Source organism: Prionailurus viverrinus, chromosome B1 (assembly GCF_022837055.1).
Source record: "Prionailurus viverrinus isolate Anna chromosome B1, UM_Priviv_1.0, whole genome shotgun sequence".
In the NCBI taxonomy this organism is placed as follows: Eukaryota; Metazoa; Chordata; class Mammalia; order Carnivora; family Felidae; genus Prionailurus; species Prionailurus viverrinus.
The window spans coordinates 35,006,407-35,133,810 of NC_062564.1; the positions used below are offsets into that span (position 1 = coordinate 35,006,407).

The window sequence follows — 127,404 nt, forward strand, 5'->3', positions numbered from 1 at the left end:
GTTGACTCACCCACAGCTGTGAACCCAGTGCTGTGGTAGACCTTCTAGCCTGTTCCTAGCTCTGCACTCGGCCTCAAAGCCTGTGTCCCCCAGGGCCGTGGCAAACACCAGGCACATAACAGGTACAGGCCTAAAGTATGGTATAATCACACAGGCAGAGGAATCGGGCCATTAGAAGAGAACAGGCAATGGAAAATAATGGCTAACATGATGGCACAGGCCCTGAACCCAGGCCATTCAAACAATGCCTCTTCCCCAGAAGGGCATCCGTGTGAGAGCGGCCAGGCCTCCTGCCCAGCTTATGGCAGCTCGGTGCTCACACGGCAGCTACTGCACATTCTCCTGCAGCCTGAAGCGTGTGCGTCTGCTGGAAGTGGGAGCAGGGAGGCGTGACAGCACAAGAAACGTCATACGATGTAAAAAGAGACAAGGACAAGCACTCGGATTTTTTCTTTTAATTATTTACCAGATAAAAAAGAAAAAATAGTGATTGTTTCTCTTCACCCCCAACATTTCAGTTTACCAAGGTCAAGTAGGAGAGAAAATGCTGAACAGGAATTCATGCTCCTGGCCTGGAGCAAATTCCCTTGGCTCTACAGCACCTCAGGGAGGAGGGACAGGGCAAAGGGCTCCAGGCAGAAATACTTGTACTGTGGCAGCAGAGTGGCAGCGTGGCTGTCCTCCTTTCTCCTCCCCGTTGCCAGAACATTCAGACCTTCCTGTCTGCCCCCCTGCACCATCCTCCCCAATGCATCAAAGGAAGTAGGAAGACAGGACTTCAGGAGGCAGGACAGGTATAGCGCAGGACCGGGGAAGCACACAGCAGACATGGCGGAAGGCCACAATCTTCTGTTTCTATTGCACATCCTGGCTCAGATCCCCTGCCCTGAGCAGTGGGCTACAAAGTGAAATGCTTCTGAAGTTCAAACCAAGAACCCATGGTTGTGTGCCAGGCTCAAGAAGGGGAGGCGTGCGGTTGTGTGGTTTGTTCTGACACACACATGTAAGTTATGTGGAAGTTACTCCAGGATGGGGGCAAGGCAAAGATTATGCCTCATTAAAAGAACATATGGAGTTTGGACACCTGGGGCCCTACGGTCACCTAGGCTTCTCCCCCTCAAGTTCAAAAGACTAAGAATAACTCTCCAGTCAGCAGATCTTCTGCGTAAGACGGAAGAGGCAGCAGCATCCACCAACTACACAAGCCCCCTCTCCAGCTGTCACGATTCTAACACTCAGGGGTGACCTCTTTCTCTGAACACCTGGAGAATTTGGCCAGTGACCCCACAGGAGAACAACCTTTCACACTGTATGTTTCTCCACCAAGTGGCAGCTATTAGATTCTCATTCTTCTCAATACCAAGGAAACCAGAGGGAGACTGGAACACGTTGTTTACCCAACCTTACAGAGTCCTCGAGAAAACAGTGGGGCAGGGAGAAGGGACTGATTTTGATTTGGCAAGGCTGCAACTCTTTCACCTTCATTGGCTGGAACAAAGCTGGTGGGTGAAGACAAACCTAACGGAGCCAATGGCAAGAACTGCAGGCTATGAGAGACGACAGGTCAAACACAGAACTGTATAAATTGTGGCACTATAAAGATGAGAAGGCAGGTCCATGACACCAGCTGGGAGCACGCCTTGGGAGCACGCTTCCAGAAATTACATCTGTCCTGTAGTAAGCGGTAGCATCCAGATAAATCAGAGTAGTTTTCCTTCCTCCTCTTCCCAACAAATTCTGAGAGTTTCTCATTTAAATAACTATGTACACACACACAAGCCTGGTCTCTCTTTTACATGAGGGTCCTTCACTTGAGGGTCCTAGAATGGCTTTAGAGAGTCGGTTCCAATTGCCTTTTTGGAGATTTACTGCTTGGGACCAAACCTGCAAGGAGAAGAAATGACTGAATACTCTGCCAGGTGGATCTTTAAGGTGAAAGCATCCCAGTGTTTAAAGGATTGAGTCTTAATATAAATAATGAGCCCACAACTCCCTTATGGGGTTTGGCACCCTGGCAAATTGAGCAATTGGGCTGCGACTCACCAACCCCGTGCCTGGCTACCGTCAGCCAGAGGGCCCTGTGCCCACCAGCAATCCTGGGAATACAGTTCCCTACCTCCCTCTGATAAGGACAGTTTCTCAAGTTCGGCTTCAAGTTCAGCGTCCGAGATCCTAGGGTTAGGCACACTGTTGGTATAAAATGTCTCAGGGGGGTTTTCAGGCAGATCAAAATGTTCTTTGGTGGTATCCTGAAGAAGGATGTCCAATTCCTTCTCCAGTTCCTCACTGTCAAAATCTGCAAAGAAAAGATGACATGAGAACACATAAAGCCAAGGGAGGATGAGTCAAGGATTGAGTAAAGGCAAAACTAAGCTCAGCTTTGCAAAAACGTCCAGGCCTCCTTGTAGGTCAAAAAAAAGCCTGTGAGTTGAGAGGAAGAGGGTGCCTTCAAGCAAATATTCTTCCCACACACAGAGCTAAGTCACCTAGAGGGTATATTTTGCTAACACCACAGAAGTAACCCTGCTTTCCCTTGCCCTTGAAGAAGGATCTTCCATTCAGAAGTCTAATGAGTCAAGATTACTGCAGTCCAGAGGGGTCAACAGTATAGCCTACCAAGGGGGATGACAGTTCCTTCTAACTACTGCCACGAAGGAGCCCCAGAGAGAGGAGAGTGCTGCCTGCACCAGGAAAAGTGGATCTGTGATCAAAACTATCACAGCACAAACAAGTGAAGGCCTCTTAGGAAGGAAGAAAGAAAAGAACTGTCATGTCAACTCACCTAAGCCATTGGTCACCCCACCCGCCAGAGTCTGAGAAACTTCATCCTGGGTGTCACACAGCTGTAAGAGAAAAGCGTAAGGCCTTGAACACTGAGCGGCATCTCGAAGGTCTGTCTTTTGGTCTCAATGTTCAGGGTTACCAAGTAATGCTGCCCCATCTGAGAATCAAAAAATCTTCTTCAAATTCACAAGGTAAAGAGTCAAGTTTGGGAAAGGATGAAGTATAGCAAAGTCACACCTGCCCTCAGTTACTTCCTCCTGTGATTTTCCTCCCTGGCCCCTTCCTGTACCTCTTGGATCTGATCCACAAGGCTCTCTGCCTTCTCCACTGTGACATCCTTCATAGAGAGTTTTAGTGCTCCTACCCCGGCCTGATAGGCATTGAAAACCTAAACAGAAAGCAAAGTTATCAGTGCAAATGAAGAACAATGGGCAAAATACATACAATAGTGTTGCATCTCCAAAAGATAATTTGGGGGTTTGTTTGTTTTAAACATCCACACTTGATTCCTCCCATGTTCACCGAGGCCAAAACTTTCCAACAGGAGAAGCAAAATCCCAACCATATCTTGAAAAAACCCAGGCCTCCTCCAAACATCAAAGCCACAGTGGAGGGAATGAGGAACGTATCCCGGAGAGACCACCCAGGTACTGGAGCAGAGGGGCAGTGACTACCATCTGATCTGTTTGGGAGGCATAGATCCGGTCCAGGATGCCTTGAACAGTGTCTAGCTTGGCATGAAGGGCTTCAATGCGCTTCTCTGTCCGTTGCTTGGCCTTGAGAGATCTCAGTGCCTGGACGGGGGAGGTGGGAGCATGGAGACTTGGTCAGGGTCAGTTAGGTGGGCCAGAGGAAGGCTTTCCCACATGATAAGACCATCTCAGGCCTCCTCCTCTCTCACTTGTAAAACAAGCTGTGGTACCCAGACCACCTGCAGACTCTTCCCCCCGAGACCCAAGCTCCGCTCTGAACCGCTGGGACGCCACCTCCCACTGCCAGCCCAGGGCACAGGTACACAGCTGGAGGGGAAAAGAGAAAACTTACCAGTTGTTTCTTTCCTGCTCGGCATGCCCGGCGGGCTTCTTCTTTACACCTATGAAACACAGGGGACAGATCAAGAGGACCATGGCATAGGATGGGGGTGGTAGTGTCCTGAAAAGTCCCTAAGAGCCCCACTTAGGTAAGGTAGTTTCAAATCTGAAAACCAAACCCATTCCACCCAAAGGCTAGAAAAATAATGCCCAACAGCCCACTGGCACACTCCTGCAGCAAGCTGAGACATAAACTTGAACATATGCGTGCAAGAAAGGCAAACTGACTGAGGATAGGCTGTTTCAGCCCACGGGGAGAGAGAATGTGCCAACAAGACACCTTAACAACAGATTCCCATTTCGGAAGCCAGGAGATAAGGAATCAAATCCTAACACCAACAATGACCTTGGACACAGTCCCTGGTTGTCCCACAATGTTGGGTTTCTCCCGCTGTAAGAAGGAGACAGCATTTTAATTCAATGTCCATATAGCCTACTTTTTGGAGAAGTGTTCATGTGCCTTTAGCAGGGATGCCTTGTATGGCCATCCAAGGGGAAGAGCAGGAATCCCTCAGAAAGACCCTGGAAGGCAGAGACCTGTCTTGTTCACTACTGTATTTCCAAGTCCCTAAGTTAAGGCCTGGCTCGACGAACACTGGTTAAATGGATACCGGCATGGAAGTGCATAAACATAATGCTAACAGATGTAATCTCTGGGGGAAGAATAAAAATTCATTTTTTCTCTTTTATGATATTCTATTTTGCACAATTGCTGCATTGAGCAGTTAGTACTTTGTAATTAGTAAAAAAAAAAAATAAAAAAATAACCTTTCTCAAAAAAAAAAAAAAAAAAGAGCCCACAGACACCAATGCTTTGCTGGCTCTGAGGGCCAGCCAGGGGTGGGGGTCGGAGGGTGCTCAGCTCAGGGGTAGTTACCTCTCTGCTTCCTGGGATAAGGACTCCACTTTGCGTGAGAGCAGCTGTTCACTCTGCATCAGCTGGTATACCCCAACATCTACGTCGTTGACAGGAGAGACCTTGGCATGTGGCCCTCGGGCAAACTTCACAATCTGAGGGACAGGGACAAATTACTAGGGCCCCTACCACGAATGCTGAGAAGTCCCAGGCAGGAATGCTGGTGGGCATGTCAGTATACACTTAATAAGCCATTGGGGAGTCACTGGATGAACAACTGGACTTCCATACCTTTTCCCCATTCTGCTCGAGAACCGTGACTCTCTTCTCTTTCTGCAGCTGCAGCAACACCAAGTAGAAGGTCCTCTCATCCGGGCAGGAGCCTGCACACAGGGTGCTCAGCTCGGACAGGGCCACCACAGGGTGGGAGGAGAGAGGGGAGTTCTGATACAGACGATACACCTCCTCGGCCTTCTCCTGCAGGGAAGGCGAATGTGCTTATGGGCCTGGCCACTCCTCATGGAGCCCAGAGTCCTGACCCCATGTTTCCAAACCGTGATCGTGCAGGACAAGAGCAGGGAGCGCTGGTCCTGCCCTCCCTGAAGTAGCAGCTTTGGAAAAGGAAAAAGGATTTGTGTTTTTTAAACCCTGGAGGAAATTTGGTGTATATGGATGAAACGAGGTACATGATATCTCTGTCCTTGCACATCCATTTGGGACTTTATGTTTCTGTGTCTCCCGAGAGGCAAAGGAAGGAGAAGGAAGTGTGGTGTGCTGGCGCGGCCATGACCGAGACCTGAGGCTTGGTTTTAGGCCCTGCCTATCTGGCCCTGCACCAGTCAGTCTCACGGGTCCTCAGCATCCCTCTCACAAACTGAAGAAGGTGGATGAGATGGCGTCTGTATTCCCTTTCAATGCTGGTCTTTCCATTTTTATGCCAACTTCTGACACTACAAACAAGAGCATTACTGAGTCTATAATGCGTCTCAAGAGAGAAGTATGTGACAACCAGGTAGGACAGGGTTTTTGTGAACAGCCTAAGAAATAGAAGTTTCAAGAAACAATGCCACCGTGTTCCTCCTACATGGAAATTGCTCTCAGTCCTCTGCAAACAATATTTACTGAATTAGGCACAAAGTGCTATGAAATGTAGGGAAGGAATACCCAGGAGTTCAGAGATTGCTTGGGGGAGAAAATGGTTGTTGAGCAGAATTCTGAAGGGTGAGTAAGTCCCTAGGTGAGGTAGGTGGGAAGAGCATCTTAGGAAGAGGGACGGTCATGAGCAATGGCATAGAGTATGAGTCAATAAGGTGTTTATGGGAGGGGACAGGAAGGGGAGAGAGAGCAGAAGCACTTCTCTCTTACAGAAGGTGCAGCAGATTCTTTGCTGTCCTTTATCTGCAGATGGTGGGTAGTCATGGAAGGGAAATACCAAGGCTGGAGTAACAGATCTAGCTGACAAGTGGGACAGGGTGGGTTATAGGAGGTAGGCTTAGAGGCAGAGAGACCATTTATGCAAGAGACTAGGAGAGACTGAACAGGGCAATGCCAGTAGGGACAGAGAAGGGATGGGTTCAAGAAGAATTCAGAAGATAAAACAAGCAGTCCATGGTACCTGGGCATGGGGTGGAAGGAGAAAGACGAGTCTGGGATGACTCCTGGGCTCTGGCATGAGTAACAAGGTGGATGTGATGCTATTAACTAACTAATAGCAAGAACACAGAAGGAAAAGCATATTTTACAGGAAAGACAAAACATTCCATTTTGGACACGTTTTTTGGGATGCTTGAGGTACATTCAAGAAGATACATACAGCAGATAATTGGGTACAAATCTGAAGCTCAAGGGAGACACCAGAACAGAACATATATGAAAGGACTCTGAAGGTCCTCAAGCATATAGAAGGTAATTAAAATCCCAAGTGTAAATGAGTTACCCAAGGAAATTCAGAAAGCAAAGTAATAAGCTGAATGAAGACCAATGTTTAAGTGATGAAGGAACTCGTAAGAGCTACCCAGAGCACCACCAAGAACCCATAGTGTAATGAAATAAAATCAAAGAAATGGAAAATTTTAACAAGCGAGTAGTCCATAGTGTCAAAGGCAGCAGAAGAGTCTAATAAGATAGAAACTAAAGTTTTCATTTGGTTTACCTGCCCTGTCAAATAATAATGCTTACTATAAAGCTACGTAGTAAGAACAGTGTGGTATCCAACCAACAGATTAACAGTAAACAACATTAATAAAGGTTAAAACTGGCTATCCACCTGGAAGAAAATAGTTTTTCCTCACCAGATACACAAAAACAAATGCCAAATTACCGAAATTTAAATTGAGGAAGTTTAACCTTGGGGTGCCTGGGTGGCTCAGTTGGTTGACTGTCCGACTTCAGCTCAGGTCATGATCTCATGGTTTGTGAGTTCAAGTCCCGTATCAGGCTCTGTGCTGACAGCTCAGAGCCTGGAGCCTGCTTGGATTCTGTGTCTCCCTATCTCTCTACTCCTACCCTGCTCACTCTCTGTCTCTCTCCTTCAAAAATAAATAAACATTAAAAAATTTTTTTGAATCTAATTAACCTTGAAGTAGAGGATGACTTTGTAAGCAAAACCAGAAATTCAGCAGCCATAAAGGAAAATTTTAGAGATGTGATTATAGAAATATGGAAACTTCTATATGGTAAAAGACATCATAAATAAAAACGAAAAGCAAACAAGAGACTGGAAAACAATATTTACATCCTTAATGCTAACTATATTATATCTACTCCTAATACATAAAAAAACTCCTATAAATATAAAAGACAAACAATCCAATAAAAAACAGGCAAAGGATATAAATAGGCAACGCACAGAAGGAGATACATAAATGGCCAGCAGATAGGGGAAACGATGCTCAAATCCGAACTAGGAAATATCATTTTTATTTGTCGTACCAGCAAAATGTAAAAGACTCATGTTATCCAGTGCTGGCAAGGATGTGGGGACACTGAACACTTGAATGAAAGTGTGAATTAGCACAAACTTTTGAAAAGTAATTTGGCAATTTCTGTGCATAAGCATTTCTAGAAATTAATCCATAAAAATAAAAATGGAAGTACTGCACATAGATGTACACACAAGGCTGTCAAAGTATTTTTTTTTTGTAACAGAGAAATTAGAATAACTTAAATGTCCATCTGTGTGGACATAACTATTGCATAAATTGTGGCACTTCTATAGATTTTTATGCAGCCATCCAAAGGAATGAAGTACATCTATATTATATAGGGAAAGATACTTATACTAATAAGTGTAAAGAAAAAAAAAAGGCAGGCTGCAGACCAATAAATAAAGTAAGATTCTATTTCTGGAAAAAAATGGAGCGTATGTGCATACATATTTTTGTACGTATGGGCATGTTCATTTATTTATTCAACATATGTTTATTGACTCTCTACTATGTAGCAGGAACCGTTCCCAGAGTTCCAGGGCCAATGGAACATCTCCTATCTGGTAGGAGAGACAGATTATAAACAAGTAAACAACTAAATAACATTTTTAGAAAGCATTAAATGCTAACAATAAAATAAAACAGAAAGTAACGGTGTGGGGGCTCCTGGGTGGCTCCGTAGGTTAAGTGTCCGACTTTGGCTCAGGTCATGATCTCATTATTCATGGGTTCAAGCCCCACACTGGGCTCTGTACTGACAGCTCAGATCCTGGAGCCTGCTTCAGATTTTGTGTCTCCCTCTCTCTCTGCCCCTCCCCTGCTCGCACTCTGTCTCTCTCTCTATCCCTCAAAAATACATAAATGTTAAAAAAAATTTTTTAAAAAGAGAGAAAGTAACAGTGTGAGACAGGATCAGTAAGAAAATATGCGAACACACAAACACACGCATGTGTGTGCCCACATGAACAGAAAGGAATGTACCCAAAGAGACAGAAATGGGATGAACAGAAAGGAAACATTCATTTCCTTGCATAATTATTTTAAATAGCAAAACTTACGGGCAATTTTTACTTTTTGGTTATTTTTATCAAATCAAATAAAAAGTTATTGGCTTTCTGTGGCCAGACTTGGGAAAAATCAATTTACCTCAGAAGTAGACTTTGTTTTAAAAAAAATATCCAGATAAGACCCTTCAGTTTCACACATTAACACAAGATTCCACCCCAGGAAAAGACAGTGAAGTTACCATATATGTTACAGAATGAGCTTAAGTGTTGAGTGCTCTATTTAGTGATGTAAACTGGGCATAGACTTAACAGAACCAGGTCGGTGCGGAGCTAGATTTATTTTTCTACTTAAGTAAGATTAAACGGCACTGTGGTTAAAAAGTACTGTTGGTTCTTGGAAGATCTAGGTTATTTATTCCATTCCTGCCCCCTTTTCTGCCTTTGCTCTCAAAAGACTATGAATCCTAAACCACATCTGTGGGGGTAAATGGGTCTACCTCCCTTTACTCCAGTTGGAAAACACTTGAGGTAAGAGCCTGCAAAGAGGAACGGAGCTTGGCCCAGAACCACGCAAACCATCCTGTGGTTTCTGTGTGGCCTTGGCTAAGTCCTGGAGGTCAGGGCGCTGGGTGGGAGGATAACCATGTGGGTGGGAAAGGAGAAAGAGCCCTTCCTTTGAAGCATGCTGCTCGGTCCAATGGTGAGAGACAAGGAGAGGTGGCAAATTCTGGAGATCCCCACCTCAGTCTGAGGCAGAGAGGGTTGGGAGTCTGTCAAGGTGACAAGAAATCAGAGCCTCTCTTGGGGTAAGGGATGAAGATCGAGAGCTGGCTCCGGCTGTGTGGAAGCCTCCGGGACTATGCGAGGGTCCTGAGGTTGGGCTTGGTCTGTGAGTTTCAAAAGTGCGTGCTGTCGGGGCGCCTGCATGGCTCAGTTGGTTGGGCGTCCTACTTTGGCCGAGATCATGATCTCACAGTTTGTGAGTTCGTGCCCCGCGTCGGGCTCTGCGCTGACAGCTCAGGGCCTGGACCTGGCTTCGGATTCTGTGTCTCCCTCTCTCTCTGCCCCTCCCCCGCTTGCACTCTGTCTCCCCAAAATAAATAAACATTAAAGAAAAAAAAAAGTAAGTACTGTCTACAGCATACTTCTGCTACCCGGTGTTCAGTCGGCTTCGGTGGAGTGGTGTGCACTGCATTAAAGAGCGTGTGGAAGGTGAGGAAGTGGTGACAACAAAGCTTGGTCAAGAAGGAGAGAGACAGAGCATTAACTAGGCAGCGGCCGGGTCCCACACAGGAGTCATTCTGTGATCGGAAAAACCTGAGCGGGTTTCGAGGCTGAGGAAGAAGAGGGAGATAGGAGACAGAATGTACAGATCAAGAGGCTAGCTGATGGGACAAGGGGACAGCAGGGTAGGGACAGACTCAAGAGCACACGTGGAAGAGAGGATGGACACTTCATCCTCTGAGCTTAGGGAGAAAGAAAGGCTCAGAAGACCGTAAACTGGATGTAGGACAGAAAGCTGAAGGTCTGACAGGAGATCCTACCTTCTCAATGAACTGTCAGCAGAGTCGCAGAAGGGGAGAATGGAAGGCACGTGAGTGCAGGCTGGGAAAGGACTAGTAAACTGGGCTGAAGAGTGGCTGTGAGGGCCCTCCTGGAGCTGGGGACTGTGAAGGGGACCCCAGTCTTGGTGACAGCGTGATTCTGTCTGGCAGGGATGGCAGACTGTGGGGTTGGTCTAAGGCAGTACAAGTGCTGGTGTCTCTGGGGTGGACCGGGGGAGCCGCAAGAAGCTGGGTGCGTGCTGGAGGCTGGCTAGGGAAGACAGGCCAGGAGGAAGCTGACCGACCAAGAGGGCATGAAGGGACCACAGGCCTGGTGGCCTCTTCAGTGACCATCACTAAGGCCATCGGTAAGCTGGAAGGGGAAAGGGTGTAGTCACAGAAGAGGAAATCTGAACTTGGTGTGCTGATTTAAGGGAAGGCAAAGCTGAAGTCACAAGGTCCTCAGGAATCCTGAGAAACTCTTGCCAGTAAACTACAGAAGGCAAAGAATTTTCTACACTTTAGCTTATCACTAATTTCTACACATACAGAAAATAATCAACCGTATGTTATGGACAATTCCTAGACAGAGTATCACCCTTGAAATGCACAAGTCCAACTAACAACTAAATAATGCTACAAAAGGTCAGTTATCAACTCTGTCATCATGTAAAAAAAGATATGCTCTTTTTCTAAGGATAGACACAGGAACGTGGAGGATCCGGTCATCACCTCTCCCTTCTGAGCACCCACCTTCAGCAGCTCCACAGCCACGAGCACCTCTTCAGCAGGAACCTTATTGTCCCCTAGCATGTTGGAAAGAGTCCACTTGAGGGGCTTCAGCAGGAAGACTCCAACCCCCCAGGAGATCCAGCTGCTGTCTACACTGGCCATGAAGTCTGACTCCCGCTGCAGCTCCCCCCGGCTGCAGGCAAAGAAAGAAAAGGACACGTAGTAGGCTTGATGCAATGTCCCGTTCCAGTCCCCACCTACCCTCTTCCCCCGAGAGAGAAATCTGATTATCACCATCATAAATACCATTATCAGGTACCTACTCCGTGCCAGCTATTATGAGCAGCATTGTTTCTGCTCCAGCTGTCAGCACCATTGACGACTCTGTGAGATGGATGTCGTCCTTGGCATTTTAGTTCATGAGAAAATGGAGGGACCGAGGTGAGAGAGGCCAACTCTGAACTATAATTTGGCTCCAAAGGGCAAGTGCTCCACTAAGGCTGCAGAGGCACAGCAGGCTATGAGGCCTATGTTGAGACCTTCGTTTACAAATGAAGTTCAATATGATAAAATGACAGTAACAGTAATGGATTACTGTCAATGCAAGACATGAGGAAATACACAAAGATGTTCAGAGAAAAGGTTTTCTGCTATTCCTGAGCTAGGGTGGAGATACGACCTAAGCATTCTATGGTACTGGTAATAAGCAGCTACATTTACTGAGCCCTTACCATGGGCCAATCACTATGCTAACGGGCTACATAAGGAATAGGATTTCAAATCCTCATAAGAAACCTAACTACAGATATCATCACCATCTTATACTTGGTCAAACTGAAGCTTTAAATAGAGGGGTACATAATTTAGCAAGTGGTACAGCCAGGGTGTGAGCCCAGAACGCTTGGCCCTCAAGCAAAGCTGTTAATTACTATGTTATGCTGCTTCCATGGAGAGTTATCTTCCTCAAAAATTCTCTGGATGCCAGACCCCATCAAGCACCAGGAAACGTCAGCAGAGTGCCAGTAGCCGGGAGAGAAGATATCAAGGTCTTAAAGGTCTCTGGATGGCAAGAGGCAGGGACAGGTCCTACCGCAATAAAGAAGTCCAGACTGTTCTTGTCCCTCACCAACTTAAGCTATGTTCTCCTCCGTATCCTGCTTCAGGCAGGAACTCAAACTTTGCACAGTACGCTTTCTCAGAAAAAAGAAGTTTCAGAAACGGCTCGTCCCGCCAATGTCAGCCAATGGAAAGGTACCGGGGAGATAAATCAGGAAGTGCAGAAAACTCAAAGCAACATCAAAACTGACTTTCTTCTTCATTCATTGAAGGAGGTACTACGCTAGCCAGGCTGCTCTCAGTATATGCACCATGTGATGTGCAAATTATTTAGAATCAGGAGAGTAGGGGTCCAGTCCTGGCATTTCATCGAACTAGCTGTATAAACCTGAGTAAATCGCTCGACCTCAGTCTCAGTCTCCTGTTCTGTCTGCTGAGGATAATTCTATCATCTCGCCTGCAGGACTGCTGAGGAGGTCAGATGAAACGAGATGATATGCAAAGTATCTGCATACTATTAAGTGAGGTACCTTAGATATCCATGCTATCGCCTCAGGTATCTCCCAAACCCTGCACCTGTCGCACAGGTAGCACCTACAGGCCCTTCTCAGAGCACCAAGGTACTCGGTGAAGCCCTCAACCTCCTTTGTGTCCTCTGCTTCAAACAGCCCGTGCCAAGGACAAGCCAAGACAGGCCAGACACATGACCTGTGCTGGGGGCTGCTGGCAAGATCCCCCACAGACCTCTTCCCCACGACTGCCTTCTTTTTAGTCCTGCCTTCCTTAGTTCAGTAAATCCTATCTCAAAGACCTTCTGTCCAGGGTAATTCAAATTTGGAAGCCCCTACAAAATAACTACACAACGGGATTCCACTCCAGAGAAGTCATTGTCACTTCTGCCAGGTAGGTTTCTCCTCCCACCGTTTGGATCTAATCTAATCGCACTATCCTGGACCCCCAATTTGCCAGATGCCCGTCTCCCTCTCCCTCCACACCCCTAACACAGCCTCCTTCTCGTCCTCCTTCGCCCACTGAACACACACAGACCTGCTTCTGCGGGCCAGACCCCGGCATGGGCGCGGTACCCTCAGGGAGCCACCCCCGCCCCCTTGCCCGGGCCCGCCCTCACCGTAGTAGGTCCTGCAGCACGGTGGCCAGCCCCAGCGGGACACTGCCCTTGCGCTGAAAGGCCTCCTGCAAGTCCCGCAGACGCAGGCGCACCACCCCCTGGCGGCGGCTGTGGCTCAGCACCAACGGAGCCCAGAAGCCCATCTTGCTGTCCCAGTCGGTGCTGTTCACCTCGCGACTCCTTTTGAAGGCGGAGAACAGAAAGGACATGCGCTCCTCATCCTCCTCCCACTCGGGGGGCAGTAGGCCCGCCGGGTCTCCCCCGGCTGGGGCCTCGGCCTCCCGCTCCGGGGACCACATCGGAACCCCAGCCCCGCCAAGGCTCCGAACACAACCCCGGCCCTGTTCCCCTTCCGCCCTACTTCCCTCCCGGCTTCCGTTCCTTGACTACCTCCTCCTCTGTCATTACGTCATCGCCACCCCTAGCGTGAAATAAGTCCCGCGCCTTCTCAAGCGCCTGCGTCTCTCTGCCCTCCCTGCGCCAGGAGGCGTGATGATGACCCTATTTTCTGAGAGGCTCAAAGCGCTTGCGCCGACCCCTTCTCCCACAGTCTTTGTGCGGAAAGAAGGGCTTCGCGCGTGCGCGGCGGGTAGGTGCGCGTCCCGCCCCCTACTGATCATAGAGTTTGGCGAAACATTATAGAGAGGCTAATGCTTATGCGTCTAAATTGTGGTTTCAGGTAGTGGGACTGTAGAGTCCCGCTAAGGGGCGCCAGAGGCGTCAGGATCGCTGGTGAATCACAGTACGCCGCTGCTCGACCAGCTTCTACTTCAGACACTTAAACTTCCAAGACAGCTTCCTTTTACGGTAATATCAGCGGATGCACAATTGTCGGTCACTCAAGCTCTGTGACGATGTATATACTGATTTTGAAAGATATATGAGCTTCTATTACTCTTGCTTCCCACCTTCTGCCCTGGAGTGCCCTTCTTTTCTTTCTCAGGGCCAATATCCTGCTGATCCTCAAGATGGAGCTCAATTCTAATCTTCCCTGAAACCTTCCCCAACTGTCCTGACTCGTTGTTGATCTCTTTCCTGGACTGTACAGTTAGCATTTACTATTCTGTAGCCCGTTCCCTAGTTCTCTCAGGACAATGGCTTAAATATGGTGCTACGATACATAGCGGTGCTGAAGAAATACTTCATAAACTAGAAGGTGCACAGCTTGACCCTTGCCGTTTAATATCTCAGAATCTTGTTGGAATGAATGAGAGCTCACATGCATGATAAGATTCTTACAAAAAAAATCTTGTGAGCAATGAACATGTCCAGTGTGTTAAGAATATATAGATTTTCTTTTTAATTGAACGGTTTGAAAGATGTAAGGAGTTTCTTGTTTAATGGAACTGGGTAACAATCACTGGAGTTGTGTATGATTCTTGGCTCTGCCACTCATTGGCCGTGTGACCTTGGTCAAGTACCTAACTTTTCTGTTTGAAGGAAATATTATGATGTAGGTAAAGTACCTAGCACATAGTACATAGAATAGGTGTTATCACCAAATGGCAGGATGTTTAGTAGTTGGAACATAGTTGTAGGGAAGAATTTCAATAAGCATTTTGAAGGAGGGGAAGGGATAGGATTGGTTATATGAATTAAGGTGTCAACTGATATTGATGTGTTATATTTCTTCAAACATTTTCAGGGCAATATCTCATTTGATATTTATAACAACTGACAAGAAGTCTCTCCCTGACCACACTCTAGATGGGTTCTTCTGAACCCTCTTCTTGACTAGGCCTGTCACCCTTGGCCTACAAAGGCCTCAACAAACATAGTTTCTAACAGCTCAAGGCCATATCCCTAGGATAAACCTAGCCCCCTTCAAAGTGCTGCCTCAGAAAACACAAGGTTGTCAAAAATTTTGACTGTCTGACCCTGTCTCCCAGCTTCTGTGGAAAGAGGAAGGTTACTCTAATTTCTACAAGTCAGTTGGCAAACCCAGACGGGTTTCACAGGGATCACCTCCCTTTCTAGCTTTTTGTAACTTATCACTGCCCTGACTCTACTGAGACCCCCTCATTCTCTTGCCTATTCCCTTATTTTCCCTTTGAAAGGCCTAGTCACCTCTGTATAAGGAAGGTAAGTAAAATTTGCACTGGACACTTTCCCTATTGTAATAGTATTACTGGTTAAAATCTATCCTTACCTCTTTAGTGCCCAGTTGTACCCTAAGAACCACATCTCTGCTGTGCCATCATGCTCAGTAAAATGGCTGGTTGGTTTGTGTCACGAGAGAAACCAGGTTGTTTTCTCATCTAGGTCTCTGAGTCTAAGTCAAAATAGTCCTGCTCCTAAGCATTTTCAGGAGAGCAACATTACGTACCTGGGGCCACCTGTACCTGAAAGGGCCACTGGGTTCCTGACACCTATAAGCCAAGGGTTCTCTGCTTCCACCTTTTGGAGATTGGGGGGCTACTGGAAGTAATGGAGAATAGAAAGAAAAGCTCCGCCGATCCTGAGGGGGTGACTAGGTATATGGCAAGCTCTTTCTCATCTCAGGGCCTCCAGCTGCTACACTCCCATTTACTCTGCACAACTGGCTCCTTTTCATCTTTTAAGTCACAGCTTAAAAGTCACTTCCTCAGAAAGGCCTCGTCTGAACAATCTATCTAACATAGCACCTTGGAATTTTAGAATGGATGGATCAGTCTGGCAACACCTGCTGATTAATTGTAACATCACAGAAAGACAACCAGACATTAATTACATGCCTCCTGAGGTAATATGATAGCAAGTACGTAGAGCCACCTGTGAAGTATTTTTGTCAAAAAATTGAACCTGAGTGTGATCAAGCTACTAGATCTAAGTGCTAGTTTATGGAAGTTAAAAAAAAAAAAATTGGAAGGTAGAGGTACATGTTCAATGAAAACTAAGGTCACCATCAGCAAAATCTAGACTGGAGAATTCTACTAGCTAAAGACCTTATTTCCTCAACAAATAATGATAACAAAGAAACTTTTATTGTACAATGTTTTCTATCCAATTTGGATCCAATTTGCATAAATAATCATAAAAACTCATTTTGATGACTAGCACTTCCAATATTAACTGGATATTTGATGGTATTTAGCAAATTAAGGAATGATATGTAGGTTTTATTAAAAGTATTTATATTTTGAAGACATCGAAAGTATTTCTGAGTGAAACTGTATGATATTTGTGGTAGGAGGTTGGGTGGGAGAGAGTAGGGACGTATCGATGAGTATAAGTTTCTTACTCTGTACCTAGCAAATAGCCTGGGCACTTAGATTTCATTTAATTTTTTTAATGAATAAATAAATGACCTAGACCTGCATCCTGGTCTCATCTCAGTAGTAGCCTAATGACCTCAGGCATGCAGGTTTCCTTGCAGATTCCTCCTCTGTGAATTAAAGGTTCTACATGCTGATCTTGACTTTTTTTCTAGCGCCCACTTTCTGATTCTAAATGTAATATCCGCTGTAGCTATGTGAGCGATTGCAGAAGCTCTTTAGTCCTGGAAAGTCTGAAGAACAGAATGCCACCGAAACATCACCATATCATTTCATGGCAGTGGTATTTATTTACTGGTGCCCCAATATGTCTTTGATCAGACGCCTAAGCAGCCTTACTCCTGCTATAATGCACAAACGTTGCAGAGGCTTTAAACCCTGCAACACCTCTATAAAGCTACATGTTACCTCTCCTGCTTGCTTGCGGAGGCCTCATTATTTCTGTAGAAAATATGCCTGCCTTCCTACATTATCCAGTTATTTCTAGTTCTCATCTCTTGAATTCACAGCCTTTAGAACTTGGCTAAAAGAGGAATAGAAAATACATTATTCATAATCTATGAGATTTATAGGAGGAGTAGCTAGACTTGTTAATATTCTATTCAGGTACCACTGTGTTCTAGAAGCCTTTCTTGGTCTCTTTCTTTCCTCTTCCTTCCTTCCTGCTCCATACTATATTGGGTGTCTTTTCTTATCTTTCTGTACCCTGTGTACCTGTCTATCATTCCATGTCCCACATTGTTTTCCTAAGTTGCCATTTATGTGCCTGGCTCTCTAACTAGGTTAAGTGCCTTGCTGGCAGGGACTGTTCTTAATTGTGTTTGTTTCTAGCACAGTGTGTGCACATCTTAAGGACTCAGTTTGTTGAATGAATAAATGAATGAATGTAATCAAATCATGAGTTTGAAGAAATAATATCATCAGGATCTATCCTTTATATCATAACATTTATCCAAATATAATGTACTAATACAGTAGTTGAACCTTTTATTTATTTGAACGATTTACTTGTTTTTTAGCCAGTTTGAGCTGAAATGCCTCTAAATTTAATTGCCAACATGCTCAGACAGAGTGGTTAGAGCAATTATAGCTGTGGGAACTCCCCTGCTTCTCTCTTCAAAGCATGCAAATCACAGGAGACTGTTGCTATCTACCTGTTGATGACTATAATCTTCTAGAATGCCTTAGTAACCATTTGTGAAATTGTTCAATTTCGCTGCAAATAATTTATCCCTTTTTAAGCTCATTGTCTTCTCTTCCACTCTTCCATTTTATTTATTTATTTATTAAAAAAATTTTAAGTTTATTTATTTTTGAGAGAGAGAGAGACAGAGAGAAAGAGAGAGGGAGAACGAGTGGGTGAGGGGCAGAGAGAGAGAGGATCCCAAGCAGGCTGTGCACCAATAGTCACAGTGCAGGGCAACACAGGGTTCGATCCCATGAACCGAACCATGAAATTATGACATGAGCCAAAATCAAGAGTTGGATCCTTTACCAACTGAGCCACCCAGGTGCCCCAAGCTTTGCTTTTCTTTTTCAAGATTGCTTTGGCTACTCGGGGTCTTTTGTGGTTCCATACACATTTCAGGATTATTTGCTCTAGTTCGGTGAAAAATGTTGTTGGTATTTTGATAGGGATTGCATTAAATGTGTAGATTGCTTTGGGTAATATAGACATTTTAACAGCCTTCCAATCCATGAGTATGGAAAGTCTTTCCATTTCTTTGTGTCATCTTCAATTTCTTTCCTCAGTGTTTTATAGGTCTCAGAGTATAGGTCTTATACTTCTTTGATTAGGTTTATTCCTAGGTATCTTCTTTTTAGCGCAATTGTAAATTGGATCGTTTTCTTAGTTTCTCTTTCCACTGCTTCATTATTCAGTGTATAGAAATACAACAGAAGATTTCTGTACATTGATTTTTGTATCTTGTGACTACTGAATTTGTTCATCGGTTCTAGCCATTTTTTTGGTGGAGTCTTTAGGGGTTTCTATATGTAGTATCACGTCATCTGCAAGTAGTGGAAGTTTTGCTTTGTTACTGATTTGGATGCCTTTTGTTTCTTTTTGTTTTCTGATTGCTGTGGCTAGGACTTCCAGTACTCTGTTGAGTAGAAGTGGTGAGAGTGGAACCCTTATCTTGTTCCTGACCTTAGAGGAAAAGCTGTCAGTTTTTCCCCACTGAGAAAGATGTTAGCTGTGGGTTTTTCATATACAGTCTTTATTATGTTGAGGTATATTACCTCTAAACCTAGTCATTGAGGTTTTCACCACGAATGGATGTTGTACGTTGTCAAATGCTTTTTCTATGTCTGTGTAATGATCATATGGTTCTTTTCCTTTCTTTTATTGATGTGACGTATCACATTGATGATTTTTGAATATTGAACCACCTTGCAACTCAGGAATAAATTCCACTTGATTATGGTGAATGATTTTTTAAATGTATTGTTGGATTTGCTTTGCTAGTATTTTGTTGAGGATTTTTGCATCTATATGTGTCCATCAGAGATATTGACCTTTAGTTCTTTTATTTATTTATTTATTTATTTATTTATTTATTTATTTATTGTAGTGTCTTTATTTGGTTTTGGTATCAGGGTAATGCTGACCTCATAGAATGAATTTTTAAGTTTTCCTTCCTTTTTTATTTTTTGGAATAGTTTGAGAAGAATAGGTGTTAACTTTTCTTTGAATGTTTGTTAGAATTCACCTGTGAAGCAATCTGGCTCTGGACTTTTGTTAGGAGGTTTGTTTGTTTGTTTGTTTGTTTTTTAACGTTTATTTATTTACCTTTGAGAGACAGAAGGAGACAGAGCATGAGCAGAGCATGGGCAGAGAGAGAGGGAGACAGAATCTGAAGCAGCTCCCAGGAGCCTCATGCGGGCTCAAACCCATGAACCATGAGATCATCATGACCTGAGCCAAAGTTGGATGCTTAACCAACTGAGTCACCCAGGCCACCCCAGGAGCTTTTTGATTACTGATTCAATTTTTTTGCTGGTTCAAATTTTTTATTTCTTACTGTTTCAGTTTTGGTAGGTTATATGTTTCTAGAAACTTATACATTTCTTCCAGGTTGTTCAATTTGTTGGCATATAGTTTTTCTCTTATATTCTTTTATAATTATTTGTATTTCTATATTTTTGTATTTATCCTCTGTCATTAGTGACTTTATCTATTTGAGTCCTCTTTTTTCTTAACAAGTCTGGCTAGAAGTTTATCAAATTTATTGATTGTTTTTGAAGAACCACCTTCTGGTTTCATTGATCTATTCTGTTTTTGTTGTTTTGTTTTGTTTTGTTTTGTTTTGTTTTTAGTTTCTATACCATTTATTTGTGATCTAATCTTTCTGCTGTTTTAGGTTTTGTTGGTTGTTCTTTTGGTAGCTCCTTTAGGTGTAAGTTTAGTTTGTTTATTTGAGATTTTTCTTGCTTCTCGAGGTAGGCCTGTATTGCTGTAAACTTCCCTCTTAGAACCACCTTTGCTGCATTCCAAATGTTTTGGACCATTGTGTTTTCACTTTCAGTTGTTTCCATGTACTTTTTAATTTATTTTTATATTTCCCTGTTGACCCATTCATTGTTTAGCAGCATTTATTTAACTTTCATGTATTTATGGCCTTTCCATATTTTTTTTTTATGGTTGACTTCTAGTTTCATACATTGTGGTGTGACCTTTATCTTCTTGAATATGTTGAGGCTTGTTTTGTAGCCTAATATGTGATATATTCTTGAGAATGTTCCATGTGCACTTGAAAATAATGTGTATTCTGCTCTTTGGGAATGGAATGTTCTCAATATATCTGTTAAGTCCATCTAGTCCAGTGGGTCATTCAAAGGCATTGTTTCCTTGTTGATTCTCTGTTTAGATGATATGTTCATTGATGTAAGTGGAGTGTTAAAGTCCCCTAATATTGTTGTATTATTATTGATTAGTTCCTTTATGTTTGTTACTGTTTTATGTATTTGGATGCTTTTATGTTGGGTGCAAAAATATTTATGATTGTTATATTTTCCTGTTGGATTGCCCCCCCCCCTTTTTAACAACTATTTTCCTTTTAATAAAGTAAATGTAATGACACTGAAGAATAGGAAGATGACAAACACATTAGTATATATTTTTCTTTTGACCAGCCTCTTCTTTTGCTGCACCCGGGTCAACAGTTTTTGATATTGCAGAATCGATAATGCAGAAATTGCAGAATTGATAATGCAGAAACACGTTTTTCATATTCCTGTTTGTTCTCCTGGTACAGGTGAGCAGCCTAGTTGTTTGCTGGACTATTGGGATTGGGTTCATCCAATAGCGACTGTATGGATGTTAAACTAGAAGACACGTCATAGGTTGGACTCCAATGGTTCTGAAGTATGTCCAGACATACACTATCATCTGCATAGACATTTGGATAGAATATCTCAGTGGCAGGGGCGCCTGGGTGGCGCAGTCAGTTAAACGTCCGACTTCAGCCAGGTCACGATCTGGCGGTCCGTGAGTTCCAGCCCCGGGTCAGGCTCTGGGCTGATGGCTCAGAGCCTGGAGCCTGTTTCCGATTCTGTGTCTCCCTCTCTCTCTGCCCCTCCTCTGTTCATGCTCTGTCTCTCTCTGTCCCAAAAATAAATAAATGTTGAAAAAAAAATTAAAAAAAAAATATCTCAGAGGCAAATCTAACGAGTGGCTTATTTGGATATTATTATATTGTCCTTTTTGTCTCTTTGTTTTATTTATTTATTTATTTATTTAAATTTTTAATTTAATTTTTTAAAAATTTACATCCAAATTAGTTAGCATATAGTGCAACAATGATTTCAGGAGTAGATTCCTTAGTGCCCTTTACCCATTTAGCCCATACCCACTCCTATACTCCCTCCAGTAACCCTCTGTTTGGTCTCCATATTTATGAATCTCTTATGTTTTGTCCCCCTCCCTGTTTTTATATTCTTTTTGTTTCCCTTCCTTTATGCTCATCTGTTTTGTCTCTTAAAGTCCTCATATGAGTGAAGTCATATGATTTTTGTCTTTCTCTGACTGACTAATTTCACTTAGCATAATACCCTCTAGTTCCATGCACGTAGTTGCAAATGGTAAGATTTCATTCTTTTTGATTGCCGAGTAATACTCCATTGTGTGTGTGTGTGTGTGTGTGTGTGTGTGTGTGTGTGTGTGTATACACACACACACACATACATACCACATCTTCTTTATCCATTCATTCACCGATGGACGTTTGGGCTCTTTCCATACTTTGGCTATTGTTGATAGTGCTGCTATACACATTAGGGTGCATGTGTCCCTTCGAAACAGCACACCTGTATCCCTTGGATAAATACCTAGTAGTGCAATTGCTGGGTCATAGGGTAGTTCTATTTTCAGAGTTTTGAGGAACCTCCATACTGTTTTCCAGAGTGGCTGCACCAGATTGCATTCCCATTGTCTTTTTGTTTTAAGGTCTGTTTTGTCCAATATAAGTATTGTTTTTCCAGCTTTGTTTTGACATCTATTTGCATGATTGATGTTTCTCCATCCCCACACTTTGAATCTGCAGGTGTCCTTAGGTCTAAAATAAGTCTCTTGTAGGCAGCACATAGATGGATCTTTTTTGTTTGTTTGTTTTTATTCATTCTGTCACCCTATGCCTTTTGATTGGAGTGTTTAGTTCATTTATATTCAAAGTAATTATTGATAGATACCTATTTATTGCTGTTCTATTACTTGTTTTGTGATTGTGTCTGAAGATTTTCTCTGGTCCTTTCTTGTCTTTCTCTCTTTCATGGTTTGCTGGTTTTCTTTAGTGATATATTTGGGTTTCTTTCTCTTATTCTTTACACATTGATTAGTGGTTTCTGATTTGTGGTTACCATTAGGTTTGTATATAGCATCTTCTGCAAATAGCAGTCTATATTATAAGTTATAGTCATTTTAGTTTGAACTCACTCCTTACTCCTCTCCTCCCCATGTTTGAGATATATATTGTCATATTTTATATCCTTTTATTTTGTGAGTTCCTTGACTGATTTTTACAGAAATATTCATGTTTTCCAATTTTATGTTTCCTATCTTGATATTGTTACTTGGGTCTTTCCACTCAAAGCATCCCCTTTCATATTTCTTACAGGGCTGGTTTAGTGGTCATGAACTCCTTTAGTTTTTGTTCATCTAGGAAACTGTATTTTCCCTTCCATTCTGAATGGATAAACCTTGCTGGATAGAGTATTCTTGGCTGCAGATTTTTCCCATTCAGTACTTTGAATATATTATGCCACTCCCTTCTGGGTTAAAATGTTTTTGCTGAAAAACCTGCTAATAACCTTATGGGGTTTACCTTCCTGTGTTACTGTTCTCTTTTCTCTTGCTGCTTTTCAATTTTTTTCTTTATCACTATATTTTTCCAACTTAATTACAATATGTCTTGGTGAGGATCTTCTTTTGTTGATTTGGTTGGGTGTTCTCTGTGCCTCTTAAATCTGGATATCTGTTTTCTTCCCCAGATTAGGGAAGTTTTCAGCTATTATTTTTTGAAGTATATTTTCTACCCCGTTTTCTCTCTTCTTCTGGGACTCCTAAAATACCAGTGTTATTACATTTGATAGCTTCACTGAGTTCCCTATGTCTATTCTCATTGTGCATATTTTTTCTCTCCTTCGTTCAGTTTGATTACTTTCCATTACCCTGTCTTCTAGATCATTAATTCGTTCCTCTGTTTCTTCCATCCTGCTGTTCATTACATCAAGTGTTTCGAAACTTGTTTATTGTACTCTTCGTCTCTGGTTGGTTCTTTTTTATTTCTGGGTTAAGGGTCTTACTGTTGTCTTCCACTCTTTTCTCAAGTCCAGTGAGTATCCTTATGATCATTGCTTTAAGTATTCCATCAGGCATTTTACTTATATCTGTTTCACTTAGATCTCTGGCTGTGGCTTTGTCCTGTTTTTTCACTTGGGACTAATTTCTCTGTCTTCTCATTTTGTCTAAGTCTCTGTGCCTACTTTTATATGTTAGGATAATCAGCTACATCTCCTGTTCTTGAGGATAATTGTCTTATGAAGAAGAGGACCTGTAGTGCCCTGCTGTGTAGTGACCCCTGTTTCCCAGGGCTTGGTGCTTCAGGAAGTGTCTCCAATGTGTGCTGCATGTGCTGTGCTATTGTGTCTTGGCCACTTTATCCTTCAGGTCAGTCATCTGCAGAGGCTCTCTTTTTAAAAAAATTTTTTTTCTTAATGTTTATTCATTTTTGAGAGAGAGTGGTGGGGGGAAGGACAGAGAGCTAGGGAGACACAGAACTTGAAGTAGGCTCCAGGCTCTGAGCTGTCAGCACAGAGCTGGACGTGTGGCTCAAATTCATGAACCATGAGATCATGACCTGAGCCAAAGACGCTCAACTGACTGAGCCACCCAGGTGCCCCTGCAGAGGTTCTCTTTGCTCTCGTGGGCAGTGTTTGGTTCCTGGCCTGAATGTGATGGGTTTTAACTAGGTGTGCTCTAGTCTGCTTGTAAGATGAGACGTGTCACCACTGCCACCAGAACTGAGGCCCTGCAAAACTTCTGCATTAGGAAATGTGTTGTGGCGGGGATTTGGGCGGGTCTTTGGAGGAAGGAACCTGCTGCACTGGGACTCAGGCAAGCCTAACTGGGATGGGCAGTTTCACCGGAGTGTAAGGAGGTGGGGCTTGGTGTAGGCAAGGAGTCTTCTCTACACTAGTTCCTGCAAGTGGCCCTGTGCTTATGCTGAGAGGTAGGGGAGGGAAATGGTGCCTGCCAGTTCCTTTGTTCCTGGAGGGGGCCTCTCTGTAAATGCTACCTCTCTGGGACTTGCTCTGAGCTGAGCAAATAACCTACCCACTGTATGCCCCAGGTGCTCTTCAGATTGCTGTTTCCATGCTGTGTGTCCGTAGGCTCTTTGTCCTGCCTTATTCTCCAAAAGCAGTCCCAATGCGCTATGGGCTCTATCTGAGCTTTAAAGCTCCAGGCATTAAGCATTGCTGGTTGTAAGAACTCATGAAATTTGGCCCTTCTCACTTTCCAAGCCAATTGCTATGAGGATTTGTTTCCCCTGTGCACTCTTCTGTGTGCTATTCCATCTCTTGCCCTTCTCCACAACCATGTTTCCCTCCCCATTGTGGTAGCCATGATCTGTTTCTCTCCCAAACTGTATCTCTATGCTTCCTACCTTCTTTTTCCTTTCAATTTTTTGTTTTTATTTTATTTTTGAGAGAGAGACAGAGTATGAACAGGGGAGGGGCAGAGAGAGAGGGAGACACAGAATCCAAAGCAGGTTGCAGGCTCTGAGCTGTTGGCACAGAGCCTGACATGGGGCTCGAACTCACAGACCACAAAATACGACCTAAGCTGAAGTCGGATGCTCAGCCGACTGAGCCACCCAGGCATCCCCCTATGTTCTTTGATGTAGCCTCTTCTCTACTTTTAGTTGTAGAGCTTGTTCTGCCAGTCTTCAGGCCAATTTCTGGGGTATTTAAGATGATTTGATAATTATCTAGTTGCATTTGTAGAATGAGGTGAACCTAGGGTCCTCTTACTCTGCTGCCATCTTTTCCTCCCTTTTAAATAGCTCTATATTTTCAGTCAGCATGTAAGTAACTTGAAAGTCATCACTGTATCCTAACAACACGTAAAAAGCTGAACAAACTAAAACTCAACAACTCTTCTTAGATCCATCAGAGAATTGAGACCAAAGGACAAACTACTACAACAAAGTTTGGAGAAATGGACAGATAGAAAAACAGAATCACAACATAGTGGAGCAGAGACCTACAAGCAAAAATTTCCTTGGGAACCAGTACCAGAGTAGGACATTTGACTGAAGTTGTTGTTCTCTTCTGTTGTTTTCTGAAGCACTTCTTTCTCATGTTTTACCCTCTCAGCAAGCTGCTTCAAGACTTGAGCTTCATGGGACTTGCATCTTTCTTCTACACCTTCTCATTTCTTTTGAATTCCTTCCAGGGAAAGATTATTCTTCTTTGGAAGGAAAAGAGGACATTTTGAGATTATTCTTTTGATCAGTTCCTGGCCTGAGGCACACTTCTCCAATATTTAACCTGGATATCAGAAGAAGTTATGGTGAACAGAGAATAAGAGAATGGTAGTATATTCTACACAGTCCACTGACAAAGAAAATCTCTGCTTTGTCGATGTTTATCATGGTGGAAAACAAAATGGTCAAGCTAATATTCATCAATAATGCTGAACTCCTGTTGTTCCTGGGATTTAAGCTCCTGTCCAACAGTGGGCAAAATTAATTTTACAAACCTCTAGACTTTAGATTGTAATTTTTGTTGCCTTATATCATGAAAAATTATACATCCTTTTCTGAATTTTTTAGGGTCATGATTCTTGTAGACCCTGAGAACTGCTGGAAATTACACAGCTTGAAATTTTGCTGCAAAGCTTGAACTTTGTTGTAAATTCACAACAGCTGGAAATTAAAATTAGAGGTAGTGGAATGGTCTAATCCCAGCAAAGCATTAGATGCAGTACCAAGCCCAGGATAGATATGATCCTGCTCTAGGCTGGGAAAGTTGGGTAGAGTCCCTACCCCCAGTCAGAGTATGCCTTGTGTTCTGGGTCCACCCCTTCCTTCCTGATTTTACTGGATCTCCCCAAACTGTCAACACCCTAGAACCAGCCACAGTTTAGAGACAGTATTTTCCCAGAATCTATTCTATTGGGGTTTTATTAGCATTGAACTGACTTGGGGGAGGAAAATACCCAACTTGCACTTCCTCTAGCCATCCTATCCCTCTGAAGGTTGGGAAGGGGGCTACTGAGAAGCACTTGTGAAGTTTATAATCCAGAGGCACAGATTCACTATAAAACTGAGGCCTAATCATAGGTCTATGGAACAGTTTCCTCTACCCCCCACACCTTATCACCACATTACTAAGGCCTATTTACCACATGTTATTTCACCTAGTACATCATGTCTTGCTTTCAACAAAAAATTATAAGGCATGCTAAAAGGCAACCTAACAAAACCCAAAACAAAAACACAGGTTAAAGAGACAGAGCAAGTATCAGAATCAGAGTCAGATATGGCAGGGATTGGAATTATCAGACCATCAATTTAAAATAACTAAGAATTCTAGTAGAAAAAAAAAACAGACAACATGCAAAAACAGGTCAGTAATATAAGCAGAAAGATGGAGATTATAAGAAATAATAAAAAAGAAATGTTAGAGACCAAAAACACTTAACATAAATGAAGAATGGCTTTGATGAGCTCATTAGTATACTAGATATGGCTGAGGGAAGAATCCTTGAGTTTAAGGATATGTCAGCAGAAACTTCCAAACAGAAAAGTAGAGAGAAAAGAAAAACAAACAAACAGAAAGGAACAGAATATTCACATTATGGGACAACTACAAAAAGTATGGTATACATACAATGGGATATAAGAAGAGGAAGAAAGTGAGAAAGTAATAGAAGAAATATTTGGAGTAATAATGACTGAGTTTCCCAAAACCAATGTCAGATACCAAACCACAGATCCAAGACTCTCAGAGGACACTAAGGATAAATGCCAAAGTAACACTACATCTAGGCATATCATATTCAAACTGTAGAAAGACAAAGATGAAGAAAAGATCTTACCTATAGAGGAGCAAAGATAAAAATTACATCTGACTTCTTCTCAGAAAGCATTTAAGGAAAAAGAGTGGAATAAAATATTGAACATATTGAGAGGAAAAGAACTATACCAACCTAGAATTTTATGATGTTTATTTATTCTTGAGAGAGAGGGAGAGACAGAGAGTGAGTGGAGGAGGCGCAGAGAGAGGGGGAGACACAGAATCCAAAGCAGACCCCAGGCTCCGAACTGTCAGCACAGAGCCAGATGCAGGGCTCGAACCCACAAACCACAAGATCACAATGTGAACCAAAGTTGGACGCTCAACCGACTGAGCCACTCAGATGCACCCCAGCCTAGAATTTTATACCCAGAAAAATTATCCTTCAGAAGTGAAAGAGAATAAATCTTTCTCAGGCAAACAGGAACTGAGGGTATTTGTTGCCAGTAGACCTGCCTTGCAAGAAATGTTAAAAGAAGTTATTCAGAAAAGAGGAAAATGATACAGGTCAGAAACCCAGACTTACATTAAAAAAAGGAATAGTATTAGAGAAGGAAGAAGTGAAGGTAAAATTAAAAATTTCATTTTTTTTATTCATTTTAAAAATTTTTTAAAGATTTTATTTTTAAGTACATCCAACATGGGACTTGAACTTACAACCCTGAGATCAAAAGTCACATGCTCCACTGACTGAGCCAGTCAGGTGCCCCTATTTTTCTTATTCTTAACTATCTAACAGGTAACAGTTTGTTCAAAACAGTAAATTCAGTGACTGCAGCTTATGTATAAGAGAAATGAATGACAGCAATGATACAAGGGAGAGGGTTAAGAAATTAGAAATACTCTGTTATTATAAGGTACTTTCACTACCTGTGAAGTAGTATAGTGTTATTTGAAAATGGATTTGGATTAGTTGTAAATGTATCTTGCAAATTTTAGGGTGACTGTGAAAAAAGCAAAAAAGAAGTATAATTGATATACTAAGAAAAGAAAGTGGAATAATATAAAAATAATTAAAACCACAGATAGAAAAAAGTGGAAGACAAAAATAGAAACAAATAACAATGGCAATGAGTAGAATACAGTAACAAATATGGTAGGTATTAACTGTATCAATAAACATTGGTAGTCTAAATACACTAAGTAAAAGCTAGAGACTGTCACAGTGGATTCAAATACAAAACCCAACTATTTGTTGTCTACAAGAAACCAACTTTAAATATAAGGACACATATAGGCTAAAGAGAAAGGAATAAAGATATAACATGTTAATATTAATAAGAAAGTAAGAGCAGCAGTATTTCAGACAGACCAGACTTCAGAGCAAGAAAAATTATCAGGGATAAGAAGGAGCATTTCATGATGACAAAGGGATCAATTCTTGAAAATGGCATAACAATCTATAATGTGTTTGCACCTAGCAACAGTGTCAACATATGTGAGGCAAAAACCAATAGAAATGCAAGAAGAAATAGATAAATCCACTATTATAGCTGAATACTTCAATAGCCCTCTACCAGTAATGGACAGATCCATTAGGCAGAAAATCAGTAAGGGCATAGTTGAAGGCAACAACACTATCAATCAACTGGTAGCTATTATGAATAGATACTGACTATCCACCAACAGCAAAATATACATTCTTCCCAAGCTCACATGGAACATTCACCAACATAGACATGGCCTGGCCATAAAACACACCTTAACAACAACAAAAACGTTCCTTGACAAATTTAAAAGAATAGAAATAATACAGTATCTCCTCTCAGACTCGATGGAATTAAAATAGGAATCTATAATGGAAAGCTATCTGGAAAATCCCCAGATACTTTTGAGATCAACAACACACTTCTAATTAACATATGAGTCAAAGAAAGGATCTCAAGAGAAATTTTAAAATATTTTTAACTAAATGAAAATGAAAAAAACAACTTACCAAAGTTTGTGGGATGAAGCAAAAGCCATGCATGGGGAGAAATTTATAGCATGAAATGCATATATTAGAAAAGGAGAAAAATCTAAAATTAATTCTCTAGGATTTCATCTTAGGAAACTAGAAAAAGAAGAGCAAATTCAATCCAAAGTAAGCACAAGAAAAAAAATAGAGCAGAAATAGGTGAATTTGAAAACAAGATATCAACCTAGAACATCAACAAAACCTAAAGCTGGTTCTTTGAAAAGATAAATGAAGAGATTTATTTTTATTAATCTCAAACCAAACTAAGAAAAAGAGAGGACACAAATTACTAATATCAGAAATAAGGAATACCATTATAGACCCCATGGATATTAAAAAGATATGAGTGACTGCTATGAAAAACCATATGTTCATAAATTGGGTAATTTAGATAAAATGGATCAATTCCTTCAAAGAAACAATCTACCAAAACACACACAAGAAGAAATAGACAAAGTGAATAGGCCTATATCTGTTTAAAAGAATTTTTTTAAATTTATTTATTTATTTTGAGGGTAGAGGGGTAGAGAGAGAATCTCAAGCAAGCCCCCCACTGTCAGCACAAAGCCTGACACAGAGCTTGATCTCACTGTGAGAGATGAACTGAGCTGAAATCAAAACTCAGGCGCTTAACTGACTGAGCCACCCAGGCACTCCAGGCCTAGATCTGTTTTAAAAATTGAATCAAAATTAACTTTCAAAAACATAAGACATCAGATCCAGATGGTTTCACTGGTGAATTCTACCAAACATTTAAGGAAAAATTTATACCAATTCTTTGCAATCTCTTGTGGAAGATAGAAGCAGAGAGAATACTTCCTAACTCATTCTATACAGCCAACATTAATATCAAAACCAGACAAAGACATTACAAGAAAGACAACTATAGACAATTATCTCACAAAAGATGCAGAAACCCCCAAGAAAATATTAGCAAATCTAATAAAAAACACATAAAAAGAATCATACACCACAGCCAAGTAGGATTTATCCCAAATATGCAAGGCTGGTTCAATATTTGAAAATTATTAAATGTAATCCACCATATCAACATACTAACCAAAAAAAAATCATATGATTGTATCAGATGATGCAGAAAATGATTTTGTGAGATTCAGCACCTAGATAACCTTAGGGATGTGATAACTTTTTAGATATAACACCAATCCATGATAAAAAAAAATAATAAGCTGGATATCATTCAAATAAAAACTGTTGATCTGTGAAAGATAGTCAAGAAAATGAGACAATAGGCCACAGACTAGGAGAAAATATTTTTAAAGGACACCTCTGAAAAAGAACTGTTATCTATGGAAACCAATTTGACAATAAACTTCATATATTGAAAAAATTTTAAAAGAAGAAAAAAATTAAAAAAAAGAACTGTTATCAATATATACAAAGAATTCTTAAAGCTCAACTATAGGAAAACAAATAATACAGTTAAAACATGGGTAATATATCTGGACAGACACCTCATCAAAGGAGATATATAGATGATTAAATAAATATATGAAAACGTGTTCAATATCGTATGCTGTTAATGAATTTCACATTAAAGTAACAATAAGATTTCACTACACATCTGTTAGAATGGTGAACATCCAAAATACTAGTGACACAAAATGCTGGTGAGGATGTGGAGCCACAGGAACTGTTATTCATTGATGATGGGAATACAAAAATAGTACAGCCATTTTGGAAGGCGATTTGACAGTTTCACACAATACTCAACATTCTCTTACACAATCCTGCAGTTCTTGGCATTTATCCAAATGAGTTGAAAATGTATGTCCCTACAAACACCTGCACATAGTTATTTATAGCAGCTTTATTCATAATTGCCAAAGTTTAGAAGCAGCCAAAATGTCCTTCAGTAGGCGATTGGATAAATAAACTGTGATACATCCAGACAATGGAATATTGTTCAGCAGTATAAAAAATGAGCTATGAAGCCATGAAAAGACATGGAGGAAAAAAATTTTTTAAGTAAGCTCTACATGGGCAACTGGGTGCTTGGTTTGTTGAGTGTCTGACTTCGGCTCAGGACATGAACTTACCATTTGTGAGTTCAAGCCCCATATCATCTCTGCTGTCAGCGGCAGAGCCCACTTCAGATCCTCTGTCCCTCCTACCTCTCTACCCCTCCCCAACTCTCTCTCTCTCTCTCAAAAATAAAATATTATAAAATAAGTAAAAGTAAGCTCTACACCCAACATGGGTGGGGTTTGAACTCACAGGCCAAGATCAAGAGTTGCATGCTCTACTGACAGCCAGCTAGGTGCCCCAGCATGGAGGAAATTTAAATGGCATATTACTAGGTGAAAGAAGCCAATCTGGAAAGGCTACATAATGTATGAGCCCAACTATAGGACATTTTGGAAAAAGCAACACTGTGGAGATGGTAAAAAAGATCAGTGATTGCCAAGAGTTGGGAGGGTGGGAGGAATGAATAGGAGCACAGGAATTTTAGGGCAGTGAAGTTATTCTGTATGATAATATCATGGTGGATACATGTCATTATATATGTGCCAAAACCCAAAGAATGTACAACAACAAGAACAAACCTTAATGTAAACTATGGACTTTGGTTGATAATGATGTGTTGATGTAGGATCTTTGATTGCAACAAATAGTACCACTCTGGTGTGGGATGTTGATAGGTGGGGAAGCTGTGTGTGTGTAGGGGGAGGTATATGGGAACTCTGTACCTTCACTCAATGTTGTCGTGAAGCTAAAACTGCTCTGTTCTACGAGAAATCTTTTATTTCCTATAATTCAGTGCTTAGGAAAATGAACAGGGAGTTTCCTGCAATCATTTTCTAGCCTAAAAACATTCAGCATGATTCACTGCTCTGTGGAATTACAAAGAGTCAAAACCATTAAAATCACCTCTTCAAGCAAGGTACAGACTAGTAGAGTATAAACAGGAAAGGTAAATATCTCTGAAAAAGTCTTGAACCATCCTTATGCCACCTTACCAGAAACAATCACTCAACAACAGATACCCATCCAACACATGAACCCTGATGGAATTTTACACTTCAGACATGAAATTGCCAATGAGTTCTTTCCATTTGGACTACGTTCATCCTTTGAGAAGTGAGAAAATTAACCTTTAAGAAGTGAGGAATGGAATGGTGTGGGAGGAGAGAAGAGAGAAGTATTCACCAACATAAAAGCTGGTTTTGGTTATCACCACATGTTCCCTGACTGGGAATGTTTTTCCATATTTCGAAAAGGTGGATCCTTGTGTCTCGGTCTAAATCACTAACGGTTTGTACACCAGACCTCTAAGGAACAGGTCCAGGTGTGACAGCTCACAATCTTCAGCTTTTTTGCATACTTTGTTTTGGGTTTACCTTTTAGACACAGTATTTATATAAGTAGCTATATCGTTTATTTTCTTTGTAGTCTACTTTTTAGTTTTGGCAGTCTCAGAGAAAGTGTAAGCAACTGCACGTGGTGCAATGCCAGCAATCAGCTTGATTCATGATGTGGCTTTTTCTAAAGTAGACACTGTCTTAGTCTACTCTGGCTGCTATAACAAAGTATTACTGGGTGGCTGTGTGGCTAACTCTGCTGGAGGCTAGGAGTTCCAAGATCAAAGTGCTGACAGATTTGAGTCTTTGCGAGGGCCCTCTACCAGACTCATAGACAGCTGCCTTCCCATTCTGTGCTCACATGGCCTTTCCTTGATGTGCACAAATGGAGAAAGGGAGCTCTGGTGTCTCGTCCACCACTTGTAAGGACACTAATCACATTACAATGGCTCTACCCTCATGACTTTATCTAAACCTAATCACCCCAAAGGCCCCACCTCCTAATACCATCACATTGTGGTTAGGGCTTCAACATACGAATTTGGGGGAGGGACACAAACATCCAGTCCATAACTTTCTGGCAAGGTAAGAAGCTTTACATATTTATATACAGTATTTACTGACTCTCATGGAAATATGTTTTTTTTCCTTTAAGACAATAGAATTTTATTCTTTCACAGTTTGGGAGGCTAGAAGTCTGAAATTGAGGTAGTAGTAGGGCCAGGCTCCCTCTGAAGCCTCTAAGGGATCATCCATCCTTGCCTCTTCCGCTTCTGATGGCCCTAGGTGTTCCTAGGCTTACAGTAGGATAACTTTGATCTCTGCCTCCATTTTCACTTGGCATCCTCCCTATATTCTGCGTCTTCATAAGGACGGCTTCCTATAATAAGGACAGTGGTCATATTGGATTAGAAGCCCAACCTACTCCTGTATGAGCTCATCATTTTTTTAAAAAATTGTGGTAAAATGTACACAAATGAAATTTAACATTTTAACCATTTTTAAATGTATATTTCAGTGGCATTAAGTACATTTATATTGTTGCGCAACCAGAACCTTCATTTATCTTCATAACTGTTTTCATCCTCCATATTGAAGCTTTATATTCATTAAACAGTAACTACCCATTTTTTCCTCCCACATCCTTGATAACCAAAGTCCTCCTTTCTGTCTCTCTATGAATTTGGTTACTTTAGGTATCTCGTATAAGTGGAATCCGACAGTATTTGTCTTTACCAGTGGTTTATTAATTTAGCATAATGTCTCCAAGTTTCTTCCACATTGTAGCGTGTGTCAGAATTCATTCCTTTTTAAGGCTAAATAACATCCCATTGTGTGTTTTTGTTTATACATTCATTTGCTCATGGATATTTGAAACACCTTTTTGCTTATGTGAGTAATACTGCTATTAACATGGGTGTATTAATATCTGTTCAGTTCCTGCTTTTATTCTTTTGGGTGTATACCTAGAAGTGGAATTGCTGTATCATATGATAATTCTATTTTAAAATTTTTCCAGGAACTGCCACATTATTTCCTATAGTGTCTACAACCATTTTACATTCTCACCAGCAGTACAGAAGTGTTCCAGTTTCTCTACATTTGCCAACATTGTTATTTTGTTTTGTTTGTTTTAAATAATAGTAATCCTAATAGAAATGAAATGGTACATTGTTATGGTTTTGATTTGCATTTTATTAATAATTAGTGATACTGGGCTTTTTCATGTGCTCATTGGCATTTGTGTATCTCTTTTGGAGAAATGTCTGTTCAAGTTCTTTATCTATTTTGGGGGTCACCTGATTGGCTCAGTTGGTAGAGTATGTGATGCTTGATCTTGGGGTTGTGAGTTTGAACCCCATGTTGGGCATGGAACCTACTTAAAAAGAATAAATAAATTTAAAAATTGTTTTTAATATTTTTTAACCACTTTTAAAATTGGGGTTTTTTTTAATTGTTGAGATGTAAGAGTTTTTTTATTTTTAAAAACGTATTCTGGATATTAGCCCCTTATTTGATATATGATTTGCACATCTGTATTTTCCCATTCAGTGAGTTGTACTTTCATTCCGTTGATGGTGTCCTTTGCTGCAAAACTTTTTTTCAATTATGATAAAGTCAATTTATCTATTTTTTCTTATGTTATCTGTGTTTTGGGTATCATATCCAAGAAATCATTGTTAAATCCAATGTTATGAAGTTTTTCCCATTTTCTTCTAAGGTTTTAGTTTTTATGTTTAGGCCTTTGATCAATTTTCAGTTAATTTTTATATATGGTGTAAGGTAAGGGTCCAGCTTCATTCTTTTGCACATGGATATCCAGTTTGCTCAGCACCATTTATTGAAAAGCCTGTCCTTTCCCCATTGAATGATCATAGGACTTATGTTGAAATATTTTACAGTATAAATGATGGCTTATTGGGGGGGCTTGATGCACTATTCCATTGGTCTATATGTCTTTTTCTGCCAGTACCACCCTGTTCTGATTACTGTAGTTTTGTGGTAATTTTTGAAATCAGGAACTATGAATCTTCCAACTTTGTTCTTCTTTGCCAATATTATTTTGGTTATTTGGGGCCCCTTGAAATTTCATCCATTTTACGATGGGTTTTTCTATTTCTGTGAAAAACATTATTGGGATTTTGATAACAACCACATTGAATCTGTAGATTGCCTTGAGTAGTAGAATTCAGTAGTAAAACCTTGTGGTCCAGGTCCTTTCTTTGTTGGAGATTTTGGTTACTGATTCAGTCTCCTTACGAGTTCTAAGTTTATTCAATTTTTCAATTTTTTAAAATAAATTAATGTTTGCAGGTTTTGTGTTGCTAGTAATTTGTCCATTTCACCTATGTATCCAATTAGTTGGTGTACCATTTTTCATAGTACTCATAATCATTTTTATGTCTTTATAATCTAATGTCCCCACTTTCATTCTTTTTTTTTTTTAATTTTTTTTCAACGTTTATTTATTTTTGGGACAGAGAGAGACAGAGCATGAACAGAGGAGGGGCAGAGAGAGAGGGAGACACAGAATCGGAAACAGGCTCCAGGCTCTGAGCCATCAGCCCAGAGCCCGACGCGGGGCTCGAACTCACGGACCGCGAGATCGTGACCTGGCTGAAGTCGGACGCTTAACCGACTGCGCCACCCAGGCGCCCCTAAATTTTTTTTAACATTTATTTATTTTTGATTTTTTTTTTAATTTTTTAATTTTTTATTTTTTTCAACATTTATTTATTTTTGGGACAGAGAGAGACAGAGCATGAACGGGGGAGGGGCAGAGAGAGAGGGAGACACAGAATCAGAAACAGGCTCCAGGCTCTGAGCTGTCAGCACAGAGCCCGACACGGGGCTGGAACTCACGGACCGCAAGATCATGACCTGAGCTGAAGTCGGCCGCTTAACCGACTGAGCCACCCAGGCGCCCCAACCCCACTTTCATTCTAATTTTGGTAGAGTCCTCTCTCTCTCTTTTTAGTCAGTCTAGCTAAAGGTTTATCCACTTTGTTGATGTTTCCAAAGAATCAATTTCGGGTTTCATTAGGATTTGTTTTTAATGTTTCTCTATTTTCTACTCTTTTTCTATTTGGGGGGCTTAATTCTTCCTTTTATAATTTCTTAAGGTGTGAAGTTAGAAAATTGATTTTAGATCCTAATGTTTATAGTAATAGTAACTTTACTATAAATTTACTATAAAATTTTACTATATTCGTAATAAAATATAGTAAAAATATTTTACTATAAACATTTACCACTATAAATTTTCCTCTTAGCACTTTCACTGCATCCCATGAATTTTGATACATTGTGCCTTTTATTTAATTTGTCTCAAGATATTTTCTAATTTTCCTAGTGATTTCTTCTTTGACCCGTTGATTGTTTAAAATTGTGTTGTTTAACTTTCATTTATTTGTGGATTTTACAGTTTTCCTTCTGCTATTGATTTCTAGTGTCCTTTCAAGTGATCAAAAAAGATATTTTGTATGATTTCAGTCTTTAAAATTAATTAAGACTTGTTCTGTGGCCTAACATATAGTCTATCATGGAGAATGTACCTTGTGTTTTTGAGTATTCTTCTGTATGTGGTGTTTTGTGTATACTGATCTTTTTATAATTTCTGTTTATTTGTAAATATTTTTATTTTGTTCATGTATTGATTTCCTGATTTCCTTTAGATCTTTGTGTTTTCTGAATTGGAAACAACTGATATCTTGACAATATAGAGTCTACCTATCCGTGCACATAGAATATCTCTCTATTATTTGGCTTTTATATTTTTTTCATCAGAGTTTTGTAGGTTCACTTATGTAGATCATACTGGTTTTTTTTTTCAACGTTTTTTTTTTATTTATTTTTGGGACAGAGAGAGACAGAGCATGAACGGGGGAGGGGCAGAGAGAGAGGGAGACACAGCATCGGAAACAGGCTCCAGTCTCTGAGCCATCAGCCCAGAGCCCGACGCGGGGCTCGAACTCACGGACCGCGAGATCGTGACCTGGCTGAAGTCGGACGCTTAACCGACTGTGCCACCCCGGCGCCCCCATACTGTTTTTTTAAGATGTATATCTAAGTATTTTCTTTTAGGGGGAGTTGCTAGTATAAATGGTATTGTATTTTTTTTATTAAAAAATTTTTAATGTTTATTCATTGTTTTTTGAGAGAGAGAGACAGAGATAGAGTGTGAGTGGGGGAGGTGCAGAGAGAGAGGGGGACACAGAATCTGAAGCAGGATCCAGGCTCTGTGCTGTCAGCACAGAACCTGATGCAGGGCTCAAACTCACAAACCACAAGATCATGACCTGAGCTGAAGTCAGGTGCTTAACCAACTGATCCATGGAGGTGCCCCAGTGATATTGTGTTTTTAATTCACATTCCTTGTATTCATTGTTGGTATCAAAGAAGGCAATTGACTTTTAATATTAACCTTATATCCTGCAACCTTGTTATAATCACTTGTTCTTCTAGGGATTCTTTTACTGATTCTATTGATTTGTTCAGATTTTCTATGTAGGCAATCATGTCATCTGTAAACAAAGAAAATTTTATTTTTTCCTTCTCAATATGTATACCTTTCAATTCCTTTTATTGTCTTATTGCAATAGCTAGGATTTCTTGTACCATGTTGAATATAAGTGAACATTTTTGCATTGTTCCTGATTTTAGTGGGAAAATATCTAGTTGTTTGGTTGATGTTTTTTGTCAAGTTCCCCTCTCTTCCTAGTTTGCTGAGAGTTTGTGTGTGTGTGTGTGTGTGTGTGTGTGTGTGTGTGTGTGTGTGTGTTTTAATCATGAACTGGTGTTGGATTTTGTCAGATGTTTTTTTCTGAATCTGTTGATACAATCATAGGATTTTCCTTCCTTAGCCTGCTGATGTGATAGATTATAGTAATTGATTTTCAAATGCTGCTCCAGCCTTGTATACCTGGAATAAATTTCACTTTGTCATGGTGTACAATTCTTTTTATAAGTTTATGAACTCAATTTGCTAATATTTTTTTGAAAAATTTTACATCTATGTTCATGAGAGATATTGTTCTGTAGTCTTCCTTTCTAGTAACATGTTTGTTTGATTTTTATATTAGGGTAATGCTGGTCTCATAGAATGAGTTAGTAAGTATTCTCTCTGCTTCTGTCTTCTGCAAGAGATTGTAGAGAATTGGTATAAGTTGTTCCTTAAATGTTTGGTAGAATTCACCATTAAACCCATCTGAGCCTGTTGCTTTCTGTTTTTGAAGATTATTAATTATTGATCCAATTTCTTTAATAGAAATAGGCTTATTTTGACTTTCTATTTTGCCTTGTGTGAGTTTTGGTAGATTTTGTCTTTTAAGAAATTGGTCCATTTTATCTAGGTTATCAAACTTATGGGCATAGAGTTGTTCAAAACATTTTTTTATTTTGTTAATGCTTCTGGAATCAGTAGTTAGAGCCCTTCTTCCTTTTTTGATATTTGTAGTTTGTGTCTTCTTTCCCTCTTCCTCTTTTCCCACCCCCTCAACCTCCCCCTCTTTTTCATAAGTTAGTGTAGCTAGAGGTTGTCAATTTTATTGATATTTTCAAAGAACCAGCTTTGGTTTTGTTGATATTCTTTATTGACGTTATATTTTCTTTTTTAAAAAATGATTATTTATTTATTTTGAGAATGAGAGAAAGAGAGAGGAGAGAGAGGGAATCCCAAGCAGGCTCTCTGCTGTCAGCACAGAGCCTGACACAGGGCTCGATCACATGAACTGTGAGAGAGAGACAGAGAGAGAGAGGGAGACAATATCCCAAGCAGGCTCTCTGCTGTCAGCACAGAGCCTGACACAGGGCTCAATCTCATGAACTGTGAGATCATGACCTGAGCAGAAATCAAGACTTAACTGACTGGGCACCCAGGCTCCCCTATTGATGTCCTATTTTCAATTATATTGATTTTTGCTCTGATTTTTATTTTTTTCTTCTTACTTTGAATTTAATTTCCTCCTCTTTTTCTCATTTCCTAAGGTGGACTCTTATTCTATTGTTTTGGTTTTTTTCTTTTTAATATCTGCAGCCATTGCCATAAATTTCTCTCTACGCACTGCTTTTGCTGCATACCACAAATTTTAATACATTTTATTTCATTTACAACGAGTTTAAAATATTCAATTTCTCTTATTAATGTTTTTATCAACCATGTGTTATTTAGAGGTTATTGTTTAATTTCCAAGTATTTGGGGGTTTCCATCTATCATTCTGTTATACATTTCTAGTTACATTTTATCATTGTCTGAAAGCAGGTATGTATGATTTTTATTCTTTCAGATTTGCTAAAGGATGTTTTATGGCCCAGAATGTGGTCTATCATGGTGAATGTCCATGTGAGCTTGATAAAAATATATGTTCTGCTGTTGTTGGATCAAGTAGTCTATAGATATCAGTTAGATGCGGTTTATTGATATTATTGAGTTCAGCTATGTCCTTACTGATTTTTGCCTGATGGATCTATCCATTACTGTAAGAGGGCTGTTGAGAAATTCAACTGTAATAGTGGCTTCATCTATTTCTTCTTGTATTTCTATTAGTTTTTGCCTCACGTATGACATTATGCTTCACATTAAGGATTGTCATGTCTTCTTGGAGAATTGACCTTTTTTTTGTCATATATTGCCTCTTTAACTTGGAGTCTGCTTTGTTTGAATTTAATCAAGGTATTCCACCTTTCTAGTGTTAGTGCTAGCATGATGTATTTTTCTCTATGCTTTTATTTTTTCTGTGTCTAAATGGCCTTTCTCTTTCTTTCTTTTTTCTTTTTCTTTTTCTTTTTTTGTGAAGACATAATATAGTTGGGTGTTGTTTGTGTTTACCCACCCTGATAGTCTCTTTTAGCTGGTGTATTTAGACTACTGACATTTTAAATTATTGTTCATATGCTTGGATTAACATTTACCATATTTGTTACTGTTCTCTATTCATTGCCTTTGTTCTTTGTTTCTTGTTTTTGACTTCTACTCTTTTCCTGGCTTCTGTGAGTTTCACTGAGCATATTATGTGATTTCATTTTTTATCCTCTGTTAGCATATATTTTACTTACTTGTTTACTTTTTTTAGTAGTTGCACTTAAGTTTACAATATTCACTTAAAATTAGTCCAAGTTGTTTTTCAAATAACACTTTGTCACTTCACAGGTACAGCAAGTATAGCAGTGTAGTACCATTTCCTCCCTCCCATCCTTCGTAACATTGCCTTCATTTATTTCACTCATTAAAAAGTTATCATTACTGCTGAACTTCTTTTTTTTATGAAGAGATTTTTTAAAAATGTTTCTTTATTAGAGAGAGAGAAGCATGCTTAAGTGGAGGAGAGGCAGAGAGAGAGGGATACAGAAGATCCAAAGCAGGCTCTGCGCTGACAGTGGCAAGCCCAATGTGGGACTCAAACTCACAAACTGTGAGATCATGACCTGAGTCAAACACTCAACTCACTGAGCCACCCAGGCCCCCATTACTGCTGAATTTCTGACCTAAGTCATTTTTGTTCTTTCTGAAGAATTTTTTAAAGTATATCTTGCATGTCAGTGCTATTGGCAACAAGTTCTCTCAATTTTTGTTTGAGAAGGTCTTCATTTCTCATTTCTTCTTAAGGATAATTTTGCTGGATACTAAATTCTAGGTTGGTGGGTTTTTTCCTTTCACACTTTAAATATTATACTCCACGTTCTTTGCGTGGTTACTGAAGAGAAAGTCATCATAATTCTTATCCTTCCTCCTCTATAGGTTAGACAGTTTCTCCCTCAGGCTTCTTTTAATATTTTTTCTTTCATATTCTGCAGTTTGAGTATGATATGCCTATACATAGAATTTTTTTTTAATCCTGCTTGGTGTTCTCTGCGTTTCCTAGGTATGTGGTTTGCTATCTATCATTAATTTGGGAAAACTTGTTTCCCAAATTAATATTTATATTATTATTATTATTATTATTATTATTATATTGCTATTGTTATTACTGCTTCAGATATTTTTTCTGTTCCTTTTCTTTTTCTTCTACTTCTGGTATTTCCATTATGTGTATGTTACTCTGTTTTTAATTGTCCCACAGTTCTTCAGTATTCCATTCTGGCCTTTTCATTCTTTTTTTTTTTTCCTCTTGTTGCTTTGGTTTTAAAAGCTTCTATTGACATTTCTTCAACCTTACTGATTCTTTCCTTGGTCATATCCAGTCTATTCATGAGCCCATGAAAGGCATTCTTCATTTCTATAACAGTATTTCTTATTTTTAATTTTTTTCTTAGTTTCCATCTCCCTGATTACATTTCCCATCTGTTCTTGCAATTTGTCCAATTTTCTCCTAGAATCATTAGCATATTATTCATAGTTGTTTTAAATTCCTGTATGGCAATTTCAACATCTCTGCCATATTGGTCTCTCATTCTGGTGCTGGCTCTATCTCTTCAAACTCTTGCTGTTTTTTGTCTTTTAATATGCTGTCTTTGATTTTTTTTTGTTGAAAACTGAACATGATATACTGGGTAAAAGGAACTGAGCTAAATAGGCCTTTAGTGTGAGGTTTTATTTTTATCTGGCTAGGAGTTAGAATGTGTTTACTGTTTGCTATAGCTTTTGGTGTCAGAGGCTATAATTTTCTTTCTTATCCTTATCTTTATATCCTCTGTTGTTTTTGGGTTTCTCTTAAGACTTGTTTTTTTTTATAGATAGTGTGGACAGGGGTAGTGGGGGGAGAGAGAGAAAGGATGTGGGGCTCAATCCTACAATCCTGGAATTATGACCTAAGATGAAATCAAGAGTCCAATGCCCAACTGACTGAGCTACCCAGGCACCCCCCCTTTAAGACTTCTTTATAAATAAAGTGTGAGACATTCCTGTGTTCATTTTTCTTCCCTTCTCCTTTCCCACATTCTTCTTCCTGATTATCCTACTTTTTCTTCTCAAAAAAAAAAACCTCCTTTGTGATATGAGCATTTAAAAATTTTTTTTAATGTTTATTTTTATTTTTATTTTTGACACAGAGAGAGAGAGAGAGAGAGAGAGAGAGACAGAGAGAGACAGAGCATGAGCAGAGGAGGGGCAGAGAGAGAGGGAGACACACAATCCAAAGCAGGCTCCAGGCTCTCAGCTGTCAGCACAGAGCCCGACGCAGGGCTCGAACTCACACTGCGAGATCATGACCTGAGCCGAGGTCGGATGCTCAACTGACTGAGCCATCCAGGCGCCCCTGAGCATTTTTAATATGTCACGTCAATACCACATTTTATTATAGTTGTTTTACTGTCTTCCTACTAGATTGCAAGTCCCTTGGAGCAAGTACAGCATATTTTCATCTTTGTATATTATGCCTGGTATATAATCAATGCTTAATAAATATTTATAAAGTTATTATGTGCAGTGCTAATAAACATTTTAGCATTGTCTGCTATTGGTACTCCCCATTATATATCTCTTCCTTCCAGATTGAGTTTATTCCTATCCAGTGGTTCTTAACTGATTCATAATAGAATCGCTTTTAGCAGAGATTTTATTTTAGTTTGGTTTAGTTTAGCTTATTTATTTATTTTGAGAAAGAGAGCAAGAGAGAAGAGGGGAGGGGCAGAGAGAGGAAGAGACAGAATCCTAAGCAGGTTTCACGCCGTCAGCAAGGAGCCTGTCATGGGGCTTGAACTCACAAACCGTGAGATGATGACCTGAGCCAAGATAAAGAGTTGGATACTTAACGAACTGAGACACCCAGGTGCCCCTAGGAAGAGATTTTAAAATATATGTTCAGTCTATAGAAAAGATTGTCAATATGATTAGAAAATAGAATATCTCAGCACAGAAATGGCAAGTATAAAACAAGAATCAAAAGGAAGATTTAGAACTGATAATTCCATTATCTGAAATGAAAAATTTAGTTGGATGTTATTAACAGTTTGAACATTGCAGAAGAAAGAATGACTGAACTTGAAGAGAGATCAATAGGAACCATTCAATCTGAAGAACAGAGGCAAAAAAGAATTGAGAGATAATAAGGAACAGAGTCTTGGTGACCTGGTGGTGGGGGGGGGGCAATATCATGCAATATATGTGAATTTGGAGAGTTAGAAGAAATGGCTTAACAAATGAGAAAAAATTGGCTGCAATTTTATCAAATGTAGTGAAAAACATCAATTTACATATTCAAATAGCTCAGAAAACCCCAAAGAAAGATAAATATAAAGAAAATACCACCTGTGCACATCATAGTCAATGACAAAGAGAAAACTTTGTGCATGAAAAAAATTTTTTTGCATTCAGAAGAATGAAAACTGACTAAAAAAAACCCTGAAGCCCAGAATCTTCAAAAGTGGTCAAAACAAAACAAAACAATTGCCCCTATTGCCCCATTATTCATTTACGTCCAGTGAAAATATCCTTTAAGAAAAAAGCAAGGGGCACCTGGGTGGCTCAGTTGGTTAAGTGTCAGACTCTGATTTCAGCTTAGGTCATGATCTCACAGTTGTGAGATCAAGTCCCACATCAGGCTCTGCACTAGGCACGAAGCCTGCTTGATATTCTCTCTTTCCTTCTCTCTTTGCCCCTTCCCTGCTTGCACATGCACTCTCTCTCTCTCACTAAATACATACATACATACATACATACATATATACATATCTATGTGTGTGTGTGTGTGTATATATACATATATATATATGAAAAAATAAAATGAAAAATTATGGCAGATCATATTTTCCAAATATGGCCATAGCAATAAATGTAACTAGAATAAACACTAATCACATGACTGAAATTCTCTGAAAAAAAAATAGCAAGCTGAAATTATAAGCTGTCTAAAACATACACACTTTAAATACAGAGTCCCAGATAGATTGAAAGTAAAAGATGGGAAATGATATACAGTGCAACCAGTAAGCATAAGAAAGCTTGGTGTGGCTATCTTAATGCCAAATAAAGTAGATTCAATATAGGGCCTATATTAGCAAAGGTGAAGAGGGATAAATACTCATAAAAGGGTCAATTCATCAGAATGACGTAGCACTCAATATGTATGTGATTAATAACAGAGTAAAGACGTGAAGCAGAAATTGACAGAATTAGTGGCAGAAATAGACAAATCTACAGTCACAGAGATTTTTAATACCCCTTACACAACAATTCATAAAACAACTTGTCAGAAAAAAGATCAGTAAAGTCATAGATGTGAAGAATTCATCAATCACCTTGATCCCACTAGCATTTATGGAGCACTATACCCAACAACTGTAGAATGTTCATTCTTTTTGAATGCACATAGTACGTTCACTAAGGTAAGCCATATTTAGACTATAAAGCAAGTTTCAAGTTTAAAAGAATTAAAATTGTACCACAGTACATTCTCTGATTGCAATGGAACTGAATTAGAAATCAATAGCACTAAGATATATAAAGACCAGCATATTTGGAGTTTAAAGAGCATACTTCTAAATAATCCCTTGGGTCAAAGAAGAAATTACATGGAAATTAGAAAGTATTTCCAACTGAATGATAATGATAATGTAATGTATTAAAATTTATGGGAAGCAGCTAGAGCAAGTCTTACAGAGTGTGAATGTTTAAATTAGTAAAGAAAGGAATATAATCAGTTATCTAGTTTGCTACTTAAAAAGCTAGAAAAAGAAGAGCAAAGTAAGCCTAAGATAAGTAGAAGAAAAGTAATAAAGAGAAGAAATCAATGAAGTAAAAAACAGAATAAACTGAAAAACAGAGAAAATTAACATAGGTAGCATAGTTATTGGAAAGATTAATAAAATTTATAAATCTCTAACAAAATTCATCAGGAGAAAATACAAATTACTAAAATCAGAATAAAAAAAAGGATATCACTATGATCATTAAAGATAACAAGGGAATAGTGTGAACAACTCTATGCCAATATATTTGACAACTTAGATAACGAATTCCTTTCAAAACTTCACTTGTCAAAATAGACACATAAAGAAATAGAAGATGTGAATAGCACCACTTCTATTACAGTATTTGAATTTGTTATTAAAAATTTACCCCCACCGTCTCTCTCACACACACTTCTCCAAACAAAAACAACAAACTTCTAGGTCTAGCTGGTGGCATTGGTGAATGCTGTCAAACGTTTAATGAAAGCAAGGAAGAAATAATACCAATCTTATACAACTCTCAAGAAAATTGAGCTTATTTTATAAGGCCAACATAACTCTGATACCTAAACCTTACAAAGACATTAGAGAAAGAGAAAAGTATAGACCAATATCCCTCACAAAAGATACACAAAAAAATCCTTAGGAAAGTGTCATCAAATCAAATCTAGCAATATGTATAAAGGACATATTGGCAAGTGAAAATCTCTCCATCCATGTCATCCCAAATGGCAAAACTTCATTTTTTATGGCCAAATTAATATTTCATTGTATATATATATATGTATATACACCACATCTTCTTTATTCACTCATCATTGATGTAAATCCATCAATTTGATTTATCATTTTAGTAAAGGACACAAGTCATATAATAGCTCAATAGATTAAGAAAAATATCTGGCAGTAATCAAGACAATGCTATATTGATACACATAATAGATCAATGGAACAGAATACAGAGTTCAGGAATGGACCGTATAGATGGTCAATTGAATTTCAACAAAGGTGGTAAGACTATTCAATGGGGAAAGAAAGTTTTTCAATAAATGATGTTGGAACAGCTGGATAAATGTATGAGGAAAAACGAACTTGAACTCCTACTATCCTGGGACACACAAAACTGATATGAGTGGAGCTGGAAGCTTCCTTGGGTTCCCTTCTCTCCTACCCCCTGCCCACCCCTTAAATCACTCTGTGAGCATTACAAAAGCAGGATCTAGACTTGTGTGGCCTTGAGAATACTGGACCCCACCACCCCCACCAACTTGGACCCAGCAGAGCGCTGAGTGGGGACAACTGGTAGCGACTGACCCATGAGGGGACTCCCCTTCTTGGCCCACTGAGTTTCATATGGCAGTTAGTCACCAGCAGTTCTACATTCCAAGAGCTTTAAACAGTCTAACAGGGAAGGAAATCCAGAAGAAAGGCGGAAGTGGGTTTTTCCAGTTTGTTTAAGCAGGTGCTGTAAAGTTGAGATGAGAACATGAAAACCTGAAAGACAGATGATGGACCTGGAAGTACCCAAATGTGCAGAGTGGTGACTGGGGAGATGTGAAAGCCTACTGGCCATCTGAATTCCTAACCCACAAGTCATTGCCTCTGTGTCCATTCCAATCACCCATCTGCTTTATGCCAGGCAACTCCTATTGAGATACTAAGATCAAGCCTCTGACTGAGAAGCCTCACACTGGGACAGAGCTGCAAAGTGACTCTGGATAAGTGACATCCATGCACCTGGTCAATGAGGAGCAGAAGCTGAGAGTGAGCAGAAAATGGTAGGGGAAGGGAGGAAGTTCAGGGTTTATGAACAGGTGAGACATTGGCCCTAGGAAGGGGTCTAGAACAGGAAGGGCCTTGAATGCTGACCTTGAGCCTAATTTCCCTGCTCAGACCAGAAGGTGCAGCACCTCCAATTGGCCCCACACTGACTGGGTAATACCAACTGGTGTGAAAGTAGGTGAGGCCAGTGGGCTCCTGGCATTCACATAGAACCCACAGAGAACAGTGCATGGGGATAGAGGCAGCTCCTGACTGCCAGGTGCCTGGTGGCTGAGTGGCTGGGAGAAAGAACACTCCTTAAAGGCTTGGAGCAGTGGGGACTCAGAGCACACTGACAGCCTTGGACACCCAGGGAAATGTGAGTCCAGATGCCATTGCCAACTCAGGAGGGTGGGGGGCAGGCCTCCACATTGGGGCGCCAGGACCGTTGTCTTCCTCATTTTCAGTGTCCTGCTGCTGGTGAGCCCCCACCGTGGTTCCTGGCCCAGGAAGGTGGGCCTGGTGGCCAGGAGCTGGCAGGGGGAGTGGGGGACATGGTGTGGTGGCAGTGCTTGCCCCAGTCATCAGCAGCAAAGGCGAGTCAGGGCAGGACCAATAGTGGGCAGACCCTGGGGAACAGCCTTCTGGGCAGCAGAACCTACCTGGACCCATAGAGAGAAGAACTAACACCCCCCCCCCCCCCCCGCCCTGCATCCTGGTCCCAAGCAGGTCTGGCTGCCCCAGAATGAATTCCAGAATCCAGGAAGACTCCACTGTGTGAAAGGTGAAATAAAATGGAGTCCCTTATGTCAAGGGGCTTTAAAATGGAGTTAGAAGGCCTTTCAGGAGATGCACCTCCTTATAATCCTTAGTAGGTAGAACCATGAATTTTTTAACTGGAGCAAATTGCAAAGATTCCAAGGATTCTGCAAGAACACCTACAACTTGTTATAGTAAAGGACTTTTGCTTATTGATAGCCCTAGGAACCAATTATGTTTAGCCAAGATTAGCTTTCTGGCACCAACACTGTAGCTGTGGCCCAAGGGTGCAAGATTCAGCCACTCCCTGCTAACAAAATCCAAAGGCAGAGAGACCGGGAGTGGTGAAACAAGAAAGGAATTTATTTCAGTGAGACCCAACACTAGGAAGGTAGTGACTAGTGTCCCCAAAACAGTCCCCAAAGTGCTTAAAATTCTGTAAAGAAAATGTGGGACAAAGGTTAGTGGATATGTTCATGCCTGTGGTAAAGGTCAAGTCCATCACTTTCTTGGAGTCAATCACATGGAGTCTTTATTGCTTGAGGGGTAGATTGGTTTTTGCCATGGGATGCTTAGCCAGTGGGGTCTTTTGCCTGAGTTAGAAGATAAGCTGGGGCAGAAAAAGATAAGCTGGAAAGAATTTAATCAATTAGAAAGTACAAACAGAGGTAAAAATGGAGTTAGTGGAAGTCCTTTCAACACAATAAAAATTCTTGTAGGCAACAAACACAACTTTTTCTTTTTGTCTTTAGAAACCCCTAATTTTTGCTCCCTAGTGGAACATTATTGGGTTGTTACCCAAATATGTGTACCCAGAATGGCAATTCTTTGATCCTAAATAAATTCTTTTGCTTAAATTATTGCTTCTTGACAATTTTAGGTTGACATTAGCAAGAATTGATGTGGCCTTTCTCTTCCTTTCCCTTTCCTTTTTTCTTTATGCCTCTGTTTGGTGAAAATTAATAAAGGGAAACCTCACTAAAATGGAGTCAGGAGGTTCAGCCAGAAAAACTCTCATGCCCTACCACTCCTCCTTAACTGCAGACTCAACAGGAAGAGACAGACCTTGAAGTGGATAGTAGTTCACTATTCCAGTAGGAGGATGGAAGGCAGCCCACCAGCCTAGCCAATGAGAGCCACAACTGATGGACAGCCACTATACTTTCAGCTCCCAGTTTACTCCAGTAGTCTTTGCATTTATAAGAACTTTCCCAACTTCCTGCTTTCCTCTATAAAAGAGCATTCTCCAACTTTGTTGGGAGAAGCTGCCTATGGTTTTACCCTGGCTTTCTTGTTCTGGATTGCAATTATCTGTTATCCTCAAATAAACCCAGCTTTTGCTGGTAAAATAGCTAATAGTTTTATATTTAAGGTTAACAGTTTAAATTCTAAAACATGCAAACTGTGTCTATTTTTCCAATCAATTTTTACAGAAAAGCAACTTTCCCACCTACTTTTGATTCAGTTCCCCTGAGTGGCCACTGTGAGCAATTTACTGATTTTTTTCCAGTCACTTCCATCCATAGGAATGCATACAGGGGTCACAAGGTAAACCACCAATAATCATACAGCAGGACCCAAGATCTAAGTTTAGGAGGCTGGTGTGAAGCTCTTGTTTTGATTTTGATTTTGATTTTGAGAATGAAACTGGTAAGGATGTGCATCCTGAAGACACTTATTATGGAAATATATGCATACTTGGAATTATTTTCCAAGTTAGTGGAAACTCCAGCCGATTACCCTTTTCAAGGTTACTTTTACATTAAAAAAAAAAAAAAAGACAAACCCAAATCAAGGTTATAGAAATCATAAAATTGTAAATGTTTTCATTGAATAAATCAGCAAAAAATTCAGAAAAGTAGTAATATTTCAGAATTTATTTTTAAAATATCAGTTTATATTAGGTAGGGCCTGTGTTTACACTGCATGATGAATGGCTTATTTTAGTAAGGCTGTATTACTCCAGGATAAATGTAAGGATGACCTATGTAGACAAGGTCAAAAATCTGGATTTGATGGTTTGGGGAATGTAAGCCCAAACATGCCTGTTAGCCTCCCATAAGTCTTGCCTTTTTCTATGCATTTAAGATGCACTTCTTAAAGCTAATAACAAATTACATTAGCTGTTTTATGTCAGTACATTCATATTTATCTTCATTTTTTAAACAGTGGTATTTTATTGCGTGATAGAACCAAAGATTATTTTATTCTTCCCTTTTATGCATAGCTGCTTAGATTATACACTGGTTTTGGTTTTGCTAATTCCAACGTCATGATAGTAATTACACTTGTATTGATGTGAAAAATGATTTTAGGATTTTGTTTTTATATCGGTAAATTCTTCTCCAAAAGAAAGTTGTTCCAGTTTTACACTCACATCACACATGCATAAGTGTAAGCATCCAGATCGAGGAAGCACCGAGAGCCCCCAACAAATTTAACCCAAGGGGGTCCACACCAAGACACATCATTAAAATGGCAAAAGTAGTGATAAAGAATTTTAAAAGCAGCAAAGGAAACAGTTACATACAAGGGAAACCCCATAGGGCTATCAGCTGATTTTTCAGCAGAAACTTTGCAGGCCAGAGGGAGTGGCATGATATTCAAAGTACTGAAAGGAAGAAAAGCCACAATCAAGAATACCCAGCAAGGTTATCCTTCAGAATAAAGGAGAGATAGGGTTTCCCAGACAAACAAAAGTTAAAGGAGTTCATCACCACTGAACCAACCTTACAAGAAATGTTAAAGGGACTTATTTGAGTGGAAACAAAAGTTCATAATCAGGAGTAAGAAAGCTATAAAAGGAAAAAAATTCATAGGTAAGTGCAAATATATAATGCAAGTAGTAGATTAATCACTTCTAAAACTAATATGGAAGTTAAAGCACAAAAGCAGTAAATTCAATTATATCTACAAAAGTCAGTCAAGGGATCCACAAAATAAAAAGAAGTAAAGTGTGACATTATATACATAAAATATGATGGGGGAGTAATAAAATTTAGTGCTTTTAGAATGGGCTCAAACTTAAGTGACCATCAATTAATATAGACTGCTATACATTATATATGAATCTAATCTAACCACAAACTCAAAACCTATAATAGATATGCAAAAATCAAGGAGAAAGGAATCCAAGCACAATAAAGGAAGCCATCAAACCACAAGGGAAGAGAGAAGAAAGAGAAGAAGAAAGGAACAGAAGAACTACAAAAGCAACCATAATACAAGTAACAAAATGGCAGTAAGTATATACCTCTCAATAATTACTTTAAGTGTGGATAGACTAAATGCTCCAATCAAAAGGCATAGAAGGACTGAAATGGATTAAAAAGCAAAACCCATCTATGTGCTGTCTCCAAGAGACTCACTTCAGACCTAAAGACCCATGTGGATTGAAAGCGAAGGGTTGGAAAAATATTTGCCATGCAAATGAATGTGAAAAGAAAGCCAGGGTAGGGGCGCCTGGGTGGCTCGGTCGGTTAAGCGTCTGACTTCAGCTCAGGTCATGATCTCACGCTCTGTGAGTTCAAGCCCCACGTCAGGCTCTGTGCCGACAGCTCAGAGCTTGGAGCCTGTTTCAGATTCTGTGTCTCCCTCTCTCTCTGCCCCTCCCCTGTTCACGCTCTGTCTCTCTCTGTCTCAAAAATAAAATAAAATAAAATAAAATAAAATAAAATAAAATAAAATAAAATAAAACGTTAAAAAAAAAAAAGCCAGGGTAGCAGTACTTGCAACAGACAAAACAGACATTAAAACAAAGACTGTAATGAGACAAAGAAGGACACTACATAATGATAAAGGGAACAATCCAACAAAAAGTTGTAACAATTGTAAATATTTATGAACCCAATTTGGAAGCACCCAAATACGTGTAACTACCATTAACAGACATAAAGGAAGAAATTGACAGTAATACAATAATAGTAGGGAACTTTAACACCCTACTTACATCAGGGGATAGATCATCCAGGCAGAAAATCAACAAGAAACAGTAGCTTTGAATGACACATTGGACCGGGTGGACCTAACAGCTATATCAGAACATTTTGTCCAAAAACAGTGGAATACACATTCTTTTCAAGTACACATGGAACATTTTTCAGAATAGATCACGTTAAGCCACAGAATAACTCTCAATTTTAAAAAAAGGAATGCATAGTTGTGCCTGATTCCTTTTACCCTTGTTACACTAAACTTTCATTCTTTGCTAGTCTAAGAGGTACAAAATGATGCACTACCGTTGTGGTTTTGATTCCTTGGTGCTAACAGAGGTTTACAAGGATCCATGAGATTTCTGGGAGAAGATGATCAAGATACCTTGATTAGGTGGCAGGGGAGTGGAATCCCAGTCGTTCACCTGAACTATGTCACCTGGGGCCAGTTACTGGCCACAGCTCTACCTGTAATGAGATGTCACCCATGTCCTTGGGCTGTTGGAAGGATTACATCAGTTGGGACCCAATGCTGAGCTCTTTCCTAACCCTGCGTCTTTACTCTGCATGTGCTAGAATGGTCCCACTTCTATTCTAGGTCTTTTCCTTCCAGCTCCCTCTCTCTATGACAGTAGGAATTGTGAGCTTCAGAGGCTCAGAAGCTCAGTTAGGCTGAATGGGCTCTGATATTGGAGCTGGACACAGTGGCCCTGCTCTGCTCCTTTCCAGCTTTGGGAGCCTGGTGTGGCCCTGCTTCTTCAAGTGTAGAATGGGGAGGAGAAGAAAGCCTGCAGGGCCCTTTGTTAACTGCTGAGGGCTGTGTGGGCACTTCTGTGAGGCTGTGTGGGAGTTCAAATCACATCCTCAGGGAGGTGTCAGTCACTATGATGTTGACAGGGTCACAGGGCCACATGGTTTCCACCCCGGCAGTGGCTGCCACCTGCTTGTATTGGCCCCTTGGTATGGGCTCCCTGAGGTGGAGGCAGGAGCTTCTGAAAAGCTTCTGAGGGCTGCAGATGACTGGTCACCAATTATGGCAGCTTAAAAGTCTCACAATCTGATGACAGTTAACTAGAGAACCAGGAAAGCAAGTGGTTTAATTCAGTCAGAGTTTGAAGCCCTGAGAACCAGAGGAGCCAATATGTAGAGTCTAGTTTAGATTGAAGGCCTAAGGACCAGAAGTTCCAAGGGCAGGAGAAGACGGACATCACAGCTTTAGCAGTCAGGACCTCGAAAGATTACATGATGCTCACCCACCTTGGGAGGGCAAACTGCTTCACTGAGCCACCAATTCAAATGTCAGTTTCATATGGAAACACCCTCACAGACACACACAGAAATAGTATTTAGCTGAATATCTGGACACACTGTGATCCAGTCAAGATGACACATAAAATTAACCATCAGAGTGTGGTTTTCTTTATATTGCAGTTGGTTGGATTTCTTAGACCTTTGGCTTTATAATTTATATCCAATTTGGAAAATTTTTGAACCATTATTTCCTCAAATATTTTGCCCATTTTTTCTCTTTACTGGGTCTCCAATTGCATGTATGTTAAATCCTTGATACTATTTCAGAGCTAATATAGGATCTGTTCATTTTTCCCTTATTTTTTCTCTTTGTTTCATTTTGGGTCTTCCTATTGCTCTGTCTACAAACTCACTGACATTATGCAGTATCTAATTTGCTGTTAATCCCGTTCAGTGTATCTTTAATTACAGACATTGTACTTTTTTAATATCTAGAAGTTTCATTGATGTTTTTAATACCAGCCATTTCCTCCTGATCGTATTCAGGAGATTTAATACACTGAAGAATATTAAAAGATTTAGATTAGCTGTTTTAAGTTCTTCATTTAAATTCCATTATTTCTCTTATTTTTCTTGATTGTTTCTATTGATTGAATTTTTCCTGTTTATGGAGATTTTTTTTTTTGCCATTTTTGATGTCTGGTAATTTTTTATTAAATAGTAGACATTGTTAAATTTACTTTGTTGGGAATTGAACTTTGTAGTATTCATTTAAAGAATGTTGGGTATTATTGTCATCAAAATTAAGAAAACTGAGTATCAGTTGGATCATCTGATACTGCCTTTTAAACTTTATGGCTTGGGATACAGTTACCTTACTTGGGCTAATTTTAACTACTAAGACTCTAATAATAAACTTCTGATAACCAGCTGGCATCCCTTTATGCAGTTCATCCATTCTGATGAATGGGAGCAAAAACAATTCCAAGACCTGGGCAAGCCTCAACCCTTGTCTAGCCTGCTGATTTCTGATGGTCTCTTCTCTGCCTGGGTGGGTCCCTGTCATGCATGCACAGATGAGCACACATCCAGACACTGGACATCTGCAGAACACTTTCTGTTCAGCATCTTCTCCAGCCCTCTGCACTGCATTCAGCCTCTTAGAACTCCTGCCTGTGTCTCCTCAACAGAAGTCACAGGGCTCCCTTTGGGTCCCCTCCCTGTGCTGCAGCCTGGAAACTTTCCTTAGGGATTGCAACAAGGCCATCCCTAGGCTCACCTTCTTTGTTTCCTAAGAGAAGGTGTTCTTATTAACCCGCCAAGCAGCTAACAAGCCCTTTACTCAGGGAAAGTCTGGGCCCTTGGGGAGGGAAACAAATGACCCATGTTTATCCTAGTCCTGGGAGCTCACAGTGTGGTGGAGGAGATGAGATCAAGGACCTAAATAACTAAAGGAAAATAGCATGGGGTCTCATCATCCTCACCTTATCCCATCTCCAGAGAGGCTGCGATGGTGGTGGGGAATGTTATTCACCTGTATTTGGACTCTGACAGAGTTGTTGCAAGATCCCAGGTTATAATATTGCTGGCCTGGAGGATGTGATTTTAATTAAAGTCAACCTTGTGGCTAATGTTTATACCAGTCACAACATGTACTTACAAACAGCACTTAACATGTGCCAAGCTCTGTTTTTCTGCCTCCCTCTCTTATACATACACCGAACCATGAGCCGACGTCTACAGGTTGGCACAGTCGATCTCTGGCTACACCCTTGGTCTCCAGAAGCAGAGATAACCACAAACTAGAATGGCTTATCCTCTACTCTGCCCATTACTTTGACTTCTCTCTTGTCTGATCCTGTTCCTGTGGACTTTCCCCTCTATGTCCACTAGTGTCCCTACGCCCGTGGCATTGTCACCTCTGCCTGGGCAACCCCTCCAAGCCCTTTTCACTGTTGTCAACCTTGTTATCTGTGTGTCTGCCTCAGCTCCCTGTGACCTGGATCTTTCGTAAGGAAAGGAAGGCCCATGTCATGTCACTGATGCTCCTTCTACAGTGTTGATCACCAGGCTCAAGACATGCCTTCCCCAGGTGAGTGGGTGGCTTGGGCTCTAATTCTCTGTACTGACACTGACATGATCTTGTCCTGTTGTAGAGTATATTTAATGTGGGTGGTGGGAAATATGACAGGTAGGTTGAGGGTAGAAAAGAGGTCAGTGAATATCATCTAGAGGAACTGCCCAGATCCATGAGCTCCAGGATCCAGGTGTCAACTTTTCAGTGGGTGAGCCCTGATCACACTAGCACCATTACAGATATTTGTTTGTAAAAATAAAATTGTTTGCTCTTTGGATGGGGGACGAGATGTGTGAACTCAGATGTGCCCTGAGGAGCATTTGGTACATGTCTTAGTGGTTAGGGTAAGTGTTTAGGTTGTATCAGCCTGAAAAGGAAAGTGGCAAGTAACACTGATGTGAGGGAAACAATTATGATAACACTGGCAGGGGATGAATTGAGTTCAGTAGCCCAGGTTTCCTAACCTGAGAGGTGGCAGAAGTCATTAACAAAGTCAAAGAGCGCCTGGGGGCTCTGTCAGCTGAGCATCCAACTTCAGCTCAGATCATGATCTCACAGTTTGTGGGCTCAAGCCCCACATTGGGTTCTCTGCTGTCAGCATGGAGCCCACTTGTCTCCCTCTCTCTCTGCACCTCCTGGACTCACGCTCTCTCTCTCTCAAAAATAAACAAACAAAAAAACAAAGTCAAAGAGTAAATTGGTAGAAAAGGGCTTAAGAATTAGGACTATGAATGTGATTTTGGAGACAGTAGTAGCATTTCATTGCCAGAAGACTGAATGAAGGTTTCAGGTCGAACAATGACAACAAATGGAAATGTACATGTTGAGAAAGGAAGAAAGATCACCAGAAATAGAAAATATGAACCAAATGTAAAGGACTGTTATATCCTCTTAATTTCTTAAAAATATATACAAATATTGCTACATTGTTTGTGTGGTTTATAACATGTATATAGGCAATTCCTAGAACATCTACTGCAAAAAGAATGGGAAGCGGTAATGAATTGATCTATCTTGTAAGTCTCTTACTTTTTACACTAATATTATGCTATGAAATTCAGCAATGAAAAGGCATGAAGTATTGAAATACAGAACAACATGTATGAATTTCAAAATAATAATTTGGAGTGAAAGAAAACAGAGAGAAAGGAATACATCCTCTCTGATTCCACCTATGTGAAAATCTACAAACTTCAAACTATTCTATTGTGACAGAAAGTAGATCAATAGTTCCCTGGGTCCAAAAGGGTCAGGGCAGAAGGGAGGATTATCAAGGGGCAAGAGGAAACTTTAGGGGTGATGACATGGTCATTAGGCTGATTGTGGTGGCATTTCACAGATGCATCTGTCAAAATCTATCAAATTGTGTAATTTAATGATGTGCAGTTTATCACATGTCAATTATTCCTCAATAATCTCTTTTTAAGAGCCTGTCAATAGACTGAAAACAATTAAGGTCGTGTATTTTACTACCTATACCAATTGTATATTCATGATGGAAATATGTATAGTGGCACCTGGCTGGCTCAGTTGTACAGCATGCAACTCTTAATCTCAGGGTCATGAGTTCAAGCCCCAACTGGGTATGGAGCCTACTTAAAATTAAAAAAAAAAAAGAGATGATGGAAATATGTATAGATGAAAAGCCAATACACATATAAAATGGAATTCTAAAAAATAATTAACATCAAAGTATGCAGGGAAGGAGGAACATGGGGGGGAAATACTGGACAAACAAAACAAATGGTAACTTATACAGCTATTTCAACCATATTAATTTTTATGTTTACTATAAATCCCATAAACACTGCAATTCAAAAGTAGAAGAGGTTAGAGGAATGAGAGAGTGAGACCAACTATATAATGTCAATTAGAGATGCAATTTTTTTTAAGTTTTTATTTATTTTGAGAGAAAGAGTGAGCAGGGGAGGGGCAGAGAGAGAGGAGAGAGCAAGAATCCCAAGCAGGCTCTGTGAGTGCAGAGCCCAATGGGAGCTCAATTCAGGACTCGAATTCACTAACCGTGAGATCACAATCTGAGCTGAAGCTGGATGCTTAACCTTAACCAACTGAGCCACCCAGGCATCCCTACAGACACAATCTAAAAGCATGACACAGATATATTGAAAATAAAAGGATGGAAGAAGATATACCATTCAAATAGTAGAGGTAAGAAATCTGCTGTGGCCATCTTAATGTCAGATGAAGTTGACTTCAAGACAAAGAATATCCTGAGAAAAAAAGAAGGAACTTTATTTGTCCTAATGGAAGGGGAGGCAGAGGGTGTGGACACTGAAGCCAAATGCGTGGGGAGATTCCCTGAATGGAGCCCATGGAAGTTTTCTACAGAGAGCTACTTTCTCCCTGAGGTTAAGAAGTAAAGTCGTTTGCTGAGACTGAAAAGCAGTGAGGAGGTGCTGGAGGAGAAGAGTAAGTGTGAAATGGTTTTTACAAAGCAGGAGAGTAAGGGGTCTGGGGACTCAGTGGCTCCAGAGCAGCAACAGGCCCATGTGTGGTTGCTGCATGTGTGGTGGTGTTTTGTTTTTGTTTTGTTTTTAATTGAGAGATCATTGACACATGACATTATATTAGGTTCAGGTGTATGACATAATGATTTGATATTTGTGTATATTGTGAAATGATCGCCACAATAAGTCTAGTTAACATCCATCACCACACATAGTTATAATTTTTTTCTTGTGATGAGAACTTTTAAGGTCTACTCTCTTACCAACTTTGAAATATGCAATATGGTATTGTTAACTATAGTCACACTGCTGTACATTACACCATCAGGACTTATTTTATAACTGGAAGTTTATATCTTTTGACCATCTTCACCCATTTCATCCATCCCCCATGGCTACCACACCTCTGGCTACCACAAATCTGTTTGCTGTGTCTGTAAGTTTGTTTTGTTTTGTTTTTTAAGATTCCACATATAAGTGAGATCACATGGTGTTGATCTTTCTCTGACTTATTTTGTTTATCATAATGCCCTCAAAGTCCAGACATGTGATCACAAATGGCAGGATTTATATATATACATGATATGTATACAAGATAATATACGTACCTCAATTTTGTATTCATTCATCAATGAATAAGCACTTAAGTTGCCTCCATGTCTTGGCTATTGTAAATAATGTTACAGCAAACATGGGTGTGCATATGTCTTTTCAACTTAGCATTTTCCTTTTCTTTGGAGAAATATCCAGAAGTGGGATTGCTGGATTATATGTTGCTTCTATTTTTAACTTTTAAAGGAAATTCCATACTGTTTTCTATAGTGACTGCACCAATTTACAGTCCCACCAGCAGTACACAAGGGTTTTCTTTTTTTCTCCACTTCCTTGCCAGTTCTTGTTATTTCTTGTTTTTTGTTTGTTTGTTTGTTTGTTTGTTTTTATAATAGCCATTCTAACAGGTGTAAGGTGATACCTTATTGTGGTTTTGATTTGCATTTCTATTAGTGATGTTGAGTATCTTTTCATGTCTCTGTTGGTCTCTGTCTTTGGAAAAATGGTGGTTCAGATGCTCTACTTTTTATTTTACTTTTTGAGAGGGAGAGAGGGCGTAAGTGAGCGAGGGTCAGAGATAAAGAGAGAGGGAGAGAGACAGAGGTAGAGAGAGAAAGAGAGAGAGAGAAGCGGGGCTCACCCAGGGCTTGTGTTTTACCCAAAGCAGGACTCTTGCTCACCCAATGTGGGGCTTATCTGTCTACTTTTTAATTGGATTGTTTGTATTTTTGCTATTGAGTTGTATGTGTTCTTTATATATTTTGGGTAATAACCCTATATCAGATATATGATTTGCAAGTATCTTTTCCCACTTGGTAGGTTGCCTTTTCATTTTCTTGATAGTTTCCTTTACTGTGAAGAAGCTTTTTAGTTTGATGTAGTCCCACTTATTTATTTTTGCTCTTGTTGCCTTTGCTTTTGGTGTCAGATTCAAAAACTAATCACCAAGACCTATGTCAAGGAGCTTACCACCTATGTTTTCTTTAGGAGTTTTATGACTTCAGGTATTATGTTCAAAGTCTTTAATCCACTTTGAGTTAATGTTTGTGTATGGTATGAGATAGTGATCAAGTTTCATTCTTTTGTATATGGCTGTCCAGTTTTCCCAATATTATTTATTAAAGAGACTGCCCTTTCTCCGTTGTATGTTCTTGGCTCCTTTGTAGTAAATTAATTGATCTTATATGTTTGGGTTTATTTCTGGGTTCTCTGTTCCATTCCATTGGTCCATGTTTTTATGCCATATCTGTTTTTATACCAATACCATACCATTTTGATTTCTATAGCTTTGTAAGAGTGAATTTTTTGTAATATTAACAAGACTAATTCATCAAGGAGTCATAATAATCATATATGTATATGTAACTCATACAGTTTCAAACTACATGAAGGAAAAATCTACAGAATGAAAGGGAGATTATAACACCCCTTTATAAGCAATTGATAGAATGATTACATGAAAACTCATTGAGTCATAAGAAATCTAAACATTATAAAGCATGTTGATTTAATTAACATTCATAGAGCACATTTGCAGTATCTACTTTAGAGTCATTCTTTTCTAGTGAACATGGTACATTGGCTAAGATATACCACGTCCTGGGCTATAAAACAAGTCTAAATTAAATGTAAGCGCATGAAATCATACAAGCACCATTCTCTAACTCAATGAAACTAAAGTGGAAATGAGTAACAATATCTAAGAAGACCCCCAAAATTTGTATATCAAGCAACACACTTTTAAATTATCCATGATTCAAAGAAGAAAAGGAACTTTAAAAACTCCTCTCAATAAATGCCAATGAAAATATAACACATCAAAATATGTCAGATGCTGTGAAAACCAGCAATCAGATTAAAATGTATAGCTTTCAGTGCCTTTATTAAAGGGACAGAGTGTTGGGGCAACAGAGTATGATTACTAATGGTTTCTTTTGGGTGTTAAAGAATATTCCAGAATTGATTCTAGTGATGGTTGTGTAACCCTCTAGATATAACAATTGAAATGTATACTTTAAATGAGTGATTTATATAAAGAATCATAATTATTAATTGTGTGAATTATATCTCACTAAACCTGTTAAGAAGAAAGGAAGAAATATATAAAATCTGTGACCTCAAGATCAGCATTAATCAGCCATAGAGATAAATATAAATTTAAACCAAGTGAAGTAACAAGCATAGAAATCAGTGAAATAGAATATTCTGACACTGATTACTAGGAGTTGGTGCAGACTCCACAGGTTAAGGGCTTGGTCCCACATGACCATCCCCACTTCAGACATCAATCACAAGCAGTGGGCTCCCACGTGATCCACGCTTTTGTCTGACTTGGCTGTAAATTGGGGTTTCCCATGACCCTCTCCTCAGATTCAATAATTTGCCATAACAGCTTAAATAACTCTGGGAAACATGTTTATCGATTTATTATAAAGGATACAAATGAGTAGACAGATAAAGTACATTGGGTGAGGTCCAGAAGAGTCCAGAGTGCAGGAGCTTCTGTCCCTGTGGAGTTGATATGTACCACCCTCCCAGCACATGGATGTGTTCACCAACCTAGAAGCTCTCTGAACCCCATACTCTTGGGATTTTATGGAGGCTTACTCACACAGTGCACTGTCAATTATTATCTCAATCTCTACCCCTCTCACTTTCCCCAGAGAATGGGGGTGAGGGGCCGAAAGTTTCAAACTTCTAATCATGGCTTGGTCTTTCAGTGACCAGCTTTCACCCAGAAGCTGTCCTGGAGCCCACCTAGAGTGGCCTCATCAGAAAAAAAGACACTCCTATCGCCCCCATCACTGAGGAAGTCATAAAAGTTCCAGGATCTCTGTTTCAGGAACTAGGGGTAGAGACTACACACACACACACACACACACACACACACACACACACACCCCACATGCTTCCATTATGTCACAAATACAAACAATAAAAAATACTACTGACAAAATGGAAAGTTGGTTTTCTGAAAGATCATCAAAAGTAATAAACTTCTAACTAGACTAACAAAGGAAAAAAGAGAACACAAAATTCCAGTATCAGGAATTAATGATTAATGTCACAACAAATTCTGCATCCATTAAAATGATATCAAGGGGATCTAGGGCACCTGGCTGGTTCAGTTGGTGAAATGTGCAACTCTTGATCTTGGGGTGGTGAATTTGACCCCCATATTGGGCATAGAGATTACTTAAAAATAAAATCTTAAAAAGGGGGGTCTTACAAAGAAATTCATGCCAATAAATGAGACAACTTGGATAAAGGGTATAAATTCTTTGAAAAATACTACTTAGCAAAATGGACACAAAATGAAAATATAATCTGAATTATCTTGTACCTAGTTATGAATTGGGATTCATTATTTAAAAACTTACCACAAAGAAAACTGTAGGCCTGGGCTGTTTCACTGGTAAATTCTATAAATATTTATGGAAGAAGTAACACTAATCTTACACAAATTCTTTCAGAAAATATAGGAGTTCTTCAGTGGTTTATGAAGCCAGCACAGCCCTAATGCCAAAACCTGACAAAACATTTCAAAAGAAGAAATATACTAATTAATATCCCTCCTGAAATTAGATGCAAACATCCTGAACCAAAGTGAACTAAATTCAGCAATATTTAAATAAGATAACATATCAGCCAACTGGGGTTAATCACAGGAATAAGTGTTGGATTAACATTTGAAAAATTAATCAGTGTTTTTCACTATATTAACAGTATAAGAGGAAAAATTATATGAATAGATGAAAGGATGCAGAAAAAGCATTTAACAACATTGGATCCCCCGTTCATGCTAAATGCTCCTATTATGTTAAGACATCTGATAAAGACCATTTTCTCATGCAGTCATATGGCAGATTAGGATGAGATGGAGCATGAGGCAATTTTCTGAAATAATGCTTATGTACAATGACCTCATAGGGCATTTGGGCTATACACACGACTGCATTTTTCAAAGCTCTTTGAGTGGTGCCCTTAAGAACTGGGCATTTCTCTCTTTGTAAGTTTTACCATGAAGAAAACTGTCAACAAATATTGAACCCTAGTTATTGAAATATATGATGAAGTATTAAGAGAAATGTACCGATATCTACAACTGAATTTCATCAGATGAATGGGCAGAGGGATGGATATGGAAAGAAATATGGAGTAAAGCAGATTTGGCAAAATCTTGGTTATAGAATCTAGGTGGCGAATATATGGGAGTTCATTATATAAGTCTTTAAACTCTACTGAATTCTTGAAAATGTTCATAAAAAAATACTGAGGGAAAGAGTCTGAGGAGGAGAACCGGGAAAGACAGGAGGCAAGAGCATTATGGGAGAAGAGAAAGGAGACCCCGCATTCCCTGGACTCAGAGGAGGCTCAGCCTGGAACAGGGAGGACATGAGGGACACACGGGAGCTTAGATGTCACCAAATGCTTGGCAGGCTTTATGTGGCAGAGGTCTGCATTTTACCTTGTTTAGATACAGTCGATTGAACTGGGCTCAAAATAAGCTGGTTTTTTTTTTAACTTTTTCTTTTCTTTTCTTTCTTTCTTTCTTTCTTTCTTTCTTTCTTTCTTTCTTTCTTTCATTTAATTTAACTTTCTAATTTAAAACACTCTCATGTTAAAGGAAAGTTCCAAAAACTGCAAAAACCCTTGTCGTGAACCATTTGGAAAAGAGCTGTTGACATGATCAATGACTGAATGCTTTAGTGTATGTTTTCAACAAATGAGAGCATTCTCTCCTGTAACCACAGTACAACCCTCAAAATTAGAACATTAACATTAAAGGGCACCTGTGTGTCTCAGTCAGTTAAGTGTCCAACTCTTGATTTTGGTTCAGGTCATGATTTCATGGTCATGAGATTGAGCCCCATGTCAGGCTCTGCACGGAGCGTGGAGACTGCTTAAGATTCTCTCTCTCTCTCCCCCCTCCCCCCAAAAGCAAAACAAAACAAAAAACCCATTAACATTACTAGTTATTCCTATCATATTTCTTTGGCTATCTTCATGATGCCATTTTGAACAGAGAGACCCTGACCCAATTTCCTGTGTTGCTATTTTCTCTTCTTCTGTATGACTCTTTGGTATTTTGTGAGACACTGGCAAGCTCCTTTGGGGTGAGCTTGTCAGGTTAAAGTCAGAAGTTCGTTACTTAACATGTGATCCCATATCCTGATATTTATTTGTTTGTTTGTTTGTTTGTTTGTTTGTTTTTAAGTAGGCTCCATGCTCAGTGTGGGGCTTGAACTCATGACCCTGAGATCAAGGGTCACATGCTCTACTGACTGAGCCCACTAGGTTCCCCTCTATGTCCTGATTTTTAAAAAGTGTGCTCATAATATAACCCTTAAATGTAAGTATGTGTGTGTGTGTGTGTGTGTGTGTGTGTGTGTGCAAGAGAGAGAAAGAGGAAATTAATTCACACATAAGGTCAAATAAAACAACTAAAAGGAACAAAATAATGTCTCTAATTGAGGACATCACATGTGGTTTCATATTCTTATAAAAACTTTCCTTGCCCATGTTTTCTGGAATAAATACATTTTATTGTATTACAAGAGAAAAAAATACTGGAAAAATTTTTCTGGTGTGAAATTAACTTGTTAGCACCGAAGGCCAAGGGACAAACATGAATACAAAAGAAAGAGAGTATAGAGCAGGAGGAAAGGTCCCAGTCTGTTTGTTTTTTTTGGCTGGGGTGGAGAGAATGTGAGAAGCATCCCAAGAAGGAGGAGAGTCTGGCTGCCACTCATGCCTGTCTTTACCTTGTCCCCACAGGCCCTAACTTCCTCAGCCATTCTGCAGGGCAATTAGCTGCCCCACAGAGATGAGAGCCCAGCCCCTGGGAGGGGTTGTGTCCAGCAGGTACATTGGAAGACTGATTTCCAAGCCTTACCCTGCCCTTGTTTTCGTGTCCCTCTGGTCTTCTGATGCCTGCAGGTCCTGGTCCTTTATTTCCCTGGTGTTTATTGGATGTCTCCTGTGTGCCAGGCACTGTGTTAGTGGAGGACATGGGGCCCCTGCTTTCTGGAACTCTCCTTCTGGGGTGGCATCCAGACAGACAGAAGAATGTGTCAGTTAAGACATACTAGGAACCCCAAGGATAATTGGGTGACGGATGGGACAGAGACTAGGAACCCCAAGGATAATTGGGTGATGGATGGGACAGAGACAGATGGGAATGGTGACTTTGATACAGAGCCACTGTCTCTGGTGCAGGGAGCCAGGGAGAGGTCCTAAGAGGGCCCCCCAGGAACTATTGCCCCTGAGTGCAGGGACTGGGCTTCTTTGAGCAAAGCTGGAGGGCAGCTGGGGTGAGTGGAGGGTGAAGAAGTCAGAAGGACAGATAGAGGCAGATCACATACCCTGGACACCATGTAGGGAGCATGGGTTTTATTTTTTGAGTGAAATATTAAAGTAAGACATCTGAATGTTTTATATGGATTACATATTGAAATGATACTATGTTGGTTATTTTAGGTTGAAAAATATATTGTTCAAATTAATTTGACCTCTCTCTTTGTACTCTTTTAGAGTGGTAACTATGAATTTGAATTTAATGTGTGGCCTGTAATGTACTTGTGTTGGCGGTGCTGGTCTAATGTACATGGTAGATGCAGGATCAAAAAGACCATGGTCAAGTGCAGGAGAGTTGCTTGTTCAGATTCCGCTGGCGACCAAAAGCTGAGTGCCCAACCAGCACTGCCAGCCTCCGGGAATCCTGTGGGGATTCATTCACCAGCTTCCCCTCCTTCCTGGACCCATGCATCAGAAGAGAAGAGAGATTGTAACACATGCACACAGGAGTGGGTTTTACCAATTGTTCGAATACTCCCTTTTCTGCGTGCTCTGCAAATATGTCACTCAGGCACAGAACCTGTGGGCCCCACTCCCAGAGGTGGATGCAAGGTGGTAATTGCATGGCAGTCATGGCCAACCTGAAACCTGGATTCCAACTGGGTCTCCATCATGCCCTGTTACACAGTGATGCATTAGCTCCATAAAATAAAATAAAATAAAAACAGAAATTACTTTTATAACGCATGCCTCCTGGTAGGGAAATCTTCTAGAACATCAGCTGGACAGAGCTCATCATTGGAGCTATATAGGTGCAGCTAGGCTTGGCCAAGTGGAAAAGTGCTAGGTTTGAGCTATGAGGTGGGCCTGGGCCTGGGCCAGGCCCCACTTAGCCCCATGCCTTGTGCTCGTGGCAGGTGCGGGGCTCTCTCTGCCTTCACAGCCCAGGGCCCTGTGCCTCTCCAGTAGGGCTGGGCTTGGGGAAGCCACCCAAGGTCTCCTTTCCAGCTGGAGCCCCATCTCTTGCTACCGATCCTGTGATCTAACAGATTTTTCACCCCAATCCTGATGTAATAAATAATGAAGAGTCGTACTTTTTATACATCTGTTAGTGACAGGTGAGTGGTGATTGTCCTTTGTGTGCCCCATGTATGTTGCTGCAGAAAATGGCTCCCTCAAATTACTTGGTCAACTGAGTCAAGCTGAGTGGAAGAGGGTTTGAGTGGTGATGAAGGATTGAGGGTCGTGAGGGAAACGTCACCAAATATTTATCCCTTGTCTCTAGATGAGACAGTTAAATCCATGCAGCAGGACCACAGGCATGGAGTGTCCATGCAAACCTGGTTACTCTTCTTGGAAAAGATTCTCCTGAGTTCTGTCAGAAGTGCTCACTAGGTGAGATGTGGGGGCCTCGGGGGCTCTTAACCCACAGAAGACCCGAGTTTCCTTGTACCCCTTTCTCCATCCTGGTTTCATGCAGCCCTGCCATCCCCTCACCACCTCCCTGTTCCCTGAGCCTGCAGTGGCCCCTGTCTGTCCATTTTTTTGCATGGCCCCACACTGCCCCCAGCAGTGGCACCTTCCCACACCTCCTCAGCACCTTTTCCTCCTGGCCAGTTGAGTTTTCCACTGGGCACAGTAGACTGCTTCTTAGGGCACTTGATGATTTATTTCCTTTTGAAATATGAAGCAAAAAATTGAATAGAGTATGACCTGGTTTATGTTCATCTTTATTTCAATTCAATCATAAGATTCATTTTTAACACTTCATTATTCAGGAGAAGGCCGACGAGGACAAACGTGGCCACAGCCTACAAAGTCATAGTAGGACCAAGCTTGTAGCTCCCAAAGTTTCCTCATCCCAGGCCCCCTTCCCTCTTTAAGATGCATCTCTTCCCCACTTTTTGGATTCAGGGGCAAAGTGTAATTGTTCTTCTCTGACACTGCATTTCTGGCTGTGATTGTAGGAACAGTCAACGGGTGGGGGACAAGAAGTTCCTGCACTAAGGCTGACTGGAGGATGGGGTTCAGCTTGGGAACAAAGGGGCTTCTGATCCCTGACCTGGACAGATTCCCCTTCACAGGGGCCCCCCTACAGCCCAGGGAAGCTCCGTGTAGGTCTTGAAAGGAAGCCCAGCTCCTTCCTGAAGGTGCAACTCTGAACACTTAACAGGGCCCTAGGGATTGAAGCGCACAGGCCCAGATCCCTCCCCACCCAAACAGGGGGAGTGAGGGGACCCGGCCCTCCAGGCTGTTCTTCCCCCACTCTCTTGTCAGGGACACTGGGCCCCTGGAGCTTGCTCCCCCTTCCTCCTCAGCTTTCCAGCCTTCCCTTGCAGATCCCCTCCCTGTGCCTGTACTCAGGTGCCCGATGGGATGGTCCAGGACAGTCCCTGCACCCTCAGGAGCAACCTCAAGTGTGTCAACCAAGAGTCAAGTACCTGGCCCATGGGGAGCCAGTGACCACTGGCCTGAGGCTGCCCACCACCAGCCCTGTCTTGGGTTCCCTGACCATGTCCAGGATGGCAAGCTGGTTCCTCAGGTCTTCAGGGCCCCCAGCTGGGACAGAGAGGTGGTCAGTATCTTGAATGAGTGACAAGAGTCAGGAGGAAAGGGTTGGGGGCTTATACAGCTTTGGTCAGAGCAGAACCCAACAGAGATTTTGTGTTTATTTTCACTTCATCCCTCCCCCCCTTTTCTCTCCCCTCCCTAAGGGTTCCCCAGAGTTGGAATGCCCCCTCCCTGTCACAGGTCCCAGGGGCTCCTTGTTCAGTGTCTGAGGCCCCCAGCCCATACCATGTCCCCCCACCATCCTTGTGGAGAGAGATGAGGCAGAGAGGGCCCTCCCCTCTGCTAAGGTGAATGCCCCCTGTCTTCTAGGCTGTGAAGTGGACCCTAAGTGCACAGAGTGAGTTAGTTTCTCCAGGACCCGTTGGCATGAGACTATCAGGATCTGCTTGCTGCCCACAATAAGGTCCTGTGTGGATTCAGGCCTCATCTGTCCTGCACTGACCCTGGCTCTCTAAAGTGGCCTGGGGGCTCTGGGCTGGCTGTATGAGGGCACCTGGCCCATTGGGACCAGCCCCCAGGCCGGTTGGCCGTGCTGAGCCATGTCCTTCCTCGTGCTTGTGAAACACCTTCACCCTACAGCCCTGCACTCTGGAGCATGGAAGGTGTCAGGCAGGGGTGCTGAGCGTCCTTTAGCACAGGTTCAGAGTGTGGTGTCAGCTCTGTGCACAGGTGCCGGTGCAGTCCTGGGACCTCCCTCTGACGATCCATGTAGTTTCCCTCCTTTGAGGACCTGTTGCTCCCACAGGCTGTCCTACCCTCTGACTCTTAACACATTCTGCTTTCTCACTCCATAACCCATCTATCCTCCCAGATGGGCAATCAGCCCTGCCTTAGGGCAGGATTATCTGTTGACCTTGACTCCCCCAGGGCCTCCTGCTCAGGTGAGGCCCAGGCAGTGTGGCCTGATTTTCTGCTGATGGGATGCCCATAAGGAATGCAGAACAGCAGGCTCACCAGCAGGGGGAGCTCATTAGGTTCCACTCCTGGGTCTAGGCTTGACTGCACATCATCTGTCCTTTCTGAAATGTGTCCCAACTCACTGTCTCTGTGGCTTTCACCCAACCTAGGCTGAAACTCATCTATGATGACTTTGCAAACTTGTGTTCTTTAATTCCTGGAACCTACTCATGCGGCAGATGGACCTCCAGAACAATGAGATCCCTGCGGCCAGGGCTCTTACTTTAGGCATGCAGGGTGCCTTGTATGAAATGCTGGTGACCTGTCTCAACAAAACCAGGCAGGATGTTTCAATCAACACCCTACTGCAGAGAATCCAGGACTGCCTGGTAGGCCCCAGAAAGAAGGCGGGACAGGCTCTGCTGTGTCCTGAGTGGAAAGACTCTTTTTAAGAATCTGAGCTTCCCTTTTTGGCTTTTCTACTTGAAGGGGAAGTGTAAGTGGACACCAGCCTGGAAGAAAGAGCAGATACTTGATGAATACTTGAAGAAATTCTAATTCAAAAGCATACAGCTCTTCACAAGAGACTCTTTTTAAAATGTTTATTTATTTTTGAGACAGAGAGAGAGAAAGCAGGCTAGTGCATGTGCACCAGCAGGAGAAGAGCAGAGAGAAAGAGAGAGAGAATCCCAAGCAGGCTCTGCACCATCAGCACAGAGCCCAGCACAAAGCCCAACTTGGGGCTCTAACCCACAGGCTGTGAGATCATGATCTGAGTCGAAATTAAGAGTTGGATGCTTAACCAACTGGACCACCCAGGTGTCCCCACAAGAGACTCTTTTTTTTTTTTTTTTTTTTTTTTTTTTTTAAGATTTTTTTTTTAATGTTTATTTATTTTTGAGACAGAGACAGAGCATGAACGGGGGAGGGTCAGAGAGAGAGGGAGACACAGAATCGGAAACAGGCTCCAGGCTCCGAGCCATCAGCCCAGAGCCCGACGCGGGGCTCGAACTCACGGACCGCGAGATCGTGACCTGGTTGATGTCGGACGCTTAACCGACTGCGCCACCCAGGCGCCCCCCCACAAGAGACTCTTAATGATAGAGAACAAACTAAGGGTTGATGGAGGGGAGGGGAGTGGAAGATAGGCTATATGGATGGTGGGTACTAAGGAATGCACTTGTTGTGATGAGCACTGGGTGTTGTATGGAAGCGATGAATCATTGAATTCTACTCCTGAAACCAATATTGCACTGTATGCTAACTAAAATTTAAATTAAAACAAACAAACCATACAGCTCTTGGAATATTCTAGAACTTTTTCAATGTGCTTGGAATAATTTTTATGAAATGTTGAGTGTGATAAGTGAACTGTGGTAATGTGTACAGTAAGATTCTATGTGGATTATAGTTATAGGCATACCTTATTCTACCATGTTTCTCTTTATTGCACTTCAAAGATATTTCATTTTTTACAAACTGAAGTTTTGTGGCAACCCTGAGTTGAGCAAGTCTATTGGTACCAGTTTTTCAACAGCATTTTCTGACTTTGTATCTCTGGGTCACATTTTGATAACTCTTGAAATACTTAAAACCTTTTCATTATTACTAATTTTGTTATAGTGATCTATGATCAGTAATGTTTGATGTTATTACTGTAATTATTTTGGGGTGCCATGAATTGCACCCATATAAGATTGTGAACTCAATTAGTAAATGGTGTGTGTCTTCTGACTGGTCCACCAGCTAGCCTTTCCCCAATCTGTCTTCCTCTCCTTGAACCTCCATATTCCCTGACTTACAACATTATTGAAATTAGGCCAATTAATAACCCCAAAATGACCTCTAAGTGTTGAAGTGAAAGTATCAGTCACATGTCTCTCACTTTAAATCAAAAGCTAGAAATGATTAATTAAGCTTAGTGAGGAAGGCACGTCGAAAGCTGAGATAGACCAAAAGCTGGGCCTCTCGCACCGAGCAGTTAGCCAGGTTGTGAATGGGAAGGAAAAGTTCTTGAAGGAAATTAAAAGTGCTTTCCGGTGAACACATGAATGATAAGAAAGTGAAACAGCCCTGTTGCTGTTACTGAGAAAATGTGGGTGGTCTGCATAGAAGATCAAACCAGCCACAACATTCTGTTAAACCAAAGCCTAATCCAGCACGCCCTGACTCTCTTCAATTCCGTGAAGGCTGAGAGAGGTGAGGAAGCTGCAGGAGACAAGTCTGAGGCTGGCAGAGGTTGGCTGATGAGGTCTGAGGACAGAAGCTGTCTCCGTGACATCAAGGTGCAAGGCGAAGCAGCAGGAGCTGATGTGGAAGCTGCCGCAGGTTCTCCAGAAGATCCGGCTCAGATAATTCATGAGGACGGTGACACTGAACAACAGGTTTACAACGTAGTGAAGCAGCCTCTGTTGGAAGAAGATGCCACCTAGGACTTTCACAGCTACAGAGGCAAAGTCAATGCCTGGCTTCAAAGCTTCAAAGGACAGGCAGCTGGTGACTTCAAGTGAAGCCAGTGCTCATTTACTAACTATTCTGGAAGGCTGAGGGCCCATAAGGATGATGCTAAATCCATCCACTCTGCTTGTGCTCTTTACATGGAACAACAAAGCCTGAATGACCACACTTCTGCTCACTGAGTGTTGTAAGTCCACTGCTCGCTGACAGTGCACGGGTCACCCATGAGCGCTGATGGAGATGGACGACGAGGTGAACGTGGTCTTTGTGCTTGCTCACACAGCATCCATTCTGCAGCCCATGGGTCAAGGAGTCATTTCAACTTTCAAGTCTTATTATTTAAGAAATGCATGTTGTAAGGCTATGGCTGCCGCAGACAGGGATTCCTCTGATGGATCTGGGCAAAGTAAATTGAAACCTCACCATTCTAGGTGCCATTAAGATCATTCGTGACTCACAGGAAGAGGTCAAAATAGCAACATGAACAGAAGTTTGGAAGAATTCGATCGCAGCCCCCATGGAGGACCATGAGGGCTTCCGGACTGTGGTGGCGGAGGTGTCTGTGGGTGTGTGTCGGGGGGAACGGCGAGAGAGCCGGGACTGGAAGAGGAGCCTGGATATGGCACTCAATTGCCGCCGTCTCGTGAGCAGACTTGAACGGATGAGGAGTTACTCCTTCTGGATGAGCAAAAACTATGGTTTCTTGAGGTGGGAGCTACTCCTGGTGGAGATGCTGTGAAGATGCTTGAAATGACAACAGAGGGGTCAGAACATGACATAAACTCAGTCGATAGAGTAGCGGCAGGGTTTGAGAGGCTTGACTCTAATTTTGAAAGAAGTTTTGTTGTGAGTAAAGTGCTATGAAACAGCATCGCAGGCTGCAGGGAAATCGGAAGACTCGATCAACACGGCAGATTTCATTGTATTATTTTCAGGAATTGCCGCAGCCACCCCGACCTTCAGCAACTACCGCCCTGATCAGTCGGCAGCCACTGACATAGGGACAAGACCCTCCACCGGCAAAAAGATTATGACTCGCTGGAAGCGTGGATGATGGTTAGCATTTTTTAGCAATAAGGTATTTTTTAATGAATACATCGTTTTGGACATAATGCTATTGCACATTTCAATAGACTACAGTATAGTGTAGACATAACTTTGGATGCACTGGGAAACCAAATAATTCATTTGACTAGCTTTATTGTGATTGTCACTTTATCCGGGTGGTCTGGAAGCGAACCTGCAGTATCTCCAAGGAATGCCCGCTCAAGTTTGCATGTGCACTGCGAGTTGTTTTAGGGTGGCATTCTTTTCAATTCGTGGCACTTTGTCCTCCTAACAGCGTTGCACGTTTTACTTGCATTTATTATATTGTAAGATGCAGTCATGTCGGATGTGTGCATTTACTTATGTGTAACTATTAAGGCTACAAGATGTGTATCTTCCGTTTTTATATTTTTGTATAGATTTATATGAGCATGAAGAACCTTTTGAAATGTACTCATTAGTTGGATTACCCAAGTCACCTGAATGGGAGGAGGCCACCGTGAAATGAGGAATACAAAGGGGGAAGATGAAAAAGCCCACTTCTAGGGATGGCACTGGTGGGTTCGGTGCTCCCTCATACCCAGTTAGCGCTTTCCAGGATTAGACGACCATAAACTTCTAAAGTGCCCACTCTTTTCAACATGATAATTTTGTGGCTGTATGAGTATTTATGTTATTTCTAGGCAGATGTTTCCAAGTAAGGAGAGTGAGGGGAAGTGGTATCCACATGCAGCCCTGTGTTTGGGTGCTCCCAAACACACTGAGGGCAGTCAGGCGTGGGCCTCCTTCTCAACTATGGATGGGGTGGGGGCGGGGGATGGGTTAGATCTGAGCGGCAAATAGGTTCTATGTCATGTGTCACTGCAGGTCACAGGAGTAACCCTTCAGCCCCATTTTCCTTCTCCAGTCCTTCCAGCATATCTATATTCCAGTCATGGCAGGATAATGTTATAGAGGTCATGCTTGGGGCTCTTGGTTTTTTCCATCTCAAAGGTCTGTGTGTCCCCAGACTGGTATGGCTGGACCCAAACTGGAATCGCCTGAACGTCTGGGCACTTTCAGGGTCTCGGTGTTCTAGTAGAGTTCTGTGGGGGCACAACCCTCACAGCCTTGCTGTTTGTCTCTCTCCCACTTCGTTCCAGAGGCCCCGCCCTGTCCCTTCCCTTTCCTGGAAGACTCGAGTGTTTCCTGCCTCTGCTGTCCCTTCTGTGTGGGGCACTGTATCTTCAGGAGGAGCCAGGAATTTTTGTCAGTCAAGGTTCAGCTCACCTGTCCCTTTCCCAAGAGGACTTGAGCGCCCATCCAAAGGATTAGCCTCATCAGTGTTTGTCATGCTTACTCATTTAAGGTAAGCTGCGTCAGAGGACGAAGCCGATCCAGTCCAAATGGCACTTGGCGCTCAATAGGCACTTGATACGTGTTTCATTAGTGATTGGTGTTCTTTCGTGCTTCTCTCCAGGGGAAGGTGCCACCTTTGAAGAGGTTGTTGGACAATATCAAACAATACAAGGAAGGCCATTAGGTACAAAATACTCATGTATTTATGAATTCATGACCAAATTAAATATGAAACCTTATATAAAAAGAGGTGTGTGTGTTTTTTCTCCCCCACCCTCCCAGTCTCCACTAAAGCAGCTTTGAGTGACACAAGTACAGGGGTGTGTGTTCTTGTGACTTGCCCTTCCTGTCTCCTGGGGGACTGGAATTAAGCCCCTCCTCCTTCCCTTCCCCCTGGGAGGACACTAGCCCTGGTCTGGCTCCCCCAAGCCTCCCCAGGTGGCATCTCTGGCTTGCCCCTGGGCCTGCTGGGTTCCCACAGAGCAGCTAGGAAGAGGCAGCGGGTCCCTGAGGGGTGAGCCCACCCTGGTTGCTGGGGTGGTCCTGTGGCTCCTCTGCTGTGGGCTTCCTGCACCTCCTGGGCCACCCTGACTTTCCCTCCCCTTGGCCTTCCTGCATCCTCATCAGTGGGCCACACTGCTCAGCCCTGCAAGCTCGCAGACACCCATTTCCCCTCCCCTTGGACGTGAGGTCTCTGTCCTCCCTCTCATCAAGAGTTCCTGGGAGGCCCTGGGCCCCACCTCTGGCTCCCTTCTCCAAGAGCCAAGGTGCAGAGTTGCACCCCCCTTGCACACTCCCTCCTGCCCCTGCTCGTTGGCTCAAGTCAACCTCGCCCTGAAGCCAAGGGTGAGAACTCAGCAGGCAGGAGCACAGGTCTGGCTTGCCAGCCAGCCAGCCTAGAGAAGGGGAGGCAGCCACAGCTCTGGAGAAGTCTGCAGCTCAGACAACAGAGGTCATGGCCACTCCAGACCTGCCACGTCCTGCTTCTTCTCCTGATGACTTACCATCAGATCTCTAGGTCTTGGCACCACAAAGCTGTTGCAGACTTTTCCTCGGTTTCTGGGTTTGCTTGATCCCAGACCTAAAGCCAGGGTCTTGCTGGTGGAGCCCACCCCAGGGTTCCACCCATCATCAGCGGGACTCTGACTTTTAAGTCTAAAAATGGTGTGGGGGTGAAATATGGGTCAGGATCACGAAATAGGGAGAGGTCAATTGTGGCCCAGCTTTTCCCCATGGAGCTGCAAGCTGCTGTCTTAACCCCCACAATCCTCCAGTCTTGTCCCTCTCTTCCTGGGACTGACCTTGCTTTGCCTCCTCCTTCCCTTTTACCCCAAACCACCGCTAAGTGAGGTTATGTCCTGTGCTCATTATAGGGACTCCTATTCTCCAAGTTGGTGTCCTTTCCCCTGACCTTTAACCCCAACACATTCACATCCTGTGAAGTCACTCTCTGAAGTCGAGGGGGATAACTGATTCTCAAGATGGGCAAAGTAGGGGTCCAATGCCACGTTTGAGCCCTGAGACCACCCCGCCCCTGCCCCTGAAGCCTCAATCCCAGCATGTTAAGTCAGAACTTTTGCTGTCCTCTGAGCAAGCCTGCAGGGCCAGGGCATCCTCAGTCACAGCCGGTGACAAGTCCTTGCCTGACAGGCACTGAATCAATTCCACAACCTAAACTTCTATGTCATCAAACATGGAGGCCCCTGTGCGTAAGCTATACAGGATCTTCTTGTATTTTTCTTCCTTTGAGGGAATAGAGAGGCTAAAGTGTTTTGGTTGGTGGTGATTTTGTTGTTGTTTGGGGGTTTGTTTTTTTGTTTTTGCTAATTTGGCCCCACCGTGCTAAGAAGCCATGCTAACCAGAGGCAGGAGGAGGAGCCCAGGAGAGCCTGGGGTTGCTGCGCCCAGACCCCACCACCCACGTTCTCCTCTCCCCCTGTCCCAGCTGTTTCCTTTGGTTTCCACCTCAGGATCTGAGTGGGGAGGGATGGGGGAGGGAGAGGTTTCCCACTGCACCAAGAGGCACGGCTCCGAGGCCTGAAGCTCTGAACAGTCTCTGTCATCCTTTATCAGGCCCAGATGCCTACCGCCTAGGGAGGGCGGGATGGCTGCAAGAGTGCAAGCCTTCCACCTGTGGCCTCGGCAGCTGCACCCCAGGATGTGGAAGCCTGGAGTTGGGCTGGAGGCTTAATTTCTACCCTGACTTCTCCAGTGAGGATCTGAGTAGGCGCCGTGTGGAAATGCCCACAAAACATCTGCAACCCTCAGGTCCATTGATGGAAAAAAGTGGCCAAGAGAGACAGGACCTTCCCTGCGCGCTGCCGCGTCCTGGGAGGGGGCCGCCTCCGCAGACCAAGACACATAGCCTCATGGCCGGGAGAGTTTCGCTTGGGTGCCAGCGTTCTCCAACCCAGAGTCAGATGCCAGAGCTCTCCATTCCTTCCCTGCTCCCCACCTCCCAGCAATCGTCCGCCTCCTGCCCTGCTTTGGAACTGGGGACCCCGGCAGGGGTCCCTGTCCTGATCCATAAGGCCCCCCTCCTCTCTTGCTGAGCTGTGTTGGCTGGTGAGAACAGCCCTGCCCTTAGGGTCCTGGTTACGCGGGTCCCCTTGTCCCTGGGAGGTGGAGGGGGCGATGCAGAAGAGCAGAGGGGCGAAGGCGAGTGGGGAGAACAGCAGCGGGATCAGGAGAGGGTGGCAGCGTCTCAGACCACAGCCGAGGAGGAAGATGGGGACGACGAGGAGGCCGCAGAAGAGGACGGTGAGGACGGACTGTTCCAGAACAGCCACCGCCGCTTGGGCTGCCGTTTCAGGTGGAGATAGTCCTCCTTCTCACGTTCCTTCCGTGCCCGCTGGTAGTGATCTTCTTCCTTTAGGTACCAGACAGGCGGCCACCGGTGCTTCTCAAAATACTCCTGGTTTTCTGGAGAACAGTAGGGCCGTAGTTAGAGGGCAGGAGAAGGGGAGAGAGGAGGGCTGGGGCATGGAGGGTGTCCAAGGGATGCCCGCGGTGGCCCCCACACTGCCATGGGGACTTGCAGCGGCCCCCATCCGGATATCAGCCCTGCCTTCAGAACCCCCGGTGCAGGTGCAGGGCTTTCTGAAGAAAGTGAATGCCAGCAGTGGGGCCGACAGCATTGGGAAAAGGTCCTTCCACTATGCTGCACTTTAAAGGCAGAGGGCACACCCAGATGGGCTTCACATGCCCTGGCAATGAACTAGGCTGGGACGGAGCACGAGGAGGGAGGAGGGCAGCAGGGTGCTGGGCATGGCACAAGTAGTTGGTGGAGCTGGGTTCTGAGGGAAGCATCGGGAGGGAGGGCTGCAGGAGTACAAAGAGGGTCAGCCTTTAAAGGAAAGGCTAGGCTGAGGGGTTCGGACTGATCCTGGAAGGCGTGAGGGGGCATGCAAGGTTTAGACCAGGGCAGTGATGTGGCTGGAGCTGTGCCCTACACAGAAAATGCCACAAGGGTGCAAAGGAGAGACCAAGGGTAGGAGGACGGGAGGGTGCAGGGACAGCCTGGCAGCAGGGAGGAGGGCACCACAGCGTGGAGGGTGCCCCGTGGAGACCTGAAGAAATGGCTGGCAGGAACCTGGGGAGGCCAAAACATCTCTCCCCGGGGCTCGGGCAATTCCTTTCGGGCACCAGGACTTCAAGACATTCATTAAGCAGAGGTAGGACCGCAGGGACCTCAGAGGATACCAGGACCTGTGTTGTCCAAGCTGTGCCCTTTCTAGGTTGTGAAATCAACATGGTGGGTCATGAGCAGCATTTAAAAACAATTTGTATAGTTTTTTATATGTGTACCAGCTCCCAACATAAAATGCATTTCTTATTGTGGAGTCTTGTCTGAAAAATACCAACGCTGGAAGAAAAAAAAATCAAGTCTGAAATACCAAAATGCCAAAACAACTAAAAAACACACAAAAAAACCCAAGTCTGAAAACCACCGAAAGTCCAACACCCTCTTTGTACTCGTGAGAAATAGAAGCCCAGAGAAGTTAAGTGAATCGCTCAACGTCCCCAGCTGCCCTGTCCTTTGCCTGGGCTTCCCTCTGCTTGGCTGGATACACCTTTGCAGGCTGCTCCCCACCCGCAAGGTCAAGTTCAGCCCAAGGATCTTGGGCAGCCATCAGATGCCCTCAGGTCGAGTCAGAGATCTGGACCCAGGTTGAAGCCCCTTCAGCAGATGGGTGGAGCAAAGGTCCTGCGGGAGATGCTCACCTGGGGACATGGCCTTCATGTCTCGCGGGAACTTGCGGCACACGTTGTTGTAATTGGTGCAGATGTGGTGAAGACACCAGTCGGCCAACTGGTACGCACAGTGGAACTGGGGACAAACAGGAGAGCATCTGTGCTGGAACCCCAGGGCAGGGTCTGCACAGACACCTAGTGCTGTCTTCAGAGCCACAGCTTTGGTGTAGACAGGCAATGGCCCTGCAGTTGTAAAGGGCCCATCTCAAGAGGCAAACCCACGCAAAAGTGTAAGAAAACATTTACTTTGCTCTTTGGCACCACCACCACCATCACGTCACCTCTGTCCTGTCCCCAGCATCCAGGACATCCACAGCTGTGTGTGGTGCCTTCCTACCGTGTCCGTCCTCCTTAGATCCCACCCCAGAGATGCCCCCCTCCTCCCGTCAGGGACCAAAGCAGTCTGCACTAAGGTGTAGACACCCAGGCTTAGAGAGCTGACCTTCCCAGCTGCGTCTAAATGCCTCAGAGCCGCAACTCCAACTTCATCAACTAACTTCTGGTGGTAGAATTCCTACACTCAGAGGGCCGAAGTGGGAGATTTCGCTTGTTTGCTTGGGGATGAGGGGGTGGGCAGCTAATATTAGAGGAAGGGTCCTCAATGACCGAAGGCAGGCTGAAACCATGTCTACACGCGAGACTGGGCTTCCTTCCCCTGCCTTATGGTTGCACGATGCCTCAGTCCCTTCCCGCCATGGCCAGCCTCTCCTCTCGGCATGTCAGAGTGTATCCTCTTGCAGGAAGGATGAGACGGGCTCTGCCGAATCAGGGAACCAAATCTACAAATGGGCTCCCTTCCTGCCACCGCCTCCCAGGCTTCCCCAGTCGCTGCCAATGAGCATACAGAGCCCAGAGTCAAGAATGTTGGAGAGATCCCTTCCCCAGCCGTCATACCTGAGCCAGTTCGAGGAACACAAGGACATCTCCATCAATGTCCACCATCATCTGAGTTGCTTCCATCAGCCCGGTCACTGTGTACTGCTCTGTGACACACACAGCCAAGAATTAGCCGAAGAACCACATGAATGGATTTGTACTCATTTATACCCCCCAGCAGGGATCCCACTGCAGGGCAAAGAGAGATGAGGCCAGGTGGAAGTCCCAACAGGCCGAGAAAGGCCATAGCCAATTTAAGTCTGCTCCCACCAGTGAGGAAATTGGGATTACAGCAAGACTTTCCCAGTGCAGTGGGGATGGGGAGTGAAGGTGAATGTCAGGACCATGTAAGAGAATTGTTCAAACTACGTATGTCGCACCCAGTAGTCTGATATATGTAGGGTAAAAGCCCCCAGTGGAACCAGCCATTGACACGGACGGGAGATGGCAGTAAATCTCAGAGTTCTCTCTTTTGCCAAGAACTACAAATTAGAACTATGGATTAAACCTAAGTGTTTGTATTAATTTAGATTTTAGAACAAATTGTGTACTAACCTTACATTTTATGTTAAAACATTTACATTGAAAAAGTAAACACTCTTAATCCTGAAGTTTAACTGTATCAGTACAGACTCATGAGGTATCTTTAAAATATACTTCCCAGCTCAGTCCATGAAAAAACCTAGAAACAAGAGCTCAAAATGATACATTGGTAATGGGCATCCCTCATGCACAGATTATAGCCTGGAAATACCATTTCCTATAAGAAGCAGACTTCTTAGAGAAATGGCTGATTCCAGGTCCAGGGCAGGAAATGTACAAAATGAACCTGGAACATCTTGTCATTCCACATAACCAGAAAGCGCACTCCGATGCCAACTTGAAGAGATCCCTGCTGGCCAAAGGTGCGGTGCAGTACTTTAGCGTTAATAAAATAACTGCAATTATTTGAAACCGATCAAGTACATTCAAATCTAAAAGTTGGTAGTAATCCTTAAAAATAAAAACTAACGGGGCACTCTCCAAAGGTGATGGGAACCAAATGTATCTTGAAATCTGGTCAGTGAAGAGGAAACAGTCAAGCATCCACCTGCCCCTCCTGTATGAAACCATACTACTCGGTAAACAAAAAGTAGGAGGGAAGCTTCTCTCCTTTTAGAAGGATTCCAACAGATAAAGAAGGAATGCCTGAATTGGAATATTACCATTTCACAACACCTAATAAGTCAGCGGACCCATTGACACTCAGTGGCTGCTAACATCGCAAAAAGAGAGAAAGCTTCTTGATGAGAAACAGAAATGGGGCACCTGGCTGGCTCAGTCAGTGGAGCATGTGACTCTTGATCTTGGGGTTGTGAGTTCGAATGCCACGTTGGGTGTAGAGATTACTTAAAGATAAAATCTTAACAAACAAACAGACAAACAAAACAAAAACAACCTATGAAGTAGTTTTAGCAAAAGAAAATTGAATACGAATCTGATCTAGCCTCTAGAACCAATGACCAATCAGTGAAATCTAGATTTTCTAGAACATCAGTGGGCTTTTCCCAATAGATAAGTTGCAAGGGAGGAAAAAAATCATGGACAAGGAACCTTTAGATTAGAAGAAACTTAAAAGGCATATAAAAAATAAGACCATGCTATAGTGTTTAAGGGTGCACACTTAGAAGATAAAACTATGAAGAGTAAGGCAGTGAGGCCATAAAAAATACCCTAAAAAAGACTAATAGGTAAAGTGTTACTCCTGAGGAGGGAGAAGGACCCGGCACTCGGGTGGACAGGCAGGGGGCTTCTGCTGTGGCTGGCAAGGGCCTAGCTCCTGATATGGGTCATTTGAGTCTATAATAATTCATGAAGCTAAACATATAGTTCATGTATTTATGTTATACTGAACAATAAGAAGTTTTAAGCTTGAATTAATAACTTCATAGAAAGCATACCTCATGAAACATAAAGCATCACCAACTGTACCACGCTCAACACTTGCTGCTAATCCGTGACAAGGTACATACACAACACATGCTTGTATGTTTTGTAGTGTTTATGGGCCATTTCCCGGGACGAGTCATTCAACGGTATTTTCTACAAGCCTTTCCATGTGACAGTGCAGTGTAACATTTTTGATGGCTCACTTGTTTCTGATTGCCCACCATGATAAGGCAAACTTACAGAAATATCTTTATACGTATTTTGCCTTTGGGTCATTTCTTTGGAGATAGTCTTTCAAAAAAGTTGAATTACTCGGTCCAAGAGTTCGGGAGCTGTCTGTGCTCTGTGAAGACCACACCTCTTTTCACAGGGAGTCCTGGTGGACTTACTGTTTCAGCTGTGATCTTTAGAAGCCTCTCTCTTGCTCCCCACCCGAAAGCCCTCTGTGTCTCCAACTAGGCTCCCAACTAACATTCCAATTCTTTTTTTTTTTTTTTAACGTTTATTTATCATTGAGAGAGAGAGAGAGACAGACCATGAGCAGGGGAGGGGCAGAGGGAGAGGGAGACACAGAATCTGAAGCAGGCTCTAGGCTCTGAACTGTCAGCACAGAGCCCGATGTGGGGCTCGAACTCACGAACCGCGAGATCATGACCTGAGCCCAAGTCGGACGCTTAACTGACTGAGCCACCCAGGCGCCCCTAACATTCCAATTCTGATCGACGATTTCTTCCTTCTTCCTACGACCAAGCCCCATCTTATTTATAACTAATTTCTCATCACGGTTTTGCCGTTTTCCTCATCTGTAAGTCCCAGTCTTCATCACCTGTACAGTGCCCCAGCAGCTCTAATGCTAGGTCCTTCCCTTAGTCTCAGCTCAATATCTTAGGCCCTGCTCTCTGCCCCCTGACCTGCCCAAGAACATGAACCCCGATATCAACACCAGCACAGGCACCAACACCAACACCAACACAGCACAAATGCCAGTTCCAACCTCAACGGGAGCCTTCTGCCTGCTTGCATCACAGGCCCCAGACCCCCTTCATCTGGACCATTCCTGTCCTGCAGCCCCTGGGCCCCCAACAGCCTGCTGCTCAGTGTCCCTGTTGCCTCAGGCCCTGCTCCATCCCGAGGACCTCTGCATTTGGCCTTCTCTAAAAGCTGAGCTCTCATGGTCTTTTCAAGGAACTAGGCAGGTCAATGTTTATTGTCTGTTTCTGGAAGAAGAACCAGAAAGCGAAGGTGGAAGAGAAGGAGGAGGAAGAGAAGAAGGAAGAGAAGAGAAAAGAAAGAAGGCAGAGGAGGAGAAGGACCCAAGAGGGGATGGGGAGTGAGGAACTGCGTTCTATTCCTCTTGACTTGAGCTTGCCAGAGTGAGACCCAGCTGGGAGAACACCAGGCGCTGTCATCTGCTGGAGACAAGACGGTTGGGCCCAAAACCCTTCGCGGAGAGCCTACAATGTGACACCACCAAGCACGTCTCTCTCACTTCTTTACATCTGTGTCCTCTCCAAACCCCAATACGCATCGACATATTTCACTGGGTGTAAACACATTCCCTTGGTGCTAGCAGCCTGTCCCTTGGGAGGAGACAGGCGAGAGAAGAAATGACTTCTGGGGGTTTCCCTGGCTTCTCCCCCAGGGAGATCCTCGAGTACCTGTGAGGGCAACCAAGTGTGGCAGGCAGAGGCGGTTGGCCAAGATGATGAGCTTCATGTCGTCCAGGTCGGGACTGGAGGTGAACATGCCCGTGTAGAGGTATTCCAGCACTGCCCTCATGCAGCTCTTGCTCGTGTAAGGAAACACCACCTGCAGGGGGAAGGAAGACAGAGAGCCTCAGTGAGGTCCAGCTTTTGGGAAGGAGGAACTCAGGTCTGAGAAACTCAAAAGGCCCTGGCCCACACGGGCCGGGCTCCCCCAGGCTGGCCAGCCATCCCGCCGCTGCCCCTGTACCGACTCGGGAAGCCCTCAAAGGCCTGCATCCCAGAGCAAAACCCTGCATGGAGCCCATGTGCTGACAGCACCAGTGAGCAGGGCTCTGACAGCTTTTAACGGGACCTAGATTCTCACTGGCATGCTTCCAAAGCCATGCTGGCTTGGAAGGTGTTTGAAGGAATCCTCCCTTTCACCTGAACCCACACCCCAGCCCCTCCTGGCCTTGCAGAGGGCAGTGCGAGCGGGATCGGCTTCTCTCTGGCTGCCTGAAGAGGCTGCTTTGGGCCCCTGGGATCTCTTCAGAGCAGTGCTGCAACAAAAACTGCTTTCTCATCAGGCACAAGTCTCCCCAGGCGGCGTGCAAATCGTCTGGAGCTTTGAAGCTGCTTCTATGGTACCCAGAAGTGCGCAGGGCTGGCCGCCCCTGGGGCTCCGGGGAGCGCCTGGTCTCACACTCACAGAAGCCAATCCCACTCACGCTTCAAGGGTCAGAGACCAACTCACATCTCAATCCTTCCACTTAGCCTTCCGGAAGGGCTTCCTTCCCAGAAATGTTAAGAAATTCCTATTCTGTGTCACAGGACGCTATGCTGTGTTAGTCCTAGTGCAGTCTTTCGCTCAAGTGTTTGGTGAGCTCTACTGAGGGACCAGTGTGGATGGGGGGTGGGGTGGGGTGGGGACGATTTGGCGCAAGTGCAAGACCCGGTCCCCACACTTGAAAGAAATCCCAGACCAGTCGAGAAAACTGTGTGGATACTCCGAACCTCGTGCGGTTGCACAAACTTGTACCTTGTTAACTGCGAGGCTGAGTGATGGACAATTAACGGTACGGGAGCTTAAAGAAAATAGAGAAGGGGCGCCTGGGTGGCTGAGTCGGTTAAGTGTCCAACTTTGGCTCAGGTCATGATCTCACCGTTTGTGAGTTCGAGCCCCACATGGGCTCTCTGCTGTCAAGACGGAGCCTGCTTCAGTTTCTCTGTCCCCCTCTCTCTCTGCCCCTCCCCTGCTCTCTCACACACATGCTCTCTCCCTCTTCTCTCTCAAAAATAAAAAAATAAACCTTAAAAAAAATAATGGATTCATTTTAGGATACACAGAACTTTTTCCAGTTGGTTCACATGTGTTAGGGAGAAAGCAAAATACAATGTATAGAGCCAAGGAATTGGAAGTCTCGAAGTCCGAACCTCTCCTTTCTACTTACATAACTTTGTACCAGACGCTGAACTCCTCAAGGGCCTCACTTTCCCTATAAAGTGGGAACACTATGCCATATGTGTGAGGTGATACAGGAGATAATGTATCAAAAGTGCCTTCTAAACCATAGAGTGAAGATGTTACTATAATTCCCTAATATATCGTAAAATCCTTGGCTATGGGAACCATCTCATCACAAACGTCTCTGGAGTTGGTCACTCAGCGGTTAGCAAGCACACAGTCGGTGCCGAAGAAAGTACCAATAAATAGCAGCTGCCTCAGGTGCAAAGTGTGTAGGTCTGGCTCTCCCTCCCACCCAGTCCCATCCTGGCCTTACCTCCCGGGTGGAACTCTCCACAAATGGCCCCCCAAACATGGCAGCCATCCAGTCACAGCTGGAAATCAACAGGGGCTTATGGGCGCTGATGGTGCCATCATCCAGGATGAAAGTCACATCTGTCCAGGAGGAGAAGAGGCATCACGTGAGGATGTGGTGAAAGAATGTGGGACAACCAACCCCAAAGATTGCCACCGTGCCCAGACAACCCACTTCCTTCCGAAGCCATGGCTGTGGAGTGCTACGTGACCAGGCTAAGCTCTCAGGCTTGGGGGACTAGGCTTCAGGAGCAGAGCCACCACATCTCCAGGACATCAGCAGCTGAGACGAATGACTCAGAATGCTAATCAGACCAACCTGGACTCTTGAGAAGGCAAACTGGAGGGAACTTCCCTGCCTTCTGGCAGTCAGTTCCTAAGCACAATCCGTACCTGAGAAGGTGCCCTTTGCCAAGCACTCCTTAACCCGGTTGGTCCGACGGACATGGAAGGCCTTAGTGATCTCTTGGTTCATGAAGGCCTCATTGTTGAGAATGTTGGCCACCATCATGCGTAAATCAAAGACCTCAAGCAGTTCAGCAATGTGGGCGATGTGCATGAGGTCCCGCTCGTTCTCATCCAGCTCCCCGGTGTACAGGTACTTGAGAACAGCCCGGAAGGGCCCCGGCTGGATGGAGTTGTCCATTTTTACCACCACCATCAGCCGGGATTTGTAGGTCAGAGGATCTTCAGCCATCTCCTCCTGGATGCTCACAAAAGCTCGGCTCCAGGAAGACAGTACTCGACCCCTCCCTGGCAGATACCCTGTTCCATTGCCCCGCAAGATCCCATCGCTGGTTGAGGCGCGGAGCCCAGCAGGACCCGAGCCCCCGCCCTCCTCCACGCTCTCGCATACGTCAAAGCTGGCCGCCCGAAGCAGAAAGTCCCGGCCATGGTGGTGGTGGTGGTGATGGTGGTAGTGGTGATCAGGGTGACCCCGGTGGTCCTCTGGGCGGGGGCCCCCTGGCCCCGAGGGGCCCCCCAGCTCCCCCTCACTCAGGTCCATGAGGAACAGGTCGTAGAACTTGGAGGAGGAGGTGGAGAGGTAGATCTTGTGGGCAAAGATGCGCACCCGCTCCTGCAGCACCAGTATGACATCCGCGCACAGCGGGTCCTCCAGGAGGTGGGCGGGGCACTCCTCGCTGCTGGAGGGGGGATCTGGCACCACGATGATGGGGGGAGGCGGCTTGGGAGGCAAGAAGGGCGCCTGCAGCAGAGGCCGCTGCACATTGCGGAGGTGGGATTTCCAGAACTGCAGGTGCCGGCGGGAGATGAGTGCGGCGCGGATGGCGTTGTCAAAGACGTCCTTGATGCCGAACTGGGCCACCACGCTGGTCTCGTAGTAGGGGATGCCCAGCTCCTTGGCTACCTCCCGACCCTTCTCTGGGGGAAGGATCTCATTGGGCTTGATGGGCCTGGGAGGTTCAAGAAGGAAAACTAAACATGTTGGTGGGGGAAGAGAGGAGGGGCGGGGCAGGGAGAGGCAGCTCTCCAGAGCCTGCCTGTTCTCCAGGGGGCTGGAGATTCTCTGCTCAAGATCTGTCTCTGCCCCACTCCTGCCCTTTCCTCCTCTGTCTAGTCAAATCTTACTAGTCCTTCAAGTCCCCTTCCAATCCCCTCTTCTTGCAGGAAGGCTTCCGTATTTCTGCCAGAGCCCCCGTCCCACCCGCTGCCAGAAACTTCTGGCAATGAGCACACAATGTTCCACATTGGTTTTTAACATGTTCAAACATCGAGTTCATCTCTCAGCATGATCATAAGCCCCTTTCATGCAAAGACTACCTCTTTTTCACCTTCTCTCCCATAGTGCTTAGCCCAGTATTACCCACACAAGGTATAAGAGATGAATGAATAAATGAATGGATGAATGAATGAATGAATAAATGAATGGGAACTCTTTCTGGCCCCCTATATGGCTTGCTTCAAACGGAGGGTAAGGTATGAGGCTGAGTGGATTCCATCAGAGCTGAACAGGGAGCCATGGAGATGCACCCCCTCCCTCTGTCTTCCTCTTCCCCCTCCCTGGGCACCCACACCCCTCACCTAGCCAAGGGTCGCCTGGCCCTATTGACGGCCTCCAGGTCAGCATAGCGCAGGTCCAGCTGGCAGCCCACCAAGATGACAGGTGCTCGGGGGCAGAAGTGCTTGATTTCTGGGTACCACATGGTCTTGACATGGTGGAGGGAATTGGGGTTGGCAATGGAGAAGCACAGAACCACCACATCGGATCTGGGGGTGGCAGAGTGAGGTTATGGGCAGAGAAAGCTAGTGGTAGGTTACCTGCTCCTGGAAAAAGGGAGAACACACATACCCACCCCACCGCTATGCTACAGTCCCACATCTGTCATATGTATCTGCTCACATGACTTTACACAGAATGCATTATGACAGCACTTCTAATGTAGCATTTGAAAGCTTTCAAAAACCCTCGTTTTGACCTCACAGCTATCTTACAGTTTAGAAATTACCATTTCACAAACCATGGCTGAGAAAATCATTTAGAACAGCTCCCCTAATTGCTCATAGTCACAGAGCTGATAGGTAGCAGGCTTAGAGTCTAACCTGGCCTCCTGACTCCAAACCCAGCTCCTTCCACCACCCCGGGCTGCCTCCCCTGTGAGGGTTTGCCATGCTGTTTTCTCTGCTCCCTCCTCCCAGGTTAAATTCCACAGTGTTGCTCCCTCCTTAGGAAAGCAGAGGGACCTACCCACTTGGCTTCCTGTAGGCAACCAGAGGCCTTACCTACCTCCCATAAGCAAAGCGGCGGTCTTTGTGGTGGTCTCCAAAGGTGTCCCAGAGGCGGAGGGAGACGCTGACATCATCTACCACATCTCTGGAGCGTTCCAGCACCTGTGGGGTGGGCCAGGGGAGAGGAGTGGGAATCGAGGGCAATAGTTCTAGGGGCCCCCCACAAGTCAGCTCAGGCTGGTGCCAACTCAGCCCTGAGGGTCCCAGACAGCATGGGGGTGGAGGGACAGAGCTAATACCTCTGTCTGTGTGTCCTGCCCAGCACTATATCCAGGGGCCACCTCTGCAGACTCAATGGCAAGAGCGGCCTCTAAGCCGGCCAGCCGGGAAGGGACTCTAAGAGGGCCGACTGTCATGGTGTGGAAGGTAGCTCAGGGGGCCTGCCCCGTTCCCAGCTTTACCTGCAAATAACAAGCCTCTGATTTTGGTCTTGGCCGACAGCTTCTCTCTTCCTCTCTGCCCTCAGCTCTCCAACGCCTCCCTCCCCTCAGTGCTCCCCATTACTGGGGGCTGTGATTATACAAGATGCTGCGTCCCAGGCAAAGCTTGGGTCTTAGGCACCAGCCCGGCCAGGCAAACCCCAGATGGTTAAGGATCCCTTCGCTGGGGTGGGCTCACCTCAGACCTTTCTCCAGGGGCTCCTTCCTCTTCAGCTGCCTCCACCCCATCCCCGGGGGCCTCTGTGAGCTGAGCACAGGCCCGGCCGAGTTTGGAGACACTGAGCCATGGTTTGGGAAGAAGCCCAGATACGCAGGGTGGGACCCCCAGCCAAGTGGCCTTGCAGCCTTACCTCCTGGCACACCCGATACTGGTCGATGGCCCAAACCGTGGGCACATGGGTGGCAAGCAGCTGGTACTGGGTGAGCGTGGCATTGCAGGCCCGGGCACAGATGAGTCTGGTCTTGCCCACCGCGTTGTCTCCCACCACAACGCACTTGATGGTCTCTACGTTTGGCCTTTCATAATCCATGTCAGAATCCATTAATTGGGACCTGAGGAACAGGAGCATAGTGGTCAAGGTGGCTCCACACACCAGCCCCCTGAGGGCCAGGGCCAGCGGCTCTCCTCAGCCGGGACCGGCCCCTATGCCAGCATTTGAGCAGAGAGGGAGAGAAAGGAGCAGGCAGCCATCTGGGCAATAGTTCTGTGGGGCCTAAGAAACGGGGGGCCCATTCAGGCCGAGAGGAGTGGTTCCACCACATCAACCACTGGTCTGCCTCCTGTTGCCACCATCCTCCCGCTGGGCTCCTGGCTGGGGGAGGCCTGTGAGAGAACCCTAGGCAGAACCTGCCTCGGGCCTGTCCCCACTCTCCCAGGAAGAGGAGAGTCCGCCTGGGAAGCGCACTCATCATCCGCTCTCCTCCTCTAGGCAGCAGAACAACAAACAGCTGAGAGAAGCAGAGTCCTGGCCAGGTCCCCACCCCTTCCCAGCATGCCTGAGGGTAGGGCCACTTTAAAATTTAATGGACTTGTCAAAGCTGGGTGGCAGCTCTCCTGGCCTCCACTTTTGCCTGTCTCCCTCCCTGGTGGTAGATTTTCAAACCCTGGCTTGTCTGTGGCTCCCCTTCAACGCTAGTCCTCAGCCTCTTTCAGGGAGATGCCAGAGTTTTTCTTCCCAGTCCCTCTGGGTTGGAGAGGCTCCTGGACGCACCTGGGCAGCCCGTGGGCCTCCCGTCCCCTCCTCTGGGCCTGTCATGTTGCCTGGATGGCTCGCACGGCTGCAGGCCCAGTTTTGAGATGGCAGAGGGGATAAACATGGGCCTGTGACTGTATACTCCATGGTCAGGGGGCCTGGCCACCCGTACTCAGGTGTGCCCTGAAAGCACCTGCAGGCAGCCTCAGGGAAAGGGAGATATGCCCCCTTCCACACTCCCCATTCCTAGAGAGGAGGGCTCTCAGGCTGGAAGCCCCCAGACAGCTGGCGCTCCTGGAAGGGTGCTCACTCAGTTGGCTGCATGGGTGATGGGACTGCTGGGAGACGCAGAGGACCAGAAACTTGGACCGGAATGTCCAAGCAAATGCTTGCCTCGGTTTCCTTCTGTGTTGGGCACAGAGGGAGGGCTTATCCACCCACAGAGAGGGATGGCTCAAATTAACAAACAGAATGCCCTTTGGTAGTCGAAGTGTCATATCAGTGTTTAAAAGCTGTCACCAGGAAGGGCCCCTCAGCTTGAGGGCTTAGGGGGCTTTGGGTGGCAGTCGCCCAGTGGTATCTACTCTCCTGAAAGGGGAAAGGGGAGAGGGGAGGGGGATGGGGTTGGGCAAGGCAGGCATTATTAGGAAACTCAGTTTCACCTAGGTCACTGGCCTGCTCACAGTTCCTGGGTGCACGAAGTCAGCCGGGAGCTGGAGCACACTGGAGGACTCCTTCCTAGGCCAAGGAAGGCTGAGCTCATAAGAGTCCTGGAGGCAGTCCAGGTGCCCTCACTGCTGAGCCATCCAGCAAGAGAGCAAGGCCACCAGCAGCAACAAAGCAGCTCCATTCCTGCCGGGCTGTAACTGGATGCCAGCCTGCAGGAATGCAGAACTGAAATATCCAAGTAACGATGGCAACTGGGATTTGCGCGAGTAGATACATCTCAGCAACCTAAGCAAAAAGTGCAGCAAGGACTTTTCAATGAGACAAGCACCCCCTCCTTCTTGGAATTTTACAGGAACTGGACTCTAAACAACAAGGGGTCTCCATGCAGTCCTTCCCCGCTCTCCACAGCAGGATTCCTCCTGCCTCCTCTACCCACCTCACCCTCCTCAGGGGCAGCCATTATTCTAACCACCACCTTGCCTCCGCCCTGCTCTCTCCTGAGCTGAGGACCAGGAACCCCACTTTGATGGTTCCTGGTCTCAAGTCAGACAACTGGGAAGGAATCATCCGGGCTGTAGTTTCTGTTCTATAAATTGAAGAACAAAACTGACCGAATCCCAAATACAAATACGATTAGCTGTAGGAGACTAAAACCCACTAGCCCATAGAACTTCCTTCTCAAATTTAGGTTCTAATGGCATGTGGGTGTGTAAGCAGAAGGGGGGATGGGGAGGCATGGAAGAGGGGCATCAGTTCTTCAATTCAGGAGCATCTGGAAGGCGAGGAGGATGCCAGAACACCAGCAGAGCAATGCAAGTTCAAAATCAGAGAGTTTATGATTAAAATACCCCTGCACACCTCATGCACCTCGAGGGTTAAGTAGGGGACAGCCAACCAACAAGTAGGAGAGGAACACTGCTGTGAGTTTAGACAGCAGACCTGCTGGGTGCTACTCAGGCTGGACAGCCTCTCCTCATCCCTTCTTCAGCTGCTCTGCAGCCTTCCCCTGCTTGTCCTTGGACCTCCTCCTTATTTTTACCATTTTCACCCACTCCACCCCTGTCCTGACTGCGGGACTTCATTTCTAGGAAACTTCATACCCAGGAAAGGGCAAATCACTTCACTTCTCTAGGCATCAGTCTGCCCTTCTGGAAAATGGGTATGAGGGCTTTGGAAGAAAGTTTCCCAAATCGTGGTGAATTCGTGCCAAGAGAGTCTGGGCAGAAAGGAGGTATTTGTCTTCTTATGTAATCTGGTATTATATAATGCTAGATTACATATCTATATATGTAATTCTATCTCTTTTTAAGATACAGACTGGCCCAATTAAGCCAGCAGACAAAACTCTTAGTCGAATCAGGCCCATCTTAAAGGTGGATCCTGCACTGGAGACAGCATGCCAAAGCCACCAGTAATGTAATTTTTTTGCTCTAGAATATTGCTACTTTACTGTACCATTGCTGATGTATGATGATACAACCCATTCAATGAGCTTCTCAATTTCCGTTTCCCTGGCACTCTCCTTCAATGACTCTAGACTTTTCCACATCCTCATTCTTTCCGAGCCTCTAGACTAACCACCATAAACTATGGCTTCCTTGCCATCCAGCCCTGGGTATCACAACCCCCAATTCATTCCTCTCCTTCAGTGATCCCAGAATCACATAGATACTCCCTCCCCACCCTGTCCCATGATCCCTGTCCCTCTCTCCACAAACAGCCTCCTATCCACTGTTCTCCTAGATCTTTGTACTCAGGCCAGGCCAAAAGGCAAGGTGTGCTCAGATTAGCTACAACCCTCAGCGGCTCCCAGTCCCACCCCCACACCCCTACACACACTCTTTGCAGAGCCCAGAAAAGCCCCCCTTTCCCTCCCACAGCTGATAGGAGGCTTGTTCATCTGTAGCTGCCCTAGTCTGGTTGTCAAGGAAACAACAGAATCTCCCTGGGAGCCTGGCTTGTCTCCTAGCAACCAATATCCCACATCCTGCATCTTACAAAATGCAAAAGGGAGGAATATCCTGAAAATGAAGGTAAAAATCGAGGAGGATGGATACGAAGGGAGAATCGGGAAGAGAAGACCAGAGAGGGTGGCCTTGGAATTAAAAGAGGCTGCCAGTGGGTTGCTGACATTGTAATATTGGGAAAGGTGGGGAGATGAATCCCTCCTGCAGATCCAATGGGCAGCAAGACTCAAAGGGATCTTGAATGATCATATTAACAAAAAATGCAAACCTAAACACAAGAAAAAGCCTTCTCAGACATCAACAAACAACGCTAAGCATCTCTCCCATAGTTTGCCAGAACTCTGATGCACAGACTGCAATGGAGTTGGGTTGAAAGAAACATGTCCGGAACGGCGAGCAAAACATCCAAATTCCATTGGTTTTTAACAGAAACATTTCCACCACTCTGGACCTTTTTTCCTGACACGCTGCTCTGCACACACACACGAAATAAAAATAATTTATTTTTAAAATGGGGAGAGGGGAAGGCCACGACACGCCAAGGCAATCAAGTCATCCGCCTTTCCCTAGAAAAGCCCGGAAACGGTTAGTCCCACGCCCCCCGAGACCCCAACAGCCAAAGCTATACCGAAGCGGAGAAGGGGAGCGGAGGGAATGTCAGAAGGGAAGCAGATAGGGCCGGGAGGGCACAGGAGGGCGAAGCGGCGCGTTTCCAGGTAGCTGGCAACCCGGCCATAACAGAAATTAATCATTTACTTACACCACTACATGTGACGGGGTAATTTCTAGTGTAAGGAACACATCTCTTCCTGCTAAGCACGCTCATTTTAGTGAAATGTCTGGGGGTCACTCCGCGCGTGCAAGTTAGGACGATGCCGGCGCCGCCGCGCTGCTGCTGCTGCTGCTGCTGCTGCTGCTGCTGCTGCTGCTGCTACAGGCTCCGGGCCCGGGTCGCGCTAGATCAGAAACTCTGACAGAGCAGCCCAGGCCGGACGGCGGGCCGGGAGCGGCCGCGCGCGCGGCACTGCAGCCATTGCCTCTTCCGGATCAGCATCTCCCCGCGCCCCGGGCGCCCAATGTCATGGAGGCACGCCGGAGTGGGCTGTGCGCGGCCGCTCAGACCTCGGGCGGCTGGGCCGCGCCGCCGCCGCGGGTCCTCTGGCTGCGGAGGCTGGAAGCGACGCGCAGTTGAGGAGAGGGGCGAGGCCGCCGCCGCTACGCGCCCGGCCCGCTCCGAAGGCGCGGCCGCGAAGACGCCTAGCGCTGCAGTCCCGGGGACCGCTCACGACCTCCTTTTTTCATTCACAAAAAAAGGAAAGGGAAAAAAAAAAAAAGAAAGGGAGGAAGAGAAGGGGGAAAAAAATCGCACCCAGGGCGACGGCCGTGACAGGCTCCGCCCACCGCGGAGCTCGGTTGGTGGAAAGGGGTCTGGGGGCGGGGAGGGGGCGGGGAAAGAAGGGGATTGGGTGCCCTGCGGCCCCGCCCCCGGCCCCGCCCCGCGGGGCCTCTCTCTCCCTCCCGCCCTCCCTCCCTTCCCCCCGCCCGGAGGCACGCGGCTGGGAGGGTCTCGGCTCACCACCGGTGGCGGTCTCCTCCCTCTACCTGGCAAGGGGCAATACCTCGCTGGACTCCCACGGGGTTTTCCCCTTTCCTCCGGGAGGCTGACAAAGAACTCTGAGACGCGTTTTAGCCCTGGAAGGGATGCCGGTTAGGGAAGGGGAACTTGACATATTTTCCTTGTCCCTTAAACCCAGGCCTCCACCCCTTGCCCCTGGGGAGAGGAACACAGCGTTTCCATACAGGCCCTGGGGAGAGGAACACAGTGTTTCCATACACTTGAGGGCCTTCCTCCCTTGGTCACCACCGTGCAGCTAAAGTCTGTGCCTCCGACTGCTGTGGCACATGAGTTTTAGAGTGGGTCACTGTATCGCCTGTATCTTTTCCCATCGAGATCTTCTCCTCCTCTTCAGCAGTCTCTGCTTCCATCCCACCCCCATCCTATTGCCACCTAGAGTTTACCAGTATCTTCTGACCTCTTAAAAGAAATGCCATGAAGACACTAGCCCCAGAGACAGTGCCTAAGACACCTTTGAGTTCTCCGTCTCGATTTACTCCTCTGTAAAACAAAGAGATTATAAGGGGTGACATCTGTAATATGAGCAGTCCCCAAAGGAAGTTTATATGTTCAAGGCTGGTTTGATTATGATGATCTTGACTACTGGTAATTACAGCAGCCACCTCAGTCCAGTTTGATCCATCTTGTCATAACCTCTGGACAATTTTTAAAGTCGAGACTGACATGCCTCCCACCTAACCCCCTCCAGCTTGTGCTCTGAGAATGCAAATCCACTTTAATACTAGTTTATGCAAGATATGATCAGGAAGAGAAATCCATTGCCAAAAAAAAAAAAAAGCCGAATAAAACATGAATTTTGTATTCTCTGAAGCATGCTTTCCATCCATGAATGCATATAATTGGAAGCTGCCCATTAAGGTATTTGTGATAAATGTGCTTTCTGGCCTGGTCCGTGTTCATTCAATAAGTGCCTGATTGGTGGGGGATGCTACCCCTGCTCCTTCTGAATCCACCCAGAGCTGGAGAAGAGGTTAAGAATGACTGAGGGTGCCGCTTGACCCCTCTAGTGAGGATTCAGTCTCCATAAGAACAGAAAGTATTGGTTGGAATACACGCGTTGGAAAGAAACTTAACCATGTACAGGTGTGTTCTTCCCACATGTTTGGCATTGAAGAGCCTCAGCCCATCTTCTGTGTGCTAGAGGTCCCTGCCTCAGAGGACAGCCTAGCATGACATCTCTATGTGGGTGCCACAGAGGCCATGGCCTCTCCCACTGACACCCGCTTGCCCCCACCCAGCTCCAGAGCGCCAGCCTGTTGGCTTCACGTTTCACACAACACAGAAGGAAAACAGAACTGCCCTCTGCCCAAAACCATGGGCGCCTAGGCCTGCCTCTATGGAGCCAATGCCTCCTCCCTCTTTGGGAAAAGAGCCAGCTGAGCCTGTGAACGCCCCTGCCCAACCGGGCTACCCTGTGGGGGTTCAAAGGTGTAAGGCTGGCCAAATGAAATTGCACCCCTGTTCCCATTTGGCAAACTGCCTCAGGCAGAGCCAGGGTCTCCCGCTGAGGGACAACAACTTAATTCCCTGTCTTGCTTTTTGCACACAATCTTCTTTCTCAGCTTTTCTTGAAATGAGAGTCCTCCCTGATAGCACCACCTCTCCAGCATTCCCAGTCAGAGCCTCCTCCAACATCCCTTCCCTCACCAAAGCCCTCTTGTGACTCCTCCTTCCCAGTGACGTAAACCCCTTGAGCCTGTCCCCACAAGGCACCCTCTCCAACTAGCCCCATAACCACCCTCCTCAAGGACATCACGAGCTGCCATTTTCTGAAGCTGGTGAGCAGGAGGCCCAGTTTGGGGAGAACACTCTCCTTCTTGGTTCTCAAGAAGGCACCCATGCAGCAGGCTCTCAGCCAACGCCACAAGCCCTCCTCTCTCTGTGGCTCTGAAGGCGCCTCTTCAGTGCCAGCCCAAGCTCTGCAGACCCTGTTTGGTGCGTCCTCCTCCACCCTGCACGTTCCATTTGTTTCACAGGCAGCTCCAGCCTTTCTACGGTTTGTAGGCTACTGGTCTCTCTTCTCTCTACCCTCTCCTGGAACACTCAACCCTCTGCAAAGCCCACCCCACAGGCCTTCTGACATAAAAGTTTGCCCCCTCCCCAGCAGTGTGCAGTCTGGGCCACATGGCATTGCCACCCTGTGTTTGGGACCAGCTGAGAGCAAAAGCAGAGGCATCTCAACATGCAGAGCTGGTCAGGGTGAATGAGCCAAATCTGGAAAGTCTAGAGTCTCTCAGCCTCCTTGCCCAGGGCTCAGGGGACACCACCAGGTACTCACAAGAGACAGAACCCTTCTGCACCTTTGCTCAAACAGTTCTCTCAGCCTGAACACTGTTCTCCTTCCCATCCCTCCACCTGGATAATGCTTACTCATCCTTCAAGCCTCAGCCTAGATGTCACTTCTTCCAGAAAGCCTACCATGAATACTCCCTAAAAGTCTGCAAGGTTCCCTCCCCTTCTTCTGTGCTCCCCTAATAATACCAATCACAATGTTCTATCATTGGGTCTCTCTCTCTCTCCCTCAGAGTACTGAGAACTGTTTAGAGAAGGGACCATGCTTGTTCAAGAGCTTCCTTCTTGCTGGTCTGGCAACTAGTATGTAATAGGAACTCAATAAATGCTTGATGGATGAATGAATGTTTGGGTGGGGAACCTGAAGAGGACGGACTTGACACCACCCAGTGGCTACTCACATGCTGTCCAGAGAGGTCTTCCACAGCTTGTACTGGCCTTGTCTTTGGGTAGCCATTGCTCTGTGTTCCCTCCAGGCTCCTGGCTGGGCTGGACAGAAGTGAATGGGGCAGCCCAGGGGAAGACTGTGAGAGAAGTAATAAATAGCTGTAAGTTACCCAAAGTAGTGCCCAGGTCAGTCAGCCCAAAACAGAGGATCTACTCAGGGCAGGAGTGTGGCTCCTTCTGTTCAGGCCCACTGGGCTGAGACACTCAGCCTGGAGGCCAAGACAGAGGCCACCCCAGGGAATCAAGAGGCTCCTTGAGGGACAAGAACTGGGTTCATGGTCCATCCCATGCTGCGCATTCTGAACTGGTTTTGGTAATTTGAAAAGAACAGTCCGTTGTCCACTAGGAGGCCTGGATTCTGTCCTCACACAGCTATGCGACGTTAGACAGTTCCCTCCTGTCTTTGAATCTGTTTTCTCATGTACAAGGATTGGGTCAGGTTCATCCAGCAATGATATCTAATAAGGGCTCCTAGCATGGAAGACCTATGTTTTATTAGCCATCCTTCTTCCTGAAGAAGCTCCTGACCCAAATTGGATTCAGCAAAATACCAGCTGATGGCCACAAAGGCTTAGAATGGAAGAGGGAAATATTTGGGGGCGGAGCGAGGAGGGAGGAATTGGAAACATAATAAAAGGCAGAGATTCCCACTTTCAGCTTCCTTAAATGGTCAGTCACAATCTTGGGACCAGTTCAGCCAAAGAAAATTCTAGAATTTTAGGAGAGATAAGGAATAATCTAGGGAGGGCTTGGAGAGGCCAGTTGGATACCTCTGGAAGCAGGTTAAAGGGTAATGGAGGGGCATCTGTGTGACAGCCCTCCAGGGACAGGGGACAATAAGGTAAAAGCTAAGGCAAGAGAAGGCTCCCCACCAAGCCCAGTAAGGGCAAGGATGTGGACAGTAGGATCCCCAAGAGTCCCAAATAAAAAAAAAACCAAAGTAGAGGAGCAGCCATTGCAGTAATTTGTGCCAACCTTTGTTCTAGTCTCCCCTTTACCAGAAATTGGCTGTGTGACTTTGGGCAAGGAACCTAATCTCTCTAGTTTCCCATTGGAATAATGTTACTTGCCAGAAGACAGGGGATGGCCAGGTGATCTTCTCATGGCCCCTTCCAGGCCTGAGATTAGAGATTCTGTGATCCCTCTAACTCTTCCTTCATTTCTGCTTGCTCCCCGTCACAGACTTATGCTCAGTATCCCTGTGTAAAGGGGGACTCAGGAGGTAGGTGAGAGATAGGCTAGATGGGTGATGGGCATTAAGGGGGGCACTTGTGATGAGCACTGGGTGTTGTATGTGAGTGATGAATCACTAAATTCTACTTCTGAAGCCAATATTGCATTGTATATTAACTAAAGTTTAAAAATAAAGAGAGAGAGAGAGAGAAGGGATGGGAAGGGATAAAGTGGGACTCAACCCCCACTTGTGCCTATGCTACCTAGGTCCCCTATGGTGATCAGACAGCACAGAGGATGTGGAATTCTGACAGTCTAACCTACCAGGGTTGGAAAATTCCATGCCCACCTTGGCCCTGGTGCCCAGTGGGTCTCCTGAGAAAATGAACAAACAGGTGAGGCAGTGAAAGGAACACAAGTGAGAATTCTGCTTGGGATCTTCAAAGCACACCCAGCCCCTTGCAACCTTCCTACACCACACTGTGTGGGTGCTGGTGGGGATGCTCAAACCAGGAGCTGAAGAATCTACTCCCAGTCTGGCCTGGCCAGGCTGCAGCCAGCCCCTGCTGGCAGACAGCTGAGCATGCACACCCCTCTGCCCACTCACCCAAGCCCCTCCACCCTAGCCCTGCCTCCTAGGAAGCCAGAGCTGGCTGAGGCCTCCACGCAGCATAGACTGCAGCTTTGAAGCAGCTCTTCGCTCAGCAGAGAAACCTGAGCACTTGTTGGCTTATATGCTTTAAGAGCTGCAAATACTACCACCACTAATGCCACTGGGAAAATGCATGATCCACCCCAAGTCTCCTGGGGTGTTGATTTCTCAGGACAATACACCAGAAGCCACCACTAGATAGGCCTCCAGCAGAAAGAAGCTACATGGTGTTACTACTGTCCTGTTTCATAGGCAGAAAAGTTAGAAGTGGGGGGCAAAAATGCACCCCCTAGCCTGTGCATCCAAGGGCCAAGATCCTTCACTTCAAGCAGGCTGCAGACCTTCTGAGAGAGGACAGGCTCGTTCCTGGAGCCCCGCAGAGCTGCAAGTGAGAAGCTCTGAGGAGGCTGATCACCCCAAAATAGACTTGTTTCTTTTCACAACTTTTTCATGAGGCATTGGCATCTCTTGCAAGCATGGAAAAAAAATAGCCTCAACTGTTAACAAATAAAGATTATAAAAAGCCCCAACTGTTCCCCATGGGTTTCCATGTGGCTGCGGTGTTCTAGAGGGGGGCAGGGAGGAGGCTGAGAGGGAGGCCAGGGGAGATGGGCGTCCAGGAGCCCCCTATCTCCTTTCCTCTGACCCACTTTTCTCCCTGGGTAGCTAATTCTGCTAGAGCTCATAGGGATAACAATCCATGTGAGAGATGGAAAAGATTTCTGTTGACCTGCAGAGGTGGTCCACTGTGCATGTGTATTATTGTTTATTTACTGCTTCCAGACAAAAGAATGCACGGCATGGAACAGGGAATCTTAAAAACTAAGAAGAGGACAGGGTTTGTTTAGTAAATACTTAGGAGGCTCAGTATTCTCAGCTTAGTCTGAACTTGGACCCCACCCTGGGCATGGCAGCACGTCAGTAACCAGACAGGAGTTTGGGGGCCGTAGCTGCTTTTGAACCAGGTTAAAGGATTGTGTGGGGCTTCCCCAGAAGGGTCCTGGCCCTCACCCACACTCTGGGTTCCCCTTGCAAGGCTCCAGGCCGGACCTTGCAGAGCACCCATGCACCCTCTGTCCTAGCCCTGGAGCCTTCTCTTTTTACTTGAACCTCCAACAACAGAAGAAGGGAAATGGTGTAAAAGGCACTGGAATGGAGTCTGGAACTGGGTCCCCGTCCCCTAGGAGTTCTCAGGAAAATCAGGTAGTTGACCTGGATGATATCTAAGGAGCCTCTGGCCCTGACTTCCTGTAACCAGAGGGAGAGAATTCCCCCAGCTCCCAAAGCTCCATGTCCTCCACAAAGTCTGGGATCAGCCAAAGACCTACCCTACCCACCGTTATGGCATTCTTTCTCTTCTCCTCTCCTCCTTACCTCTTGTTCTTCCCTTCCTTTGCCTCCCCTATTCTTCCCTCTCCCTTCCCCCCACCTCCTGGGCAGAAATTTCTATAAAAATATCCTCACATGGCTCTGGCTAGGTCAAAGATAGGAGGACAGCCAGCTGGCGAACAGGCAATGCACCAGGGACCCTCATGGGCATTATTCAGCTTTGGATGGTTCCCCAGAACAGGCATCTGGGGAACGCTGGGCAGAGCTTTCCTGAGGTGGTGACAGTGGTGAGGGACCAGCAGGGCAACTGCATTGTCTCTGGACTCCTCTGGACCCAAAAGTCTTCTCTCGGGCTCCACCAGCCAGAGTTAGTAGCCAGCTACCCTGGGAAATTGCAGCCCCTTCCAGGGTCATGGTTGAATAAGGGGGTGGCTACGGACAGAGTCCAGTGTCACAGAGTCCAGTGTCACCGCTGTCAGTCAAAGCATTGCACCGCAGGGTGTGGCCATTCCTAGCTTAGTAGCCCCTCAGGGCAAGGCATGAAGTGAGGTGGGGTGGGGCCTGACACAGAGACAGAGGGTGAAGGAGGTGGTGCTCCGAGTTGGAAGCTTCCCACAGAAGCTTCAGTCCTTTAGATAGCCGGTGGCATGGGTTCCTGGGCAGATGGGAGGGTGTGGCCGGTTGCTGCTATGCAGCCCCCTGGAAACAGTCCAGGGCACCTGAAAGGCCACTGAATGCATGCCTCAGCTTAGGCTGGTAGTTTGGACAGTTCACCCCCGCTTCCGCTGCCTTTCTCCCAACCCACCTTCTTCTTTCTCCTAGAGGACGTGTGCTAAGAGCTGTCCGGCGCTTGAGCTGTGGGTGGAATTCTGGGGCTGGAGGCAGCCCCCAAAGGAGACTCTTGTGCTGCCATCTCCACACCCCGACAGAAAAGCCTTTAAGGTGGCCAAGCGGCTCGAGCAGACTTTGGCTCACAGCCAAACCATCCATCTTGTACACGTGGAACTGAGGACCGTGGAGCCGTGGTCCCAGGAGGGATCAGAGTGCCGACCACACTCAGCCTCTGTGCGGGCCGACCAGTGGCCACGCTGCAGCCAGAGGTGGCATGGGCCACTAACAGCCTTGCCAGGCCGAAGGCACATGACCGGCTCATGCAACCCAAGTTACATCGCCTACTTACCCTGAGACTCTGGGGCAAAACTGAGGTTTGTCTGCTCACTCATTCACTTATCTTTTGTTCTGTTGATCACACGCGTGTTAAACTCCTACTAGTGCCATGCTGGCGATTGGGAGGGCTATAAAATGATAATGATGCCATCCTGGCCATCAAGATGCTTAAGCTTATCATAATAATCAGAATTTATCAAAAATTTATTATATGCCCAGTATTGGGCTAACATACTACTTCATTTACAGTTCAAAACAATCCTCTGAGGAGGTACTATTAGTGGTTTTTTTTTTTTTTTTGAGAGAGAGAGAGAGAGAGAGTAAGCAGGAGAGGGGCAGAGACAGAGGGAGACCCAGAATCCAAAGCAGGCACCAAGCTCTGAGCTGTCAGCACAGAGCCTGAGGTGGGGCTCGAACTCAAGAATTGGGAGATCATGACCTGAGCGGAAGTTGGACGTTCAATAGACTGTGCCACCCGGGCGCCCCACTGGGGAGGTACTATTAAACCTACTTGGTAGATGAAAGAAACTGGAGCTTCAAGAAGTGATGTGGCAGTCCATGGTCGCAAAGCAGGCAGGCCCAGAGCCTCTTGGAGGAGATAGCACAGCCCCTGAGCCTCCACCACCCCGATGCTCTGATTTTAGAGCATTAATAGGTTGTTCTTAATTCACAGCAAAATAACAATCTTACAGTTGGGAAAACTGAGCCAGAGCAGAAAACAGCTCTGTGCAAAGTCACACAGGGAGTTTACGGTTATGTCAGGCTCAGTGCTGTCGCCCTTTCCTCAGACTTTGTCTCTGTGGGCCTCTGTTTACTCGTGTATGAGACCAGGTGGTTCTGGTGGATGATCCCCACCGATTTTGAGATTCTGACTGTGTGATCTTATTAGGTGACATGTTTTCTGCCATCAGAGAGGATCGTTGTAGGGAGACAGAAGGCAGAGGAGCAGTAATGGACCAGCTGAGGCTTGCCTCAGAGCCTTCCCAGCCCATGTTCGCCCCACAACCCCTGCCCCAGAGGGAGTAGAGAATGTGGGAAGGTTTCATGCCTCAAGGCATGGGCTTTTTAACTCAGTGATGGAATATATATATATATATATATATCAGAGAAACTGACAGGGCTTCACAGCTGGAGGGAAAGAAATATGCCCTAGAAGTGAAGGCACAAGGAGGAGACATACAATTAGAGCCCAGGGCAAAGGTCACCTGTAAACAGGGGCAGCTGGAGCCTTAAATGGTCCCTTCACAGAGCCCCCCTCGGCCGGGCTCTGTCCAGGGCTGTGCGGTTCACCTTCCCTAGGGCCCACGGCCGCCCACTTCTCAGCATCGGCCCCTTGTCTGAGTTACCAAGCAGGACATCCTCAGGCCCCAAGAAGCCTGTCTCAGCCCCGTCCCTTCCTAAAGCAAAAGGAGCTCCCTCACTCGGCCACTCCTTTGCAAGGAGGTGGAGGCTGGCTGGGGGATCTCAGCTGCCCTGGAAGGCCTTCCTTGCGCAAGCCTGAGTACTTGGCCAGGTGTGACTAGAAAGAAGGGCCAGACTGGGCTGCCGAGGGCAAGAGAGGGCGAGGATTAGAGTTAAGGATGCTGCTCCATTTCTTTTTGGAGAAATGGATCCTGCTGCCTGAAGGGGTGGGGAGGGAAGATCAAGGGGCTGGACAGGGCCCTGGGGTGAGCAGTGAGGAAAAGCCAGGGGCAGGAAAACCAGCACAGGGGAGCATCCCTGGTATTGGGAGGGGCCCCTCAGACTGGAGAGGGGCAGAGGTAGAGCGGGCTTGAGGGCTGAGGTGGCCCCAGAAGCGCAGGCTTTATTTACTGTGCTCCACCCTGGCCACTGGCAGCTTGGAGTCATATGAAAAGGGCTCTTGGAGGACGAGAGACCCCTGCACCCCTTCCCTCCTGGCTAGGTTCCAAGGAGAGAGTGAAATCCAAGTGTGCCCTGGCTCATGGCACCTGTAGACACTGCCCCTTGATGCTCCCACTGCATGTGGAATCGCACCCTCCCCACACACAAAATTTCTGCCTTGGAACTGGCTGCTTTGGGTTGCTGCTCCACAGTCAAGAGGCTGCTACACCCCTAGTTAAGACACCTAATTCCTTAACCCACCTTCCCTCTGCCTCCACATCTCCCTCCTCCTGAGGAGATCCCATTCTGAGAACTGCTCATTGTGCTGAGTTCTGGAAGGCACCAGGTGAGGACAGGGGGAGCAGCCAGAGCTGGAGTTCCTCTCCCCCAGGCACAGAAAAAGGGCCCAGGGGTGGTCTCGGGATGGTGGGGCGTGAGTCACAGACTTACCTGCTGCCTTAGCTCTGGGGCCCAGCTGGCCTATCACTATTCCCTGTCCGGAAGCAGTGTCCTGGGCCAGGTCAGGGGGAGGGAATGCATGAGGAAACAATACACGGATTTTAAGGGCTGGGATCCAAAGCCCAGCCTATGGGGAGCCAGGTAAGGGTCATGGTTACTGTATCCAGGGGTGGGACTAGCAGGCTGGCCTCCCGGTCACTTCCCTCTTCATCCAGGTCTGTGTGGAGTCCGGAGATAAGCCACCTGGGCAGGAGGCCCCACTCCCATCTTTGGACAGACGAGCATTCTTGGTATCTGGGCCCAGCCCCGGACCCCCAGGGCCCTTATTTGATCTGCCCTCGGGCTCTCATTCTGAGTATGGTCCTGGCTTCTCCTCCTCCCTGGTGACTCACTTGGCTTTGGAATTTCACTCACTGTTTTTTTCTGACGCACATCCTGGGAGCCTGGCCTAAAGCCAGGGAACAGCGCTGTTGCTTCAACCCTACCGGTGATTAATTCTGGCAACCTGAGCTGGAGGCTGTATAGAGGGAAGCGAGGCTGGAGAAGCAAGATGGGAGTTGGGGGTGTTGCTGGGCAGTAAGCCTTTCTTCCTGCTTCTGCTCATTTGCACTCAGGTAGAGATCAAACAACAGAAAAGCTATTAGCTTGTAGTGTCAGACGTACCCGGCTGGCCAGCCACGGCACTAAAGAAGATTGAGCAATTAGACTGGCCACCGTGCTTCTTGGAATCGGTTTCTGGACCTCAGTTTACCCTTTTGTGAGTCTTAAAGGTTGATAGCCCCTAACTTTGAACGCTAAGAACAATGGCCTTATAACTCGGTTGGTGGAGCTCTCACAATGGCTGGGACTCTGTTATCTTCCTGTTTTGACTTTGATGGGAGGGGTGGGTTTTGGCTGGGATTGTGGAGAGGGCTGGGATTCATTTCCAGGTCTGCCATCACCTCTACTTGTCCCCATCAGATGCCTCAGCAGGAAAGGGAGAGGATCACCATGGCCTCTGGGTCTCTGGTGCAAGCCTCGGTAGCATACCTTGGTCCCCTGGGTTCTGTGTGATATCCTCACTCCTCCAGAAGCTGGTTGCTTTTCCCATCCCTTCCCCAGACTGTTCTTGATCTCTTATCTTCCACAGCTGCCCAGGGCTCAAGGATTCACAGTCCCACTGTGTCCCTTCCGGCTCCTCTCCTGAGAAGTAAAGGGATCTGTGCCAATCAGATCAGCTGACCCCGGGGAGCCTGTACATGGGGCAGGGCTGGGGGACACCCTCAATGTATTTAGGGAACAAAGGTCTCACCCCTTTGTCGAGCCTCAAAGAGTGACTGCAGTGAAAAGAGCCAAGGGCCAGGTCAAGGGGGTTTGGCCTGTCAGCAAAGATGTCACCTAGGGTTCTGGTGGACACCCTTCTCGCTGCTGGGGTAAATCTTGTTTGTAGGGGGCGCTAAAAAACCATGCTTTTGGCACTACTCAGCCACACTGGGGGGACCATGACCATTTGGGAAGATGTGAAGAAGTAAAGGGTGGGGTTAGGAAATAAGTCTGTACCTTGATACCCATACCGATGATTATAATCAGAATATTTTTTTCAAATTAAAAGCACTGTTAATAAGACAATACATCATGACCAGATAAGTTTAAGAGTTTAGAATCCCAAGTCAGACTGAGTTCAAACCAAAGGAGTTCCACGTACAGGTTTTGGATATCCCATATATTACATTCTATAGTCATGAACATTTTTAAATGATATAATATATGGTGCATTAAAAATCACACATATCCAGGTTATAATAAGGACCCAAACAACTGTGAACCCCTTACTTGACTTAAAAAGTCTAACCCAACACTGAACGGTCGAAGCCACACGTGTGTGACGCCTCATTCCCACTTTGAATCTCTCCACACGGGGACCCCTATTCTGCATCTGGTGTTTGACATTTCCCTGAAGATTTAAAATATTTCCTATCATGTTGTGTGGACATCCCTAAAGATATACTGTTTGGTTTGCTTGTTTTTAAGCGTTGAGAAATGATATACTGTCTGTGCATCATCTTGTTGGACTTGACTTTTCTCAGCTTTATGTTACGAAGATATGGTCACCCTGATGTGTGTGGCCATGGTGCCTTCATTTTCACACCAGTGTTAATTCCCAGGGCAATGGCATGTTATTCTCCTGTCCAGTTTTTTGCTATTATGAAAACTACTCCTTTGAATATTCTCGTGCTTGTTCACGTTCATATGTTCAAATATTTCTCATTGGGTAGGTACCTAGAAATGGAATTGGTAGGCGATGGGGTACGTGCATGCTCAACTTGACACGATTGCACTGAAGTGTCTTCCCAAGTGGCTAGAACACCTGCAGTGTAGAAGGGTTCCAACCGCTCCTAATTCTCATCTCCACCTGATTTTTCAGATTTAAACTTTGGACTCTCTGTGGGGTGCCTAATGGTATCTCAGCAGTAATATTCTGTGTTTCTCTGATTACTAAGAAGGTCCAGTGTGTATCTTTGTTGGTTTTGGTACATTTGTGTTTCTTCTGTGAGGTGCCTGTTCATGTCCTTTGCCCATTTTTTTGACACTGTCATTTTCTTATCATCAGCAATTTGTATGAGTTATTTACATAGTCTGGAACTAACATTTTTCAGTTATATGAAAAATATTATATATTATATATTAACATATATTTTTAAGTATCATGTATTTTAATATACAAAAAACATTTCTAGTTTTTCAGCTATACACGCAACAAATATTTTCTCCAGGAGTGTGGCTTATTATATGACTTTCTTTATGGTGGCTTTTGATGAACATACATTTTAATTATATCGCAGTTTATCAAGTTTTCTTTCATGGGTAGTATATTTTGTCTTAACAAACCCTTCCTTATCCTAAGGTGATAAATATAGTTTTCTATATTTTTCCTCAAACACGTCAAGCTTGTCTTTCCTGTTTAGATCTTTCTCTTGTAATTGATATTTATCAGTTGGGGTTTTTGCTAAGAAAAAAGCCCCAGTACTTTATTTTAAAAATATTTCTTTGGGGCGCTTGGGTGGCTCAGTCAGTTAAGCGTCCGACTTTGGCTCAAGTCATGATCTCACAGTTCATGAGTTCTAGCCCCTTGTCAGGCTCTGTGCTAACAGCTCAGAGCCTGGAGCCTGCTTCCGATTCTGTGTCTCCTTCTCTCTGCCCCTCCCCCACTTGTGCTCTGTTTCTCTCTCTCAAAAACAAATAAATTAATTAACTAAACATTAAAAATATTTCTTTGGATTAACAATAATTAACAAGGGCTCATTAATAAATAGTAATAATTACAGAAAACTTGAAAAATATGAAAAATTGAGATTTTTTTTGCCACCAATTGATACAGATATCTAAACTACATAATCGGTATATAACACCATTCATAGAGCATTATCCTCTTTAAAAAATTTTTTTTATTAATATTTATTCATTTTTTTGAGAGTTAGAGAGACAGAACATGAGCAGGGGAGGGACAGAGAGAGAGGGAGGCACAGAATCTGAAGCAGGCTCCAGGCTCTGAGCCCTCAGCACAGAGCCTGATGCGGGACATAAACTCACATACTGTGAGATCATGACCTGAGCTGAAGTCAGATGCTTAATCGACTGAGCCACCCAGGCACCCCGTTATCCTTTTTTAAATCTTATTTTTCCTGACTTTATAGGTTCGTAGAACATTTAGAAGTAGAAAATAAATAAAGAAAAATGAGTGTGTGTTTCACACTCCTCTGAAATTGTTCAGTGTGCCTCCCAAACACCCAACCTGGTTCTTCAGGAGCAGAGGTCTCCACTGGCAAGATCATGGCCATGACCCTGCCCATGCAGACTCTTCAGGTGATCATCCTTGGTCAGGAAGAGACTCATGTGCATCCCCTGGAATAAGCATATCAAGAAGGGGCCCCTATGCCCCAACAGAATTCCAAACGGGCCCACTCCAATTCCAAAAAAAACCCTGTGAAATGAGTTATTAAATGATAAATAAGTCATGCCTCCACCAAAACCCTTTTTTCCTTGAGGTAGAAAATAAAAAGATAGTTATGATCACTATCACCAACACCAATTGTTTCCCCCCCACATTTTACTTATACTTTACTATCGCCATATTATCAGCCCCAGAGTTTCAGCTCTTTGTAAAGAAAGCTATCCAAACTCTATTTCATTGGGTTGGTATAAAAGTAGTCTACAAATTAGTGCAAACGTGTCTACCTGGTGTCTGTATACCCACCACGGAGGGGGCAGGGAGAGCTAATCAGTCGAACCAATCACCATACTCATTATTGTTTTTCAATGTTTGTTTGTTTGTTTATTTTGAGAGAGAGAGAGCACAAGCCAATGAGGGGCAGAGAGAGAGGGAGAGAAAGAATTCCAAGCAGGGCTCCGGGCTGTCAGCACAGATCCCCACCCGGGGATGGATCTCACAAACTGTGAGCCAAAATCAAGAGTCGGACACTTAACCGACTGAGCCACACAGGCACCCTGGTGGTACTCACTATTTCTAAACTGAAGCCAGAAGGTGCCTCACAATCCACAAGAAAGATGGTGCCTGTACCAATGGACTGGAGTTTGCACAAAATCTAGAGTCTAGTTTGTGAGGTAGTTAGTTCCACCTTGGTACATCAAAAAGACTCGAGAATGAAGGAGAGGCAGGAAGGGGTAACGGACGGCTGGAAAGAAGATACTGGAGCAGAGCCTTGCGCCAACAGGTGGAAAGGCCAGAAGACCGGGGAGAGGTTTCAAAACAGGCATTGCCATCTTGCCCAGGCCCGCCCTGGGGCCGCATGATGGAAATGAAGGTAAGAGCCGCGAGCCAGCAGCCTCTGACTTCTTCCCGCATATGGGTTAGGTGAAATGCTGAGAGAACAGAGCTGGGGATCACTGGGAGCAATGGAAGGTTTCTCTCTTCCAGTTTGGCTGCACAAATGCTCAGGCAGGCTCAAGTGATTAGCCTCTCCAACGACGGACATCACCTTCGACTGGGGCCTTTGGGAACCCGGTCGGGAGGCCTGGGGTTGAGAGAGTGGGCAGAAGCGTAAGCTGTACCTGAGCACGAAGTGGTCCAGACTTTGGGCTGCCTGGGCTGAGCAGCACAGTGCTGCTGGAGCTGGAGCTCAGCTGACTGGGCTCAGGGCCAAGCTTGGGCCCTAAACTCCTCTGGAGAACCTGGCGCTTTCCTATAAGCACATGCCAGCCAGAGCATGCCTATTGCTCGTTCTGCAGACCCTGGAGAGCAGATAAGAACTGCTTCATCGGCAGGTAGGAGGAGAAAGGGGCTGCATGGTCGGTACCTACCTTTGGTCCCTTTCCATCCTCGCCTCCCCCCTCCCTGCTCCCCCCTGGTGCCCCCCTACCTTACAGGAAGAGCCTGCACCAGCTGCAGCTGTGAATTCCTGGCAGGGACAGGGGCTAATTCGAATGAATTGGGCTGGCAAAAGACTCAGCTCTCAAAACCAGCCTACTTGGAAGAATCTCGAAGGGCCAGCCCTAGTGAGGAGAGCATCTCAAGGCTCCATGGAAGCAAAGAAGAGGGTGGGGGTGGGGAGGTCACTGCATCTCAGGAGGCTTCCGCTGGAGAATGAGCTCCCGGTAGGGTAACTCGCCAGACTTGTGGCGCTCTTTCTTTTAGTGAGCTATCCAGTTAAAAGTACGTGTCAGCACAACCAGAGTTAAAAAGATGGTTCACTTGTATCCGTGGTTGAATCAGCTCCGGCCAACAAACATTTATTGTATTAGTTACGGCGGGCACGGTGCCAGGCACTGACAATCAGCTTTTACAATAGGAAATGAGATTGTAACCAAGAAACGTATTCTCCCAAGCAGACCTTTTGTGTATACTGCAGTCAAATTCTGAAAAATACATTTCTAAATTTCAGAGGTCAGTAGATGGTTTAAAATGTGAACAATGTTTGGGGGCTTAAATCTCTGCAGATAAGGTATCACACTTGGAAGAAGGAGCAGCTGAGAGCAATTCTGTGTTTTCTTTTGATGACTTATGGCGACAAGGGAAAGTTAAAAATAGGTGACGTGAACCAATGTTATACGTTGTCTGGGGGTCATAGCTAGGGGATGAGATGCACTTAATGTAATCATGCAGAAGCACGAAGTTGTAATTTGGGATTTCTCAAGTATTTGGGGACATCACACAAAGCTGTTAGAAGATTGGATTCCTTGGAATTTGGAGCTCTGATTTTAAATATCCACAGAGTTTGTTTTTTAAAAAAACTTGGTATTGGACATTAGTTCAGACTTTCACTTTGAAGCTAGCTAGGATAACAATCAAAATTGTCCTGATGAAATGATCTGACCCTTCTGTTTTTTAGAATTATTAAGGAATTTGACGATTAAATGAATTCTTATTTCTCTTCACACTGGTAAGATAAATACACAATTTTTTCACTGTTTGTCCTCATAAATATTCTAATGTAACAACTGAGCATTTAAAACCAGAAGGATTTTCATTTACCAGCAAGAATTTTAGCAAAAAAAAAAAAAAAAAAAAAAAGAATAGGCAAAGCACACGCAAATATAATTTCCTTTTTAAAAGGAAATAAATAGGGAAACAAACATTTTTAAAAAGGCTTAGCCTCAGTTATTTTTAAAAAGTACAAATTAGATAAATTTTTAATCTATCAAATCAGTAAGAATTTTTTAATGATAATACTCAACTCCCTCTGCTTGATGGAAGTGTAAGTTAGTACAATTCTGAAAAACAATCAGATTATATATGTGAGGGCCCACTCAGAACCCCTGAGTTGGTATAAATATTATTTTAAGGTTATTTTGGGGGGTGGGGAGGAGAGAAAGCATAGGTAGAGGAGGGGCAGGGAGAGAGGAAGAGAGAGAATCCCAAGCAGGCTCCTCTCTACTAGCACAGGGTCCGAGGTGGGGCTCAAACCTATGAACCGTGAGATTGTGACCTGAGCCAAGATCAAAAGTGGGATGCCTAACTGACTGAGCCACCCAGGCACCCCTAAAGATTATTTTAAATAAAGATTATTTAATGCATGAAGACATTTGAGAGGCAACAGTTGAATAAAGAAGGCCTCTCAGGGGCACCTGGGTGGCTCAGTCTGTTGAGCATCTGACTTCAGCTCAGGTCGTGATCTCATGGCTCGTGAGTTCCAGCCCTGTGTCAGGTTCTGTGCTGACAGCTCAGAACCTGAAGCCTCCTTCTGATTCTGTGTCTCCTTCTCTCTCTGCACTTCCCCTCTAGTGTTCTGTCTCTCTCTCTTTCAAAAATAAATAAACGTTAAAAAAAAATTTAATAAAAAAAAAAGAAGGCTTTCAGAGCTTCCTTTATCTGACAAAAAGCACCAGACTCTGGGAAATAAGTCTGCCATAAATTCTTTCTTCAGGGCAGACCTATTCCCAGAATATATCAAATAAAACCTACCCGAAATCTCTTTGCTGGGGGATTTGTATGGCCCTGAAGGAGACAGAAAGGCAACTCATACCTGATAGACAAACACCATCACAAACTTTCTTATCTCTGAAAGAGATTGTTCTGAAAATCCATTGTCTTTCTTAAAAAAACAAACAACAACAACAACCAAAAAATTTATTCTTCCTGTAGAAGCCTTTTCTCCTCCTTCCCTTTTCCCTAATAAGTTAGGTAGATAAGCCTTTAACTTTAACCACTTAACAAGCCAGCCACTTCATTTGTTGGTTCCCACGTGTACCCCAAAAAACCTTTCCCCCTGTTACTCTGCCTTTTGTTGGTTTAATTGCAGGCTTAGCAACTAAACCTAAAAGGCAGAGGGAAAGTATCTTTCCCCTCTTTTACATATGTATTAAGAGGCTCAAAAGAACACATATACTTTGATCCAAGGAAACTCTAAGAACAAAATCTAGGGAAATAATCAGAAGTCAGGAAAAGATTTATGTGAAGGATGATCTAGTAAAAGTCCATGTCTCGTGGTTTTTTGGTTTGTAAACACCCATCTTCTCTCTGTGTTCTCATAACAGTGAAAGGGGGCGTTGATCTCTCTGGAGTCTCTTTTAGAGGGCCCAAGTGCCATTCCCAAGGGCTCCTAATCACCTCCCAAAGCAAATACCATCATATTGAGAATGAGGTTTTTGGGCACTCAATCAGTTAAGCGTCTGACCTCCTCTCAGGTCATGATCTCACTGTTGTGAGTTCAAGCCCTGCATCCGGCTCTGTGCTGACAGCTCAGGGCCTGGAACCTGCTTCAGATTCTGTGTCTCCTTCTCTCTCTGCCCCTCCCCCACCTCAAAAATAAATAAACATTAGGGGCGCCTGGGTGGCGCAGTCGGTTAAGCGTCCGACTTCAGCCAGGTCACGATCTCGCGGTCCGTGAGTTCGAGCCCCGCGTCGGGCTCTGGGCTGATGGCTCAGAGCCTGGAGCATGTTTCCGATTTCTGTGTCTCCCTCTCTCTCTGCCCCTCCCCCGTTCATGCTCTGTCTCTCTCTATCCCAAAAATAAATAAACATTGAAAAAAAAAATTTAAAAAAAAATAAATAAACATTAAAAAATGTTTTTGAAAAAAAAGACAATGGGGTTTCAACATATGAATGGGGTGGTGGTGGGGGAAACATTCAGTCTAGAGCCCTAAGTGCCCTACAACAGGGGAGGTTTTAAAGAACTGATGATATATTCATAAGATTAAATGTTTATTGTACACACACACACACACACACACACACACACACCCCACAGGATGCCTGGTTGTTTATCGGCGTGATCTCAACTAATAAAGAAAAAATCATACATGAGAAAAAGCATGGAAAGAGATATCACCAAATGTAAACTAGTTATTTCTGGATGTTGAAATGAAGGGCCTTAAATTTTTCTTTCTGTATATTTTAGTATTTTCCAGATTTAAAAAATAAGTATGTTAATACTTTTTATAGGGGATAGGGGCAGAAGCAAAAAAAAAAAAAAAAAAAAGGTAATTATTAACCAAAATAATAAACAAATCAGTTAATGTTGAGGGAGGAAAGGTAGCACAGAAAGAAGGAGACGTTTTGCCAAGTCTTTCTCTTCAGCTGTAAAATGTCACTAAAGCAATAAATGCGGGTAGTTTTTTCATAAGGTACAAACAGTATTTTAATTGTTTTATTGAATCCCATAGGCCAGTGATAAAAGAAAAGGTAATGTAACTCAAGTTGAAACACAAAGTTGCAAGTTGATGTGTTAAATAACTTGGTGCATAAAAGGCTAATAAAGTAGGCATACTAACATGGATATAGATCATGACAATAAATAAAGGATACAGGAAGTTAGGCAGTGAGTTGCTTATTGCAAATAGCTTTGAAACATGCTTTTCAAAGATAACAAAACATAAAAGGAAGTTAAATAAAAGGTATCTTCCTGGGTGGTTTAGTTGGCTAAGTGTCTGACTCTTGATCTCAGCTTAAGTCTTGCTCTCAGGGTTGTGAATTCACAGAGCTCTCATTGGGCTCTGTGCTGGCCGTGAACCCTACTTCAAAAAACCAAAAATCCAAAAAAAGATGTCTTCCATAATTTCAACATCAGAGTAGCAATTCTTTTCAGTTCTTCTATCTCCATGTTATTGCTTTTTATACATGTTTTGCTTTTTTATCAGTCTTAAAAGATACTAGATTTTTTTCTTGATTCTAGCCTCATGTTGTATGGTATACGTAATATTTAAAAATCTTTTATTGTGCATATTTTCAAACATACAGAAAAATTGAAAAGAAGTAGTTTAATAAATACTCATTCTCATTACCAAGATTTAACGATTGTTAACATTTTTCATGGGGGTTTTTTGGCCAAAACTTTTCAAAATAACTTGTGGGTGTTGGGGAGGAACATCTTCGAGGTCCTTCTAGGCTGGACTAAGATCAAATTGACCTGAGACAGATTAACAGGAGAAAATCCCTTTTTTTTTTTTTTTTCTTCATACGCTTGGGGAATCCACACCAACACGGAATTTCAAAGACAGGCAGACAGAATGAGGTACTTGTCACCTGAATTTAGGAAAAGGGGCAGGGGTCTGGGACTTCAAAGGGAAGGAATGCAATTCACAGGAAGATGATAAAGAGTAAATGTTTGGTAAACAATGTTGGCTGGGGTGGTGGAGGGGGCGGGTCTGGGGGGGAACTTAGGCCACTCAGAAACAACTCACAGGACTTTGATCAAACAGGCCTTCCAAGGTTCCTCCCTGTCTAGAACACTTGGTTCACATCATAATGTAGTTCTCTATGGTGACAGCTCTCTTCCTCCACCTAAATTCTTTTTAGGCAGTTGAGGGGGAGGTAAAGAGATTTTCCTGAATCTGTTGAGTTTTGATTGCTTTTTTCTTTAAATTTTTAATGTTTTTATTTATTATTGAGAGACAGAGAGACACAGAGCATGAGCAGGGGAGGGGCCGAGAGATGGAGAGACCCAGAATCTGAAGCAGGCTCCAGGCTCTGAGCTGTCAGCACAGAGCCCGACGCGGGGCTCGAACTCACAAACTGTGAGATCATGACCTGAGCCAAAGTTGGATGCCTAACCGACTGAGCCACCTAGGCGCCCCTGGTTTTGATTGCTTTTAACTCAAAATCATCTTCATGCTAAAGGGGCCCATCTTAGGGTAGCTGTCCTTGGCTCCTACATAGACATTATGAAATCTGAATACTGAAATCTGAAATACTTTAACATGCATTCTCCTACATAAATAACCACAAAACCATCATCACCTTGAAGTAAATTAACAAAAATTCTTTCATATCATGTACTACCCAGTTGGTGCTCATAGTTCCTGAATTGTCTCCAAATATATTTTACAGCTTTTTTTTTTTTAATCCATACCTTTTTAACAGTTGCCTAATATTATCACCAATGGATACACCATGATGGAATTAACCAGTTCTTCTGGAGTTAACGCATAACTGTCAAGGACCTTCTTTCTTTGCAAATTTGTTCTTTCAACAAGTGTTTCTTGAGTGCCGGAATTATGGGGTAAAAGTCATTTTCCTGCCTTTGAGTAGCATGTTTTCGGTGCAAAAGGAGCCTTTATTTCTTCACTGGAACATTTCTAAATTAGCAGAAACAGGAGAAACTGAATCAAATAGTGAGAACTTGCATCTTGATATGTATTTTTTCTTTAAAAAAAAAAAAAGTGTTCTACTGATAATGCCATATCAACAGAAACAATGCTTCTGACATTTACCCCAACTGAAAATGACACTATTCCTTCTTGGAATTTCTCCCTCCCCCCACCCCATTATTTTTCTTTTTAGTATTTCATTGAGTAGAAAATGATATTGCCTGTTCTTTATTCCTTAATGAAGCAAAATGGATTTTTCTTCTCAAATCCCCCCACTGCCTCTACTTGGCTGTGCTTTCATGGTCCTTTCCTTTTGTCGTTTTGTCGTGGCTTTCCCACCTCCCAGGCATCCTTGCCCCTGGAGAGCGGAGACCTTGCCCTGGGAGACCCGTTGGGTGGTCCGCAATCCTCTGCCTACCACGGTCTCTGTCTCAGCCTGCAGAAAGTGTCTTACTGCCTCCACACTCCCACTCCAGGAGCCCCTTGGGGTAATGGGGGGGGGCAGGACTTGTCCTGTCCCAGGGAATGGGAAGAGAGATCAGAGGAAGGAAAGGGGCCACCCAGCTGGAAGGATACTTTGGATTCAAGCCTCCTCAACCTGGCTCCGCCATTTTCTCCCACCCCCCACTTTGCTGTGTTCTCAGAGCATCCCACGTACCCTGTGTGAGGGATGGGCTTTGCCTGACCCTGCCTCTGTTCCTTTTCAGGGCTGTGTCCCTGCCTAGAATGTGCTACCCATTCTCTCCTCCATCCCCAGTTTTGCCACCCCTCAAAGCCAAAAACTCAAGCTTTAAAATTTCCTTTCACTTTGGCACTTGGCTCACACCTCAGCCACCTCTGCTGCCACAGCCTCTCTCTGTCCCTCCCCCTCCTCACCAAGGCCATCTACCAGCTCTCCCAGGGGAGTGGCCTCCCCACTTCCTTCGCTCCTTCCCAACTCTAGGGGGAGTCACCTGATCACTCAGGCGGGCGTGCACGACCACTCAGCATCCTGAGGGGAGCCATTGGCTGACTGGATTGCAAGGGGTGTGGGCACAGGCCCAGCTGCACAGTACAAAGCCAGGATTCTTTCCCCGCAGTCCTGAGGGGATGCAACACCAGCATCTCGCCAGCTGGCTAGGGAAGTCCCCGTCGGTGTCCATTCTGCCTGTCAAAGGCAGACACGTGTGGGGCACGTGGGAGACCAGGCGGACAGCAGCTCCCTGGGGTGGGGGCTGACGTGAGTGTGGAGGAGGCGGGCAGTTCTGCTTTGCATTTCTGAATGTGATGCATCAGTGGGACAACTGTTTGCAGATATGGGCCGGACCCTCAGGAGAGAGGAGGTGCCAGACAGGCAGGTTTGGGGATCCGCAGCGTGGTCAGAGCTTTAGACCGTGTAACTGGGCCTCTGCTTCTAGGAAGACAAAAAGAGGTGCAAGGGGGAAAACGGTGGTGCAGGAGATACCCCCATTGAAGAGGGGCAAATGGGGCACTTAGCGAGTTAATCACTTCTGTTGTCATTTTCTCCACAGGCCCTCAAAGTGCAGGGGACGCCAAGCGGTACCTATTTGTGCACAGTGCCTGGGCCAGATGGCTCCCTGCAGCCCTTTCTCTCCCCCTGCTGGTCATGTGATTCAATTAGTATCAATTCCCTATGGAGGGGCTTGATGACCAATTACAACTCTACCGGGTGCGCTTCACAGGCCAGGACTCTTCCTGGCCTGGTAGATTCTGGGCCTGCAGGGAGCCTAAATTTTTCCCTGACCACTGTTGCAGTGACTAAGGTATTATCTTTTAGCAGGGCCTCAGGGGGACGCAAATCAGAGCTGTGAACTGGGGACGCAGCCCCATGGGGCTGCACTATTACAGGTGGACTCTCTGAGCCTAGAGTTTTCTGTAGCTTGATGCCGTGGTGAGATCCTTGGGCCACTTGAGTCTCAGCTCCAGAGCTGTGGGCACCAGCTTGTCTGGTTTTCTCACCCGTAACACTAAAAAAGCACAAAGAGCAAGCAGGCCACCCTGCACCCCGCAACTTGCCTCTGCCTTGTGACTGTGCTTAATATAGGTCAAATGAAAACAGCTCCCAAAATAGACCTTCTCTGAGAAGCAGCTGCGCTTGTGAAATGCTCCACAGAAAGGGAAAAGGTGTGGGTGACAGGGGAGTGTAGTTCTCCTCAGGTGTTATGTAACCTGGGCCTGAAAATTGGGGCCAAATATCTGTGGAGAAAAATTGAGTGTGCCCCTGCCCCCGCCCCGCCCCACCCCACTCCACCCCATCCCCCAGGCCCAGGAAGCAGCCCAACCCTTACATACATCAGCAAGCTCGCAAGGAGCTGGTTCTGTCCTGGGCAGCAAGGTCACCCCTCAAAGCATCACTCTGGGGAGCTGTCATGCACACCAAAGTGATCACATGACTCCCATCAGAGCTGGCTAGAGGCCCCAGAGTGAGGAAGTGACTCCCCAGGCAAAGCTGGTGCATGGGTGGGTTTCATCTGTCCCAAGTGGTGGGCCAGGAGGCTGCGGAGAGCAGGACAAGCCTGTCTTTGTTTAGGAATAGAAGCTAAGAAAGGAGAAAAACTGCTGTATCGCCCCTCCTTCCGCAGGTGCAGCCTCTCTAACCCTGCCCCCCACCCCTGGCTTCCCCTCCCCCACTGTCCTCCCTGGAGCCACCAGTGTGGCCCAGTACTCGACATGGGTCTCTTCCTTTGCTTTTCTGTCTTTGCCTCAGTGGAGAGGAGGGGGTTCTATGATGAAAAGAGTGGCGCCTCCACCATTATTCACTTTCTATTCACTCAGGGATAATTTAGTAAGGGCTGCCTATGAAGGGAGGTGACAGGGGATCAAGACTTCCCTGAAGAAGTGACTTGAAAAGAGACAGGAAGCTGAGAAGGGGGCTAGCCAGGCAGGGGGAAGAAGTCAAGGGTGTTGAGGAAGCACCTGACAGAGCAAACAAGACACATGTGCAAAGGCCCAGAGGCAATAGGGTGAGCATATCTCCAGGAGACAGTACAGCTATTGCAGTGACTGGGTACAGTCAGAAGCTGGAGTGTGGTGTAGGGTCGCAAAGGCCTGGGCAGAGCCCTCTGGGAGCTGTGGAGCTAGGGTGGCCCTTCAGAGCTTTCCCGGAAGCAGGGCAAGGGTAGGGGGGTCGAGCCTTTACCCCTGTATTAATCATGTCTTTTGATTTGCTGGATTTTCTCATGTTTTAACATCTGGCTGATCCTAGAGAGCCCTTCCCACGGCTAGCTAACTCCTAGAGATAGAAAACAACCTTCCGGGCGAGCATCACTTCCATACGCAAACCAACCAATCCAGAGCTCACACCCCCAACCACCTCCTTAATAGGACTCTTAAAGGACTGTTTCCCTCAGGGCCATTCTTCCCCTGCCCTAATCGCCTCAGGGTCCAGCACCAGATGACTAGGGACAGCCCTCTGCCCTAGAGTCCAGAAAATTCTTCAACGAGCCAATCTTCAATCTGCTTTCATGGCCTTGCACTGCCTTTCCCACGAAGCCATAGTAAAAGTTATCGCCCACATTTCCCCCTATTTCTCCCTTGCTCCCTCTGCCTTCTGATGGAAACTCGCACTTCCCCGTGTGGCCCTGCATGGTGGGTGCGCCTTGGCTCCTGTTTCCAGGGGTCTGTGAGTATAAACTTCTTCCTTGAGGACAGTCCTCTGCATGTCTCTGTGTCTTACCATATCTCAACAACCTTTACGGAAAGATAAGGCAAGAAGGTGGATTCCGCTGGAGTTCTGTCGGCAAGCGTTGTAGTTTTAGAAGACAGGAGACTGTAGAAGACAGCAGGAATTCTAAGTGGTCAGGAAAGGAAGCGGCGGTCAGCGTACGGCCTCAGGAAGAAGGCACACCGAGAACAGCGTGTCCTGGAGCAGGAACAGGACCCTTAGCCGTCAGTTGTAATGCCCGTGCCTGCAGGGAGGTGGCGCTCCCAGCTCCTCCTCCGTGTCTGTACTCTACTCTCCTAAGCCGCGGGTTGCTCCGCCTTGTCTCATGACCGCAGGTTATGAGGTCTGTTAGAAAAGGGTTGTGTTTCTTCCTTAAAAGGAATTTTAGAGCAAAAGGGCCTGGAGAAATCATATCATTTTACACATTAGATAAATATAAGTGAGCTTGAGATGTCAGCTCACATGAAGGACAGGTGGCTATTTATGGAGATTCTTTTCTCTCTCCTCTGGCGTCTTCTACCCATCTATTCTCTCTCCGATCTACTTATTGAGTGTAGCTTCTGGATTTATGACAGCAAGACATTCACTTCAGGACATTTTCAAAGAAATACAAGGATTAGGATGCACACACAAAAACAAAACTCGCATGCTTGCCCCCCAGAAATAGCCATGCCTCTCTTTACACACTCAGAATCCAAAAGCAACCCCTGTAAATATTTTGACTTTTTTCATCGAGGCTTTTTACTTCATCTTAAGGCCATAACCTATATACGGTTTTTGGAATGTTTCCCTTTTTTTCTTTTTATGACATTCATTCCATTAAATATATCAAATACATATAAAAGCAAAAACTATCTAAAAATCAACCATAATGTAATCTTACACCCCAGGTATCCCACTAAATAAAATTTACGTAAAAATGGGCATCAGATTTTAGATAGTGCTTTGGAACTTGCCTGTGTGTTGCTTAACTTTATGTTGTTCTATGGAAGTCTCTGTGCCCCCTTGGATCCACTGTTTCTCTGTCCTGTGGTCTGTCCCGGAGGAGGCCGACTATAAAGCAGCCCTGCCCTCTGGCTTCCAGGTGGGTCTGGTGAGAGGAAGGAAGCCTTGCAGGAAGATGAGACGATGGGAGCAAAGTGAGAGCAGGTATTTTTCTCAGGCAGCCTCTCTGTGGGTCACCTTGGGCTGCCTCCAGCCCCCTGTTAAAGGTCACAGCTCCTCTCCTTGCAGACTTTTCTACAGGATCTTCCTTCTGGATTCCTTTAATAGCTTCCTCCCCCAGGGCCAGGACTAGGATAGGGTGAGGCCGGTGCCTCTGGCACAAACATGTGAGGAGGCACTCACTGTCTCTTGCACGACCCTGAGGGGGAATGTGTCCTCGAATCCTGCATCCTAAGCACCTCCCTGAGCTTGCTCTAGTCCTCACCCTCCCCTCCCCAAAGTCCTTGAGGTCTAGTTTGCTGTTCCTAGGCCCTGTACTTCACCACCCACCCCTTAGGATTCCCTCGTACCCTGCCCTCACCTTTCTAAGTAGCCCCTTTATTAATCCCCCCTTGATTCATCCCAAATAATTTGAGTGTGCCTTCAAGTTCCTCCTGGGACCCTACTATATATAAGTGTGTGTATCTTTCCATAGCACTTGCTATTTTTTACATTATTTTTAATGGTTTATTTTCTACATGAAAGACAATCAGTTAAAAAAAAAAATCTCATGCCCTCCTTTTAAACTTACTTATATGGTTTCCAAACTATTGCTAAGACAAATAATGCTGCATTTCCTTCAGTAAATTCCTGGGTTAAGGCTTTTGGTATTTATTATGCATCAAAATGTACCTAGTTTCGATTTTGCGATCTTTGTTGCCAGTGAGCAGGAGCATTGTTTCAGCTGGACGCAGGCCTCAAACTCATGAACCATGAGATCATAACCTGGGCGTAAGTTGGACATTTAACTGACTGAGCCACCCAGGCGCCCCAGTCATGGTTTGGTTTTTTTTTTTAATTGTTTGTGACCTTTACTCATTTTTCAGGGCAGTAGTACTTTATTCATATTGATTTATAATGACTCTTTATATATCAAGAGTATTAATCTTTTGTCATTTGTAGTAAATATTATCCCCTACTTTGTTGCTTGATTTTTATCTTGTTTATTTAATAATCTTACGCTTGTAAATGGGCCTTCAGAACTTTCAGAGTTTTCTCTCTTAACAGACGTCCATTTCTTGCTTTTGGCTTTATTCTTTGCTTTAAATCATAACAAGGCCTTTCTCTCCCCAATATCATATAAATATTTTATATTATTTTTTCCTCATTCTTTTATAGTTTCATATTTCATGTTTAATGACTTGAACTGTCTGGAATTAATTTTTCTTCTGAATAGCTCATTATCCTAGCCTCTGTACTTCCCTAATTTAAATCTCAACTTCATTATGTATTAAATATTTACCCATCCTTAGATTTGCTCCTAGGTTTTCATGTCTGTCTCATGGAGCTGTTTATTCTTGTAACAGAACCATAATGTTTTAGTTATCCTAGCTTTACAGGAAAGAAATAAATAAGACATGCTCTCTCCCTTCCACACCCCATTAACATTTGTTTCAAAAAATTTCTTGATAATTCTGCTGTATTGACTTCTTCCAAAAGAAATTTAGACCCATTTTCTAAACTTGCACTAAACACTCACAAATTTTTATTGGAATTACTTTATATCTATAAATTCATTTGAAGATAATTGATATTTTTTAAATATTTTTTTAAGTTTATTGATTTATTTGGGGAGAGAGAGCAGGGGAGGGGCAGAGAGAGAAGGAGAGAGAATCCCAAGCAGGCTACGCACCAGCAGCACTGAGCCCCACCTAGGGCTCAAACTCACGAACCGTGAGATCATGACTAACCTGAGCTGAAACCAAGAGTCAGATGCTTAACTGACTGAGCCACCAGCCTCCCCAGTAATGGATATTTTTTAAATACGAAACTATTTCAACTAAATATGTACGTATCTCTCCACAGTCAATTTTCTTTAAAAATTCCAAACTTCCTTCATATTAAATTTTTATAACTTTCTTCACGTATGTGTTGGTTTGACGTAGATCTTATTTTAATATGTTTAGAAAGAGCTTCCTATTAAAGGTTGACCTAGATATAGTTGTAGTTTGTTTTCTTTTTAATTTTTTTTTAACATTTTTATTTATTTTTGAGACAGAGAGAGACAGAGCATGAATGGGGGAGGGGCAGAGAGAGAAGGAGACACAGAATCGGAAGCAGGCTCCAGGCTCTGAGCCATCAGCCCAGAGCCTGACGCGGGGCTCGAACTCAAGGACCGTGAGATCGTGACCTGAGCTGAAGTTGGATGCTTAACCGACTGAGCCACCCAGGCGCCCCAATATAGTTATAGTTTTTTAGAGATTTTGTGTTTAATTAAAAAAATTATTTATTTAGGGGCACCAGGGTGGTTCAGTTGGTTAAGCTTCAGACTCTTCATTTAGGCTCAGGTCATGATCTCAGGGTTTATGAGTTGGAGCCCTGAGTCTGGCTCCATACTGATAGTTCAGAGCCTGCTTGGGATTCTCTCTTTCCCTCCTCTGCTCGTGTGCATGCACGTGCTCTCTCTGTCTCTCTCAATAAACAAATAAATAAACTTAAAATTTTATTTATTTAAATTATGGTAAAAAATATGTATCATAAAATTTAGTACCTTAACCATTTTATTTTATTTATTTATTTATTTATTTATTTATTTATTTTGATGTTTATTTTTGAGAGAGACAGAGACAGAATGCGAGTGGGTTAGGAGCAGAGAGAGAGGGAGACACAGGATCGGAAGCAGGCTCCAGGCTCTGAGCTGTCAGCACAGAGCCTGACGCGGGGCTTGAACTCACAAGCCGTGAGATCATGACCTGAGCCGAAGTCGGACGCTCCACCGACTGAGCCACCTAGGCGCCCCATTACCTTAACCATTTTAAAATATACAGTTATGTGGCATTAAGTACATTCACATTGTTGTGTATCCATCACCACCATAACACCCCAGATCATTTTTCATCTTGTGAAACTGAAACTCCTTACCTATTAAACACTCTCTATTTTTCCCTCCCTTCAGTCCCTGGCAACCACTGTTCTACTTTCCATCTCAATGAATTTGAGTACTTATTCTAAGTAGCTTATATGAGTGGAATCATAAAGTATTTATCCTTTTGTGACTGGCTTATTTCACTTAGCATCATGTCTTCAAAGTTCATTCATGTTGTAGCCTGTGTCAGAATTTCCTTCCTCTTAAAAGCTGAATAATATTTCATCATAAATATATATCATATATATCATATTTTGTCCATCCATTCCTCTGTGGATAGACACTTTGGTCGCTTCCACTCTGGGGCTGTTGTGGATAATCCTGGATGAACATGAGTGTGCAAACCTGTCTTCAAGGTCCTGCTTACATCTCTTTCGAGTATTGCTATTCTGCAACGTCCTCAGGAACTTTCTGGGTGTAATCTGAAACCAGCCTTGGTACAGGGAGGGCAAGGAGAGAAAGAAAGAGACAGACCACTCTAGAGTAGTAGATGGCAGATTTGATAAGCAAGGGAACTTACTTACGAGGCCTGTCTTGGGCAGACGCAAGATGAACAGATCTCGACACCTGCCTGCCAGGATCTGAAAGGTTTGTATAGAGGATTTAACTGGGTTTAGTCATGTACCCAGTCCAGATAGTCTCAACACCACATTTCTATCTCAAGGTTGTATCCTTGGGGCAGTTTCTGGGAGCAGAGAAGGCAAGTGGAACACGCATTCCAAGGACAGGAAAGGGGTGAGAGCCTCCAATTGCCCAGGTCCAGCTTACTGGTCAACTGGTGGTCATGTCTTTCTTTCTTTCTTTCTTCTTTCTTTCTTTCTTTCTTTCTTTCTTTCAACATATAGTATTATATTAGTTTCAGGTGTACGATACAGTGATTCAACAATTCCATTATGTCACCTGGTGCTCATCACAAGTGCATTTCTTAACCCCCATCATCTATTTAACCTATTCCACCACCTGGTCATGCCTTCTTGGTACACTCCTCAAATGGATATATACCCAGAAGTAGAATTGTTCTATCATATGATGGTTTTATTTTTAATTTTTTTGAAGACCCTCCATACTGTTTCCCACAGTGGCAGCACCATTTTACATTCCCACCAGCAGTGCATGGGGGTTCCAGTTTCTCCATACCAACTTGTTATTTTCTGGGATTTTTTGGGAATATCCTCCTAATGGGTGTGAGATGGTATGTCATTGTAGTTTTGATTTGCATGCCTTTAATGAACTAGTGATGTTGGACATCTTTTCATGTATTTGTTGGCCATTTATACATCTCATTTGGAGAAATGTCTGTTCAAGTCCTTTGGTCATGTTTTAATTGGGTTGTTTGTTTTTGTTGTTGTTGAGTCTTAAGAGTTCTTTATATTTTCTGGATACTAATCCCTTATCAGATATGTGATTTGCAACTAGTTTCTCTTATTTTGTGAGTTTTTTTATTTTGTTGATAGTGTCCTCTGATGCACAAAAGTTTTGGGTTTTTTTTTTAATTTCCAGGAAGTCATCTCAGCCATATTAAGTCTTCCAATCCATGAACAAGGGGCATCTTTCCATTAACATATGTTTTTAATATTAAGAATGGACATTGGAAATTATCAAATTTTTTTTGGAACAGAGATGATAATTTTTTTTTTATTCTTTTTTTAGAGAGAGAGAGAGAAAGCAATTGTGAACGGAGGAGAGGGGCACAGGAAGAGAGAGAGAGAAAAGCTTAACCAGGCTCCATGCTCAGTGCAGAGCCTGACACGGGGCTCGATCCCACAACCCTGGGATCATGACCTGAGCTGAAATCAAGAGTTGGATGCTCAACCGACTGAGCTACCCAGGTGCCCTGAGATGATAATTTTTTTTTTTAAGATTTTATTTTTAAGTAATTTTTACACCTAACATGGGGCTTGAACTCACAACCCTGAGATCAAGAGTCACATGCTCTTCTGACTGACCCAGCCAGGTGCCCCTGAGATCATCATTTTTAAAGGGATAATTACATTAACAGATGTATTACTATTCAATCACCCTGCATTTCCAGGATAAAGCTAACCTGCTTACAGCCAACTATTCTTTTTATTGCTGGGTTTGACCTGCCAGCATATTTGGCATTTTTGCTTTTCTATTCATATGAAAGATTGGTAGTTACTCTCTTTTGGACTTGGCTAGGTTTTACTGCCACACTTGTGCTAGTTTTGTAAAATGTATTGGGAAACTTTATATATATTTCTCTAATGGTGAACATTTTTTTTTGACTTGGCAAATATCTGTAATCATTAAGTTTTCATAGCAAGTATGAATTTTGCACAGGTTCAGAGATTCAGATATGTAGCTGTCAGCTCTCAATATCAGATAGTTAGTTGAAGATGCTCCATTTCTGCTGATGAGAGAAAACCTAGTCATTTTAGCCACTTTTGTATTGAAACATGTCAATTTAGAGTATAAGCTGAAATCCACTCCCCCCGCCCCTTTCTCCCTTCCCCATGGTGATCTGAATTTTAGGAGGCTGACTTATCTTTCTAGCAAGCAATGAGTTATTTGGTCCTGGAGCCACCTGCTGTCTTTGGTTCCTGTTGCCACGTGTGGGCCTCTGCACAGATGTGCCCAGCCCAGTTCTAGCATCTGCTTGGCAGTGAGCCCACGAATACTGTGTCTCTGTTGTCCTGACACGACTCTCCAGATTTCCTTACCTGCCTACTCACTACTTCTATGGGTGTCTGGGCCTTGTCTGCTTTCTCTCAACTGTCTAGGGTGGAGGGGGCAATCCCCACTTGCCATCCACCCAGATGATCCTCTCAACCATTTGATTTTACCCTCTTTGTTCTGTGTCCTCCAAGCCTTGTTGGGCCATGGAAAGCCAGCCTTAAGGGCTCTTTGCCCTGGGACTCCTTTCAAACTACTCAGGGTTTCTCTTACCCTGCCCCTCGGTTTCTACCAGGAGACAGCCAGGGTGCTGAACACTCTTTAGAGACTCTGGTGTATATCAATACCACCTTCAGATCTTGGGTGAGAAATCTGTCCTTTTGTGATCCTAAACTGTGTCCTCAGCGATTTTGTCTACAGCCATTGATTTGTAAAGTTGAGTTTCTAAAAATACAAAACAAAATAAATATAACTTCTACCTCAAAAATCTGGCTCTTGAAAATCAGGTGTTTTTGGCATTCAGGCTCTGTCTCTCCAAAAAAGTAAAATGTGCCTTGAAACTCAAAGCTGAGCAGCCACTTTCTTGTTCCACCCTCCCTGCCGTATCCATACAGCAGTGAATGCCTTTGAGTTAAGGATGGATGATGAGCTCTGGGCAAGTAGGAGAAACTGGGATTTACTTGCAATTAAAAAAAAAAAAACCGCACCAATTGATGTTAAATAAAATATCCTGCTATTTTAGAAATCATCTTCTCATAAAACCACCTGGCCCTAGTACATGTCCAGAAAGTAATTCTTTATTATCATTTTCAAGTTTCCATTACTATTTGTTTCTTTATGTTTTTAATTTTTTGTAAATTTGAATATCTTCATGTTTTCTGAAAAGTTAACTGGTTTACAGTGTTTTCAGATTGATTAGCGTAGTGCTATACATGTTACTCATAACCTAAAATACCTTCATATTTATGATTATAAATCATAAATTTATTTTGATTCCTTACATTATTGGTCATTTCTCTCTTTGACCTGCCTCTGTCAGGAGTTCAGTTGCAGAAATACAGTCCTTCTAACTGGGGTAAGCAGAAAGGAAGCTGTGTCAGTGTGGAAAATAACTTACACAATTGTTGGGGAGACCGAAGAAGCAGACTTAAGGTTGAATTCTCAAAGGCAACTTCCAAAGACACATGTGGAACTTAGGGAGCCCCTTCTGCGTACCCCATCCCCCCACACCATTTTTTAGCACTTTGTAAGAATCACCTAGTGGTATCTCACAAAACCCCATGAGGAAGGATAAAAACAAAAACATTGAGTCCATGGTCTCCATGGTTACAAACAGGCCAAAAGGCAGGGGACCAAGACCTGACATCACCTTCCAGGTACAAAGTAACCATAGGCCAAAGCAGAGTTGGGATGGGCCATCCATTGTTGGTGGCCACTGCAGGCATGTACTTAAGACCTAAAGGGACAGGGACAGCCAGTATTTAATAGCAGGAACCAGAATTCTGGACTAATCTAATTCTGAGATCAAATTACTTTCTTGGTGGGAGATCCTTAATTTAATTCTACCCTAGAAAGATGAAATGTGCTCCCAAGATGTGGTTGGATGAGGCTGTACCTGGAGTAGGAGGTGGAGGAAGAATTTGTTAAGGCAGGATGAAAACAAGGAAGAGAATAAGGAGGCATGTGTTAGTGGCCCTGATATCCTCCCATGCCCAAGTAGTTCAAAGAGAGTAAACAATGAATTCCCAAACCTGGAAGCCAGGCAGGGTCCCAACCATCTTTATACAGAAACTTGAGGACTGCTGGCCTGGCTTGGACCCTCCATCCAAGCCACACACATGTTTACCACGCCCCACGAGCTGCTAGACATTGTGGCTACGAGGTTTGTGTGATGCCGGCCCCCTGCACTCCGGGGCCAATCCAGGATCCATGTGCATCCATGTCCTCACAGAACTTACACGTTTCAAACTTGTAGCCTCTTGAGTCACGGATTCCATGCTATAGAGTCAAGCTTCCTTGCTTTAATTCCTAAAATGAACCCCATGCTTCAAGCTCTCCTTACCTGACACTGCCTCAGTCCACCAGGTTTTTGAGGAAATAAACAAGTTCATGTTTACCCTATCATACTCTCTTCTTCTCAGACTTCACTGGTTCAGGTTGTTAAAAAAAAAAAAAGTTAACTTCTTCAGCTTGTCTTTGTTTTTTTTAACGTTTATTTATTTTTGAGAGAGACAGAGACAGGGTGCATGTGGGGGAGGGGCAGAGAGAGAGAGGGAGACACAGAATCTGAAGCAGGCTCTAGGCTCCGAGCTGTCAACACAGAGCCCAACGGCGGGCTCAAACTCATAGATCATGACTTGAGCTGAAGTCAGAGGCTTAACCGACTAAGCCACCCAGCCGCCCCGTCTTCATTTTTTTTTAAATTTTTTTTCAACGTTTATTTATTTTTGGGACAGAGAGAGACAGAGCATGAACGGGGGAGGGGCAGAGAGAGAGGGAGACACAGAATCGGAAACAGGCTCCGGGCTCTGAGCCATCAGCCCAGAGCCCGATGCGGGGCTCGAACTCCCGGACCGCAAGATCGTGACCTGGCTGAAGTCGGACGCTTAACCGACTGCGCCACCCAGGCGCCCCTCATTTTTTTTTTAAATACAGTACTCTACCAGGCTCATTTTATTTTTTAATTTTATCTTATTTTTAAAGTAAGCTTAACACCCAGCACAGAGCCCAACCTAAGGCTTAAACTCATGACCTTGAGACCAAGACCTGAGCTGAGGTCAATAGTCGAACACTTAGCTGACTGAGCCACCCAGGTGCCCCTTTACTTATTTACTTTCAATGCGTTTTATTTTTTTAAAGTAATCTCTACACCCAACCAACATGGAGCTCAAACTCACAACTCCAAGATCAAGAATCACATGCTCCACTGACTGAGCCAGCTAGGTGCCCCCAGCCTGCCTTCATATTTAAAGTTCTTTCCAGTTCCTTCTCATATTTCATATATTATACACCCACACAATACCCCAGGAACAGCGTGGCTTCTTTGTGACTGTGGGCAGTGGACAAAAGGAAAGAGCAGGAAGTGTACTTTCTCAGCTGAGCAGCTCAGCAGGGCTGGTGCTGTCAGGGGTAATCAGTCTTATGAAACCCAATGCAAAGACGAGTTTAAAAAACAACCCACAGCAAAACTTAAGCACAAACAGCATATTTGCATAATCTCAAAGTATTTCCTCACAAATATTTGTGATTACGAAGAGGAAAATAGTAAGTCTACAGTAGAGAATCCTGGAAGACACCACCTTAACCAAGTGACTAAGGTCAATATCATCAGTAATAGATCAGCATCATATGCCCTCTGATCTGATGCACTGAGAAGGGCAGGCCACCTCTGTGATGTCCTTCTCAATAGAGCATGACCTCAGTCTAATCATGAGAAAGCATTCTCCAAAGTATCTAACCAGTATGCTTCAAAAAACGTCAAAGTCATGAAAGACAAAGAAAAAGTGAGTGTCTTACTCCTTTGGGGCTGCTATAACAGAATACTAAGACTGGGTGGCTTATAAACAACAGACATGTATTTCTCACGGTCTTAGAGGCTGGAAAGTCCAAAATCAAGTTGCCGGGAGATTAGGTGTCTAGTGAGAACAGCTCTCTGGTTCATAATGGGCACCATCTCTCTGTGCATTCAGATGGTGGAAGGGGTGAGGAAGGTCTCTGGGGCCTCTTTTATAAGGACACTAATCTCATTCACGAGGGTTCTACCCCCATGACCTAATCATCTCCGAAATGCCCCAGCTCCAAATACATTGAGGATTAGGCTTCAACGCATGAATTTGGGGGAGAGACAAAATCCTCATCTGTAGCAATGAGGAACTGTAATAGACTGGTGCTAAGGAGACATGACAACTAAATACAGTGTGGGGTCCTGGATTGGATCCTGGAAGAGAAAAATGGCAGTAGTGGAAAAACTCATGAAATCCAAATAAATTCTGTAGTCTAATTAATAGCATAATACTAAGGTTAATTTCCTAGTTTTGATCATTGTTCTTTGGCCATGCAAGATATTAGTTAACATTAGGTGCACTGGGTGCAGGGTATACAGAATATTCTCTGCACTATTTTTGTAACTTCTCTGTAGTTATAAAATTAATTGGAAACAAACAAACAAAAATCTACAAACTCACAGGAGTGTGTTGAGCTGTAGGATCCCAGAACCTTTCCTTGGTGTTTGTCTTCATCTGGGAGGGCACCCTCATTGACGGTTAGCCTTGGAGGAGAAAGCTCCAGGAGATGACATCCTTCCATATCTTCAGTTCCAGGCACAAAGTAGGCATTCCAAGATTTGTTGAATGCAAGAATGAATGAATGAATGAATGAGATCCTAGTTTCCATAATGGAAACAGAATTGGCCTCCACTATGAGAATATTCAGAGTAACTGTAATTGTTAACATCTCTAGCCAGTTTGGTGTCCTGAGGAATCTAGGCAAGGTGGCAGAGTGGAATATAGTTGGTTTTGAGCAAATTTCCAGGTTGTGACATCTCTGGGCTCCTTTGAACAGTTTGATGTCCTTGCGTTCATCTGAAAGGCATTGGAGGGGCAGCCAAGTACAACTCCCAAGAAACCTGTACTCCCAGTCTCTTTCTGTGGTACACCTGCCCCTTTCTGCTGCCTTATTGGTCTTTTTTTTTTTTTTTTTTGAGAGAGAGAGAGAATGAACAGGGGAGGGGCAGAGGGAGGGAGAGAGAATCTTAAGCAGACTCCATGCTCAACATACAGCCCAACGTGGGCCTCCATCCCATGACCCTGAGATAATGACCTGAGCTGAAATCAAGAGTTGGATGCTCAACCAACTGAGCCACCCAAGGGCCCCTTTTTGGTCTTTTTCTGATTTGAGTTGTAGGAACTCTTTATGAATTTTGCATGCTGAGTTTTTATTGGCTGTATGCAATGCAATATTTTATATATCTGGGGCCTCTTTTAAAAAATTTTTTCATGTTTATTCATTTTTGAAAGACAGAGAGAGACAGAGCACAAGCAGAGGTGGGGCAGGGAGAGAGGGGGACACAGAATCTGAAGCAGGCTCCAGGCTCTGAGCTGCCAGCACAGAGCCTGACATGGGGCTCGAACTCACAGACTGTGAGATCACGACCTGAACTGAAGTCGGATGCTCAACCGACTGAGCCACCCAGGTGCCCCATATCTGGGGCCTCTTGATGAAAAACATTTTTTTTTGTTTAAAACCTAGTCACATGTAGGGGTGCCTGGGTGGCTCAGGTGGTTAAGCGTCTGGGATTCAGTCTTTCTCTCTGCCCCTTCCCCCTCCTCTCTCTCTCTCTCTCTCTCTCTCTCTCAAAATAAATAAACGTAAAAAAAAACCTGGTCAAATATATCACTTTTTTCTTATAGTTTGTGTTTCTTCTGTCATATTTCCTTCCTACCTTAAGATCATAAAGATACCCTCTTATATTTTCTTCCAAAGGTTTGAAACTTTCTATTTTAATATTTCATTTTTTTTAATCCACTTGAAATTTGTTCTGTGTAAATTATGGTATCATATCTCATTTTATTTTTACATATGGAAATTCAGTTGCCCTGGCACCATTTATTGGATAGCCAGTTCTTTCTCCATTGACTTCAAATGTCACTTCTGTCATGTAAAGAGGTTTGTATAAGCAAACAAGATTA

The 127,404-nt window shown here is 44.2% G+C and overlaps 2 protein-coding genes and 1 long non-coding RNA gene across 6 annotated transcripts; 1 reads left to right on the forward strand and 2 right to left on the reverse strand.

The window, feature by feature from the left end:
* Positions 1-440: 440 nt before the first annotated feature.
* Positions 441-13,659, reverse strand: CHMP7 (charged multivesicular body protein 7). 2 transcript variants are annotated; one of them, XM_047855407.1, is made up of 11 exons: positions 13,517-13,659; positions 13,127-13,306; positions 10,963-11,134; positions 5,023-5,208; positions 4,753-4,886; positions 3,829-3,877; positions 3,459-3,578; positions 3,074-3,172; positions 2,783-2,843; positions 2,117-2,296; positions 441-1,884 (listed from the first exon to the last, which is right to left on the reverse strand). In XM_047855407.1, the coding sequence occupies exons 2-11, from the start codon at positions 13,267-13,269 to the stop codon at positions 1,832-1,834; spliced, it is 1,197 nt and encodes a 398-aa protein (XP_047711363.1). In that variant the 5' UTR covers positions 13,270-13,306; positions 13,517-13,659; the 3' UTR covers positions 441-1,831. The 2 variants fall into 2 exon arrangements, with proteins under 2 accessions (XP_047711363.1, XP_047711362.1); XM_047855406.1 differs by lacking the exon at positions 13,517-13,659 and having other exon boundaries at positions 13,127-13,492.
* A 128-nt stretch (positions 13,660-13,787) lies between these two features.
* Positions 13,788-67,583, forward strand: LOC125163523 (uncharacterized). 2 transcript variants are annotated; one of them, XR_007151489.1, is made up of 3 exons: positions 13,788-13,933; positions 54,036-54,139; positions 67,080-67,583. It is a non-coding gene; the product is annotated as an uncharacterized LOC125163523 (long non-coding RNA). The 2 variants fall into 2 exon arrangements; XR_007151490.1 differs by lacking the exon at positions 13,788-13,933 and adding an exon at positions 50,047-50,105.
* Positions 67,584-74,221: 6,638 nt separating this feature from the next.
* RHOBTB2 (Rho related BTB domain containing 2) lies at positions 74,222-90,654 on the reverse strand. Of its 2 annotated transcripts, none has more exons than XM_047855404.1 (10): positions 90,092-90,654; positions 85,853-86,054; positions 85,061-85,164; positions 84,358-84,543; positions 82,708-83,729; positions 82,277-82,395; positions 80,469-80,619; positions 76,900-76,988; positions 75,976-76,081; positions 74,222-74,673 (listed from the first exon to the last, which is right to left on the reverse strand). In XM_047855404.1, exons 2-10 carry the CDS (start codon positions 86,042-86,044, stop codon positions 74,456-74,458), a joined length of 2,187 nt encoding a protein of 728 aa, XP_047711360.1. In that variant the 5' UTR covers positions 86,045-86,054; positions 90,092-90,654; the 3' UTR covers positions 74,222-74,455. The 2 variants fall into 2 exon arrangements, with proteins under 2 accessions (XP_047711360.1, XP_047711361.1); XM_047855405.1 differs by lacking the exon at positions 90,092-90,654 and adding an exon at positions 87,358-87,490.
* Between the last annotated feature and the right edge of the window lie 36,750 nt (positions 90,655-127,404).

Coding starts and splice junctions, on each gene's coding strand:
- CHMP7 (XM_047855406.1), bottom strand. CDS start 13,425: ATGTGGTCCCCGGAGCGGGAGGCCGAGGCCCCAGCCGGGGGAGACCCG. Junction 3,878..4,752: donor TTATCCCAGGAAGCAGAGAG/GTAACTACCCCT, acceptor TGTGTTTCATAG/GTGTAAAGAAGAAGCCCGCC. Junction 1,885..2,116: donor ACTGTCCTTATCAGAGGGAG/GTAGGGAACTGT, acceptor TTCTCCTTGCAG/GTTTGGTCCCAAGCAGTAAA.
- RHOBTB2 (XM_047855404.1), bottom strand. CDS start 86,044: ATGGATTCTGACATGGATTATGAAAGGCCAAACGTAGAGACCATCAAG. Junction 84,544..85,060: donor CGCCGCTTTGCTTATGGGAG/GTAGGTAAGGCC, acceptor TGCCACCCCCAG/ATCCGATGTGGTGGTTCTGT. Junction 80,620..82,276: donor TGGAGAGTTCCACCCGGGAG/GTAAGGCCAGGA, acceptor TTCCCCCTGCAG/GTGGTGTTTCCTTACACGAG.